This window comes from Onychomys torridus, chromosome 6, assembly GCF_903995425.1.
Source record: "Onychomys torridus chromosome 6, mOncTor1.1, whole genome shotgun sequence".
NCBI classification, from domain to species: Eukaryota; Metazoa; Chordata; class Mammalia; order Rodentia; family Cricetidae; genus Onychomys; species Onychomys torridus.
Genome location: NC_050448.1, coordinates 76,140,265 through 76,284,443, shown reverse-complemented (window position 1 = coordinate 76,284,443; position 144,179 = coordinate 76,140,265).

The following is a 144,179-nucleotide window of genomic DNA, read 5'->3' as shown; positions in this document are numbered from 1 at the left end:
CCTCATAGGTTCGTAGGGGAGGCACCATTAGGTCTGGCCTTGTTGGAGGAAGTGTGTCACTGGGGATGGGCTTCGGGATTTCAAATGCTCAAGCCAGGCCCAGCGCCACTCTCTCTTCTTGCTTCCTGCCCATCCAGATGTAGCTCCTTCTCTAGCACTGTGTCTGCCAGCATGCCATCATGCTTCCCACCATGATGATAATGGACTAAACCTCTGAAAGGTAAGTGAGCCCCAATTAAATGTTTTCCTTTATAAGAGTAGTCATGGTCATTGTGACTCTTCACAGCAATAGAAACTCTAATTAAGATACAAGGCTATTAAATTACATTTTTTAAACAGAAAATGTTAATACCAAAGTGTGATGTATGAGGAAGATGACTATAAAAGCATGCACATGTGGGCTTGAGAGATGGCTCGATGATTAAGACCAGACTGCTCTTCCAGATGACCTAGGTGGAATTCCCAGCACCTACAAGAAAGCTTGCAGCCATCTGAAACTCTAGTTCCATGAATCTGACATGTACATGGTGTCCAGACATAGAGGCAAGCTGTAGATGTAACCGTCTTGTTAAATAAGAAACACAGAAACAATTGCAGAGTTAAAAACCACGAGGTCAGAGCAAGAGCAGAAAACCTTACCCTTCACTGCTTCTGCTGTTCTTCCTCTCCACAAGAGAGCTATCTCTGTGTGTCCTATCTTTTTTATAGACTTTCTGTTCTGTTTTCTCATTGGTTGTAAACCCAGCCACATGACCTCCTCGTCACTGCCTGTTTGTACAGATCTCCAGGTCTTCTATGGTTGAGATTAAAGGTGTGTGTCTGCCATGCTGGCTGTGTCCTTGAACACACAGAGATCTACCTAAGTGCTGGGATTAAAGGTGTGCACCACTACCGCTCAGCTTCTGCTCTGGCTTGCTTTGACCTCAAGGCAACTTTATTAACATACAAATAAAATCACATTTCAATACAAATAAAATATCACTATAGCAAACAACAACAAAACATGAACTTTTTTTAAAGCATGCACATGAGAACTGGGTCATATAATATTTGCTTAGCATGATGTAATACTTGCTCAGTCATAGAATATTTGCTTGGCATGTTGCAAACTTGGTTCAGATCCTCAGAATCCCAAAGATAATACATATATATATATATACATACATACATACATACATACATACATACATACATACTTACTTAGACAAACCAACTACCAAAGACCTGGAACAAAGAAAGACCATTCTTGGAAGGGAGAAAAAGTGCATTTGCTTTATATCTGCAACTCAGGGTCCAAGTTCTGACTCCATCCCTTAGATGGACCAGTTTCTTAGGCATCCATAAAATTGTGAACTTAACATAGAATACATCTGAAAAAGATACCAGCCCCACTTCATGTGGCTCTCCATAGGAGTCCAAGAGATTCTACACATCTGAGAGTTCAGTGAGTTCTTCAGGGCCAGGTCAAGGTACTTTGAGAGGTGAGAAGGAAATCAGGGAGACATACCCTAATGTCACCAGAATCCTGATGCATTTATCTGGTTTATTGATCTTGGAAGTAGATTTTAGGGGACCCAAAAGGGAAGGGTTGTCAATGCCAAAATGAGTTGAGTCTTCAACTTGACAACAGATCCGTCCCATCTCCACCATCAGGCCAAGTGGTAGTTCAGTGTATAGTCTTAAGCATGTGAACTCTGTGAGGCCCCAACCTAATTCACTTAGCAATTTCTTACTCTTTAGAATACTCCAAAACTCAAACAAATAACTAACACAACATGGCATTGCCTTGTAGAAGTCCTGCTGGAATAAAAAAGAGTATTGTTCATAATGAACTGAAGTCCGATCCTCCCTGCAGACTGGTACAATCGTCACTGACTGTCCCTTTCCATCCTGGGTTCTTCATGTCTCCCGGCAATCTTCACCACCGTTAATTTGCTCCTCAAATCCTTCCAGCTATGTGAAGCATAAAGATAATTTTCAGCCTAGACTCTTATATACATTCATCCACATTGTGAGCTAATGGATTCGAAACAACAAGAGAGTTGCCAGAATGGTGTTTTCCATTCTGCAGCACTTCAAATTTTCAAGCCATTTCTACATCTGGTGGTGTACTTCCACTGGTCTGACCTGAAGTGAGATTAGAGTCCAGTGAAGTCCTATAGGCCGGCATCTCTGTGAGCTGTGACACTCAGGCATGATGGGTATTAAGAAGACGTTAGGCTGGGTTTCCCTGCTCTGACTCACAGCCTGGTGTGCCTTCTGAGGCTTTGTGGTCTTTGGCTCTCAAGGGCTGGAAGATCCAGGAGCAGTAGGACACAGAGGTTTGTGCCCCCGCCAGCAGGGTTTCAACAGGGGCAACCCACCTGTGGGTGTGAATGAAAAAAACAGGGGACACAAGAGACAACAGCAAGACAGGATTCTGATCAAGCTGCAAATTTTATTTTCCTCCACAAGGCTTATATAGCATAGGAGGGGAGGGGACAGGAAGGAGGGGAGGGGAAGGGATGTGGAAGGGGTGCAGAACATGGGAGATGTGCAGATCTTGCAACTGCAAGATGTTGGCTAAGGTCACTGGTCAGGGGCCATTTATTCTGTTGCTAGGCTACCTGACCATGGAATGCTCTTTATGTTTGGTTGTCATGGCACCTGACTGTGGAATGTCTTCTTATCTTTGGGAGCCTCCGGTTAGTAAACAGGTGTTACTGCTTTGGGGAAGGGCAGTGGTCTTATAATTTGTTCTCTGGCCTAGCTAGTACTTTTCCATGGTTCATGTTTGGTTTCTGACATCTTGGTCCTTGACAGGTTTGGTGGCTGGCAGATGTTAAAACAGATAGATACAGGAATGCAGAGGTATGTAGGGCTGTCAGGAAGGGGTAACTAAAAAATTCCACCCTGTATCTCTGAATGAAGCCCGAAATTTTATTACAGCCGTCACTGTTCTTGTTGACCCCAGCCCATGTCCAACCTCAGTCATAGCCAAATTTTAAGCCTAGGTAACCCACATCAGAGGCTGCCTTTTTCTGGAACCCTCTCTGGTCATCTCAAATTCAAGGCAATCCTCCCTCCTGTCTGAATATTCTGAGATGGTTGACTCATTCTCTTATCTCTTTTTCCATCTTGACTTATATATTGCTAGGGAGCAAAGAATGTCTTTTATTCAAGGCAACTTACAAGCAGGACCCCTGCAGTGTTCCTCTTCTTAGACGCCATATTGTATGTTGTGTAGGCAGACATTGCCATTGTTCCATCTATTCAGCCCTTCTGTTGTAGTAAGTTTCGGCTGAACACATAACGACCTAGCTAGAACTACATTTACTGGATTCCTTCCTTTGCAGTTAGACATGACCCTGAGTGTTTGTCTACTGCATAAAAGTAGAGGAAAGGTGAACACTCACTTGAGATTTCTTGTTTGTTTTTTTAAGACATGGTCTCTATGGAGTTCTAGCTGTCCTGGAACTTTCTATGCAGATCAGGCTGGCCTCAGACTCACAGAGATTCTCTTGCCTCTGCCTCCTGAGTACTGGGATTAAAGGCATGTGCCACCACACCTTTTTTTTTTCTTCTCTCATACAATATATCCCGACTTCAGCTTCCTCTCCACTCCACCTAGCACCCTTCCTCCCCCAGATCCACTGCTCCTCCACTTCCCTCAGAAAAGAGCAGGCCACCTAGCGATATCAACCAAATATGGCACACCAAGACACAATAGGACTAGGCACAAACCCTCATATCAGGGCTGGAGGAGGCAACCCACTAGGAGGAAAAGGGTCCCACGAGCAGGCAAAAGAGCCAGAGATGCCCCCACTCCCACCGTTGGGAGTCTCACAAACACCCCAAACTAAACAAACACAGCAGGTACACAGAGGTCCTAGTGCAGACCCATGCAGGCTCTGATTGCCTCTTCAGTGTCTGTGAGCCCCTATGAACCCTGCTTAGTTGATTCTGTAGGCCATGTTCTCTGGGTGCTTGACCCCTTTGACTCCTACAACCCTTCCTCCCCCTCTTCCAAGGGGTTCCCCTAGCTCTACCTAATGTTTAGTTGTGTGTCTTTTTATCTGACCCCATCAGCAGCTAGAGGAAGTGAGTCTGATGGCAACTGGGCAAAGCATGAGTATAGCAGATATCATTAGGGATCACTTCATTGGCTTTTCCCCCATTGTGTTTGGTTCTGTCTTAGGTCTCTGGGCTGTCCAGCCTCTGGTTCCTGACCATCCAGGCAGTATCAGGTGTGGGCACCCTCTCCTGGCTTGGGACTCAAGTTAAGTCAGTCAGTACTCTGTTGTCCAACTTGGCGTGGACTGTGCTGTGTAGCCCAGGATAGACTTACGTGGGCTCCATCTGCCTCTGCCTCTGGAGTACTTAGATTACCAACATGAACCCACCCCACACCTGGCTTTGCAGTACTTCTTCCAATATGACCTGCCTGATTTTCCTAATGGTGTCTGTCTCTGATTTTCATGAAAGACCACGAGCCAGGAAAATTGGGAGAGAAGGCAACACCTGTCTGAGAGGGCCACTCCCTCAGGGTACAGTGACTGATTTACTTGTTGTATGGTGATGGTAGGTTACTCCCCAGGTTACTCAGGAGGGAGTTTCCTGGCATCAGGAGCTGAGTAAAAAGCATCTTCTGTGGGACAGAGTCCCCCCACAACAGGCACTGTGCTTTGGGGGGATGAAGACCCTCTGCTGAGCTTGTCAGTGGCTTGGCTAAAGTACAGCCAGCTGCCTCTGTAAGGTGGCGCAGCACCACAGAGGTAAATAATATCTGGTCTTCATCCCATCTCAGGGCTCTAGGGAGAATCAATGAGAGCAGGTAAGTGGGCATGCTCTGTGGATGGTTGGGTAGGCCTTGTCATAGATGCCCATGGTCCTATCTCCCTGGTGCCTTCCTACTATTACAGATCCACATAGTGTGCTGGTTTGACTGCTAATCATAGCCCTTTCTCGGGACCAAAATAAAGAGAAACTGACCAGGTCTGGGCCGTGGTAGCCCCCATTTTCTTGGCCACGGTGATGTGTCCAAAGAACAACCACAGGACCCACACAGGCTGGGCCAGTGGGAGCTTTTCCTTGGGAAGAACTCTAGGCCTTTTCTTCCCTGCTTTGCCAACCAGGATAAAGTCAGCCAAGAGCCACAGGCTGCGAATGGAGGAAGAAGAATCCAGAGATGAAGAGGATGCCTCTGACTTCTATGGCTGAGACCTGCTCAACCTCTGTCCCCCAAGACACATGAGCACACTGTTTGCTATGTGAGCCTATTTCACCCTTTGCCAACTGATCTGAGTTAGGCATTTGTCACCTGAAACAAAAATATTTCTAATTAAATAATATAACTAACATACAATTATCCAAGAGATTCCTTCAATATAAGATTTGAAAGTCAGGGACAATGCTACCTGAACCTATTTAATGAAGAATGGAATTTCTGGCCTGAGGACAGGGCTCAGTAGGTAAAGTGCTGGCTAGGTAAACCTGAAGATCTGAGATCAGATCCCTGCACCCATGTGAAAATCCCATTATCGGGGAGAAGAGAGGTGGGGGACAGAAATGGCAGATCCTGGGGCTCGTGGGCCAGACAGTCTAGTTGAAGTGATTCCAGGATCAATGACAGACTCGGACCAGAAAAATAAGGGAGAAAGTGATGGAGGAAGATACCTGATATCATACTCTGGCCGCTACATGTACACACATGGGCACGTATCCCTCCTCCTGCTGCAACATGGGCATGTACATACACCCCCACACAACACAGAGACACACATACACACACAAAGAAACAAAGGGAAAAGGTGGCCTTTCTTAGTAACGAAAAGTTGTTCTTTCTGACCAACCACATGATTTCAAAGGAACACACACAGTATTGAAGAAAGGCCCAATGAAATCAACCAGCTAGTGAGCTCAGCCTCACCCACCCTGGTGGTCACTGGAGTTATAGTTTTTCCCAGAATGCAAGTGTCCCCCGCCTCACAGAGCAGGCCACCCTCTACTGGATACCTCTGATTCTTAGAAATGTATAGTAATCTGATCTCTGTACCCATTTCCTTGGTCTTTGTTTTTCCCTTTCCGAAAACATAGGACTTCATGCTGCCACACACCTCCACCGCCATCGGCACACCCCTTCTAAATGGATTGTTCTTTGGCCCAAGTCTTTTCTTCTCTTTGGCAAGGCGACAAGACTACTAAAACATCACCTGACCTCTCTCTGGGCACCCACCAACGAGAATGTGTCTCTTGTCGACCATGAGCCACACCACAGCCACAGTTCTGTTCTACCAGGAAGGAATGTACCAGCCTGGCCAGCAACCTCAGTCCACACTCTGCACCTTGTACAGATGCCACCTGAGCATCCTTCTTTTTAAGGGTTCATTTTTACACTAGTGACTTATGCAGGGAGATGAAAATAAAACTACAGCTTACCCGTCATGAAGCGCCGCTGACATGCTTTTACCTGTGTGGCTTATTATTATTGATTTTGGTTGTTTTATTTAACCGGATGTATCCAGAATATCATTTCAACATGTGGTCAGCCCAGAACTATGAACAGATTTCACATGCTTTTTAGGACCAAGTTTTAGAGCCTTACACAGTGTTTTTCAACTCCAATGTGTCCTTTTGAACCCAGAGCACATCTGCCTCTGTCACTCAGACCCAGTCACCACAGCCCCATGGGACAGATAAGGTGGGCCGGTTGTGATTTCTCATCATGCAGTGCGGCTTACTTTTTGAAACAGTGGTGGTTGTCCTATTGATCTTGCCTTGTGTGTTGTGGTCCATTACCTTGTGGTTTTTAAGATACCGAGTCTGTCAACAAATGTTTGTTCACAAATCAGAAAGGCTTGCCTCTCTGACTTTACTAAATTATTGGTTAAAACGTCAGGCAGACCAAGGCTCTGTAGGAGGAAGGTGAGGAGGAGGGTGAGGAGTTTCCACTGAGTGGTGAATCCACCCAGAGAGCCTCTGTCTGAGTGGCATTTGTCCATCGGGTTCCATGATGTATTTGCTGATCTAGATAAGTACCAGTTATTATAGCCCTTGCATTGGAGAAAGCGCTAGACCGATGGGTATGTTAGACCGATGGGTACGTTAGACCTATGGGTATGTGGTAGGCTCATTTTGTGGATGTCAGGGTTGCACAGGGGTCAGAGCGATACAGTGGCCCTAGGTGGCTGGAGGCATGGGGGTTTTAGAAATCTGCTAGAGGCAGTCAGCAGACAATCCACTCTGAATTTACCCCGGAAGTCCTCACAAGCTTGCTAGATCTATTCACTGTGCATGCATGAATACAGTTCTTACTCCCAGTGAGACACCAGTACAAGCATACAACTGTAAAGATAGCCCTGTGCTCCAGATCCAGGATCAATGTATCCTCCTGAGACAAGAGTCTTAGAGACATCTTCAGACTTTCCTAGAGAGACAGAGCTTGGGTGAGTGAGAAACTGGAAAGCTAGAGTGTGTTGGGCTCCACATATCTAGAAAGGACAGTGACTGTCCTGATAGCTTTATTAACTTGACCCATTCTAGATTCATCTGAGAGGAAAGCCTTGGTTAAGGAATTACCCAGATCAAGTTGTGCTATGAACATGTCTATCAGAATTGTCTCGATTGTTAATTGATATGGGAGGACCCAGCCCACTTCAGGAAGCACCATTCCCTGGGCAAGGTGATCCTGGCCTCTGTAAGGAAGCCAGCTAAGCATGAATGAGAGAACCAGGAAGCAGCATTCCTCCACGCTTTCTTCTTCAAGTTTTTGTTCCCCCAACTTTCCTCAATTATCGACTATAACCTATAAGCTGAAATAATCTATTTCTTCCCCTAAGTTGCTTTTGGACAGAGTTTTATGAGATCAACAGAAAAGAAACAGGGCAGTGCCTGAGGGTCTGCAGTACTGCAAGAGGCGGAGCTTTGACTAAGGAGTCAAGATGCCTGGGAGCTGTGTGCAAGCACTCCCTGAGAGCACAGGGAAGCTGGAGAGCCCTTCCACGGGAATTTTTCAATACTGGGATTTGGAGTCTGCTCAGAAGCCTTTCAGATTAAACATCTGCATCCAGAATCATACACATTCCTGAGCTGCTGTAAGAAGTTACTGCCAATTCAATGACTTAAACTATTAGAAACTCACCGGCCATCTTTACACATTTGCAGAGCCACCTCCTATCTGCTGGTGCCTGCTGCCCATTCTTGGCATTCCTCGGCTTGCAGCCCCATCCATCCAGGCTCCATTTATGTCTTCACATTGCCTCTCCTTCCCTATCTGTCCCCCCAAACACATTTTCTCTTAGAAGGACACCCCCTCTGTCTTTCTATTGTATGGTTTTGAATAACCCAGAACGACTTCCACCAAGATTCCTAGTTTAATTAAAGTAAAAAGCCTTTCTTCAATAAAGCTCGTTTATAAATTCCAAGGGCTGGGATGTATACAGCTCTCTCAGGATTATGATTCAATCGATTGTAAGCATCCATTTCTTCTGCTACTATCAATGCTTCTCATCCTGATACCGTTCTAGCAGGGGCAAGGGAAGGGAATAGAAGGGCGACCCCTGCCTCTAAAGCATTCCAAGTCATTTTCTATGATCCCATCTTTCAGATTGAGAACAGAGAATGCAAAGACCCCGTCGGCATATCAGCCAGCTGGAACACTGCAAATGCCTTGCTGGCTTACTTCTGTCAACATAAGCTGCATCAGGCATGCTAACTCATCAGAACTAATGTCACTGTACTGAGGAGGGAACTGAGGCTCGTTTGACCAGATTCCCAGTCCGTGGGCGGCAGAGTTGGAGCCGAAGTCCAGGCTGCCTCCAGAAAGTCTGAGTTCTTCCCACCGAGCTGTGGAAGGATGCTGGGCTGAGGATGTAGCTTAGATGCTTGCCTCGCCTCCATGGGCCTGGGTTTGACCCCTACCATAGAGAAGCATCAACAACAAAAGAGGGAAGAGATGGTGCTCGCCTTTGCTCCTTCCTGCCATGATGACCTCACGACCTTCCCTTCGATGCCGCTGCCTGACCCCACCCTAGGCTGCATGGGCTGGCCCTCTTCACTCCCATTGCTTCCTAGTTTCCTAACTCCATAAATTATGCTAATGGCCCAAAATACTTCAAACACAGCAAATTCCCAGTTCTATTTTAAACTTGGGGGAGGTAAGCCTTAATGGAAAATGAATTACAGACTGTTTAATGAACAGGCTGGCCAGAAGACAAGCTACTTCTATCATTATGAAACATTAATGGAGCAAGCACTATCTCGGAGGCCCTGAGCTAGGAAACACACAGGAGAGGACCATATAATGGCTTCCCTGGTGCCGTGGCGCACTTTGTAGCTAAGAGCTGGTGGAGCACTACTCACGTTCCTGCTTTGAGACCCTGAGCAACTGACCAGCTGAGCTCCTGAACGTTCCAGATGATTCTCCTGAGAATATGATGGCCCTTGTGGTAGTTTGAATGTAATTGGTCCCTATAATCTCATAGGGAGTGGCACTATTAGGAGGTGTGGCTTTGTTGGAGTGAGTATAGCCTTGTTGGAGGAAATGTCTCATTGTGGGGGGTGGGCTTTGAGGTTTCCTATGCTCAGGATACTGCCCAGTGTCTCAGTCAACTTCCTGTTGCCTGCAAGATGTAGGACTCAACTATTCCTCCAGCACCACATCTGCCTGCATGCTGCCATGCTCTCCATCATAATGATAATGGACTAAAGCCCTGAAACCATACGCAAGTCCCCTCAATTACCTGTTTTCCTTATATTTTTTCTTTTATTAATTAAATTTTTTCATTTATTTTACATCCCAGCTGCAGCTTCCTCTCTTTTCTCTCCTTGCCTCCCCCACCTCCCCCCTCCAATCTACTCCTTCTCTGCTTCTGTTCAGAAAGGGGCAGGCCTCCCATGGATGTCAATAAAGCATGGTACCTCAAGTTGAGGAGGGACTAAGCTTCTCCCTTACCTGAGCTCACAGGAGCTCACAGACCCTGGACCAACAGCTAGGGAGCCTGCATGGGACCAACCTCAGCCCTCTATGTATGTGTGACAGTCGGGTAGCTGGGTCTACTTATGGGGCTCCTAGCAGTAGGATCGAGGCCTGTCTCCAACACTTGATCAGGCTTTTGGGAACCTTTTCCCCATCCTGGGTTGCCTTGCCCAGCCTTAATACAAATGTTTCCTTATAAGAGTTGCCATGGTCACATGGTGTCTTTTCACAGCAATAGAAAACCCTAGCTAGGACAGCCCCGCTGGGTACTAGGAGTTTGATTTTTTTTATGCCACTTTTATTCCTTCCCAGGGATCTTAAATTCCAACCAGGGAAGTAGAGTCACTAACATGAACTGACTTGAAGCTAACTATAGCTCCAATAGCCTCGACTTCCTGACCTTTGTAAGAATCCCATGCTTTGGGAGTTCAGTCAAGAGCCAGTGGACACAGGTGAGAGGACAGTGTTCAGGGGAGGGAGCAGGGGACAGGCCAGAGAAGCGGGGTCGGGGGAAAGCACAAGGGGAGAACAGGTAGCAAGTCTATGACCAGGTGGGTGGGAGTCAAGTGCACATGGGCCTGGAGAGCAAAAGAAAAGAGAGGGGGGGTATTAGTGAGATAGCGGGTGTGAGGGAATGTGCCTCTTCGCTCTGGGTGGCTTCCCATCTACTCTGCATTCTCTCAAAATGCGGATAATTTTGGTTTGGTTAATTTTTTGAGACAGGGTCTCCCTCTGCAGCCCACACTGGCCGCCTGCTGGGTGTGTCACTGGGCTTGGCTTACACATGTGTTGTCCACTACAAAAATGATTGACACTTACAAAAAGCTGAACCAATAAAAAAATGCTTCTTCGTAAAATGTGGCTCTGTGACAGGAGGTGGCTCATCAGTTAAGAGGACTTGCTATCATTCCAGAGGGCCGGACTGGGCTCCTAGCACCCACATCAGTGGCTTACAACCATCTGTAAGCTCAGCTCCAGGGGATCTGATGCCTCTGGTCTCCACGGGCAATTGCAATCACCTGTACATATATGTACATGCAGATAGATGTACCTACACGTAAAAACAATTAAAAAACCAAGCCTTCATGAGTCTTCATAAAACACAAGTAACTTGTTTCTTTTACTTTCTCAGTACCTCTGGGCAAGCACTAAGTGATGTTAACTATTTGGCTCACTACAACTCTGAGGGGTTTTTTGAGACAAGATCTTTTATGTAGCTCTAGCTGGCCTGGAACTTTCTATGCAGCCCAGGATGGCCTTGAACTTGTATTCTTTCTGCTTCAGCCTTTTGAGTGCTAGGATTACAGACATGTACTACTATACATTTGGCTCACAAATCTATAATAGACATATACAGAAAGATAATAAATATAGGATAAATCTATAAATCTATTCAGTAAGACAGCTACCTAACCATACACAAAAAATTTTATCGTTAGTCTCAAAAAACAAAAACCCATCTCAGAAAAAAAAAAAATTCTTTCCACGCTTCATCTCCTCTCCGCCAAATGGATTTTTAATATTAAATCAATGCTTTGATTGTAACTGCTCTTATTCTAGCTTCTGGCATCATGGCTTCTGCCCTGGTTGGTTTTTGTCAACTTAACACACATCTAGACATAGCCAGGAAGAAGGAACTTTGAGAAAATGCCTCCAATCGATCGCCAGTCAGGAAATACACAGGGAGTTTTCTTGACTAATGATTGATGTGAGGGAGCCTAAGGTGGGTAGCGATACCCCTGGGGAGGTGGTCCTGGAGTATGTAAGAAAGGTGGCTGAGCAAGCCGTTGAGAACAAGCCAGTAAGCAGTGTTCCTCCACAGCTCCTGCCTCTGCTTCTGCCCCCAGGTTTAGGCTTTGGTTTCCTGCCCTGACTCCCTTTGTTCATGGACTATGATATGGAAGTTAAGGCAAATAAACGCTTTCCTTGCCAAGCTGCTTTTGGTTGTGGTGTTTTACCACGACAATAGAAACCTGAGACAGATTCAACCCCAAATTCAGGCTGGTACATTCTCTAGGTCTTTAACTACATCTTGAAGGTCCTTTTCCCAAAGAAGGTCACGGTCTCAGGTTCTGAGGGTTAAAAGGTAGGCATATCTTTTGGAGGGGCCACCATCACATCCACTAGCCTCCATAAACCCTGGACAGACGGCAGAGCCCATCATATCAAGGGCTGTGCGCATTTCATAGTATTGTTGCAGGAGGTTTCCACCTGCAGAAGCAGTCAGTGTCAAGATCCTCCAAGGCCTGTAAGCCCAACTTTGTAGTTAAAAGTCAGATCACCCAGAGGGTGTTTTGAACACCCACATTCCAGATTCCTGGTGTTTTCCAGACCTCTTCCATCAGTTTTCCCAGGAGAATGGGTTGAAGACTTCAGTATCTAACAAGGGCCTCTAGAATGTCACGAGTAACCTTCAACGATGCTGCTAGGGGGACCATGAAATGCCGCAGCCACTGTAGCAACTTTTAAAAATTTAAGCCCACACCAAGTAGACAGCATCGTGTCTGTCTGCACACCACCATGCTCCCTGTCCTGATGCTAATGGACTGAACCTCTGAAACTGCAAGTGAGCACCTCAATGAAATGTTCTCCTTACAAGAGCTGCCATGGTCATGGTGTCTCTTCACAGCCATAGAAACACTAACAAGACACTTACTCTCTTATAGTCCTGTGGTCAGGAGCCCAAGATGATTCACTGGACAGCATCAGTTGACAGAGCCATGTTCCTTCTGGAGGCTCTAGTGATGAATCAATTTCCCTGATATCTATCTCTCCTCTCTGTCTCTGTCTGTCTGTCTGTCTGTCTGTCTCTCTCTCTCTCTCTCTCTCTCTCTCTCTCTGTGTGTGTGTGTGTGTGTGTGTGTGTGTGTGTGTGTGTGTGTGTGTATACAGTCTCATACAGCTCAAGCCTACCTCAAACTCAATAAAAGCTAAAGCTGGCTTTGAACTCCCGATCCTTTAGCCGCAGCCCCCCCAAATGGCGGGATTACCAGGATGAAACATCACATTCAGCTGCAGTTTTTCAGCTTTTAAGCAGTGCTTCTCAACCTGTGGGTCACAACCTCTTGGGGGTTGGGGGATTGTCAAATGACCCTCTCACAGAGGTCACATATCAGATATCCTGCTTATCAAATATTTACATAACAATTAACAGTAGCAAAATTACAGTTATGAAGTAGCAATGAAATAATTTTATGGTTGGGGGTCACCACAGCATGAGGAACTGTTTTAAAGGGCTGCAGCATTAGGAAGGTTGAGAACCTCTGTTCTAAAGGATACCTACATTCTTTGACTCCTAGTCTCTCCTCCATCTTCCAAGCTGGGCCTGTAAAACCTTCAAATCTTTCTATCTTACACTCCTGGCTCCTTACAAGAACATTATGTCAGGTACAATTTCTCACATGCCTTACTTTCCTTACTAACCTGGTATGCATCCTAAATCAGGAAGCTTTTATAAGTATATGAGCCTGTGTCTGGGCTCGCTACTCGTTTCTTTTAATTATTTACTGCCTTGTAATAATCTCTGAGTGTGTTGCATGGACTAGCTGTGCCAGCATTAGTCATTAGAAATGCAGCCTCAAAGCCCCAACCTAGACTTTCTTAGTCAGGACCTGTGATTAATAAGATTCCCAGAGGATTCATAAGAACTTGAAGTCTGAGTTTACCCAGTGCTTTTGAACTCTTAATTACTATAGCTTTCCATCAAGGATTGAGGTAGCCTATGTCAAGCCTCCTCTTGTTCTTCACATAAAATTCACAGCTTCATTTGGGAAGAGTTGGAACTTTCATAAAAATCTAATCTTTGACTAAATCTTCTTTGACTTCTTCATTTAGTTTTATCTTTTGTGTTTTTCAATAAATTCTGTTTTTTTCTTTCCTCAAAGGCTAATATATGTCTCTCTCGTGGATTTTATTCCAGGAAGCTCACAGATTTTGTTTCTACTAAAGGTGGTGTTTTATTATCATTCTAATTATTGTAAATATACTGGAATGCAATATGTGTTTGCATATTGGTCTAGCAACCAGGAAGAATATTATTAGTGTTCATAATATTTATAAACATCCCCTCTGCATTTTGTGTGGGTAATAATATTTATTATAAATAATGATAGCATTCTTTCATGTTATCTTAATCTTGTATTAATGCACTACATAAGTTTTCTCGTACACATGGGAAAAGAAATAGTCATGGTCTTGATCCTAAATGAAAGACGGAAGGAATTGAAATTCCTCAACACTGTTGATATTTGTAGCTGATTTTTTGACAGATACCCTTTACAAGATTAAGGAACTGGTCCTTCCCCTCTAGCTTGCCAAGCTTTATAAGAAGACATGGAGATTAGGTTTTATGATGTGCTTTTTATTATGTCAGTTACTTTTCTCACTCTACTGTGACAAAGCACATGACAAAAATAACTAAAGTGGGGAAGGAGGACTTATTCTAGTTCATGGCTTGAGGGTGTGCTCCATCATGGCGGAGAAGGCTTGACATCAGGAGTGTGAAGCAACGGGTCACACTGTGCAGTCAGGAAAGTGTGTGTGTGTGTGTGTGTGTGTGTGTGTGTGTGTGTGTGTGTGTGTGTATGAGAGAGGGGGGGGAGGAATGCTGGTGCTCAGCTCACTTTCTCCTTTTTATTCAGCCCATGGGACAGTGCTGCCCACATTCAAGTGGATCTTCCTTCTTTAGTTAAGGCTTCCTGGAAACACCCTTGTAGGCACATCCAGAGGGGTTTCCATGGTGATTCTAAAGCCTATCACTTTGACTGTGAAGCTTAATAATCACAATTTCAACTTGACATCCAAACACGTAAGCTTGTGAGAGCATTCCATCCCTTGCCTCAAAGTCCTATTTTCACCTCCTATTGGTCCATCTCTAAACGTTTCCATAGATTTTAGAAGTCCAAATACTTTTGAGACTCAAGAAAAAATTCTTAACTTTGAGAGCCTGCAAAATTAAGAAAAAAAAAAAAAAGTCATATACTTCCAATGAAAAATGGCAGAGTTCACATTTCCATTGCAAAAGAGGGGAATGCAGGCATGGCCAACAAAGACTGGCCCAGACAAAATCGAAGCACAGCAGGGCAAATACCAAATCCTGCAGACTCGTGTCCAGTACCTGTGGCTCATGATGGAGTCGTCTGGGCTCTGAAGGCCTTGAGGAGCCTGCCCCTTGAGCTCTGCTACCTACAAAATGTGAGTCCTCTCTCCTGGCCTGGCTCCACTCAAGCCTGCAGCTTTCGCTGGCAAATACCACATTGTTCTGGCACCTTCAAACTCATGGGGTTCCGACTACAACTTAGATTCCACTTTCATAGATTTGTAGGATATCTTCTTGGGGATTCCTTGCAGGGACACCACCCCTGCCAACACATTGCCTAGTCTGAACAGTTCTCTGGACCCCTGGCATAAGATTCCAGGTTCCTTTTACCTTTGCAAATTTAATGCCTGGGGAAAATAATATCATGCTGATGATGTGTCAAATTCTACTGCCAGCTAAGAGATGCAACCTGTCCCCCCTGGACCGCAGCTGAAGTGGTTTCTGTATGACTGCATGGCTGAATCTATAAAACACTTTTCTAGGCACTTGTTTTCAAGAGAGGAACACCCTTCTGAAGCATTTCAGCTCTGGGCTCTCGCAAATGACTTTGCATATTCATAGCTGGAGCTCATATGTTAAAGGCATGTGCACCAGCTGATGTAGAATTTGGAAGTGATTGGACCAAGACGGCTATGACTTCATTCCAGTCCACTGATGAAGTTGTAATTTGATGACATCACAGAGATATGGTAGATATTTAGAAGTGGGGAGACAGGTTGAAAGGAGGAATGCTTCAGATTCAAATCATCATAGTTCACAGAAAACACAAAACAACGTTCTGCCACTGCCACCAGACCATGGAGCCTATGCCCCAGGAGCGACCATGGTCTGAAGTTTTCCTTGCGGGGCTGTGGCCATAAAGGCTATGCTTAATGAGCTGGTGTCTGTGGAGGATCTGAGAAGTTTGAAATTTAGGTCTGAGCAGGCAGCTGGCTCTGTCTCCAAGAACAAACTGTTGGGGTTTGCATGGTGCCCGGTATGGTGCAAATACAAGAATGGCATCAGTAGAGGCATCACACCACTGGAGGGGCTGTAGCCCAGAGTGGGAAGAGGAACCTGGATAGTCTTCTGCGTGGCAGTGGACAACTGCAGGCTTGGAGAATATGAAAAGACTAAAGCATATGTGAGAGCTGCTGCAACCTGAGCCCCCAGAACAACCAGGAGAACTGGGGTGCCTCCTTCACAAGACCCTGAAGACACATGGACTAGTAGATATGGCCATCATTGATGGATGGCCCTCAGCATGGCTAGACGGCTGGATTCAGTGGACTAGTGTAGTGGGTAGCCATCCCAGCCTTGGCCTGGAAGTTCCAACCCCCATTGAGGCTTCGGTAATGGTCACGCCCACAAGGCGGGGCTGAGGGAGGAAGCTGAAGACCCGGGATGGAGAAGAGAGGTCTCTCTTGGTTCTGGGACCCTGGATGTTGGAGGTAGACCGAGCAAAGTTCTCCAGAGAACACCGCCGGACTGCGCCATACCTTTGCCAGACCCTACAACCTATCCCTTCATTTGTAAGTTACCCCACAAAATAAACCTCCCTTTTAACTACGTGGAGTGGCCTTAATAATTTCACCAATATCCTAGCTGTATCCAAGTTCAAATCCTGAAGTCAGCCTCCCTTTCTCTCTGCCTGGAATCCAATGGAGACCCTGGAAGAGGGTCCCATACATCCTCACCAGCCCCTTCTCTCTTCTTTCCCAACCTTGTCACTACCCTCTACATCCACCATGACCTCCAACCTCCCACCCCTTGAGACCTATTGTTTAGTCCTAAGTCTTGTGCTTTGAGATGAGTGTAAATCAAGTTGCATTGAGCCTTGGTGTGGGACATAAATTTGGTAGGATTTTAGAAGGAATATAGGGACAGTTGGCAGGGAAGGGAAATAGTGTGATCATATTCCATTGTGTGCATGTAAGTGACTCTCAAATGTAAAGAAAAAACAAAACTTAAGACCTTGTCTCAAAACAGTACCAACAAATAATAGCAGTAATTATAGAAACTGTAAGATTGAGCCCCTCACTGAGAGCATGAGCACTATGTAATATGTAAAAGTCCTGGGGCAAGATTAGCTTTTCACAGGCGATTGAATCCGGGTAAATTACTTAAATTCAATGAATTTCAATTGCCTTACTTGCAAAATTAATATAAAATAGTCTAATGGCTTTTGCAGTGATTAAGAGGCCACTAGCTATTTCGACTTGAAAAATGAAGAAAACATGTCTCCTCACATAAAAAGAATTCCTAATAGGCCTTGGCTGGTTTTCTTAGCCATCAGTGGACTCAGGGACTCAATTACTTTTCATTTCTTGCTTCCAACATTTTCTTTATGCGTCTTTGCTCTCAGGCGAGTTGCCTCTATAGTGGTTTAGATACAAAGCATCCCTGACAACCTTCTGTATTTGAACATTTGGGCCCCAGGTGCTGGCATTGTTTTGAGAGATTGCTGAGGCAGGTCACCGAGGGCAGCCTGGAAGGTATATCCACCCCTGGTTCTAGCCCGAGTATTCTGTGGCCTCTCTGCCACTGCCATGGATGGAGCTGCTCTCACAGTGTCTTCCCTCCATGACATACCCGACTCTCTAGACACCTCCATCACAATAAGCTTTTCTTCCCTTCAATTATCTCTGCCAGGTAGTTTGTCGTCAATGAGGACCTAACTAGTACTCCTTACCAGCTCCAAAATGATTACCAAAATGCCTTTTATCCAGACACTTGCCTGAAGTACCCCTCCTCCCCACCCATTAGGCTTCCCTTCCACGTTTCTCAGAATTGTATTACATGTCCATGTCTAAACTAATCACCCCGAGAGAAATGCGATTACAGTAATTGGTTTCCACCCTTTCACAGCGTTCCCGGAGCCTCAGAGGGAGACGGTCATATAGCTGTCCCATTTAGGGCTGAAACCAATCATTCTGAGAAAAGACATTAGAGTCATTGTTTTAGTCTGAGTGGGATAGCGCTTCCCATGAGTTCCTAGGAAAAGCAATCGACAGTCACACAAAATTAGAGTTCCTCTGGCCACGGAGAGGAACTGGATAGCTCGGTGGGGAAGAGCAGCATCTACGCAGGGCCACTGTGAAACTTAAAAAGGCTAATTGACAGACAGGGCTCACACACTCATCGGGTGCGGAGCAAGCGGGGGCTCAGGTAAATACGAGCTACAACTATTTCACAATAAAGTTGCAAAGGCAGGTAGTTTTTAACATGTGTTTTTCTTATGATGTCCAGTGAGGGATGCTAACATTCTAAGACATTCATGGGAGCTTCAAGGATGAGCCAGCCCCTAGCTGGTATGAAGAAAGGAATGGAAAGGTAGGGGAGGGGGAGGCAGGTAGGGATGCTTCTTGAAAAGACATGGTCTTCACTTGAATGTTGAAAGACAAACAGGAGTCACCTAAGGTAGAGTAAAAGTATGAGCATGGCACTAGAGGTTGGCCAATAGCAATCCTCTGGGCACTTGAAATTTTTGAAGGAGGGAAAAACCTCATAGCTGGGTGCCCCAAGCTCCTGAGTGTAGTGAGATATCAAAACAATGCATCTAAGGCACATGCCAGAGTTCATTAACTTGCTGGGAAGAAATCAGCAAATAAAAGTTCTGTCCTATGTAGACAGCTTTTCTTGTGGAGAGTGATATTGGGGTATCCAGGGCCTTATGCATGCAAGGTAGGCAAGGGCTCTGCCACCAAGTAACCTGCCCCAAACCCAGCTTCATGTAGCCAGTTATTAAAGTGAGGAAGACTGTAAGATGATTTTGCAAGGTTGTTGACTGTACCAAAGGAAGGTAGGATGAAGGTTGGATTAAAGTAGGATGATATAAGATGCCATACACAGTGACCATCAGTGAAACAGAGGGAAAAAGGAAAAAGAGAAAGTGAGCCATTCATGAATACACAATCCCAGCACTTGGGAGGCAAGGCAGGAAGGTCATGAGTTTGAGACATCTTGGACTACATGGTAAGTTTTTAACTCCAAAAACAAATGGAAGGAAGGAGAGTGAGGGAAACAGCTAGTGGGTGATGTGCTTCTGTGTAGCACTGGGACCTGAGTTGGATCCCTAGCACACATGTTTAAAAAAAAAAAAAAAAAAAAAAAAAAAAAAAAAAGCAGGACATGGGGGCGTGCACATACAATCCCAAAGTTTAGGAGGATGAGACAGGTAGATCTCTAGGATACTACTAGCCTAGCTGGCCTAGCCTATTTGGTGAGCCCTGGGTCTCAGTGAGCTATCCTGTCTCAAAACCAGCAAAAAGAATAAGGTATGGGCTAGCAAGATAGTTGGGTGAGCAACAGTACTTTCCGCACAAGCCTGGCACAGAAACCAGGTAAAGATGGAAGAAGAGAACCAACCCCACAAAGGGGTCCTTGGACCTCCATGCATAGGGCATAACACACAGGCACCCATATGCACATACGTTTTTGCGCGCACACACACACACACACACACACACACACACACACACGCACGCACACACACACACACACCCCACTGGGAGGAAGGGAAGAGGAAGGGAAGGAAGACATACTGAGTGCTGAAAAGAACTCATTTCTGCCCAGGTTTGGAGAACCAGCGTACATCTCCAGTAGTTATGGGACCTGCCAGCGGGTGTATAGGAGAGAGTCAACTGTCCAGGACACCCTAAGAAGCATTGTTGTGAGGGAAGGTCACTTTAAGGAAGCCATTTCTCTTGTTCCATCCAAGCCACGAGGCTGGGAATGTGGGCTCTGCTGGGTTTTAGACTCATCCTTGCCTAAAGGCAGGTTGCAGTAAGTCTCCAGGTGGGGGGAAGGGAAGAGGGAAATTTATTTTAAAAATTGCAGGGTATCATGGTCTATCCTAGGTCTGGAAAAATCCTCTAACTCTGAGGTTCTCAACAAGTGTGTTGTGACCCCTTTGGGGGGTGAACAACCCTTTCACAGGGGTCACATATCAGATATTTACATTACTATTCATTACATTAAGTGGTGGTGCACACCCTTAATCTCAGCACTCTGGAGGCAGAGGCAGGTGGATCTCTTTGAGTTTGAGGCCAGTGTCTGGTCTACAGAGCGAGTTCCAGGACAGCCAGGGCTACACAGAGAAACACTATGAAAAACAAACAATACATAATGATAGAAAAACTACTGATGGAGAAGAACACATCGTCTAAGTCCAATACAGCATAAACTTTATGCTCTGGTTGGTGGTAATAAACTGAGCAAAGTATAGAGATTTGGAATAGTTGGGTAAATGGATTCTACCCTCCTGTTCACTTCCCTCAAGTCTTTACTGGTCTACAGTCTTGAGTTCCAGGCTTTTGAACAGGCAACAAGGGGTTATTCCAGGCTGATTGGCAAGGAATAAGTCCACCTGCTTCAAGGAGGCTCCTGATGTGAATCTTAATCCCTTCCCTGGCTTTTGAACTGATGGGGTATTGCCTGACTCAAATGGGCACTGCCCCAGATGTTAGTTGTACTGTGATGGGGGCACATATTTGGCAAGCCAGCAGGGTTGTCCTCTGCCTAAACTGTAGGAATTTCCTGGATCAGCAACTTTTCCCATTCTCCTTCCAAGGAATGGGTTGGATTTTGGAGGATAAGATATTCCTCACTTATTGGGCAGGTTATAGTTAAAGCCTTAGCAGGGCCTCCCAATTGCAACCTAGGAGAGTCTCCCGAGAACGATATTGCTGCCTGGAGCTTGTTCAAGAGGTCCACCCCAGAAAGGGTAGGGACATTCAGAAACAACAATGAAAGACTGAGTCAGTTCCTTGTCTTGGGTTAACAGGGCAGTCAGTGGTCCGTTTGTATTCTTTGACATTCCTGTTGCCCCTTGAGCTTCCATTGTTTGATTGGTGAGGGGTCCCAGGGGCTCCTGTAATACCAAATGAGTAGGAACCCTGTCCACTAGAAGGTTACCATAGACTCCTGGGGGCCTATTTTGAAGGAACTTTGGCCTTGCTGATCCTTCATAGCTTAGATTGCCTTGGGTTTGGGTGTGGTGCTACCTGTTTCTAATGTGAACATTCATTTTTTCAGTGATCCATTTCTTTGCAGTAGGCTCATTGGTCTTTTAGTAAAGGTCTTCTTTTTTTTTTTTTTAATTTTATCATGGCGTGCATAGGCAGAGTTGAGAGCGGCTGGGGCTTGTAGTGCAGCCACAGTGGCATGCCCCATCTTCTTTATCAGAAGATCTTTGCTGTCTGCCGTCAAACACCTTCTGGGCTCTCTCTAATAGTTCTGACCTGCTCTTTCCTGTAAACCCGTCCATCTTTTGTATCTTTTTACATATATCAATGGCCAACTGAGTAACAAAGGCCAGGTTAATCGCTTTGAGATTTGCCAGGTCCACTGGATCTATAGGAGTATATAACCAATAGGCATCCATTAGGCACTCCAAGAAAACTGAAGGCAATTTATCTGGGTCTGCTTTCATATCTGTTACCTCCATACCTTCCTCAGGCTTTCAGGCTGCTTTTTTTGTTTTGTTTTGTTTTGTTTTTGTTTTTGTTTTGTTTTTGTTTTTCGAGACAGGATTTCTCTGTGTAGCTTTGCGCCTTTCCTAGAACTCGCTCTGTAGACCAGGCTAGCCTCAAACTCACAGAGATCTGCCTGCCTCTGCCTCCTCCTTACTCCCAGTGTGTGTGTGTGTGTGTGTGTGTGTGTGTGTGTGTGTGTGTGTGTGTGCTGGGATTAAAGATGTGCACCACCACCGCCGGCCTATCCCTTCTAACAGAACCTGGTGGTAGTCACAGTGACCTCCTGCCTCTCTCTGTGTTGCAGTCCCATTGGGGTCTTCTTCTTGGCAGAGCGTGGTCAATCACCTCTGCCCTCTGGTCATCAACCGCTGAAGCCATTCTGGGGAACACTTTAGTTGCATTCTTGAAAATCCCTTCCCTGTCTTTGGTAGTGAAGAGGGTATGGAGAATCTGCTGACAGTCATCCCACGCCGGCAGATGATTGAAAAAAATATAATCAATGAGAGAAATTAAGGAATCGGGACTAGTGCTGAAAGGGGGTTCTGATTCTTCCAGTGGCAGAGATCTGTGGCAGAGAAAGGGACCCAGAGATAACAATTATCAGGAAATGGCCATAGGCGAGCAAGGACTGAAGCAGATGCCGCCCTAGAACTGGAATCAGAGAAGTCTGGAGGGCCATATGGGACTCCCAGAGGGTGTGGGGAGGGGAAAAGGCAGGGGGGCATAGGGAAGAGCTGGGGGGAGGGAATAACATAGGTGGAGGTAGGGAAGAACTAGATGGTGGTGTAATGGGTAGATGCAGACAGGGGGTCAGAATGAGGTCTTGGTGGTGGGGGTTGGGGAGGCAAAGGTGGAGGTTGAGGTAATGAGGGGAGAAGATGATAAAGATGGTTATATGAAGGAGAAGGGTTTCTTCCTCTTGTGAGTCCTGCAGAACGGTCTTCAGAGGGGGCTCATTGGTCTCTGCTATAGGCCCTCTTACAGTCCGTATGTCAACAGCCAGGGCTTGGCCACCTTCCCTGTTGTAGACAATACAGACCTTCATCCAAGGGCCAGGTTGGAAGTTGCTTCAGCCCAAAGCAAGTTGTATCTAATCTGATCTGGGTGACTTGGCTTACCTAGGGTGATATTAGCCACTACCTAGGCTGTCTGAGAATCAAAAGTACCGTGAGAGGGCCAGCCAACCCCAAATGTGAGCCATTCAGTTTCACAGAATGTTAGGAGGTGATGCTTGGTGATAGGCTAATCATAATCCTCCTTAGCTATAGGGGGTAAAGTGTTTCAGAATTCTTTTGAACACAGGTGAGAGGGTAACTAGGCTTGCTAGTCTTATTACCCATACTGTCGGCTAGTTCAGTAGCCACAAATCCAAAATAAACCAATTAACACAGAAAGTACAAAAAACAGAAAAAGAACAGTAAAAATGAAGCCAAAGACAACAAGACAAACAGGGCATAAAACCAGACCAAGGGGTTGGGGATTTAGCTCAGTGATAGAGCGCTTGCCTAGCAAACGCAAGGCCCAGGGTTCGATCCTCAGCTCCAAAAAACAAAAACAAAAACAAACAAACAAACAAAAAACAGACCAAGAATCTCAAGTGGGCAGTGCAATGTCTCACTATTTCCCTGGATGGGAGAATATTATGGCCCCATCAAATCCCCTCCACGTCCCAGGTAGGGATCCCACAGAACAGAACCAGAGTATAACTCACCTAGAGGCCTCCATAGATGCTTGCTGCTTTTCTTAGCACATAAGTTCACCAACTGAAGACAGCCCCAGAGCCTTGGAACATCTTAAGGCAAGTGCCTCCTGAGGCAGTCCCCCAGTTCCCCAGCCCCCCCCCGCCCCCCCCCCCAGCCCCCTGAAGTTCTGGAGCAAAAGTCCGGGTTTAGGATTTGGGTGGATGGTCTGAATTGTGCTGGGCCCTCCAGAAAATGTTAATCCCAATAGCAAGAATAAGACAACTACCACAATTTGAGCCAAATTTGAAGCAAGCTGGATTTTTTTATTGGGGTGCTCCCAAAAGCTGACCAGCGACTGCCTCCTAAGTCAGGTTAAAAAGAGCAGCACTGACTGCATCTTTTGGGACCCTTTTAAGCAGTAAAATCACAAGTAGTTTTACAGAAGGGAGATGGGCAATAAGGAAATAAAAAAAAATCTTTAAGGAACAATATGTGGTCACCCACCATGTGATTAGGGAGGGGTCAAGGAGAGTAAAGGAGGGTAAGGGTAATCTCAAAAACAAATCAAGGTCATGGGTTTGGGAAGGTCAGGTTCCAAGAAACAGAGAGCAACTCAACTCTCACAGTAAATAGAAACTTATTTTTAGAAATACAGTATAATGGCTCCTGCCTTCAAAATGGAGTCAGGCAGGTTCCTCAGAGGAACTGCACTAAAGAGCTGCAGCATTAGGAAGGTTGAGAACCACTGCTCTAACTTGTAGAAAGAAGACAAACTAAGGTAAGTGCCATGCTTCGTGGTACAAGCAACACGTCCATGCTCTTGTATTTTATGCATAAGGGCGATTTGTCTATATGTACATCTGCATACTAGAATAAGGCATCAGATCCCATTATAGACAGTTGTGAGCCCCCAGGTGAGTGCTGGGAATTGAACTCTGGTAAAGCAGCCAGTGTCCTTAACCACTACACCATCTCTCCAGCCCTTCATCTGTGCTTTTAAATAGCTGAATGAAGAAAACTGATGTGCAAACACTGATGTTAATAAAACCTTTGCTAATGTTGTCTTTTATTATTTAGTTAGTTACAGACAGGTTCTCCATCGTCCAGACTGCCTCAGACCCATAGCTTACAGTGACCTTGAACTCCTGATCCTCTTCCTTCAACTTCCTGAGTACTGGGATTTACAGGTATACCTGCTCAACATCTGGGCTCAGCAAACGACAATTCTACCTGAACTGGTTTTATCAAGTCCAAAGCAGGACTTTGCACATCCCTGTCAGGACCAGTGACTACCACCCCTTCCTGTGGTTATCAGCTCCAGCCTCCCTCTAAGGGAGGGAGGAAAGGGCCTGGGTTTCAACAGTATCCACCTCACGTGCTCTGTACTCTAGGCAGCATGGGCAGCACCTTTTGAACTCTCTCCAAAAAGAGGCATCCTGCCAAGACAGAATGTTCTGACCTGCTCCACCCAGAAGATAAAACCACCAGCATGTTTGCAAGAAGCAGCAAGTTAGGGAGGAGGTAAATAAGTTTGCCCAGGAGTTGGCTACAAGTCGAGAAGGAAGTACAGATGCTAGCTGCCCTGTGTGGGGCTGTGTGCCTCTGTTCCCACCTTGGGGACACGTCTTTTGTAGTCTCATCCCCTGGTGCTAGCCCCTGGTTACTCCTGGAGGATACCTTTCTCCATACGTAGCACTCACGTGGCAGAAACTCCATCAGCAAGGCCTTAACACCTAACCAAAGGTCACAGAGCCAAGGAAGGCAAGAGCATGGACTGCTGGAGCCAGGAAGTACTCACATGTTGGCCCAAGGGCACCCTGCCCCCTGCTGTGCCCTTCTTCCCATCTCATCCTTGGGCAATGCCCAGTCCACCCCAGCCCCCCCATAGCGTGCTGTTTCTCTCCTGGGCCCCTGCCCCACACTGCCTGGAAGCTCTACAATGCCCTCTGGGACAGGAGCGCCTCCAGAGCTCCACAGTGTCAACAGAAAACTGCCATCTTGGAGTGGCTGTCGATCATCTGCCACCCTCACCATCTTGTGACTTTCTCAAAGACCAGGACCCAGTCTCACTCTGTTTACGTTGGTAGAGCGATTCCGTTCCTAGATACTTGCTCCCCTCCCCCCATGCCCCCACAGAACAGTAACATCTTACGTGAAATCTGTATACAAATGTTAATGGAATTTTGTTCGCAGCGGCAATCCAAATGGACGGACCATGAAAAAAACCACAGGATGAAATACTACTCAGCAAAGAAAAGGAAGGGGTCCTGAATGTGCCTGATAACCTTGGTCAGTCTCCCTGAATTATGCTAAGTGGAGGGCCAGACTGAACCTTCTCCTTGATTCCACTTATGAGTCTTCTGGAATAAGTACTGCTAGTGGTTAGAAGACAGACAATGGTCTCGGTTGAGACGGTATCTGCATTTGTTTTCTTAAAGCTCTAAAAGAGAAAAACTTAACTGCCTGAAAAACTTAACCACAAAGAAAAGAAAGAAAGAAGGAAGGAAAGGAAGGAAAGGAGAGAGAAGGTGAAGGTGGCATCCTAGCTGATTACCAATCAAGACACGAATCAGCGTCACAGCCGAGGGAGATGACGTCATCCACAATGCCGGTGTTCGCCTCAGAAGGCTGCACACAGCCCTGGGAGGCAAGGGGAGCCCACCCTCCTGCCCTTTCCCTAGCTGAAGCTCAGGGTGGTTACATGACTTACTGGTGTCACGGAGCTGGTGGGTGACCTAGTAATTCTGGTTTCTGCTCTTTTTTCTTTCGGCCTCATTATGCTGTCTGGGAATTTTCAGCCTGTGGATAAAGACCAACAACAAAACACTAGGGTCTGGCTTTCTTCAGTGCCTCGGGCAGAAAGGCTGTCCATCTCCTCCCAGGAGACAGCCATATGACTCAAGCTGCAGGAGGGGGCCAGTCTGGTTGAGGGAAAAGAAAAGCAAACAGACTCCAAGGCTTCCAGAAGTCAGCCCCCATGTGGCTCACCAACAGCACCTTGCCCAGGGACCACGGCCATGTAGGGATCCAGTGTGGAGCGCCCCAGGCTTGAATACACAGCAGAGAAAAGAGGATAGACACCTTTCTCGAAAAGGAAAGGACCAGAAGTAGCTGCGAATGCTTAATACCTCCATCCTCATGGGTGTCTGAGGCTCTGCTTCTGTTAGCAGAGCCAAGCATTTAAATTGCAGGGCAGCCAGCACCAAGTGTCTTCGGTCAGGTTAGGTTGTTGCTCCTCACTCCAATGCCAGGACAAAGCTATCCCAGCAACAGTATTTGTAGGGGAAAGATAAACTCCTATACACCCAAGTTGTTTTGACAAGGACACCCAGCAGAAAAAAAGTGGTAAAAGCAGCACTCTGGGCTGACATCTGTATCAGGGCCCGTGGTGGTCTCTGAAGCCTCCCTTCACTCCAGCTCTTGCTTCCCCCAGCCTGGCTGGCCCCTCCCAAACACACAGCCCAGAGGGAGGACTCCCGAGCCTGATGCCCAGCACACCGAGGCGATGGATGCTTAGGGATGTGCTCCCAAGTACTTCCTCGTTAGTAATACATCTTGTCATTCTATGAATCTCACATCAGTTTATTGAAAGTGATTATGCCTTTTGAAAGAAGTAAGGGCTTTGCTCTGGACAAAAACAAACCAAAAAAACCAAAAAAATAAAAAACAAAAAACAAAAACAAACAACAAACAAAAAATGCCCACTTCTCTAGAACTGGCTCCTTCAACTTGTAGTAACAACCCCTTAGCCCTGCTCTCTCAGATCACAGGGACACTCTTCTCTCTAGTCACACTTCCCAAGAATCAGTCACAAGTTCTTCTCTGCTCTCACTTACTGGGCTTATGCCCTGGTCTTCTTCAAAGGACAATGTCAGGGAGAGGTCATTTCCAAACAGCCTCCTGCATGGACCCCAGTAATGCTTTCTGGAAGGGGCAGCTGTGTCAGGGGTGGAGTGTGGCTGAGCAGGGCAGACTAAAACACTTCCTTTAGATGAAGGATTTCACCTTCTCAGAGAAAGGCTGTTAACCAGGAACAATACTAACGGCTCTGCTCTTCAGCCCGCTTCCTGGGTGGCGCATTTCCTCTATGTTCACTGGTTTCCACCTCACCTTACCCGGAATAACCCCGTCACTAGCCCCCCTGAAGGCAGGGGCCCTGCTGCTCCAGGCCCTAGAGCTGCTGAGGCCTAATTACCAGCCAGGAGGAGCCTGCATCCCCAGCTGGAGGACAGCAGCTGGAGAGAGGACTATTAAGACATTTCCCTTTCTTCCAGGCCTTGTCAGTTCTTCCTGGTGGTGATTAGCCGGTTATTTTTAGCTCCTTCTAAGCTCCCTGGTAGTAAGTATTCAGGGCTGCTTTAGACTGGACTGGGGTGCACTCCTCACGTTAACGTTGTGATTCCATTTGGTCCCTGCAGAAGAGGGAAAATTAACTAGAGGCCCATCCTGCTGGTCCCCAGGTGCTCGATTCTCCAGCGGTCCCCAAAGCCCCGAGGCCAGCCAGCGACAAAGGCTTCCTGGAGGGCTCTGGGAAAATGAGCAATTTGAAGGCCCATTTGAGGAGATGGAGAGAGCGCCAGTGAGGTAGGAAGTCAAGGCTTCAGTCTGGCTGTGATTAGCTGGTTCTGAGACACAGGCAAGTGATTTACTTTCACTGAGCTGGAAATGTGTCTGGGCCAACGGGCCCATTAATCCCTTCCAGGACCAAGATGCTGTAGACTGTGAGTCTAAAACAGAAGCCGAGCATGAGGAAAATAGCTCGGCCTGTGGGAGACCATCTTGAAACAGATGTGACACCTTTTCATCTCCTTCTTGAATTCGTGTGGCTTCCTTTTTTTTCCCCCTCAAAACTATCTAGAAATGAAGCCATGTGTATTCACACTGCAGTCCTGCTGTTCTTCCCCAGGGGTAGGAAAAAACAGACAAGCCAACAAACTGTCTCTAGCTGGACTCCTACAGGGGCTAGACATGCAGAGGCAGCCCCAAAGCATGCTGGGAGATAGAGCCACCTCAGTACAGTCGGGATAAGGTGGGGGAAGCCAGGGTCAGTGGGAACGGCTAATTCCATCCCATTTAATCATGAAAAGGTGATGACTTCTGAATTGTGGCTCTTCCCTTCCTTCTAGAAGCTGGCACAGACCATAGGCCGGCTCAGAGGAATGTGTGGACCATCATCTAGCCAGAGCTCTCTTTGCTTTGCCACTGTGTCTGTCTGGCCAGCCATCCTCCCGAGGACTTCTTTTCCTCTGGTCTTGACTTACAACAGGAGCAAACTAGCAGCTGTCTGGTTAAAGCCACGAGTATTAACTGGTATATATTCATACACACAATTTGGTTCGGTGCCCTGCACCTAACGGTTGTCTTTTCTGACTAGCCTTGGTTTTTAAATCCATAAATAGTGGCCAATAATTACTGAAGTCTCACTCTGGGGAAAATGGAGTGCTGTATGTAAGCATGCACAGTACTTTGCAATAGCGTTACTATAGTCTTCCTTTAGAAATTTATATGTAAGCCTATATGAAGGAGCTTTCATGAGTTAATGCTGCTAAGCGTGACTCTGAGACCAGAACCCAAGGAACAGCTCTCCGAGTCCAGCATTTGAGCTTTCAGCCATTCACTCTACAACCTCTGGTATTGTACATGGACTCTGATATAATATATGCATCCCTGAGAGTTGCTTTGTTTTTGTTTTTAAGACAGGGTCTATGTAGCTAGGTAGCCACAGTTGCCTTGGAACTCACTAGATCAGCCAGATTGGCCTTGGACTCACAGAGATCTGCTTGCCTTGGCTTCCTGAGTGCTATGTGTAAGCCACCATGCCTGGCTAAACCTTGGTTTTGTTCTGTTGTTGTTGATTTGTTTATATTTATTTATTTTACATGTGTGTGTATCTGTACGACCACATGTATATGTGGTCCCTGCAGAGGCCAGAGGAGGGTATCCTATCCAACTGGAGCTGGCATTTGTGAGCCATCCATGTGTATGCTGGGATCTGAACTCAGGTCCTTAGAATGGAGCAGCCAGCACTCTTAACTACTGAGCCATCTCTCCAGCCCCAAGAGACCTGCCTCACTTTTAAAATCCCCATGAGGCATACAAAAGAGCTGGTATATTTTCTTGCTGAATCAAAATTCTGACCACTGTCCTCATGTCCTCTTTCTCCACTGTCCCTGGCTCACTGAAGCCTTTGATGGGTCTTTCTGTGTCGCCAGCTGCCCACACAGCTCTGTCTTCTATTCCATTCTATTCCCAAGCTCTTGGCTGGTGAGATCTATACAATTCTTCCCTAAGCCAAGTCAGCTCTGGCCCTCACATGTAAATCTTTCTTCAGCACCAAGATCCCAGCAGAAGTTGCCTCCAACCAAAGCCTCCCTGCTGCTTGCCCTGGGTTGCTGTCAAGAGCGAGGCCCTGTTTGGTCCCCTCCCAGCCTGTCTGAGGGTACAGATCCCACTGGACCTGACACGCCTGAGTCCCAGTGTGACGTTACTTTTTATAAGTTACAAGTGGGAAGCAGAACCAGCACGTGACAGACAAGCATATCTAACCCTGTGACCGTCGGTACATACTAGAGTCAATGTGTGGGCACCTCTGATAGGTTCCCAAGGCTTGTATAATGGCTGCATGATCACTGATCAGCGGAGCCCCAAGGTGCAATTAAGATAAGCAGACCTGGGACAAAGGCTTTCCAGTAAAATAGGCAGCTGATTCGGCATGCTGAGTGGATGGGACCGGTCCTGTCCAGCTGAGATCCTGCCAGCCTGACCCTGCCTTATCTCCTGCAGTACAAAAGGTGGAGTGTCCGAGTATCCTGCCCAGCTGCTGCCAGGAGAAAGTCTTCAAACTGCTGCTGTTAGACAAAGATCGGGCAAAAATCCAAGCAAGTGCAGTTTTTATGGCTTTCTCTGCAAGCAGGCTAGACTTGAAAAGACATTAACCACAGGTAGCTGGCCCTCCCTCAGAGAATTTAGGAGTTGAGGTAAACCTTCTACTGCTGGGACTGTGTTTTATTGTAACCATAAACAGCACCCAATGCCACAACAGATGCACCTGGGGACTTAGTTAAATAATAAATGAAATCAGCTTTGTTTCCTAGTCAGACAGCTGGCAGCAACTGGGCAGCTGAGGTGAGGGTGAGGCTGCTGGGCAGGGCCTCAGGGTGGGATCACTTCTAGAGAATCAAGAGGGAGTGCTCTCACCTTGGTCCTCTGAACTGTGTAGGTGTTGAGAGGGCCTCGGATCCAGTTCAAACGCCACTTCACTAGCTGAGTGCCTACTGGCAAGGCTGCTCCAAACCACACTGCTTTTTTGCCTGTGAAACTAAGGCACCAGAATTGGAGGAAATTTTGGTGAGTCAGTGAATTAGGGGATGCATTTAGAAAATCTGTCTTTGGTCAGTGGAGCTTCCTGAGGGAGCTGTGGACCACCTGGTGCCCATCAAGATAACTGTTGCCAAAACAAACAGCAACAAAAAGTACACAGAAAACAATGTCCACATGAATGTGGAGAAACTCAAACACTGGGCAATATAAAATGGTGGAAATACAAAATGTTGCCATCACCATGGCTGTACTTCAGAGGACTGAAAGCAGGGTCTCAGGTGTGTATGCCTTATATTTATAGTAACTTTGTCCACAGTAGCTAAAATGAGGACACAACCCATGTGACCACTTGGTGAAATATAAACAATGTGACACAAAAAATAGAACAATGTTAAACTTAATGGGGAAGGGGGTTCTGAAATATGCTACACGATGAAGTTTGAGAGAATTATGCTAAGTGAAAAAAGCCGACCGCATAGGGACAAATTCTGAATACTGTACAAGCTTATTAATAGGAAACACCTAGAGTAGTCACACTCATGGAGACAAGTCAGGAGGAATAGAGTATGCCTGTAATCTCAGCCCAGCGCAGTCCGAGGCAGGAAGGTTTGAGGCCAGCATGGGCAGCATCAGCAACTTGTCGACTAGCTTGAACTTCTTAGTGAAGACCTGACTGGCCTAAGTTACTCTCAGGATGAGGAAACTCATAGAGATAGAATCACAGAACAATGGGTACCAGGATCTAGGGGGCAGGGAGAACCAGGAGTTACTGTTTAATGATACAAAGTTCCAGTTGAACAAGGTGGAGACAGCTACACAATATGAAGAGCCTAAACTAGAGTTGAGATGGGACTATACACAACAGGATGTTTTTACTCGAGGAAGGTAGAGTTGGGGCATGTTGTAATGCTTGTGCAGGGTCTAGGATTCTTCATGCACACAGGAACTATCATCGGTTCTCTTTCCTCTGCAGATAGACGGCCACAAGACAGAAGCAGTAAGTGCCCCTGAGCACGACAGAAGCAGTAGGTGCCCCTGAGCACTAAGCAGGCTTTGCACAGGTCATCTTCCACTTCTGCAGCACTCGGATTAAGTGGTGGTGTCCTCAGTTTAGAAGAAGGGTCACTAAAGTTTGGACTGAGCGAGAATCAAATGAGTTTCACCCTTAGCTAACTAGTGTCCAGTTCAGGGACTCTGCGATGGTGATGACATGGATGAGGCTCTGGGGTACTAGTATCTCTAAAACAGCAGTTCTCAGCCTGTGGGTTGTGACACCCTCCACAGGGGTAGCCTGAGGCTGTGGAAAGCACAGACATTTACAATTCAGTACAGTGGCAAAATTACAATTAGGAAGTAGCAATGAAAATAATTTTATGGTTGGGTCTCTACAACATGAGGAACTGTATTAAAGGGTCACAGTGTTAGGAAGGTCGAGAGCCGCTGCTCTAAAACTAACTTATATTTGTCTCTGGGGCAGTGGAGTCTTATGGAAGAGGCACTCACAGTGGGAGAGTCTCACACTGGAGGTGGAGGACAGGAAGACGAATCAGAAAATCAGTCTTTACTGAATTGGCAGGAAAGGGGTGTGTGTTCTGGAGGAACATGTACTGGGGGAGCAGACAGTAGACTTTGATGGCCAAACAGTGTTCATCAGCAGAAGAAAAGAGTCAGACATTACAAATAAGCCTGTGGAGGGATGACTCTTACAAAGACACTTAACTCCATATGATACCAACTGAGAACCCTTGAGTTTTAGGTGCTGTTTTAAGCTCTTTATATGCATTGAATCCTTTGGCAGTCCTCCGAGGGATTATCCATTTATATGTGAGGATGCTGAGGCTCAGGGAAGTACATTGATGCCATTCTATCACAGGGCAAATGAGCAGGAAAGTCTGTGCTAAACCAAGATGATCACAGAACCTAACCGCTCGAGCCCTACTCTGTGGTTTGGTAATGGTGGAGTCTTTGAAAGCATGAGCTTTAAACATCCAGCCAAAACAAAATGTCTGTGTTTGTTTCAACAGGTTTCCTGGGGAAGTTCTGCAAGGGCCAGAGTAAAACACTGCCTAGGTTCCAACCACAACATGACATGCTGATCTGTCCACTGTCTCATGAAATTTTTCCCCTTTCAATCTGTCTCACTGAAGATGCCCGTGTGTAAAACCTTTCATGAGAAAGTCCTCCATACTTCCTCCATTGCCCAAATCAGTGTCTGCCACACAGCGAGTGCTCAGTAAACATCTACTGGATGAATAAGAGGATGTTCAAATGGGAGTAGAGATGCAGAGACGCAGCGATGGTTCTCGTCCAGTTTACATACCAGCCCCTAATGATTTAGGAAGGCCAGAAATCATTATTTCATCCTTTCAGGCAAGAAAATAAAAGAGGCTGACAGGCTCTCAGGGTACACAGGTCATAGTGAGGGACCCCCAGCCCTCATGTCTCTCATGATTTAGTGTGCTCCTTTAAGCAGGGTGGTGTGAGGCTCTGGGGGTGGGGTAGCTCTGGGTCATTAAGAAAGTCCTTAGGAAAGGAGAGGAGACACATGAGGTCACAGCCCTGGCTGACGGATCCATTCCCAGGCCTCTCTTCCCTGGACTTTCCTTTATATTTTATTTCTTATCTCTTCCTAGTTCAGTCCAACAGCTGCTTCCTGTTGGCCTTCTTCCAGGGTGAAGTGAAGAAATCAAAGGAAGAGCAAGGAGAAGAGTCCAGATCTGCAGAGACCTGCAGGCAAGGTCCAATCTATAGACCTCAAGACGAAGAACTATACACTATACCAAAAAGGCCCACCTTAGTCTGCCGTGGGGGCTCACACATGTCTAGGAGGAGGGGCAGAAGATGGTGTCCATGTGTGGCTAGGGTTATGCGAAGTTACGACAGCTTCTGAGTGGCTTGTCATTCTCGGCACCAAGATCTACTTATTGATCATTATCATGTTCCTTATTAGGTACAAGGTATTATCATGTCCACTGGGTACAAGAAAGTGGCCCAGAAAAGGACATGTGTCACAGAGCTTCCACGCAGCACGCCTTAAGCTGGACAGAACAAAGAGCTAAAATGAGAGAAATCAAGGAATGCAGTTACGTGCAGACTTCAGTGCTGTGGGAGGTCAGGACTGAGCTGTTTGGGCCAGGGGTGAAGAACTCGGTCATGGAAAAAGTGACAGGGAGTGACAATTTTAAAAAGCTGAGGCCAGTGGGGGTATTCCTCAGAAGGCAGGAATGAGCATGGCCTGAGAGCAGAGGAGAGGGGAGGAGGTGACATCTATATGCCGAGAGGCCAGGCTGCCTCCTTCTGTGTACCAGCCTGCACCTTCATTTCCTCTCCAATAAAATGGGATGCCCAGGATGGTAATAATAAACATTCTAAAGACAGGCATAATCTTCCATTTCTGTTCATACCACCAATCCTTGCAGGGTTAAACTAGCTAATACATGTGAAGAGAGAGGAAGAGAGAGAGACAGAGACAGAGACATGGCAGACCCTGTAGCTGTTCACATTCTGCCACATTGCTGGCACAGCAGGTGGGCACCAGTTTGCAGGAGCCAAGAACAAACCCTTCCTCTCAGAGATCCCTCCAGGAAGAAGAGGGAGAATGCTGAGTGACACAGAGGAGAAAGCTCAGAGACCCAACGCCTGCCCAAGGCTGTCAGAGGCATCCCTGGAATACTTCTCAGAGGAGGTGGCCACTGTGAATCCAAAGTAGGAGAAATTTTCCAGAGAAGAAGTTACAGGCTGCAGAGGTGGACCTCAGAGGTCTACATTGTCAAACAAAGGAGCAGGGGTTGAGGAGAAAGAACTGAGCTTGGAGATTTAGGAAGAGGCAGCAGGGAGCTGGCAGGGTAGCCTGGGAGCCCTGAGCAAGTCTAGTCAACAACAAGCTAGCACATAAGCTATCTGCAACAACAAACTTCCATATTTTGTAGAGGTTTCCAGGCCCCCAAAACAAAATACCAAAATCCTACTCCATAAATGTTTCGAGGCCCACTTGTTGGGCCTTGTTCCTGGAAAGGAATGCTTTCTTTGTTAAGTCTTCTGATTCCGTGGTCTCCTATCCACACCCGCAGAGTTCCCACAGTTGCCCAGGGTGTTCTCTCTGTGTGTTCTGATACTAAAAGGGGGTTGAGGTCACTTGTCCAAGTAGGTAGGTCTTAGCAGCAGAACTCGGCCCAGGGTCTGGAGACAGAGACAACCCATGGGCCAGGCTGTTCCCGGGGCTGCTGATGAAGACACACGGCCCTAATTATCAGATGTTTGTAGGCTTTGGCCTAACGTTAGGCCTGTGTTCTTCTATAAGATGACTACCTCCTGGATGTCCCCAAAGGTGATCATAGTCTCAAGCTAACATCCTTAAGTGCCTGTAGTCTCCTCACACTGTTGCCTAGGAACCCCAGCCTCAGCATTCACCAGCCATGTAGTGGGGCTGTGTGAAAAGCAGAGACAACATCTACTTCATAGACTTACTCTGAAGTTCACCTTAGGTAGTATACAGAAAGTGCATAGTAGATGTTCAGCCTTCTTTCTGCCAAGTCGCGCAATCAAAACTGGCATCGGGTGTCTTTGATGTGCCCAGCATTATGTTAAGTGCCATGAGACATACAAGGAGGATGATGTGTGCTTCATTTAGTTTCCACCTCCCAAATCAATAAACCAATCAGAGGATAGCTATTATTCGTTTTATATGCACCCAGTATCATGCTAGGATAGGGACAAATTAAAGTCCTCACAAAGCATGGCGGGGTCCCTTTGTGTACAACTTATACTCTGAAGACATTAAACAAATCTGTACAAAAGAAGTCAAATGCCCATACAAGACGTAACAATGCCAATGGGAGAAACATGATGTACACAGGTCACTGCTGGGTGGGATGGATGGTCTAGCAGAGTCCAGGAGCCCTTGAGTGTCAAGATACAGGAAGAAGACAGGAAGGAGAATGGGAGTTCTGGGTCCCATTACTGGGGTCTTGCTGGTAGTGGTGACGGTAGCTGGGTCAACAGAAGAAGCTGATACATGAACCTCAGATTACCCTAGAGGAAATAGGGAGCAATGTAGTAGATCTGGGACCACAGCTCTGTCAACTGTTGTCAAATGCCTGACAATATTCTCTCCCCACCCTGGGCAACCTGAAGTGCATCCCTTTCTTAAGTTGCATTTTGCCTTTCTGCCTACAGAGTTGGGGTAAAAGTGAAATAAGATAGTTTGTAAATCATTGGGCGGAGGTGGTGCATGCCTTTAATCCCAGCACTCAGGAGGCAGAGGCAGGTAGATCTCTGTGAGTTCGAGGCCAGCCTGATCTACAGAATGAGTTCCAGGTCAGCCAGAGCTGTTACACAGAGAAACCCTGTCTGGACAAACCAAACAAACAAGCAAAAACCTCAAAAAACAAACAAACAAAAACAATTCATAATGACAAATACAGCACCTGAGAGACCTCGGTTAATTTTATTTCTGTTCTTGATAATAAAAAGTCATAATATCCTTTAAAGAAATCCTTTTCTTTGAGAATACAACCTATCCTTAGTCTTGTACTGCTATAGCATGTGAATCTATTTATTTTTTATTTTTTATTTTTTGTAGTTCTGAGACTCGAACCTTGAGCATCCCTTGGTATTCTGAAAAGGAGTCTCAGTTTGTAATCTAAGCTAGTTTTCACTAGACAGCCAGACTGACTTTGAACTCGCCTGCATCCTGCATAGGCCTCCTGAATGCTGACATTACAGGAGTGTGCCTCTACTCCTGCTTGTGAGCTGGTGTATTTTGAAAACGGGTTCTCAAGTGTTATTTGCTACTTTAGTTTGGGAATATACAACTCCAACCAATCTAGAGAGGACAATCTGAGTGTTCTGAATATCTCAAAACCCAGTTTCTAGCATGTTCCATTAAAGATGGGCCTTTAGAGACGCTGGGTAAACATACACAGGCACCATGGGCCTTCAGGATAGGATGGTGCTGGTGGGTTTTTCCTCAAGCCCTCTAGCCTCAGTCTGGGCTCCCACTAGCTCTGGCTGTTGGATTTCAGCTTCTATTTCTCCTAAAATTTAGCAAGCCAGGAGAACTGAAACACTCAAGGAAGTCCTCTATCAGTCATGCTAAGGGGGAATGAGATTAGCAAGAATATGCAAAAACATCCACCCTCCACCCAACCTGCTTTGAAAACAAACCGTCTACTGTAATCACTAACAGGCCCTAACATTGCCTGAGCCTCTGACCCTCCCTACCCCTCCTCTGGTGGGTGGATTAAGGAGGAGAGCTGCTGGCAAAGAGAGAGGAGTGAAAGGGAAGGAACCAGTAGAGGATCTACAAATTGGGCCATTAGGCCATGAATAATTGAGAGTTGCTTCTGTTTGAAAATTGGTGTTTTATTGCAGTTTGGCCAGAGCTGAGGCCCAGGGGGCTCTGTTCTAGCCTTGTCATGGTAACCACGGGGCCCAAAGCCAGACCTTGCAAGGTGCTTCAGTAAACACAGCAGCTATTGCCCTTACCAGGAAGAAGGTGGCTCGGAGGGTTGGTAGCCACATCCTTCAGCCAGATATCTTACCAAAGAGAAAGAAAGGCCTGGAGCTCAGGGCCCTGGAGCCTGGAAAGACAATGCTTTCCACCAGCTAATTCTTCCCATGAAGTGGGAAGGACAAGTAAACAGGGCCTTCAGCTTACAGGCCCTGAAATTTGGAAGGGTTGGGCAACCTCCTTTGGTTTTTCTTTCAGTGTGATGATATAAAATGTCGTGGGAATTAAGACCGGGGCAGAGATTGTATCTGCCCAGCCTCAGGTAGAGACTTGCCATGTCTGCCTTGTTGGCACAGAGCCCCCATTGTGAGCCACAGTGAGGCTGGGTCACACTCCCAGTACTAAGAGGGTAGAAAGTGGAATCTAAACACTCACTGTCCTCATTGACTAACCGAGGAGGTATTTGTTTCTTTAGACCATGAGGTCCCCTCATCTGCCCAGTGAGAGGTATCAAGGGTGCTGAAGACCGGTTTGGACTTCAGGCTGTTTGACCTTAAAACAAATCCTGGAAATCCTGACTTTCCGTTCTGCCCTCTATAAAAATAAGGAAGAATGCCCACCACTCTGACGTGTTCCAGTGTCTAGTACCACAGAGGACAGACAGCCCAGACGACTGTCTTCTCTCTCACATGCCTGATTACCCTAGCACATGCAGTCCTCACCCTGTGCTGATGGGGGCTGGGAACCCCTCTTTTCTGCAGAAGAGATCACCCAGACAGGAGTTGCTGGTGGAGAACTTTATACTGTGTTATGGCGCTATGGTATCCTTCATCGTTCTCTGTTAAAGATTTTGCTTCGAAGGACAACATGGATGGGTCTCTGCCTCCAGGGAACAGCTCGAGGTCAAGGCAAGTGGAATTAGAGAGCGCAACAACAGTCTCCCAAGGGCAGCACTCTGCCTGCCCCACTGGCTGCTTCCCTGAGAAGGGAGGTAAGCGAGCACTGCTTCCTAGCAGCAGGAGCATCCCACCCAACACGGGCTCCCAGCCCGTGGTGAGGTCTAACTCTTGAGCAGCTGTGCCTGGTCTGGGAGGTGAGAGTCCCTTCATCTGCCCTGCCCCGTGGGAGCCATGCCGAAGGTGGTGAGGATATCTCCCGCACCGATGTACCCGAGTGACCGGCTCACTCTTTCCTGCTTTTGGACGTTGTAGACCCCAGCCAAAAAGAGGCAGAGGGACCACAGTGGAAGGGATTCTCAAAAAATACAGAGGAAGAAGTCATCATCAACAGGGTGGCAGCAGGGAGGGGAGGGGAGGATGGGAGAGTCAGGATTCCTCAGGCTTCATGCCAAGGCCTCTTCACTCACTGGTGCCAGGCCCTCAGTTCAGAGTCCCCAAATCCACTCCCTTGGCAGGGCCATCTGCCTCCCCAGGGCAGCCAAAGGAGATGACTCATTTCCAGACCCCGGAGGTGGCTCTGACCCCTCTTCCCAGGTACTGCTTAAGTGGGCCAGTTGAAGTCAGGCAGGGCTGGTGCTGGTATCCAGCCAAACTTGCCTTAGGCAAATCTGCTGATTCATAGCCCTCTTCTAAGCAGCCCCTGAGAGCTGGCACACTGGAAGCCGCACAGAGGATCTGATGGTGGAGGCCACCTGGCAGGACTGATCAAAAAAAAAAAAAAAAAAAAAAGTGGGAGCACAACCACCTACCTGCCACCCCGATCCCACATTCTATTAACTGCACCGAAGCCCAAAGTATGTGCTCACTCGAGGGTGTCAGGGCTACAAGTGAAGACAAGCACATCTTAATGAAAGTGTTGCAGCAGGAGAGATGTGTTGCCTCACGTGAGGAGGTGGTACCTTGACTTAAAGAAGCTTACACACTTAGGTTTGTGTATGGTTATGCTCAGGGGCCTCTTTAAGGAAAAAAAAAAAACTATTTAAAGCTGTGCATTAGTAATTAGAAAACAGGGACAGAGGAGCTGGAGAGAGGGCTCAGAGGTTAAGAGCACTGGCTGCCCTTGTAGAGGGCTCGGGTTCAGTTCTCAGCACCCATACTATAGCCCAGAGCCAGCCTGCTGTAACTCCTCAGGAGATCCAACACCCTTTTCTGGCTTCCAGGACACTAGGCATGAACATGGTGCACATACATGCATGCCAGCAAGACACATAAACATGAAATAAAAGCAATGAGTCTTTAAAACAATAAAAAGAAAGAAGCACCGGGATAAAGAACAAAACCATGACCCACAATCCAGTCCCCACATAATATTTGTGTATGTACAAAGAGTACACATATTTGATTAACTAATGCATTGGAAAAAGGCACAGAATGAAATGCCAAAGCCCTCCTATTATCCCTCACATACCCAAAGCCACACTTGGAGAAATGTACACATACATTTTTATATCTATTGTCCACAAGCATGTTTAATACACCAAAATAATCTCAAGAACCTAGGGACATATGCCTATAATCCCATCACTCGGAACATACATGCAAGAGTTCAAGGTCAGCCTGGGCTACAGCGATCCTGTCTTCAAAAACAAAACAGCATAAGGAAGGATCACATGACTCCATGGGACACCAATCATGCTGTACTATATGGGAGGGGGGGGCAGCGGCGCAGAGCATGGTGCCCACAGGAGCTATGGCATTAAGTGGGAGTGTTGTTCTCTTGTGTCCTTATAGTCAACACAAATATATCTGTTTTATATTTTTTATAGCATCTGGCTTCATAGAGCCCATTATCTGAGTAGATCACAATTTCTTCAAGCACTTCCATGTAGGTGAATAATTGATCTTCTTTCCCCACTGCAAAAGACTCCAGTGAACTCCTTGCACACACACCATAGCAAACTTTGTGGCTGTCCAGAGAGGTAATTCTCAACAGGGATTCCGGAGTCTGTAAACATATGTTTTTATGTTATGGATATGGCCTAATTCCCAACTTAATTATAAAAAACAGCTCCTCAAGGAACAAAGGTTCTCCTGATTTAACTTTTCCCTTCAAGGAAGGATTGGCCCCTTGAGAATCATTTATTATTGTGGTGTTGCATAGGTAAGAAGGTGATTGGTTTGAGAAAGAGCAAAGCGAATCTGTGGAGCACAGGCTGTTGTCTCCATCACTGATGAGGAGAGGTAGACATGGGCTAAGAGGGCTCTGAGTCTCTACCTGCTTGCTACCCTCGGCCCAAGGTCTTGTTTAGGACCTGTGTTCTTTACTAAGGTGCTGCTTCAGGATGACAGGGGGGCTGACTTTGGGGCTGGATTCTCTCAGAGGCTCCACTGTCAGTCTCTGTCCCAGCTGTTCTTTACAGTGATCGCTAATGAAGCCATGATTTATTACTTCTCTTGAGGTTTTATAGTTTCACCAGGTTCAGCAGGTGGCTTTCACATGAGGTCTTAGGGCCATCTTGATGTTCTTACCAGACTGACTGGAGTCACATTCACATCTACAAACAAGCCTTCATGGTGGAGGCAGAAATACAGGGTCGAGTGGGTCTTGTGCTAAGCTCAGATCTGGGAGGTAGGATCGGACTCAGCCTAACCATGTGAACTGAGGTCGAGGGCGAGTGCTTTCTTACCACGAGAGTGGGAGATGGGAGACTGTAGACAGGATGAAGAAGTTCACCTCTTTGACTATTTGATAGGTGTGACAACATTTGAGAAGTCACACTGATGATACTATGTCTCCAAATCCCTGGCAGTGGGGACAACACTTCTCACTCCTAGCAGAGGCAAATGGGGATAAAGGATCACGGGCTCATGTTATGGCTGAAACACTGGAGGCCACTGCCTCAACCTCCCCCCAGTGACGGCATTCCTCCACACCACCTCTGCAAGCACACAGACCCCCTCAGGGACAGACTTGCTTATGCCTTTCAGCTCAGCACTACCCACCACCACATGTCCCTGTATGTCTTTATACAGTAAACTAAATGGTAACACTTTAAGTGGTTCCTACATGCTCGGCCTGGTCTATGCACTTGGTATTACTTCGATTTCTTTTTATAAGATTTCTGTGAAGAGTTCCAATTGTGAGCGTCACTTTACAAGAGAGAGAAGCAAGAGCAAAAGAAAGTAAGCAACTAATATTTAAGATGAAATTCCTGGAAAATCTCTAAACTGCGAAGGTCTATCATCCTGTATTTGTCTTTGTTTATATTACTTTCTTTGCTCAGGTTTTTAAGATTTTTTTCTGGCCTTTTAAAAATTGTTATATATATATATTATAAATATTTTTACTAATTTATTATTCATTTTAAATAATCTATAAATTATTGAGTTGTTAAAATATAATTAACATATGTATTTTATATGCTTTTTATACATAGATATATGTTTATAGCTCACACATGTATACTTCATAAATATACATACTTCATATATATGCATATACTTAAGTTCTTTAGTATATAAATAAAACCTGCACGGTCTGTGTATTGTTGCTTCTGAGTATATGATTTCAGAGCTGACAGATTGGATAATCACTTGTGGGGCTCTTCCCTGGGGAAGACTTTTTCTCACAGTGTAGGAATTTAGTTGTCTGTAATTCTTTGTCTAGGGTTGGGGCCCCAAGAGAGTTCCCTCTTCCATGTTAGCGTGTCTGTCAACAACATCCTTGTTCAGGTCTTTTGTTTAAGCATTTTTAAAGATTTTTTAAAAATTGTGTGTGTGTGTATAGGCATGTGCCTGTAAGGGTGGGTGCCCTAAAAGTTCTGAAGAGCATATTAGATCCTCTGTAGCTGGAGTTACAGGCAGTTGTGAGCCACCTGCTGTTAGTGCCGAGGACAGAACTGGGGTCCTCTGCGAGAGCAGTACATGCTCTTTCTGCTGAACCATCTCTCCAGCCCATTATTTTTATTTTTATCATTCTTTATATTATGTGTCTGTGTGTAAGTTTGTGCACATGAGCACAGGTTTCCCTGGAGGCCAGAAGAGGGCATTGGATTCCCCTGGAGCTATAGTTACAGACAACTGTGAGCCCACCTGATGTGGATGCTGATAACTTTACAAGAGCAGGATGTACTCCCAGCCAGAGCCATCTCTGCAGGTCTTCCCTGTACTTTCACCAATCCATCTTTGGCCTTTGGGCTCTTTGGCTGGTTGGTTGGTTGGTTGGTTAGTTGGTTTCTACTGAGGACTTCACTTGGGCCTAGACATGCTAGGCAAACACTCTACCTTTCAGTTACATCTGCACTTATCTTTTTATTTTGAGACAGGGTCTCACTCATGAAGTTGTCCAAACAGTCCTTGAATTCACTCTTTAGCCTAAACTAGCCCCTGAACTTTTTCAATCCTCATGCCATAACCTCCCAAATTACAAGCATGTACCACCAGGCCTGTAGGTTTGGGAGGTTATTTGGTGCAGTCTTCAAATACATGTAGGCAGTTTCACCATCCTCTCGAAGACTTTTGTCTTCTAGGGAAAGACTTTCTAGCACCTTCTTGCATTTACAAAACTCTGTAGTTTTGGTTAGATACCCTTTGTGGGGCATATTCAGAATTCTTAAAATACTCTTAAAAACCCAACCTGCTCCAGATAGGATCTAGCCAGTGTGAATGTGATGCCAGTTAGATCACAGAGACTGTGGTAGTTGGGATTAGCCACAGCTTGTAGCCTTCCTAGTATCTTTCCAAACTACTAAGCTCCTTAAACTCTCTTCATGTAATAGCCCCAAGGCCCGGGGGGCGGGGGGGGCAACTGGATTGGCTTCCCAGTTTAGGGCTTTATAACTTGTTTTGTGCCTTTGTTAATCTGCTGCACTCAGATGCTCTTCTCCTCTAAGCACAGACCCCGCCCTCTAAGCACAGAGACCTCCCACCCTCTAAGCACAGAAACCCTCCTCTAAGCACAGAGACCCCCACCCTCTAAGGACAAAGACCCTGTCCTTTAAGGACAGAGACCACCCCCCAAAGTCTCTAAGTTGCAATTCCTATGTTTGTGGGTTGCTGCTAGATCTCACCATATTCCAGCTTCCCTTTCTGCAGGTTCTGAAGCCTGTTGTTAAAGGACCCAATCACCTCAGCACCTGTCTACAGAATCCTCACTAGCAGCTTGTTCTTTTTATACTGACACCACCTCATCCTGGTCCATGCCCACCAGCTGACAGAGTTCTGACTACAACCAGTTCAAAGCAGCCACACTTCAAAGGGACTGCTCAGGTTGAGTTTCTATCTCAGAATCTTTCTTCTGAGTCTCCCTCTAGGCTTTAACAGGGTGAGACTTTCTGAGCCTCAGGGACAGGACTTTACCTCATCCTTTGTTGAATCTCATCCGGTTTATCTCATTGTATTGTCCCTTCTGCAATTAGGACTTTATTACATCCTGAACTTTGGTTATCTCTACTAGTTTTGATCATCTTCAGGTTAGACAATCATGCACAGGCCAAGGCAGTGACAAGAAACAACAAAACTGGACACACACACACACACACACACACATACGCATGTGGTATTGTGTTCCCAAAAATATTGTGCAGGTAATAAATTTATCTGGGGTCAGAGAACAGGACAGCCACTAGATACAGAGCCACAAATGGTGGCTAGAAAATGGGAAGAGTAAGCCATAGCAGAAGTTGGGGTGGGGGGTGCATGCCTTTAATCCCAGCACTCAGCCAGGCATGGTGACACACACCTTTAATCCCAGAAATGGAACCTTTAATACCAGGGAGTGGAGGCAGAAAGGGAAAGATTATATAAGGCGTGAAGACCAGAAACTAGAAGATTTTGGCTGGTTAAGCTTTTAGGCTTTCAAGCAGCAGTTCAGCTGAGAGACATTGGGATGAGGACACAGAAGCTTGCAGTCTGAGGAAGCAAGACCAGCTTAGGAACTGGTGAGGTGAGGAAACTGGCTTGTTCTGCTTCTCTGATCTTCCAGCCTTCACCCCAATAACTGGCCTCGGGTTTGATTTTATTAATAACCTTTAAGATTCATACTACACACACATGCATGCACACACACACATGCATGTACACAACACCCCCTGACACACAACCATTGGCCCAATAGACAAGAAGAGAAAACACTGCTGGAGTAACCTGCTCAGAAATCCCTCCCATGAACACAGCCATGAGCGGCACTGTCAAAAGCTAACCGAGTAGAGCACTATTGAGAAATAACATGACACTTTGTCATGCCAGAATCTTCTCTCCATCACACAGGACTTAATATTACCTCTATGTAAGGAAACACTTAGAATTTTTAATTTTCAAACTTTTTTTTTTAAAGACAGGATCTCATATAGGGCAGGCTGGCCTCAAACTTGATGCACAACCAAGGATGACCTTGAATTTCTGATCCTCTTGCCTGTATTTTCCAAGTCCTGAGATTACAAGTTGTCTCTAAAGTGTTAATGACAGGGGGACACATAACCTGCCCTCATTTTTATCTGTCTTTGAGGCACTGTATTACCATCTATCTTCTCAGCCATGTTTTCTTGGAGAATGGTACTCTGTCCAAGCCTGTCCTGAAAAGACATCCTGAAATGCACCTGTGATTGGTAACATAGCCACCAGAGAAATATTTGCTGCCCGTGGCCCATAAAGCAGAGGCCATCTGCACAAAATGGAACGTGGACTGTGTATGAAGGCTTGCCCACTTCATGGCTTGCCCAACCCCAGGAGCCATGTCAGTGATCACAAGAAAAGATTATTGAGCCACTCTCTCAGCCTTATAACATGCCTTATGCCACTCGTGTATATCCAGGCACCATGACATGTGTTTCCATTTTCTTCCATCTCCCTGGACATTTTCTTCAAGTGAATTAATAGGAGGTCCAGACATGGGCCCTGAGTTTAAGGAAACCATATGCAATAGGAGAGGCAATAATGGACACCCCCTCACCAAGCCCAGACCCCTTGCCCTGTACCTCACCAGCTTTCTTCCCTTTGGGAAGCCTGGGGAGCCAGCACCAGTCTATTCCCGTGCTGGCACCTCCATGCCTGGGCCACGATTCCCAGACAGCCTGGCAATTGGTTTCTGCAGTTTTGACTCCAGCTTCTGCCTTCACCAGCAGCGAGGTCCTGACAAGTTATTTCCCTGACCACCTGCTTGTTTCTTCTCTGAAAAACAGAGATGATTGGGGTTTTACCTCCTGGGATTGTTGGAAAAATCAAATGAGCTTTGGAAAAAAAATTAAATGAGTTAATATGTAGCTCAACTCTTCGAAGCATGCTCAGTATGTCTGAAGCACACATAGGTATTAGCAATTAATGTTATTACTCATCCTTCAAGACTCAACTTGAACATCATCTTTATAAGAAAGGATTGCAAAAAATTAACATAAGCAGGAAAAGGGGTTATCCAGAAAAGATATTTCAAAAACATATATTTTTAAAAAAGACTAATTCCTTGATTTATGAGGAGCAAGCAGAACACTGTAGGAAGACAACCATTCAGTAGGAAAGTGTCCAAACATGCAGTTTACAGGCAAGAAATACAAGTGATGAGTCAATAAGGGAAGGCATCCAGGGCTGCTCACATGTAATCAGTCAAAGCAGTAATGAAAGGCTATGGGTCTTGCCTACCAGCTTGGTGAAAGTTCTCAGGTCTGATGAATACCCAGTGCCAGCAAGGATGAGCAAAACAACCATTCACATGTGGTATTTTTATTTCTAGTACTGGGATTTGAACCCAAGGCCTGGATGTGCTAGATGAACGCCCTACTGCTAAGCTACATCTTCAGCCATGCATGTAAGGAGTAGTGATTTCTGCAGCCATTTCAGTGAACATTTTGGAAAGATCCCTTAACACTAAAAACATACATTCCCTTGAATCAGAACTCCCCCTTCTGTTTACAAAAAGAGCAATATTTGTTTCTACTATAGTTTAGAAATGTGCAGAAAGACACTCAGTAAATATTCATTGAATAAATACACAGACAAAAAAATGTGCATTGAAGGAGTGTTTGTAATAGACAAAAAAACTGAAAACAACCTGAATGTCCAGAGACAGGGGAGAATTTAAATAAATCACTGTACACTCATACAATGGAGAATCCTACAGTTGTTGAGACCAATGTCATATATCTGGGTGTCCTGACTTAAGATGGCTTCTAATGCACAAGACTAAACTAAATTCTACAGTATCAACTTCAGGGCAGTACACATTGTATGTGATCACTGATAAACAAAAATGAATATCTATGCTTACAAATATTAGAACATTCTTGTCTTAGTTTGAGTTACTATTGTTATGAGGAAACATCATGACCAAAAGCAAGTTGGGGAGGAAAGGGTTTATTCGGCTTACACTTCCACATCACAGTTCATCACTGAAGGAAGTCAGGGCAAGAACTCAGACAGGGCAGGGACCAGGAGGTTGGAGCTGATGGAGAGACCATGGAGGGCTGCTGCTTACTGGCTTGCTCTGTGGTGATATATTGTGTCCTCCAATATATTGTGCATCCTAATAAACTTATCTGGGGTCAGAGGACAGAACAGCCACTAGATAGACATAGAGGCCAGAAAATGGTGGCACACACACCCCTTTAATCCTAGCATTCCAGAGGCAGAGATCCGCCTGGATCTCTATGAGTTCAAGACCACACTGGAAACAGCCAGGCATTGTGACTCACACCTTTAATCCCAGGAACTGATGGCAGACTGCAGAAAAGTATATAAGGCGTGAGAATGAGGAACTAGATGCTGGTTATGCTTTTAGGCTTTTGAGCAGCAGTTCAGCTTAGAGGCATCCAGTCTGAGGAAACAGGATCAGCTGAGGAATTGGCAAGGTGAGGTGGCTGTGGCTTGTTCTGCGTCTCTGATCTTCCAGCATTCACCCCAATAGCTGCCTCCAGGTTTGATTTTATTAATAAGACCATTTAAGATTTATGCTACATTGCTCTCCATAGAGCAAGCTTGTTCAGCCTGCTTTCTTAGAGAACCTAGGACCACTAGCCCAAGGGTGGCCCCACTCACAATGGACTGGGTGCTCCCCTGTCAATCACTAATGAAGAAAATGCTGTGCAGGCTTGCCTGCAGCATGATCTGATCTTCCTCAGTTGAGTCTCCCTCCTCTGAGATGACTCTAGCATGTGTCAAGTTGACATAAAACTAGCCAGCACACTCTGCTACACACACCTTTCTTTCCTGGAAATAACTTAGAAACTCTACATGTCCTTTGTGGAGAACAGTCTGGAACAGGGAGCTGTTCGAGGAGAGAAAAGCTTGTTATTATTTGTAGTTTTCTCATACGTCCCCTTCTCTCTTCCCTTCTCTCCCCTCCCCTCTCTTCCCTTCCCTTCTTCCTTCTCTCCCCTCTCCTTCCCTTCTCCTTCCTTTTTACCTTTTGTCCTGTATGCCTATATTGATTTTTTAAGCCTATAAACAAGTGTGCACTTTGCTGTTAGTAGCTTTCCAAGATCTGCCCTGGATACCCCTGAGCCTCCTCCAGGCTCCTCCTGCCCCTTACCTCCTCACTTCCTGCCCTGGCAATACTGAGTCCCTGGCAGCTCCCCACACACCTGCCACTGTGGCCCTCTTCCCAGGCTTCTCCACTAGCAGCTAGCAGTTGGGAGTGATGGATCCCAGTGCCGAACACCTCGGTCTTGGATGGAGCATCCTTTCTGCAGCACTCAAGCTATTGTGGCTTCTGACCCCAGGTTCTTCTGCAGATGTCCTCATAAGTAGTAAAGTCTGGGGAGATGGAAGGACTCTGTAGCTTACCCACCCATGTACCAAGTTCTTGATATATGCCAGGCACTTCACCAGGCAATGACTCATCTGAGTCACAAAGAGAAAAGACTTTGCCCTCATTCTTCAGGACCTACTTTTTCACTGGAAAAGAAAGTAGGGGGAAGAAACCATGTTGAGGTAGAAGTAGTGAGGAAATAAATACTGGCAATTGAGGGGTCTGAAACATCCAGATCACAGATTCACCTGGTGATGAAATCCCTGCTTGGCAGGGATGTCTGCCTACAAGGTACAAATCATCATTACCACCATCACTGTCTTCATCATCATCACCATCTTCATCATCATCGACTATTGTCATAATCACTATTGTCAGCATCACCATCATCATTACCATCTTCATCTTCATCATCACCATCACCATATCATCGAGTACAAATGGAGTTGCAGAGAAGATGACTAGCTGAGGAGAGGATGCAATCAAAAGTTTTAAGATCAAATGTGCAAAAATAGAGTCAGTGAAAGGTTCAAGTGGTTCTGGCAATTCCCTGGGACTCGGTTCCTCTGTGAGGGCTAGTCTACAGTCTCTGATTGAGCAGATAAGGAGTCAGGTCCTTCCGGTGTGGGTACAGACAGGCAGTGTCTGTGGGAGAAGTTTGGGCAGCAGATGAGGTATGGCAGGTAGAAATGAGTTGGGAAAACCCTACACTCCTCCCTCTCCCCTTCTCCAAGCTATTTCTGGTCTTACCTTAGTTCCCTCCTGCCTCTGTTTTGGCCTTGGCCTCTGCAGCCTGAAGGTCACGGTGGCTTTAGCACTGATAGCCAGAGCAGTTTCAGTAACATGGCTCAGGTGAGAGACACAGAGGAAAATATACATGATATTCCAGTAGGATGAGCCTAATGTGGGCCTATATTGTTGTTTAGTTTTACACTTTTGGAGGGCCCCCTACCCCGCTCCCAGGTAAATCACACAGGGAGACTTATTCTTACTTATAAATGATCGGCCTTAGCTTGGCTTGTTGCTTGCCAGCTTTCCTTAAACTAACCCATCTGTCTTTTGTCTCTGGACTTTTATCTTTCTCTATTTATGTATACCTTTCTTACTCCATTGCTTGCTTTGTAGTTGGGTGGCTAGCCCTTGGAGTCCTCCTCCTTTTCTGGCTACTTCTTCTTTTCTCCTAGATTTCTCCTTCCATATCTTCTCTCTGCCTGCCAGCCCCAGCTATCCTTTCTCTTTCTTGCTATTGGCTGTTTTAGACAGGCAAAGATCACAGCTTCACAGAGTTAAACAAATGCAATATAAATAAATGTAGCATACCTTAAAATAATATTTCCTAACAGGTCTACCATTAATTCACTGTGGGACCTTGGGCAGGTGACTCCTCTCTGTAGATTCTGTCTGAGTGAACATTCTCCATGGAATTATTGTTATTAAAACAAAGTCTCTCTGTATATCCCTGGCTGACTTGGAACTCTATACATAGACTAGGCTGGCACTGAACTCACAAAGATCCTCTTGCCTCTGCCTCTAGATGCTGGAAAGTATGCACTACCATGCCTGGCTTCACCATAGAATTCTACATTTCACATTTCACACATGCCTTTAGACTCTAAGCTTCTAGAAACACTATAGGTAACCCAGAGAGCAAAGAGCAGAAAAAGAAATTCCACATAGTACACCTTTTACCAGGTTCTCTGTAAACAATAATTGGAACACAGTGCCTATAGCATCTAAGTAATCATATGACACTTACTGAAGGCTTGCCATCCATGTTAAGCAATTGGTTTAATATTTTGAAACAATTAGTATATATAATATTAGCACTAGTATTTTGAACACTGTCGTGTACATCACTCTCTTAATCTTCAGTTCTGGGTGGGAAGATTTTTACCTCCTTATTTACATAGTTTTTAAAAAGACTCGGAGATTAAGAAACATGATTAAAGGCACTCAAGGAGAGACCAGCAAGGCCAAGATAAAAAACTCATGCTGGTCTGAATGACACCACCTTGATACTTCTCTGCGATGTACTACCTCTTCTGGAAATAATTACAGGGGGCTTAGAAAGACCAAGTACCTGTTACACAAACTGAGCAGCAAACCAAGTCTGCCCGTGACCTAAGCAGTACTTTCTCCTCCACTGGGTTCATTTTCCAATGAACCAAGAACTTACTACATCTGCCTTAATCCGTTGCTCAGGTTCCTATCACTTAACCTCTTTATTGGGGTGGGGATAGGGGGTTGACCCACCTCTCACCCCATGCCCTTTGACCAGTTAACTCCTTACACCAGGTTAATCCCCTTTATGCAAATGATCACCAGCTGCTTGTCACAGAAAGAATGAACCCACTTCACACTGTTGCCTGCATTGATAGGGCTAAAGAGGCCTTGGTAGGAGCCATCAGAGAATTGTGTGGTTATTTAAACTCAAGGGCTGCAGAGCTGCCTCAGACAAAGTGGCTAGATGATAGTTTTAACTTTCCCAAGAGTAGGTGCCAGGAATCAAAGATCTCTAGCTTTTTAGCTGAGGTCTGGACCTCAGAGTATGGTAAACTTCAAGCCGTTTTAAGGGTCCTGAGCCCGCTCAACTCTTGGTTCCTACAGAAGCCTCGAAGCCTTGAGGATTGCCTCCAAGAGCCACGAGCAGAAAAACAGTTTGGCTTATTTCTCTAGGTTTGCAAACAGCTCCTGGGAGGGCCCCAACAGCACTCTGCTCATAGGTCTAGCCCAAAGGGGAGGAATTCAGTTGTTCTAAGCCAGGGAGGTCATAGGCGAGGCTTCAAACCTGTACATAACTCCAGGAGAAGGCAAGGAGCCTTCAGGGGAAAGTGGGGAGGGGTCGTGTACAGTGGGGGTGAGGGGGAGATTACTGAAGACTGCTGGAAAAGGGTGTGGCCTGTGTGTCTCCCAGCGGGTAGTCCCAGGCTGAGATGGGGATGTGCATGGAACTGTCTCCAGCTGCTAGAGAACACCGGAGGTCTTACTGCTGTAAGATGTAGCCACTTTCGCCTTACCGACGAAAAAGCCCAGGCGCGGGGAGCAGGCTTACCCAAGGTAACAAGCAGAAAGGGGACCAGAATCCGGCCGGCCCCCCCCTTCCCCCCGACTCAGTCGGTGCTCTTTCCCAGACAGTCAGCATGGGCGAGTTCTCATTCTTAAAAGGTGTGTGTGTGTGTGTGTGTGTGTGTGTGTGTGTGTGTGTGTGTGCACATGCGTCTGTTTTAGGGTGGGTGTATGTAGTCTCTGCAAATGTGAGTGTGCCAGGGCAGACATCTATGTGCACGTTCAGAGGCTGGAGGAGGCTGCCATGTTTCCTGCTCCATTACTCTCCACCTTATCCCCAGGAGGCAGGGTCTCTCACTGAACCTGGAGCCAGACTAGTTGCCAGCAGGCGTCAGTGATCTTCCTGTCTCTGTCCCCAACAGCACTGAGATCACAGTACCATCACAACCACTCCTGACTTCTTACGTGTGGACTGGGGATTTGAACTCAGGGTCTCAGGCTTGCATGGCAAGCACTCTTATGCGCAGGGCCATCTCCTCTGACCTGAGAAACAGTTTCACTGAGTCTCAAGCTGCAGTGACCATCTTCATGGCTACAGAGACTGTAGCCTAGTGACTCTGCTCCAGGGTGGTGGCAGATTGTTATATGTCATAAACAGAGTGATTAAAGGGTCCAGGCTTGGCCTGAAAAGGACTTCAGAGGAATGTGATACCAATAATCAGGGACCTAACGAACAGGGTAAGAGGAATGACCAGACTTCCCTTTGCTGTTGGAGAACTCTGGTTCTCGAGTAAGGTCCGGGGACTGGGTGTCACCTGGGTACTTGTTAGATGGGGTTACTCTTGGACTTCACCCCAGACCTCCCACTGAGTCAGAATTGCTGGAGTGGGCCCAGGACACTGTTTTCATGTCACAAAGCATCACTGGAGAAAGTCGGGACAGTAACTCAAGCAGGGCAGGAACTCAAGGCAGGACCCTGGAGGCAGGAGCTGATGCAGAAGCCATGAGGGCCGCTGCTTACTGGCTTGCTCCTCAGGGCTTGCTCAGCCTGCTTTCTTATAGAACCCAGGACCACTAGCCCAGGGATGGCACCACCCACAATGGGCTGGACCCTCCCCATCCATCACTAATTAAGAAAATGCCTGATTGCTGGATCTCATGGAGGCATTTTCTCAGTTGAGGGTCCTTCCTTTCGGATGGCTGTAGCTTGTGTCAGGTTGATGTAAAACTAGCCAGCACAGTCAAGAATGCACCCGTTGACCTTTTCTGGAATGTCAGCTGCACAAAGGGGAGGATGCGCTCTTGTCTTTGTTTTTAATTTTTAATCATTACAAGCCTAGTACTTAGAGCAGGGTACAGCTTAGGAGCCAAATCCAGGCCACAGCCTGCAGCTATAAATAAGAATTTACTGGAATACAACCACACCCATTCACACCAGGGCTTTTTCATCTTTAACTACAATAGCAGAGGTAAGTCATCGTGATGGACCATCTGGCTGCAAAACTCAAAATATTCACTGTCTGGTCCTTTATATGATAATGAAGTTTGATAGCCCCTGATCTACACACTACTGCATTAGTCATGGCCAAATGCTCAGTAAACATTCATCTAATGGACTTCTTTCTCTGCTGGTGACAGAGGTACAAGACCTGGGCCCAGGGGAGAGTTGGAGGGTCAAGGAATGGAATCCCAGAGTTGAAGACCTGGAACTGAATTGTGGCTCCACTGTCCAGAAGACTCCAAATATCAAATATCAAATATCAAGTCTCTCTGGGTTTCATAGCTTCATTTGTAAAGCGGTGGTAGGGCTGGCCATTGTTGATCAGTTTATCTGATGAGGATTTGGATTAAATACCATCCATTACAGAGCCTGGTGCAGGCAAGGAGGAAGACCCCTCATTAGACAGGTGCTAGGGAGAGGGTCAGACATGCCGATTTGGACAATGGGAAGGCCTGGCCTCTCCATGGCTCTGTCCCCAAGCTGTGAGCTCTGGTGTGTGGTGATATCTTTTTTCTTTTTGGTTTTTCGAGACAGGGTTTCTCTGTGTAGTTTTGGTGCCTGTCCTGGATCTTGCTCTGTAAACCAGACTGGCCTCGAACTCACAGAGATCTGCCTGGCTCTGCTTCCCAAGTGCTGGGATCAAAGGTATGCACCACAGCCACCTGACTAGGTGTGGTGATATTTTATGGATGCTCTAACAAATAAAGCTTGCCTGAAGATCAGAGGGCAACGCCAGCCACTAGTTAGCCACAGAGGTCAGGCAGTGGTGGCACACACCTTTAATCCTAGCACTTGGGATCTCATGCCTTTGCTCCCAGTACTTGGGAGACATACACGCCTTTAATCTTAGCACTAGGGAGGCACACAGACCTTTAATCCCAGCACTAAGGAGGTGGAGACTGAAAGTGATTTGGCTGGGTGGAGAAAAGGAGTATAAGGCAGGAGGAGAGGGAGCTCAGTTTTTCAGGCTAAGGAGTTGGCGAGGTAAGAGGTGGTGGCTATGACTGGCTCCTTTGTCTCTCTGACGTCTCAGCACCCCTATATCTGACTCCAGATTTTTGTTATTAAGATCAATTAGGATTCATGCTACACCTTGAAGACAGTGAATAAATAAGATCTAGTTGGCTCTGGACTTTCTGTTGTGTTTTGTTTTAAGATAGGGTTTTTCTATGTAGTTCAGGCTGGCTTCCGATTCACAGAAATTCTCATCTCTGCCTTCTGAACTCTGGGATTAGAGGTGTGAGGCACCATGCTGTGGTGTACAGCCTGGAGAACGACCCACGATAGCCTTTTGGTTTTAAATGAATGAGGTTATTACGTATACAGCAAGCCAAGTAAAAGGGGGGGTGCAAAATATCATTGAACTGAATATTCTAAACACCAGCAGAAGTCAGCTGAGGAAGATCCTTTAAGGTGGCCAGCTGGAGTTGTCCACAGAGAATGCTACGTCTTGGGCAGAGCAGACTGTCCCCTCTAGTGAGGCTCCCAAGTTCAAACAAACAAACAAACAAACAAACACAACAAAAACCAAATAGCAACAGACAGAAATGATGTCATCAGGTCCATAGCTCACAGCATCCGGCAGAAACAGGCTGGGGAAACTGAGGCAGCCAGCTCAGGTTCTCGAGTTAATTGTCTCTCCACAGCTGAGCTTCTGGTTTCTCGTACAACTTCAGACATTTTTATATTCTGAGATAATCAATAGTAACCCATTAGCCAATGGTTTGCCTTCTAACTGTTCTCAAGAATGCAAGGTTTTCACTCTGGGGGTGTTGGGCTATTCTTTTCCCTCTGTGTCACAGAGTAATTTGGGGGGCATGGCTAGACAAAGGTCTTTAGGGGACATTTTGAGACAAACATGTTTAGGTCAGGGGAGCCCCACTTTCAGGGTCAGCTTCAGAGTAAACTCAAATAACACATGACAATTTTCCAATATCGCCTACATGGCCCCAGCCTGCTAGGCTTCTACGCGTGTTTCCAGGAGTGAAAGAAGTTATGCATCTGCGCTCTGTGGCCTAGTCCCCCGATGACCAGCTGTAAAGAAAGAACTAGCTGGGGGCCAGAGCTGAGCAGTCTGAAGCTTGTGAGCCCCTGGGACAGACTGTGGCTCTTTTCACAAGTTCACTAAGTTCTCTAAGAGGAAAGGGATTTTTTATAAAGTGGAGGTGTGGGCCCTTGGTGTTTGTGGTACAGTGAATTACTCTTTTTTTTTTTTTCCTGTCAGGAGCTCAGCTTAGCCCAGGTATTCTGGCAGATTTCTCCAACCCCTCTAGTTCCCCAAGGTAAAGCCAGACACAAGCTTAATTACAGGCAGGTACAATCCACACTGGCAGGGCTGTCAGAGGCATGATCAGAACCTAAAATGCTTTTGTTGGTTGAATCTTTGCTCCTGAGACTTTTAAATTATCTCACATTTCTGTTTCCTACCTACCAGTAAATTGAATTTCTCTCTCATGTTGAGAGAAATATGGTAATTCCCAGAACTCTCTGGGGCAGTTCTGGCAAGTTCATTTTCACATGTGAGAATTGTACCCTGGAACCTTATTCCTGTCCCTGCTCACATGCTCCAAGCCCAGGCCCTGGCCTGCAAACCACAGATCTCATTAAGAACTTCTCATTCAACCGTGTAGAATTCAATTAACGTTATCTTCAGGGTCCGAGAATCTGCTGTGTTTGTTCCAAGGAACAGGGGTTTAATGAAAAGGAAATATAACCTGGGTTTTATTTCTTCATGTTTCTAGCTTCTTATACGTTTCAGGACCCAAGACACTATAAAACCCCTCTCTTGGGAATCAGTTGCCACCAAACAGAGAACAGAGTCTTCTCTCTCTCTCAAGAGCTTGACTGGGTTGCTTCTACCCTGCTCCCATCCATCATCCTGTAAACATCTGCTGTAAACCAATAAGAAGACTCCTACAGACCATTGAGCACACCCCCCTAACACCCATAAACTCTGTGTGTCTCTCTAGTAACTTAAACATGCTGTTGCATCCTTCCAGAAAGCACAAGTAAAGAGCATCCATAAATACCGTGGACCAGTTCCTAATTGCATGTGCAAGAGTCCTCAAAGAACATGAGAACTTAGTGGGTGATTGGAACTAGTCAGTGGGGAGCTCTAAGAAGTCAAAAGTCTCCTGCTCAGACGTGGACTCACTCACAAGCCATCTTGACTGTCCTTTGCCCCCACTCCCCCATAACTCTTCCCATCTCTATATGGACCGTGTTCCTTCTTCTCAAGAAATTACATGTGGAGGTATCTACACTAAGTAGATAAAACAGATAACCTTTCCTCAGTTCAGAGGAGTCCCCTCAAGTTAACTGCCAAATAAGGACACCCCTGGTTTCTCAGCAATGCAGAAACAAAATCCATTGTACCTGTCTCAGTAAAGAGAGTGGAGGAGGACCCTCCCCTTCCCCTGACCTAACTCACTCTGCATCACCTTTGAACCATCTCAGCGCAGGTCAGGACAATTGGCACCATAACCCTTAACAAAGGGTGGCTTTTCTTCAAGAAAATGGAAGGCAGTTGTGTATGTCTAAGGGCTTGGTGATGCTTCCTATGGAATGTAAAGCTCTGCAAGGGCTTCCTGAAATATTGATATAGCCGTCTCACAAAATCTGCAGTCTTTCTGTGGGAGCACTGTGCTCAGGCTCAGGTTGTACTCCTCAGTTTCCCAGGCCTCCAGGTGTGATACTCAGCCTGTGCTCCTCAGCTTTCCAGGCCTGGACACCCCAGACCACTAAGGAATTGTTGGCCCTGTTGGCTAGGATTAGCACTATATCTTTTTCCGTGACACTGAGGCTCGAACCCAATGCTTCCTGCATCCTCAGCAAATGCTCCATGGCTGAGCTCCATTCCCAGCCCTGCCTTTACCTTTTCTTGTTGTTGAAGAAGCAGGAAGTTGATTAAGGGAGTATGCCAGAGGTAGGAGAAAGGGCGGAAGCCAAGGGCCTGTGCACAGAAGGTTGGGACTTCATAAGTCATTTATATGGCAATGGCTTCCTTGAATCCTCCGGATTGGCTAGTTCATCTCCCTGGGACGTCCAGGTTCTTGTGTCCTGGAACAAGGAACTAGACAGAGACACACAGCTGATGCAGAAATGTGTTTCTGAGGGAAGACGTAAGCCAGAAGTAGGAGGAGAGCTGGGACCTTCTCGGAGGAGAGCTAGTTTGGTGGCCTTCATGTGGTGTTTTGAGAGAGGTTCTCACTAAGTTGCTCAGAGTGAGGTCTTGAGTTTGGTATACAGCCCAGGCAGGATATGGACTTCTGATCTTTCCGCTTTCAGCCTCCCAAGGAGCTGGGATTACAGCCCTGAGCCACCAGGCCCAGCTTTAAAGTCATCTCTGGTCCAAATCTGATCATCCTTCTCTGTCACTGCCTCGGTCAAGGTCTGGAACTCACTAGCTAGAGAGGGATGGGGCTCCTTCTCTCTGGATAACTGCAGTGTTCCAGCTCTCTCTCTCTCTCTCTCTCTCTCTCTCTCTCTCTCTCTCTCTCTCTGTCCTACCCCTGGCCAGCTTCTCCACCTGCATTCTGTTTCTGAGATTTCACCCCTCCCGGCTCACCCCCTGGTTTGCTCTTCTTTTTCTCACGTCCATCTTCATCTCTTTCTGCAACCCATCCATAAACTAAGCATTTTTCTTCCTCTCTTTGGCCATATCCAGAAGCCCTCCTCTTTTAAGACTTTTCTGGGCAAGGGAGAGGAGGCGCTGGTATTTGCTTCCTACCCAACCCTAGATGACTTTTCCATCTCTGCTCCTAAAACTTAAGAACCTAAAAACAAAGGTTAGAAAGGAGGCAGAGGGAGAAAGAAGACCACAGATTATCCAGCCCTGTCCATCCCAAAGAAGGCTGGCTGCAGGGGACTGGACCAGAGAACTCGCTCTACCCTGAGAGGGTGAGGGCACCCATGTTCTAAGATTGAAATCCATACAGTTCCATTCTACACCTTAATTTACCCAGCAAGTGCCGGGTTTATGTAGCATGCAGGCTTTGTGTCAGTTTCTGTTCTGGTTAGCTCTGACCTCTGACCTTCCCGTTGTTCTCCTATGACTTTGGTTTTATGACCCAAATAGGCCACCAGGGTTCCTTCTGGAACAAGAGTCCTCTTGATCACATCTGTTCGCATATTGTCCTTGTTCTTCCATCCAAGCAAATAAACATAAATGACCTCCAAACAACCAAGAACACACACAAGCCAGCAGCTGGGGGCCCACACCAGCAGCACAAGACAAGTACAAAATGAGGTGTGCCGCCACAAAGAATCTCAAGTGTTCATTCAGGGAACCCAAAGAAAACAGGCGGGCATACCCGAGTCCATGCAGAAGCCCGGGGGAGAGGGAAAGAGAGTGGGGGTGAGTGGAGGTGAGGGGTGGGCAGGAAAGGGAGGGACAGGGAAGGAGGAGCCAGTGGAAGTGAAAAATGCCACATAGCCAAAAGACCCCCACGGGACACTGCTTGGTTGATAGGATTCTGAACTTGAGGTCTGGCTCACCTTTTGAGACTGCAAACCCCTGGGGTAAAAGGCTGAGCCCATATCTGCTGCTCCTTCCATCTAGCAGGACATAGGTGACAGCAAGAATGAGCAGCACCATGTTCCTGGGTTTGTTGATTGGCTAAATGATTGAGTTCCTGCCTTGAATGTCCTCAGTGAGGACTATCAAGGAGTACTATAACACACACACACACACACATTCGCCATTTTTTCCTGACCTGGCTCTCTTTGCAGGCTGAAACCATTCAGGGGTATACTCTTACAAGACAGTGAGCTGTCAGCAACCTTGCCAGCCTCACAGCTGGCAGAAGGGGATTCCTAGAAGCTGAAATGTTGTACTTTGGACCATGTTTCATTGGTGCTCAAAGGAAGAACTTAGATCCATCCTGGAAAGTCACAGGCACTCCAGAATTGCTTATGGAGAGAATGACATGATGTGCCAATGTGACCTGAAAGTAAAGGCTGGGCCCTCACCTTAGCCCCATGAGGGGCTTGCAAGTGGGAGCCAACTCTTCGGAGTAGCCAGGCCTGCAGAGCCCCTCGTCCCAGCTCCAGTAGGCATTGGTGTTCACAGCCTCTGAGCTACACACCAGTAAATCCTATTTGGTGACATTCCTGCTTTGTAAAACTGACCCATAAATGTTAGATGTCGTCAGCACCACGCTGTGAAGCAGGAGTCGGCCTTAATGCTGGTCTCCCAGGGCCTTTATTCCTAGGTTCCGAGCTACCCCCACAGCCTGACCAGCTGCCTAACCATTGCTTTGCTTCTTGGGTGCTCAAGCCTAAGTTTCCTCCTGTGTCATGGGAATACAAAACCTACTTAACCAGCAACTGATGGGGGCAGATGCAGAGACACACAACCAAACACTAGGCAGAGCCAGGGGAGCCCTGCAGAAGACAGGGAGGAAGGACTGTGGGAGCCAGAGAACACGGCCTACAGAATCAACTAAGCAGGGCTCGTAGGGGCTCACAGAGACTGCCTGGGTCTGAGCTAGGTTCTCTGCATATGCATCATGGCAGTATAGCTTGGTGTTCTTGTAGGACTCCTAACAGTGGGAATGTGGTGGGCAATGAGGGTGTCTCTGACTCTTTTACCTGCTCTTGGGACCCTTTCCTCCTACTGGGCTGTTTCGTCCAGCTGTAATATGAGGGTCTGTGCCTAGTCTCACTGTACTTATTCGGTTGATATCCCTGGGAGGCCTGCTCTTTTTTTGAAGGGAAACAGAGGGGGAGTGGACAGGGGTGGGTGGGTGGGAAGAGTGGCAGGAGGGGAAACTGCAGTCAGGATGTAATGTATGAGAGGGAAAAAGAAGAAGAAAATCCACTTAAAATACTTTCGAGAAGTAGGTGATGTGTATGAGTCAGTCAGCAGAGAAATGGTAGGCATCTCTTCCAAAGACCTCAGCTTAAGGTTTGGTGGAAAGAGGCCCAAGAGGAGTTAGAACCCTAAAACAACTTCACTAGGAGGTTAATTCATGCAGACACCCCACCCTCCCAGCTTGAGTCTTCACCTCTTTACCCTTCCACTCAATGAACGTCTGTTATAGGCCGTCCATGGGCCAGTAGGCACCAAGGAATGGAAGAGACCAGAGGGAGCCTGGGCCTTGAGCTGGAGGCTTAGGCTGCTGCCTTTCCTCATTCTCCTCTTCCCTAGCTGAGAGACTTTGGGCAGGTCCATTAATCCACATGACCCTCAGTTTCTTCACCTGTCACACAGAAATGGTAACCCCTAACCCACACGGCTATGAAGTTTAAATAAGATTTTATAGCACAAGAACCAGCCTCAGTGTAGTTAGAGTTTTCCTTCCTGGCCCAGTCAGGACAAATCTCTCTTACCCGCCAGTCCCACAGTCGCTCAGACCCAACCAAGAAAGCACACAGAAACTTACATTGTTTAGAAACTGTATGGCCGTGGCAGGCTTCTTGTTATCTGCTTCTTCTATCTTAAATTAACTCATGGCTTGTGGCTTACCAGTGTCTTTACATGTTGCTTTTCATGGCGGCGGCTGGCAGTCTCGCTCGCTCGCTCGCTCGCTCGCTCGCCTTCTACTTCCCAGAATCCTCTTCTCTCTTGTCCCGCCTATACTTCCTGCCTAGCCACTGGCCAAACAGCATTTTATTTGTACAGAGCGATATCCACAGCACTCCCCCCCCCTTTTTTTTAAGGAAGGTTTTAACTTTTACATAGTAAAATTACATATAACAAAACAATTATCAAGCAAGAATTATAGTTACATTATTAAAGAAGATATCCTATCTATCTTATATTTGTGAGTCCAAGGTTTTATATCTAATTTATCTTTTATCATAACTGAGAAAATTATAACTATCTAATCTTCAACCACATCAAAGACCTCAGAGGATATAATATTACCTGAGAACCAGGAGAAGGATGCAAGCAACTTTCGGGAGTCTTGCAGGGTAGACAGAGACAGCTGGCAGCCTGGACAGTCACCTAATGTTCCTTTGTAAAGTTGGGGCATTTGTCTTCAGACCACAGGGCTAGAGTCTCTTGGTCACTTCTCTCAGTGTCCTGTAGAATGTCTGGCAGTTTCCTCTGTGAAGCAGGAACCTGAAGGACCATTTTGAAAGCAAAGTTCAGTGGTCACCTTTCTATGGGTCCTGCATGTCCAGGTGATCGAGCAGTCCAGGCAAGAACAGTTTCTTGCCCAAATGGCTATTTTTGCCAAGGTGAAGATAAACTCCATATGAAGTGTCTTCAATGCCTATCCTCCTCTCTGAAGTAAATCGGTGCTGCCAGGAGCAGACATGTCTCACTGTCCAGAAAGTCTAAATTTTGAAAGTATTTTAAATGCCATATTCTGTAGGTCTTTGATGTATTTGAAGATTACCTGTCTATCTGAAATATGTCTATGTATATCTAGAAGACTGAACTAACATGGCTACGAGTATGATTATCATAGATGACTAATTATTAATCTATTTTTAATTATCCATTTCAATTTAAAATGAGCTATACAAACATAATACCTTAAACATGATTAGAAATATACACACAGTATAACAAAATTAACTTTAAGTTTGTATCAATAGACTAAAGTCTATACCAATGTAAAACATTTTAAACAAGTTGTTGCTCTTTAGAAGTAAGTTCCTTAATCTACCCTTTCATCCTATTATATCTGTATCATATCCCCTTTTCTTCTTTAGAAAGAGATCGCGTTTATAATCAATCTACTTTAAAGAAAAATATTGGTTTTTCTCTGTCCCACACCAGAGGGCTCTTCTGATTTGGGACACAAGAATCTCTTAACCTTTTCTTTTAGCAATATGTCTGGGTTTAGAGAAGGAGTGAGCCAATTCCATCTCCAAAACCAGCTTGATAATTTTGGGAATGTGGGCGTAGTTTCTCTTACTACTTCCTGCTGGAGGGGGGCGCTGTATCTTATGGGGACACAAAGAAAATTTTAGGATTATGGAGTAGTCCATTAGGGTGAACCTCTGAGCCAGTTGCCTTGAAACCATTCTGGATGTCGGATCATCTGGGCCATTGTGTCATTGGAGACCTTTCAGGTGGTCTTGGCTGATCAAACCTGATGTATCTTAATCTGGAACAAATCCACAGCCTCTGGCTTTCTGTGGAAACAAAAGCAGAGACTCCTTTCCAAAGTAACATATCCTTATATCCAAATTTTGAAGTCAAGGTACCTTTAAAATTTACATACTTGTTTAACTCAACAGCTTTTACGATCAAATCTTTTTCTGTAGTTAAAAATCCCAAAGACAAGACAAACCAGATTCTCTGTGTAATATCCATCTTTGTAAGACTAAAATGCCACTGTGGCTGCTGGCTCCACCCACCTCAGCTTCCCAACATGGTGGTGGTACTGTTTACCGCCAGCTCTGGATCTGGAGCCATGTGTACCATCAACTATCAGAAGCAGTTCTATCAAAGCAGTGCATAGCCCAGAAACCCTTTTTTGCTTTTTTTTTTTTTTTTTTTTTTTTGTTGTTGTTTTTTAACTCGCAAAGGCTAAATCCACCATGCAGCAGAGTAAAGTGCTGCTTGTAGACGCCTCATTTCCACCACACTATAGGTCAGACGCACAAGCCAGGAACCCGCCATAGTAGCTCAAACCGGCAGGCTGCCACTAACTTGAGAGAGACAACTAAGAAGCTGTTTTTAGCTCTGTTTTAGAATCTTTTTTTTTTTCAGGTTTTAGGTGGAAATTCGTGCCAACACGTTGGACGCCATTTGTAGTTAGAGTTTTCCTTCCTGGCCCAGTCAGGACAAATCTCTCTTACCCGCCAGTCCCACAGTCGCTCAGACCCAACCAAGAAAGCACACAGAAACTTACATTGTTTAGAAACTGTATGGCCGTGGCAGGCTTCTTGTTATCTGCTTCTTCTATCTTAAATTAACTCATGGCTGTGGCTTACCAGTGTCTTTACATGTTGCTTTTCATGGCGGCGGCTGGCAGTCTCTCTCTCTCTCTCTCTCTCTCTCTCTCTCTCTCTCTCTCGCCTTCTACTTCCCAGAATCCTCTTCTCTCTTGTCCCGCCTATACTTCCGGCCTAGCCACTGGCCAAACAGCATTTTATTTGTACAGAGCGATATCCACAGCACCTCAGCCCTCAACCCAATACACAAACCTTTGAAATCAGAGCTCATCCCTCCACTGTTGACCTACTGAGGGCAGAACAAGAGTGGTCCAGTGGAACCAAAAGGCAGGCCCCATTGAGCCCAGCGATTGTTTGAGGTTTAGAACAAAGACTATGTATTGGGGAAGGGTGGAGCTTTTTGCCTCTGATACTGTAAAGGATTTCCAGTACAGAGTAATAACAAAAATAGACTTCCAGGCCATTTTCTGAGTGTTTTAAATTCCCAGCAGCCAAGGCACCCTTCCGGCCTGCACCTGTGGCAGACCAGGCCCACAGCTAGCCCTCCGTAAGCACTGACTTGCACAGGTATGCTCTGATACCCAGGTGAGAATCAGCTGGCTGTGCTGCCAGCCCCACCTAGAGTAACACCCTCTAGTATTTACAGGTGAAACCCACGGACTTTGCTTGATATCAGCAAATACCTTCATTAACCCAATAAAAATACAGACTTGCCTTAACTTAGAAAAAAGTTATACCATACATCAAACTTGCAGCTTGCTGAATGTTCATGGGCAGAACACACTCAGGGGAGCAGAAGCCAGATAAATAAGCAGTGTATGGCAAGAACCCCAAAGGCCCTCATGTCTACTTCCATATACCCCTCACCCTTTGTGGAAGCAGGATTCTCGCAGGTATGCTGTTGAGTTTGGCTTCTCTCATTGAACATTATGTTGGTATGTAATTGGAGATGGTCCATTCCCATTGTTGTATAGTATCCCATTATGTGACAATACCCTAATCTACCCAGTCCACAACCAGAGGGCATTTGGGTTGTCTTCAATTTTCATATTTCTTTACCCATAATTAGCAATAATGCAACTGTAAGAACTGACTTTTGGTAAATATTCTGCTGGGCCTATAGCCAGGACTGGAGTCACCAGGTCAAAGGGCACACATAGGCTTAGCATTAGTAGACATTGGTGAACACATCCAAAGTCGTTTTGGGGGCCCCTGTTAAGAACTGTGCTATCACTTCTAAATGTTAAGTCCTTTAGACTAAGGGGAGCAATAGACTCCTGGGAAAAGCAAGAACTGATCTTTTGACTCACAGAGCCCCAAGGCACAGAGCCTGGCAGCATCAAAATGGCCACCCAAACTGAGCATGCCACATACCCTACCGGAGAGACAGGCCTTGGTTTCCCAGGCCCTGTATCGGGGAGATACTCAGACTTCCTTCACAAAAGGCTCCTAGACATTGCCAAAGCCTGGGGCTGGGGAGAAGAAGAAAAGTCTAAAGCAAATCAGGAAAGAAGGAGACACCAAAAATATAAAGAAACCCAGGTTCTATAGAGAAACTATGAAACCCAGAGCCAACACTCAGAAGGAAATGTGCGAGTCACAGGAGTGAGGTGTGGCCTCCTCGTCCTTGTGAACTCAACTGAACCACCTGTGAAGAACAAAAAGAATGTTCTCAGATGCTTTTCCTGGCTCCTCACCTTACCCAGCCTTCCCTACACAGCCCTCCTCCACCTGTCACTTCCCTGGTAGAAGCATGGTTCTCTCTCCTACACTTCCTTCCCCTCACAACCCTCAGCACCTATGACTGCTTAGGGAATACCCCTCCCTTCCACTGTCCATTTACCCAGAATCCTGAGACAGAGCCCACCGAGGCTCTACCTCCCAGGAGCCTTTCCCTGGCCCTGTCTTTCCTCATGCCTTTAAGCATATTTCTAAACTGAATATGGCCATGCCAACCCTTAATGTAAACCCTTAGAAACCTTCCCAATATCATCCGAGGCAAGTCAGCTGACATCCTGTAACATATTTATCAAGGCCATGCGAGGGTAGGCATTAGACCCATCTTGTTATTTAACGTGTTACCCAAATTTAGTTCATTAGAATTTTAATTCCTTCTGCTGGGGTGAAACTCAGTGGCAGAGCACTAAGCTAACACGGTAGAGGCCCTGGGTTTGTTCCTCAGCACTGCAAACAAATAAGTGTCTTGGTTGAAGTTTTGTCTGTCAGCTTTTCACAGATTCATTTGAGAAGAGGGGGAAATGCCTCCATCAGATTCAGATTAGCTTGTAGAAGGATCTGTGAGGTTTTTTTATTTTTTACTTTTTGAATTAGTGATTGATGTAGGAGGGTTGAACTCACTGTGGGTGGTGCCAACTCTGGACAGGTGGTCCTGGGGTGTACAAGGAAGCAGGCTGAGCAAGCCATGATGAAGCAAGCCAGTAAGCAGCACTCCCCCCTGGCCTCTGTTTCAGTTCCTGCCTCCAGGTTCCTGCCTCAAGTTCCTAACTTCCCTCCTGGATGGGGTGTTACCCAAGTGTAAGATGAAATTGACCCTTTCCTCCCCAAGCGGCTTTCGATCATGTTGTTTTATCCCAGCAACAGAAAGTCTGATGAGGACAGCAAGTAAATGAAAAACAGTATTTCAATAGGATTGACTTCCAATTTCCTGCATAATTCTGTATTTTGAATTTGACTTTTCCCACTGAGAGGAAAGTCAGAAGACGGCATCGGATTCCCTAAAACTGGAGTTATGAACAGTTGTAGGCCTCCACGTGGGTGCTGGGAACCAAACTCAAAACTTTTTGCTCTTCCACAAAAGCAGCAAGTGCTCCTCACTGCTGAACTACCTCTCCAGACCCCTAAACATTTGTGAATTGAGGCTGGAAATTTTGAGATGAGGAAAACAGACATTAACCCTGGGAAGACAGGTGGACAGACAGACTGGCAGTTTGCCAATAGTGGTGACTGTACAGGAGGTCTGAAGGAGGATAGGGAAAAGGTAAGGAGGAAAAGCAGCTAGTCTTGTAGGAGGACTCAAAAGTGACAGGGGACATTCGCACTGATGACAGAAAGCTGTGTGAGGGTGGGAGGCTGTTCACCTGGTCCAACCACACGAAATCCTGAGGTCACTTCCACAGCGTTCCATCACAGGGAAATCCAACCTTGGTCTCAGACAGTGGAGCCTAGACGTGTGAATGCAGAGGGAGGCTGGGGCAGAGGAGGAGTGGGCTTGACAAAGTCTCTTGGTAAAGGGCAGGCCTGTTTTTTATGGGCCTGGCAGGCTGGCAGGAAAGGAGATCACCAGGACACATCGGCTGGGACCACATAAAATAAGTACCCTGATGTGAAAACCAGTCAGACCTGGATTCTAACATGGGTCTCACACATGTTATCTAATCTCTCTGAGCCTGTTTTATCCTGTATAGATATGAAGTAATACTTGTTTCAGACGTGTGAGCATCAAAGGAAACACTCAGTATGGGTGAGAGCCTGAGAGAAGTTAGGACATTTGCCTACTCTCTGTTTATAGCAGTCAGCTCCACCGCCTTTAGATTCCCAGTCGGGAATCCAACCTGCACCAACCATTGACCACACTCAGTTATAAGAGTTAGCTTCATTAACTTCTTACTATGTGCTGCACCCTAAGCTAAGACCTATCTCTTTTCAGCCTTACAAAACCTCAGTAAAGTCAGAAGTCTGTTTTGCACATGAAGCAACACGCTCAGAGACGTGATGTGGCGTGCTCAGGCTCATGCCGAGCAAATGGCAAAAGTGAAGTTCACATCCAAGGCTGGCCAATATCAGGTCTCTTCTCCGTGTTGTGTCATTTCTAAGAGGATAGTCAGGGCCATTAGGTTGTGTAAGACTTTAATCCCCAGCTATGGATGTTTGCGGAAAGCCTGAGTATGATGCACCTTCGCACACAATGCGTTACACCTAAATAAACAAAAGCATCAAAGAGAGCAATGGGCAGCTGGAGTAAAACTCCTCAAAAAAGAAGATAATATAAACACACACAATAACAGCAGCAATCTATTGGGCCCTGGAGACAGCTCTACCCTTCCCAGGCCGTTAAAGGCAACAGCCACAAGGGGACTGGAGAGGACAGCCCTTGTGATTTTGTGTGTGAAATCACCTAGAATGATGCCATGTTTCTCATCCCACAACCTGTATCTCCTGTCATTGAGCTTCGAGAGACCCCAGTTGTGAAGACTAACATTTGTATGGCGCTTAGTTTAGTAAACATTCACTTTTACTTGGTGTTGGATACTTCTGCTGGGAAGCTCCCTTAGGTAGGCAAGGCAGAAGAAGAAATGGAAACTTCTGCTAGGAAGCTCCCTTAGGTAGGCAAGGCAGAAGAAGAAATGGATACTTCTGCTGGGACACTCCCTTGGGAGCCCCGAGCAGAAGTAACCATTTTTTACCCTACAGCTGCCACGACCTCAGGACAGGGCTGGGGTTAAGGTCATTTGTGTCTCACTCAAGGTCAAGGCAGTGGTAAAACAGAATCTATTTCAACCCTTCCCCCTCCTTCTCTCCTTGTCTACTCTAGGGTCACTTTCACCCTGGTCCACAAGCTCACATGTAATTGAGACTGGAAGACAATTTGTAGGAACCAGTTCTTTCTTTTCACTGTGTGGTTTCCAGGAATTGAACCCAGGTTGCCAGGTTTGGTAGCAAGCACCTTTACCCATACAGCAATCTTGCCAGCCCTTCCTGGGTACTGATTTGAGCCTCTTCTCATCTTTATTGTGTGTCATTCACAGATTTAAGGTCACCGCCATGCTTCTTTGGGTACGTCCACAAGATTCAGAACATTGAGGGCTTTTGTTTGTTTGTTTCATCTGCAGGTTATTTTCTGACACCCTTTCTGGGTTTTCTTTTAACCCACTGGATAGTTAGTAATGCATTGCTCAACCTCAGCATATCTATGAATTTCCCAAGATTCCTCCTGTTACTGACTTTCAGTTTTGTTCCGTTATAATCAGAGGAAATATTTTTGGATGACTTCTCTCTTTTGCAAGTCTACTGAGGCATATTTTGAAGCAGGACACATGGCCTGCCTTGTGGACTTGACAGGAATATGTTTCTTATGGTTGTTGGATAACGTTGTGTGGGTGTCCACTGATGTCTAACTCAAAACTATTATTGTTTTTTCTTTTTTACCTTCAGTAATCATACAAAATAATGGATTCCTTTATAATATTTTCATTCATGAATATCAGTCACCTCACCACCCCTCATCCTAACTCCCCCTCTTTCTGGTCTTCTTCCTTCCCCAAATAGTCACCCTACTTTCATATAGAAAATGTATGATTTTTCTAGTTCAGGGGTTCTCAGCCTTCCTAATGCCACAGCCCTTTAATACAGTTCCTCATGTTGTGGTGACCCCCCAACCATAAGATTATTTTCATTGCTAATTTATAACTGTAATGTTGCTACTGCTATGAATCATAATGTAAATATCTGATATCTAGATGTTCTTAGGTAGCTGCTGTGAAAGGGTTATTCGACCCCCAAAGGGGCACACCCCACAAGTTGAGAACCAATGCCCTATTTTTAAATATTTCACACATACATTGTTGAATCTAGATTCTACATAAGAGACACTGTGATGTCTTTCCATGTCACCCTCTCTTGCTTCTCTGCCTACTCTTTTTAGACTCCCACCCCTACATAGTCTCCCTCCTACTTTTATGTCATATGTGTGTATGTGTGTGTGTGTGTGCACGTGCATGCGCACATGCGATGATTTGAAAGAAAATGGCCCTCAAAGGGAGTGGTACTAATGGGAAGTATGGCCTTTCTGGAGTAGGTGTGGCCTTGTTGGAGGAAGTGTGTCACCGTGGAGGCAGGCTTTGAGGTCTCATATATGCTCAAGCCATGCCCAGTGAGGCAGACCTCTTCCTGTTGCCTGTGGGATTAAAATGTAGCTCCTTCTCCACTCTCAGCTCCTTCTCTAGCACCATGTCTGCCTGCACACCACCATGTCCCACCATGATGCTAATGGACTAAGCCTCTGAAACTATAAGTCACCCCAATTCAATGTTTTCCTTTATAAGATTTGCTGTGGTCATGGTGTCTTTTCACATCAACAGAAACCCTAACTAAGACACTATATATGTTCACATGTTTTTATTAGTTGTTTTCCTGCTGCTATGATAAGACACCACGACCAAGACAATGAATGGAAAAATGAGTTTACTTGGGTTTATGGTTCCAGAGGATAAAAGTCTGTCATGGCAGGGTGGAGGTACAGTAGCAAGCAGCACACATGCTGACAGCTCACATCTCAACCACAGGCACGAAGTGGAGAGAGCAAACTGGAAGTGGCTGCAGGATTTTAATTTCAAATCCACCCCCAGTGACACACTTCCTCCAGCAAGGGTGTGTACCACCCATACCTCCCCAAATAGCATCAAGTATTCAAATGCACAAGGCCATCTCTTATTCAAGCCACCACAAGTTTTTAAATATAGATTCAACATAAGCCAAGTCTGCATCTTTTAATTCAAAAGCTAACATCATTTACATGTGGAATTGTTATTGGAAGACATTTGCTGATTCCTGTCAATTTCTTGGTAGTTTAAGTTTGATGATAGTTGCATCATTGTTACTGTTGTGTTATTTGTTTATTTCTCCCCTTTTCATATTAGAGGGGTATACTGTCTGGTTTTGTGTGTCAACTTGACACAAGGTAGAGTCATCAGAGAAGAAGGATCCTCAGTTGAGGAAATGCTTCTATGAGATCCAGCTGTAAGACATTTTCTCAGTTAGTGATCAGTAGGGGAGGGCCCAGGCCATGGTGAGTGGTACCATCCCTGAGCTGGTGGTCTTGGGTTTTATGAGAAAGCAGGCTGAGCAAGCCAAGGGAAGCAAGCCAGTAAGCAGCACCCCTGCAGGGCCTCTCCATCAGCTCCTGCCTCCAGGATCCTTCCCTGTTTGAGTTCCTTCAGTGATGAACAGTGATGTGGAAGTGTAAGCCAAATAAACTCTTTCCTCCCCAACTTGCTTTTTGGTCATGGTGTTTCATTGCAGCAATAGGAGCCCTGGATAAGACAGGGGGGTTCCTCCTCACTGAGTCAGGCAGGACTAACTTTTCTCCTTTGTGTATTTATTCTTCTCGTGAAATGTGTTCTCTCCTGTGCTCTAGTGACTGGGACACTTTCCTCCTCTGTGTTTAGGGTCCTTCGTGAATTGCTTTAGTTTGTACTTGTCTTGATGCCTTTTTTTCTCTGCAAATTTATGCTAACTGCACTGGCCATCACCATCCTTTTATGTTTGAAACACTGCTCTATGCTTTTCTGGCTCTCAGGATTCCCCTGAGAGGTCTGATGTCATTTGATATATTTTCCCTGACAAGTGAGTTAGCATTTTCTTTTTCAGCTCTTAATTCTGCTTCTTTGTTTTGTGATCTTTTTGAAATCTTTACTATAATGTGCTATGGAAAATATCCCCCATTGGGTCAGGCCTGTTTCTCAATGGCTCCTCTTCTTGGATATCCATTTCTTCCTCTAGATTTGGAGAATTTTCTGCTATAGTTTCATCAAGAGCTTTAGTTTTAGCTCAGCTCTTTCTGACCCATGAATTCATAGAGCTGCTCTTACTCAAGTCCCAGGTACTGGGTGTTTATGGTAAGGCTTACTTTATTGATTTGTCGGTTTATGGATGTAGTGTATCTCTGGCATTCTGTCTGTGCATGGTCCAGTCTATTGGTGACTGACAACTGTCACTGGTCACTTCCTCTGTGTTTTATCTGAGTCATTGCAATTTTCATTTCCAGTATTTCTCTTTTTCAAAACCTTTTTTCTTGGCTGGCTTTGTCACCTGTCTAGTTAGTTTTCTTTTCCGGGTCCTCCATTTATTTCCTTGTTCTGTTCATTTGCTTGCTTGGATCCTCTTTGAGTCACTGTTCATTTTCACCAGGAAGCTTTGGCATTCCTCATCTGGCATTTTGATCCATTCCAGTGTCTTCGATCGAGCTCGGTCATTGAGGATCTTCTGCATGAGTTGCATGACTTTGCTGTTTTGTGTCTCTGGGTTGTGATTTGTGCATCTGTTGGGTGGGTATCTAAGTTTACAAAGACAAATCCAACATGAATAATCAAGAATACAATATTGTGGGTAGCAAACAAAAAAGAATGAGAAGAGACATGCAGAGTGCTGTGGTCTCGTCAGGCTCTAAAAGCCTTTGTCTCGGGACTTCCATACCCAAGGCTGCCATGTGGAGACAGAGCTTCCCTTACAACTCTGGTCCCCAAAGTTGAACCTTGACCATCTTCAAGCATCCACGGTTAAATGACTAAACCTAGGGGCATGGTTCACTCTTGGGCAGCCTGAGGCCCATGACTGGACAGCATAAAAAGAGGAGCCACGTGGATCAAATTCTCTTTGAGAAACAAAAATGAGAGACCAAACAGTTGGATGCCTGAGAACAGGTGTCTGCTACAGTGAAAGTGGAGCTACAGGGTAGGTCTAAGGCTAGCCGAAGCCACAGAAGCCCATGTTGTTAGGAAAGAGGAACTGTGCAGTGGATGGAATCAGCTGGGGCAGAGGAGAGGGCACTGGGGAGGTAGGAGTGGACACTCAGCTGGTGGGAAGGAGTGGACACTCAGCTGGGGGAAGGAGCAAGACTCAGCAAGGGCCATTCAAAAGGAAAAGAACAAGAACCTCCAGGCAGCCTGCACTGGGTCTGCCTGGAACTTGATGTCTTGCCAGCTGCAATCTACGCCTCATGTGGTCTGACGGCCACACCTAACTCCTCTTTTCCTGGTGACTGATTGACAGCTAAGAGCTGAACTGAAGCAGATTCCATTTGACAGAGGAGAGAACGGCATTCTAGAAGCCCTGGTCAGCCTGGATGGTGCCAAGAGAGAAAGAAGGCAGGGCAAAAAGAGGACTTCTTAAATTTAGAGATAAAAACAACTGTCACATGTCAGGTCTTTATTAAAAATAGGTCAAACTTGTATTTGACACGTAAATGAGTGGCTATAGGGCAGGGCCAATATACACAATTTGAATAACAGCATTAAGACTTTAGGCCTGATGTCATAGGCTACAGGAAACCTCAGCAGTTTAGAACAGGAAGGAGAAGCCATCCGTCTGCTGTATGAAATCCTGAAGGTGTGGAAGATATTCCATTTCAACAGTGCAGCAAGCTTGTCCACAGGCAACACTGATGGGCTGAACACATCTGACAACGGTGTGAGGGCAGCCTGTGTGGGGGAGCAGAACTACAGGACAGGATGAATGAGGGGAGACTCCACCCAGAATGCCTAGAAGCTAGCTAGGAAGAAGCCAAGACATCCACCAGGCAGGCTGCTGTGGGAAATGCCACAACTTCTTGACTGCCCGGAAGCAGTTTCAAGATCCTGGGGCGGGTACCATCAGTTTCCAGGGGGCTGGACAGAGCAAAGGAAAGGACTTGTGGGGAGAGAGGAAAAGGAGAGCAAATCCAAGAGGGCTGCTGAACAGACTGCAGTCTATTATGGTCTGGAAAAATGAGCAGTGTGGGTATTGAATGATCTCACAAAAATGATAATTGTATGAAGCAATGAATTTTTGATTAGCTAATTCCATGATGTGTAAACATATTTAAATATCCTGTTGTTATGAGCACACACACACACACACACACACACACACACACACACACACTCACACAAGCAAATGGCACCAAATCTGTATGCTTTGCTGGACAACTACTGCAGGGTTCCTTTTCAGCCTAGAGCAGCTGAGCAGTTTAGACAAAGGTGTACACTTCCTCCCACAGTCTAGGACCACCCTCTGCAAGATGACAGGTGGATGATGAACAAAGTATTTTCTTGTTGAAGACAGAGCCTCAAGTGCAAGATTCGGATTCTCCCAGCACGGTACCAGCTGTGTTCCCATGACCCCATCTCTGTTTCGTGTGTGTGTGTGTGTGTGTGTGTGTGTGTGTGTGTGTGTGTGTGTGTGTACACGCATATGAAAGCCAGAGGCTGACTTCCTCAGGTGCACTTTATTTTCTTTTGAGACAGTCTTTCATTGAAACTGGCCAATGAGCTCTGGAGATGCATCTGTCTCTGTTAGATGTGCCCACCTGACTTTAGTGCACATGGTGGGGATATGAACTCAGGTCCTATGCTTGGGGCAAGCATTTTACCAGTTGAGCATCTCTCCTGCCCTTCTGCCTCCTGTTTCTTACTCTGTAGTATTGGAGAGGGGTGGGACCTGCCATTTCCTGGTTTGGACCATACAAAGGATAACATGGAAGGAGACGGCCGTAAAGAAGGCAGCTAGGTGGACTGTGAGGGGAGGTTGGGCCGCACAGGGTCCTAGGACGAGGGATGCAAATCTTTGGATTTCTGTGGGGTGTGTGGCCCCGGCTGCCTCTCCAGCAGGTATAATGCAGCCTCCAATGCAGAGCAAGGAGAAGGAAAGATGGCTTTGTCTCGGCAGCCACCCATGCTCTGACTGCATTAAGTCATAGAGAAGCCAGGATGACTTTCTGATGAAGTGGACACAGCTCCCTACAGGGCCAACAATCCTACAGTCTGAGAGCAGAGGGGAGGGCGGAAGAAAACCGGGGGGGGGGGGGGTCTCCAACTGCCCTTGTTGTGTGTTTTTTAAAAGCACACCTTCTGGATGCTGGCTTTCATTCTAAGTCATCCATAGCTCCCAGTCAGCAGCAAGAAGTGGGGGGCAGGGACCAGCACAGCCACCACCAAGGGACCAGTGTCCGTGGGAACACCTATGGATATATACTGTTCCCAGCGGGAGCAGAACAAAGTCCCTTTTATCTCTCGCTTTCCAAAAGCCTTTGTGTGCTTTAGAAGCTGGGTTTTATTGCATTATTAAAGCCCCAGTGAGCCTGGCCAAGGCGAGGATCCACAGAGCTGTCCCAGGCAGCTTCAGCTGGTTCAGACTCCTCCTGTGACCCCACCTGACTCTTGGCTGGTAGGAGCAGCTGCCCAGGAAGGAACAGGCAGGTAGGGAGAGGCTGGCCCTAGCTGAAATTGCCCCCAGCTTCTCACTATACTGGCTCAACCAGTTCCCAGGAGTTGTTCTAAGCAGAGCCCTTGTTGCCCAGATTGTGTTTCTTAAAGGACCAGAAACAGAGTTAGGGGACATCACGTTTGTAGTGTCTGAACTGACTTACCTTTCAGCTTCAGCAAGGAGGCACTTGGGGAGATTGGGAGGACCAAGCGGTCAGGTTCCCAAGTGTCCAGGACATTATGTCACTGTTTGCTGGGAGCAGGTTTGTTCCAGTTTGTTGCACTTCTGTCTCTGTTATGCCAGGCTTCACAGAGGAGAGAAAGCCACAGAGCGGGGGTGGGGTGGGGTGGGATGGGGTGGGAGTCCGCTCACACTTTTACCCCAGATACTCTTGAGGAGGGAGAAGTGAGAAATATTTAAATAAAATTATAGAGGAGAGAGAGACAGATAGAAACACAGGATAGCTCTGGAGGGCCTGGATCCTTATCCACCAGCCCCTTCTGTCTCTCCTAAAGGGATTTTTAAAGGAATGTCAAGGGGTGGAGCAGAACTGTCCCCTAGCACAGCCAAGTGCAGACCCTTCTAAACACCTGGTGACCACGCATGTGGTCAAGCAATCCTCTAATGCAGCTCTTCTGGGTAAAGCAAGCTCAGATCTCACTAGGAAACCTTTGTGGGCCTCCACAGGGGATGTGACTTGTCCATGGTCTCACAGTAGCTTGGTGCCTAGTTCAGATAAACTACAGCCTGGACTCTTTGCTGAGTATTCAGGGTGTCCATTCCCTGGTTGGCTGGCACAGATACCCTTTCTATGGCAGTGCCTGTCTGGTGCCCATGAAGAGAAGCTTCCAGAAAGTAGGTCTAACATGCAGTAAGCAAGACTCTTTGCTGTTTCGGAACAAAGCCTCAGTGTCATGATCTCCACCCAGATCCAACAGATGTGTTTTTGTACAAGTGTGGAGAGATAGGTTAGCTGGAGAGGGTGTGGTACAGCAGTGACCAAAACCTACCCTGCCCACCACAAACTGGGCACCATCTTGCAAACTGGCTTGTTTTTACAGTATAATGCCAAGCTTATTTTTTGTTTGTTGGTTTTTGAGACAAGGTCTCATGCAACCCAAGACAGCCTTGAACTCACACTGTAGCCAAGGCTATCCCTGATTCTCCATCCTCTGGCTCCCAAGTGCAGGGATCTCAGGATTCATATTTGAGGAGAAAAGTTTCCATCCCTTTCTCTCTAATTTCTCTTCTACGTCAGTCTTGTTCTACCTACTAAGACTTTTCATTTTATATAAAAAAAAAAGTTGCTGTGGATATCGCTCTGTATAAACAAAATGCTGTTTGGCCAGTGGCCAGGAAGTATAGGCGGGACAAAAGAGAAGAGAATTCTGGGAAGTGGAAGCCTGGGGGAGAGACACTGTCAGCTGCTGCCATGACAAGCAACATGTAAAGACACCGGTAAGCCACAAGCTATGTGGCAAAGTATGGACTAACAAAAATGGGTTAATTTAAGATAGAAGAAGTAGATAGCAAGAAGCCTGCCACGGCCATACAGTTTGTAAGCAATATAAGTTTCTGTGTGTTTACTTGGTTGGTTCTGAGCGTCTATGGGCCTGGCGGGTGAGAGAGATTTGTCCTGACTGTGGGCCAGGCAGGAAAACTCTAACTACAAATGGCGCCCAACATGGGGCAAGAGTTTCCACCTAAAACCTGAGAAAAAAGATTCTAAAACGGAGCTGAAAACAGCTTCTTAGTTAGTTGTCTCTCTCAAGTTAGTGGCAGCCTGCCGGTTTGAGCTACTATGGCGGGTTCCTGGCTTGTGCATCTGACCTACAGTGTGGTGGAAATGAGGCGTCTACAAGCGGCACTTTACTCTGCTGCATGGTGGATTTAGTCTTCGCTAGTTTTAAAAAAAAGTTTTCTGGCCTATGCGCTGCTTTGATAAAACTGCTTCTGATAGTTGATGGTACACATGGCTCCAGACCCAGATCTGGTGGTAAACTGTACCACCGCCATATTGGGAACCTGAGATGGGCAGAGCCAGCATTCACAGCTGTGTTTCAGTCTTACAAAGATGGATATTACACAGAGAATCTGGTTTGTGTTTGTCTTTGGGATTTTTAACTGCAGAAAAAGATTTGATTGTAAAAGCTGTTGAGTTAAAAAAATATGTAAATTTTAAAGATACCTTGACTTCAAAATTTAGATATAAGGATATGTTGCTTTGGAAAAGAGTCTCTGCTTTTGTTTCCACAGAAAGCCAGATGCTATGGGTTTGTTCCAGATTAAGATACATCAGGTTTGATCAGCCAAGACCACCTGAAAGGTCTCCGATGACACCATGGCCCAGATGATCCAACATCCAGAATGGTTTCAAGGCAACTGGCTCAGAGGTTTACCCTCATGGACTACTCCATAATCCTAAAATTTTCTTTGTGTCCCCATAAGATACAGTGCCCCCCCTCCAGCAGGAAGTAGTAAGAGAAACTACGCCCAATTTCCCAAAATTATCAAGCTGGCTTTGGAGATGGAATTGGCTCAGTCCTTTTCTAAACCCAAACATATTGCTAAAAGAAAAGGTTAAGAGATTTTTGTGTCCCAAATCAAAAGAACCCTCTGATATGGGACAGAAAAAACCAATACTTTTATTTAAAACAGGTTGATTATAAATGCAATCTCTTTCTAAAGAAGAAAAGGGTATATGATATAGATATAATAGGAAAAAAGGGTAGATTAAGAAACTTACTTCTAAAGAGCAACAACTTGTTTAAAATGTTTTACATTGGTATAGATTTTCGTCTATTGATACAAACTTAAAGTTAATTTTGTTATACTGTGTGTATATTTCTACTCTTGTTTAAGGTATTATGTTTATATAGCTCATTTAAAATTGTAATGGATAATTAAAATAGATTAATAATTAATCATCTGTGATAATCATACTCGTAGCCTTGTTAGTTAAGTCTTCTAGGTATACATAGAGATATTTCAGATAGATAGGTAATCTTCAAATACTTCAAAGACCTACAGAATATGGCATTTAAAATACTTTCAAAATTTAGACTTTCTGGACAGTGAGACATGTCTGCTCTTGACAACACTGATTTGCTTCAGAGAGGAGGATGGGCATTGAAGATACTTCATATCTTTTTTTTTTTTTTTAATTTTTTAATTTTTAATTTTTTTGGTTTTTTGAGACAGGGTTTCCCTGTATAGCTTTGCGCCTTTCCTGGAACTCACTTGGTAGCCCAGGCTGGCCTTGAACTCACAGAGATCCGCCTGGCTCTGCCTCCCAAGTGCTGGGATTAAAGGCGTATGCCACCACCGCCTGGCCTTACAGTTTTTTGTTTTATTTTGTTTTGTTTTTTAAGATTTATTTATTTATTATGTATACAGTGCTGTATCTGCATGGCCAGAAGAGGGCACCAGATCCCATTACAGATGGTTGTGAGCCACCATGTGGTTGCTGGAAATTGAACTCAGAACCTCTGGAAGAACAGCCAGTGCTCTTAACCTCTGAGCCATCTCTCCAGCCCCAACACTTCATATCTTATCTTCACCTTGGCAAAAATAGCCATTTGGGCAAGAAACTGTTCTTGCCTGGACTGCTTGATCAACTGGACATGCAGGACCCATAGGAAGGTGACCACTAAACTTTGTTTGACAAAATGGTCCTTCAGGTACCTGCTTCATGGAGGAAACTGCCAGAAATTCTACAGGACACTGAGAGAAGTAACTGAGAGACTCTAGCTCTGTGGTCTGAAGACAAATGCCCCAACTTTACAAAGGAACATTAGGTGACTGTCCAGGCTGCCAGCTGTCTCTGTCTACCCTGCAAGACTCCCGAAAGTTGCTTACATCCTTCTCCCATTTCTGAGGTAATAATATATCCTTCTGAGGTCTTTGATGTGGTTGAAGACTAGATAGTTATAATTTCCTCAGTTATGATAAAAGATAAGTTAGATATAAAAACCTTAGACTCACAAATATAGGATAGACAAAATATTTTGTTTAATTTTGCCAAAACAAATAGACTAGATATTGTAACTATAATTCTTACTTGATAATTGTTTTGTTATATGTAATTTTATTATGTAAAAATTAAAACCTTCCTTTAAAAAAAAAAGAAAGAAAAGGGGAAGTGCTGTGGATATCGCTCTGTGTAAATAAAGTTCTGATTGGCCAGTGGCCAGGCAGGAAGTATAGGCTGGACAAGAGAGAAGAGAATTCTGGGAAGTGGAAGGCTGGGGGAGAGACACTGTCAGCAGCTGCCATGAGAAGCAACATGTAAAGATATCGGTAAGCCACAAGCCATGTGGCAAAGTATAGATTTACAGAAATGGGTTAATTTAAGATAGAAGAAGTAGATAGCAAGAAGCCTGCCATGGCCATACAGTTTGTAAGCAATGTAAGTTTCTGTGTGTTTACTTGGTTGGTTCTGAGCGTCTATGGGCCTGGCGGGTGAAAGAGATTTGTCCTGACTGTGGGCCAGGCAGGAAAACTCTAACTACAAAAAGTGACTTATTATTTTTATTTTTAATTATATGTGGGGGTAGGTGGATATATGCATAGGTATGCAGGTGCCCATAGAGGCTAGAGGCATTGGATCCCTACAGCTGGAGTCACATGGTTGTAAGCTGCCTGACATGGGTACTGGGAACTCAACTCAGGTCCTCTGGAAGAGCAGTGCACGCTCTTAGCCCCTGAGCATCTCTGCAGCTCTGACTTTTTCCTTTTGAAGTGTGTGCTTTCCAGGTTTCTTGAGCCTTGCTTAGGTTGCTCAATGCCCCTGAGCCCATCTTCAGGTTTATTACCTTCCAGACAGGGCCTCCCTCAGCACACCCCCTGCCTCTGTTCCCACATTGCCTCTCTCCTTCCCTCCCCTCCCATGCATCCCACCCAGTGAGTTCTATAAAGTGAGATTGCTGTAAAGTAATTTACTTATGAACTTCCCTTCCTTGCGAATATGCCCTAGCTCACATGATAGCCAACAGCCATGTATAGAAATGAGCATTTGAACTGTCTAATCGAAGATGTATCATGAATCAAAGATACATTCTAGATGCTATGAATACCTAATGTGCAGAAAGTGTCAGGTATCAGGATCATTATTATATTGATTACATATTGAAATAATAATATTTCAGATATATTGGGTAAGTTAAAGACAGGATTAAAATTACTTTCTACTGTTTTTTTGTTTGTTTTTTGTTTTTTGTTTTTTGTTTTTTGTTTTTGTTTTTGTTTTTTTGATACAGGGTTTCTTTGTGTAGTTTTGCGCCTTTCCTGGAACTCACTTGGTAGCCCAGGCTGGCCTCAAACTCACAGAGATCTGCCTGGCTCTGCCTCCTGAGTGCTGGGATTAAAGGCGTGTGCCACCACCACCTGCTGGGGGTTTTTTTTTGTTTGTTTGTTTTTTGTTTTTTTTAATGTGACTACTAGGAAACAATTACATACATAGCTGGCATCACCTTTATCTATGTGGTTTACACTACAAGCTTCTTAGAGCCAGACACCACCATGTTACTCATTTTGCATGCTTGGAGTATAATGCAGACACACATCTGGACGCTGAGAAAGCCTTTGAACAATGTAGGCACCTCTGTGTGTTATTCTTATGATCCACCTGTCTCCTTTCCCAGGATGCTTTGCCGGATCTGTGCACAGAGATGAGGCCTCTCCTATCAAGTAGTCTGTAAGTGGCAGATCCAGAATAAATTTAAAAAACTTTTTAACTAAATATACAACTAGAGGATGTTTTTAAAGTATCAGTTTTAAGATGACAAGATTTCTCAGTGGGTAAAGGTTCCTGGTGCCCAAGCCTGACAACCTGAATCCAGTCCCTGGAGCCCAGGAGGTAGGAGATGAGAACTGACTCCCAGAAATTATCATCCAACTGCCATATCCACACTGCGTTAGCCAGGATTCTCTCCTGACTCCCAGAAGTGATCCTCTGACCTCCACAGCCACGCCACATTAGCCAGGGTTCTCTAAAGGAACAGAATTGATGGAATGAGTACTGATGAGCACTAAAAGAGGATCCATTAGCATGGCTACAGACTATGGTCTGAGTCGTCCAGCAAAGGCTGTCTCCTGACAGAAAGATCAACAGTCTGACAGTTGTGCAATCCGAGAGACTGGATGTCTCAGCATCCCAATCTGGTGTTGGAGGTCCAGAGGATCCCAGAGACCTGCCGGTCTTCAGTCTACTCTGGAATCTGAAGAAGCAGGTTCTAACACCAGTGAGCAGCAGGGTAGATGAACTTTCCAGTAAGAGTGAGGGCAAGCAAAAGCTTCCTTCTTCCTTCCCAAATTTAGGGTGGGTTTTTCCACCTCAAATGATGCAGTCAAGAAAATCCCTCACAGGTGTGCCCAGCTACTTGGGTTTTAGTTGATTCCGGATGCAATCAAATTGACAACCAAGATTAGTTATTGCACATCATATATATATATATATATATATATATATATATATATATATATATATATAATACATACATGTTTTATTTACTTATTTTATTTTTATTTTTTTTGTTTTTTCAAGCCAGGGCTTCTCTGTGTAGTTTTGGTGCCTGTCCTGGATCTCGCTCTGTAGACCAGGCTGGCCTTGAACTCACAGAGATCAGCCTGGCTCTGCCTCCTGAGTGCTGGGATTAAAGGCATGTGTGTGTGTGTGTGTGTGTGTGTGTGTGTGTGTGTGTGTGTGTGTCCCAGTGTTTTCTTTCTTTTTAAGTCTTGTTTCCTTCTACTTGGGAACCACAGATGTGATATTGACACTTTCAGATAAGAAAAGAATCCAGTGGATGTAAATATCATCATTTTTGTTTTGCTTGTGTGTATGTTTATGCATACACACATGCTCGTGAACACTCATGACATGTGCCCACTTCTACAGGTGGATGCACATGTGTGTGGAAACCAGAGTATTATCTCCTTCTGCCTTATTTTTTGACACAAGGTTTCTCATTAAGCCAAGCTGGAGCTCACTGACTCAGTTAGTTAGTTGGCCAGGAATCCTCAGACTTCTACCTTCCCCACACTAGGATTACAAGAACATGCTGCCACGTGTGGCTTTTTTATGTGGGGGCCTGGAGATCCTGACTCAGGTCCTTGTGCTTGCATGGTCAACATCTGCCAACTGAACCATCTCTCTGGACCCTGTAAATTTCTCAAAGTGCTGATAATTAAAACAAACAAACAAAAATTCTGAGCTTTACAAACAGGTACAAGATTAAGCCCATAGGATATAGAGACTAACACTAACCATAATTATTTATTTATTACATTATTATCCCCTGCCATTTGAGGTGCATTTAAAAACTCACCAGAGACTCACTGAGAAGCAGGAGACGCCTGGCTCCTGTCTTCCCTAGCTGGCAGCTGGTGCCCGCTTGTCTAGGCATGCTCAGTTGATCCCAGGGTTGAGAAGTTTCAGATAGTCCGCTGTGTGATTGAGCCCATTACACCAGAAAAAAAGCAGGCACGGGGGATCTTGAGCTCTAGGATACGCGTTAGGATACGCATTAGATAAGGCTTTGTTCACTGAAAAATTAGGATGGGGAACCTGGCTGGGCACAATAGTGGACACCAGCAAAATTGTACCTCCTGAAGAACTTAGCCAATGAGGAGGAATTCAGGAGGCAGAGACATTCAGTTAGGAATACAAAAAATCCTATTTTGTGCCAAATCGTCATGCCAGCCATTTTGCCTTTTTTCTAGGCTGATGCCCAACTCTGCAAGGCTGTAAAACAAACCGCTTAGATTTCTCTACTGAGTCTCCGGGATGCTTATTACGAAGTGCAGATCATTGCTTTTCACAGGGACGACAATGGCGTAAGAAGGAAAGCCCAGTTCACACAATTCTTATCCCCCAGCATTCTAAGTCCCTAGGTGTGTGTCTTTTATTTAATCCAAGCTCCTTCCGAAGTCTGGGTTTGGGACCAGGCTGGGTGAAGTCCAGGAACATTTTCCCCACCCACATCCTGGACAGATTGCAGTTGGAGACATCCTCAGGTGGGGTGTGGGCTGGGTTGTCCCCACCCTAACCTATTGCGATACTTGGCAGATTCTTCAGCTACACAAATAACTGTGGTTTGAAATTCAAAACAATAGTATGTCTTTCATAATTTTTCTCAGAAAGAAAACCCTAATAGTAAACAGTCCCACTGGGAGCTCTCCTTCACCATGAGTTGCATTTGTGTGCCATCCTAGCCTGGCTTCTACTAATGGTGTAGACAGATCCTGAATCTCTAAATCCATGCCTGCTGGCTGACCAGCAGCATGGTGTGTCTTAGGTTATTTCTGTTGCTATCACAAAATAAATGAGACTGATTAATTTATAAAGAATAAAAGTTGGGCTGGGAAGATGATGCACTGGATAAAGAACTTGCCCAATAAGCATGAGGACAGGAATCCAGATCCCCAAAGCCCTGTAAAAGCTGAGCAGGAGGCATGGCAGCCACCTATAATCCCAACACGTTCTGGAGGTGGAGACAGGAGATTCCTGGGGCAAACTAGTTAGGGAAATTAGCTGGAACTGGCAAGCTTCAGTTTCAGGGAAAGATCTTGCCTCTGTAAGTAAAGTGGAGGGCAGTAGAGGAAGAGATCCAACATCAAATTCCAGCCTTCACATGCATGCTCCCAGATGTGTGAGTTGTTGTTTTTAGAGCCTTGCAAAACTAGGTGCCCATTCATATTCAAACATGCACACACACACACACACACACACACACACACACACACACACATACACACACACGATTCTAGAGGCTGGCACTGATACATGTTTTACTTCTCATGAGGGCCTCATGAGAAGACACATAACAGACATACTAGGTTGGGTCTGTCCTCAGCTTATTCAGCCATTAGAGTCATCAGGGGACCTCATGCAAATGACCTCATCTAACTGGAGCTTCCTCTCAGAGGCTCCACACCCAAATACCACTTGTCTTAGTTAGGGTTACTATTGCTGTCATGAAACACCAAAAAGGAACTTGAGGAGGAAAAGGTTTATTTGGCTTACACTTCCACATCACTGTTCATCACTGAAGGAAGTCAGGACAGGAACTCAAACAGAGCAGGAACCTGGAGCAGGAGCTAAAGCAGAGGCCATGAAGGGGTGCTGCTTACTGGCTTGCTCAGCCTGCTTTCTTATAGAACCCAGGACCATCAACCCATGGGTGGCACCACCCACAATGGTCTGGGCCCTCCTCCATTGATCACTAATTAAGAAAATGCCCATAGCAGGGCAATGGTGGCCCATGCCTTTAATGCCAGCACTTGGGAGACAGAGACAGGTGAATCTCTGTGAGTTCCAGGACAGCCTGGGCTACACAGAGAAACCCTGTCTCAAAAAACAAAACAAAAACTACAGGCTTGCCTAGAGCCTGATCTTCTGGAGGCATTTTCTCAATCAAGGTCCCCTCCTCTCAGTTGACTTTAACTTGTGTCACGTTGTCCGTCATACAACTATCCAGCACTCGTGAATGAAATTTAGGATCTGATTTCCAACACACAGACATTTGAGGGGGACACATTCAAACCATAGCAGAGTGTGCCCTGCTCTGAATCACTTCTGTTGGGATTAAAGAGGACCTATAGAAAGCATGCAAATGTAGCATGCATTCAACTAATGGCAGCCATTACACTTTCAATGGCCTCTTCCAGGATCAAAAGCAAGAAAGGAGACAACAGTAAAAGGTGGTAAGAAAGGGGAAAAAATCCCAAGAATGCTCTAATAAATGTGGATATTTTATATTGCAGCAACCTGAGCACATCCCCTGACTAGCCTGCCATCTGCTGCACCAAGCTGCTGAACAAAGTCCCTATCTTCTGCAAAGCTTTCTTCACTTGACCCTGCCATGGTCACCATGGTAACAGACTCCAATCTCCCTCTTGCCTTGGTTTGATTCTCTGCTACATCAATCAGCATTCTTCCCACTGCAGTGGGCAGAAAGTCAGAGAAACTGGCTTTAGCATGTCTGGGATAAAATGTACTCATGTTCAGCAGAAGCCAAACAGCGCTTCAGGCCTGGCCACACTCAGGGATCCTAGAGCATTATAATCTGGGCCCTATCTATCTTTTTCATCTCTCTACCCAGCCTCCTTCCAGCTTCTGAGCTTAGCTCTATTTTCAAAGGGCTCTCTCCCCTAGACAGGAATTTCACTGCCACCCTTTCTCCCAATGTCTCTGCTGCTCATATACCAAACATTCGTGGGAACTGGCATGTCCAGCCCAACACAGTGGCACATTCCTCCCTTCCCAGTTGATGTCAAGTATTTGTGCTGTGTAAACATCAGCTTTTATTCAGTAGCCTGCGTTTAGACCTAAAGCTGTGTTTTAATCGTGACAGAATGGCTGCTTCCTGGGATGTCATTCCAAGGGAGTCATGAGTTGCTTTCTCTTGAATGTCTCAGAACATAAATGATGGGTTGTAATGGACAAAGGGCACAGTTACTCCCAGTTAGCGTCAGTGACAGCGAGGCCGATGCTGCAGGAACCTGCTGCTGTGCACAGGATTGCAGCTGCCTCCGCTTGAACCTGCTAATGAAGCTGTTGTCCCTTGCTTGACTAGACTTGCAGATGCCTGGCTGTGTTTGCTCAGACAGCAGCCCTGGTCCACCCTGTGGCCGTGAGCCTCTGCAGTGGCAAGAGCTGCAACCCTTTCTCTGCTGGGGAACAGAGACCATGAGGTCTCTGAAGCTTGACCTCAGGACCCCTCACTTGTGCATTCTCAGGGTCACCACCACCATTTTAAATTTCAAGAGCAAGTAATTTTCACTGTACTTGATTAGGTAAGCATCTCCCCTCCTCCCCCATCCCCACTCTGGATCCACACCTCTTTCTCTAGATGAGCTGATGATGTAGAGTCCTCCAGGCATGGGGGGGGGGGGGGGGGGGGGGGGGGGGCGGGGATGGAGAGAACTAAGTTTTGCGTTTGCATTTATGGAGATGTGTTCATGTGGGTCGCAGACACTGCCGCATACATCACACACCACATTATTGCAAGTCACCCAGAGGAAGAACGGTTTTCTAAAGCACTCCTTTTGCCCACTGTGCCAACTCAGCCCCCCACCGGTGCACAGATACAGGACCTGAGGTCATGTGGGAATGAAATATGCCCCGCAGCGCCCAACACCAAACACAGCTGGAGACTGGAGGAGAAATCAGTTCTGAAGTGTATGGAGCCAGAAAAGCATATGGGACGTTCTCTTAAGACAGCAGATATAGAAGCACGTAGGATGATAATCCTGCCCTCTTCATGCCTCTTCAGACCAGAAAAAGCCTTGCAGTTATGAAATCATAAAGAATGAATGGCCTTTGTTGTTCTTTTGTTGTGTTAGGGATCAAAGCCAAGGCTTCATACATGCTAGGCAAGTGTTTGACCACTGAACCCCAGCCCCAGCCTCAGCCCCAGCCCCAGCCCTGCAGTTAGTAGCAACAAGTATTAGGAGCAGCAGAATTTATGGGAATTCCTGTCTGTATGGTGTGAATTCCACACAGCACAAGCATGGCAACTCACAATAGAAACAATAAAAGATTTTCAAGTTTTAATATAACTATAAAAATGAATATGACTTGGCCAATAACAAGATGAGACACTGAAAACACAATAATAGAATCATCAATAAAAGAAAAAACATCCAGGGTTGGAGAGATGACTTGGTAGTTAAAAGCAGTGTACTGCTCTTGCTGAAGGCCTGCATTTGGTTCCCAGCACCTATATGGATGGTTACAAACTGCCTGGAACTCCAGTTCTAGGAGACCTGATGCCTCTTCTACCCCTTGTGGCATCTGTACTCACACATGTGTGTGTGCCTACACACACACACACACACACACACACACACACACACACACCAAAACAGATAGTTTAAGAAGAAATTCAGATCGACCATGTGAAAATATTAAATTGTCTTCCCTTTAGGCAAGGCTGTAGTCAAGATAATCAAGGGCCAGGGAGATGGCTCTGCAGGAAACATGCCTTCTCCCATCTACAAGGTAAAAGAGAGTCAAGTTGTCCTCTGCCTTACATATGACTCCATGATACGTGTACACCTGACTCCATCACACATAAAATGAATCTGCCCCAAAATGTTCTCAAGAAAAAAAAAACCTGCATAGGGGCTGGAGAGATGGTTCAGCGGTTAAGAGCACCAACCGCTCTTTCAGAGGTCCTGAGTTCAATTCCCAGCAACCACATGGTGGCTCACAGCCATCTGTAATGAGATCTAGTGCCCTCTCTGGCCTGCAGGGACACATGCAGGCAGAATACTGTGTACATAATAAATAAATTAATCTTAAAAACAAACAAACAAACAAAAAACCTGCATAGTTACGCCAGACTGTTAATAAAGTATTTTTGTGAAACTTGTGGTATCTGTCACCTTTAGAACATTTAGTTTCTTATTATTCTTCTCCCAGACTACAGGAATATTGGTATGTGTGCATGATTGTTATGCACACTTTGGGTAATTAAAGCTTCAGCATCCCTACCCCCAACCTTCTCACTGGCCAGGGAGGGAAGGAGGAAGCGAGGCAATAGTAAAGTTCACATTTGTTTTTCTCATCTGCTGGTGAGTCTGCATCTCTATGCAAGATCTCACTTAGAGGAAACAGGCTTGGGTTAAGAGGAAACTGGAATAATACATTTCAAAAAGATGTGTTATCTTTGGTTATGTTTATATGTGTACATCTGTGTATGAGTGTGTACACTTGAGTGCAGGTGTCACTGGAGGCCAGAAGGGGGCGTTCGATTCCCTGAAACTGAATTTATAGGTGTTTGTGAGCTGCCTGATGGAATGGGGCTGGGAAATAAACTTGGGTCCTCTGCAAGAGAAGTAAGCACTCTGAACTGCTGAACCATCTCTCTAGCCCCAGGAACATTAATTAAAAAAATAAGGGGGGGTGGGGACTTAGCTCAGTGGTAGACCCTGGGTTTGATCCTCAGCTCAAAAAACAAAACAAACAAACAAAAAAACAACTTTCATTTGCATTTACTTTATTTTGAATTTGTTTTCATGTCATAACTTTTTGTTTCTTTGGGATTATCTATTTTTTTCCTACTGTGCAAGCTCTTTTGTTCTTTCCTAGTGTCTGAGTCACTGTTCTATTACTGTGAAGAGACACCATGACCACAGCACCTCTTATGAAAGAAAGCGTTTAATTGGGGCTGGCTTACAGTTTCAGAGGGTAAGTCCATTGTCTGTTTGTTTTGTTTTGTATTTCAAGACAGGGTTCCTCTGTGTAACAGCTCTGGCTGTCCTAGAACTCACTTTGTAGGCCAGGCTGGCCTTGAACTCACAAAGATCCACCTGCCTCTGCCTCCCGAGTGCTGGGATTAAAAACATGCGCCACCACCACCACCACCACCACCACCACCACCCTGAGTCCATTGTCAGCATGACAGGAAGCACAGTAGCATGCAGCAGACATGGTGCCGGAGGGTGTCTGAGAGTTCTACATACACATCTGCAGGCAGCAGGAAGGAGAGACACTGGGTCTGGCTTGAGCATTTGAAACCCCAAAGCCCACCGCCAATGACACACTTCTTCCAACAAGGCCACACCTACTCCACCAAGGCCACACCTCCTAATCCCTATCAAGAAGTGTCACTCCCTAATGACCAAACATTCAAATACATGAGCCTGTGAGAGCCATTTATATTCAAACTACCACATCCAGTGAGGACTCTCTCCATATGTCAGGAGATCTCACGTATGGGCTCATCTGACCATGATCTTTGTTAAGAATGGTGGCATGTTTGGGCACCTTGGTGATCTGGATCTGTAGAAGGTCAGAGGACCAACCTCTAGATGCTAAAGTCCAGTACAACTCTCCTTATTTTTAAGCATGTGAGGTAAAAGCTCAGCACTCTTCCTGGGCCACCAACCCTCTGTCCTGCCTGGACACACTTTCCAACCCCACCATTATACCACCAGAATGCCACAGACTACTTCTCTTCTTTTTTCATCCAGTCAAGCAAGGTAGACCAGGCTAGCCTCAAATTCATGTGATCCACCCATCTCTGCATCCAACACGCTGGGATTCAAGGTACATTCCACCACAGACAGGCCCACATTGCATCTTTGAAGTGATATCTTTCAGATGTGGCTTTTGGGATATGAAAACTCCTAATGACCTGAGCATTTTCACAAACATTCTTAAAGTGAATACAAACATTTGAACCTCTTGACTTATATGGGTTTGCAGGGTTTTCCACACCAAGAATCGTGGATGACTTTCATAGGTCACCCCAGGCTGCTTATTGGGAGAGAGTGAGAGCAAACATTAGTCCTTCTCCAAGCTGACATACAGTGCTGCCTGGACTGACAGCAGATACTAAATTTTGGTGCAGTGTTGATTGTCTAATAGGATGGGAATCCAGATGTCTTCCTGAGTTGGAGTAGTCTCACCATGTCTACGTCTAAACCTGGCTTTGTTTTAAGGCACTGGGGATTGAACCCAGGGCCTTGTGCATGCCAGGTGAGTGCTGTACCACGGAGCCATACTTGATACGCAGGCTGAAAATGTGAGGTAGGATTTGCTGGGAGTCAGTTCAGTGTTTGATTCTCATTTGCACAGCTGAGTATGACTAAACCGAGTATTCCAGGCCTTGCTGGAGAGAGCACAGGAGTGACTCATGAATTTTTAATTTGTAAACGACTGCTCTTAAGTGTGTGAAGCCGGATCATTCTCATAAGTAGGTTAAACATATCCCTCATCTATTATTTCATGGTGTTCAATTATTTAATAAATCCCTTTCTGCAGCAGGGCAAAGGTGAACTTCTTTATGCCCCCTCTGGATGCTCATGAATTCTACATGAGTGGCACCCACAGCAAAGAGCTCTGCTGTCACAGTCATCCTGCCCACTTCATTCTGTGGCCCTCCTCCATTTTTTAACTACCTCACCTAAGCTGTCTTTTTTGCTCTCTACCAAATCTTTACTGGTAAATGGATCAGGGATAACAATTTCCCTTTAACAGGTTTAGAAGCAGAAGGGAAGGCTCAATTCTCTTCTATCAGTTTTACTTGACTAGAGGGAGAAATAAGATGAGGATCCAGGTCTTCAGATGCCCCAGTCATCACAGAGCTTGTTGCTTAGAAAAGACTGTCTGGGGTAGGAAGATAGGCAGTTACTTACAGGTGTCATCCAAAAGCCCCAGTAGCCCAAGATGACAGGAACAGGGGTAGTTCAGTGATACAAAGTAAGGGGGAGAGTTGGAGTTCACTCGAAATACTAAAGGAACAGCAGTTGGCAGTAGCCAGTCCCTGAAAGTAAAGTGTCCTGGCCCCTCTAGCCGGTCTCTGCGCACAGCGAGACGAACTGCCTGAGCATGTAATGGTGACTGTCGCCTAGCTCCAAGTCTGTGGAGCACAGGCAAGACATTTGGGTTCACATCATTTGGCTACCATTGGCTCGTGTACACTGACCTGGTCTCTAACAGACATTTGCAGCTAAGCCCCAGGAAATGGATGCAGACGATCCTCCCCGGACATGTGCCCCTCTCTGTGCATGTACCTGCTCAGGAGCCTCTATTAAATATTGATCGACAATAGCCTTGTCACCATGGCCACACACAGCCAGGGCCTTTCTGCTCCAGTGAAATTGGAGCTCCTTCTGAAATGCAGGCTCATGTGTGTCTACAGTTTCCTGGTCCTTGGAGACACACACACACACACACACACACACACACACACACACACACATGCTCACAGAGAGAGAGAGAGAGACCTCACTGACACAAACATATCCTGGGCACATTTTAAATGTGTAAGTGACATCGGCTCAGTTTGGGTCAATTCACACATTAGTCAGGGAGGCTGCTGTCCGTCCCAGAGTCACACTATGTAGCACAGGTTGGTCACTAACTCACCATGCTGTGCCTCAGCCTCCTGAGTGCTGGGATCATAGGTATGTGTCATGCATGTCACATCCCACAGTCAGAACACCACCGACTTGCATCTAATACTTCCGATCAAACACTTTCCGAGTTCCCTCTCTGCCTACACTGTGCCAATGCCTTTTGTCTCCAGATAACTGAGAGGAAGAAAAGGACAAGGCAAGAAAAGAGAACCCATGCTTTGTGAATAGCATACACACATATACCTTCTCTTCTATGCCCTCTGCCCAGACCTAAGGGCTTAGGGTTGGCACCCTAAGGCTCCTAATGGTTAAGAATTTCACCCAATCTTGCATTCAGAGTTGACTCTGGTTTGCTCAGTCCTGAAGATTCCTCTCCAATGCCCAAATCAGGAAAAAATCTGCTTGCAAGAGACAATTTGTCAAACTCCAGGGCTCCACGGACTTCAGCAAATGAAATCGGTCTGCATCCCTGAGTCACCTCGGTACTCAAAGCCTGACATTTCACCACTGCAAGGCAAACTCATAAACTATTTTATGTGGTAGAACAGCAGATAAAGGCTAATCTGCTAAGGACCTAGGGAACAGACTGTTCTTAACTCACCTAATTGTCTCTTGATGCTAAAGTCCCAGTAGCGGAATAAAGAAGCAGTCGCAAATTTCACCTACAGCCTTGGCTTTTCCCTGTGGTTAAGGGTGATTTCAATTTGTCATTCAATGTCACTGGGTTCTGCGTGCCTTCTCTGTAAAATGGATTCAACAAAATACCGGAGGTGAAATGAAGCTACATGTCCCATAAAGCTCAAAGAAATATTACTTAGGGTCTTTTTTTTTTTTTTTTTTTTTTTTGGTTTTTCGAGACAGGGTTTCTCTGTATTGTTTTGGTGCCTTTCCTGGAACTTGCTTTGTAGACCAGGCTGGCCTCAAACTCACAGAGATCCACCTGCCTCTGCCTCCGGAGTGCTGGGATTAAAGGTGTGTGTCACCACCGCCCGGCTCTACTTAGGGGTCTTAATATGGGGGTTTGAGAAATACAAGCATGATATAGAATATCATGAATAAATAACAGCTGAATAATAAATAATAAACACATGAATAAATAATAGTTACTGCCCTGAGCTATGCACTATAGGCCTGAGCTGAGTGCTGCAGGTATCATTCTGAGTGCTAAGCACTGTAATGAGTACTACAGGCCCTGGGCTAAGTGCTGTAGGCGCTGAAGTGAGTGATGCAGGTTCTGGGTTAAGTACCATAGGCTCTATATTGAATGTTGCAGACATTGCACTGAGTGCTGCAGGTATTGTGTTAAGTACTATATACCCCACACTGAGTGTCTGTAGTCATCATTTCCTTTACTTCTTTCAATCCTGTGAGACAGGTAGCTGTACTCCTGATTTACAGATGGGAACAAGGTGCAGAGAAATTTTCTGTTATGCATCTGGGAAAGGGCAGTGTCGAATGAGATTCCAACTCTGATGGTCTCTTTCCGAAGACTCTTACTGTTAAGCTTTACTGCCTCCCATATGTAAACGTACAAAGGAGAAGGAAGAAGGGAGGGAGGGGAGAGGGAGGGAGGGGGAAGAGCTCATTATCTTACAATTAGGTTAATTACCAAGGACAAACAGTTGAGCTATACACCTTCAGAAGATTTCATTCAAACCTATCCCTCATTGCATTGGCCCCTGGAAGAAAGCCTCATTGGTCCCCTGGGTGCTACCTCTGTGCTTGGTATTTCCTAACAAATCTTCCCCTACTTCCTCCTGCAACATGATGTCTCCATGCTAGACCACCACCCTTCCAGGTCTTTGAGTACAAGGGCCACAGCTCTCTCCCATCCCCTCAAACCCACATGCCCTACTTTCCTTTGGTAGCCTCAGCAGTTTCTTCTCTTCCTCAAGCTTCCCCATCCCATGCTATCAGAAGAAGTCCATCCCCCGACTAATTCCCATCTGCTCTCCGGTTTCTCCTCAGCACATTACCCAAATATAGGCTCTGCCTACATTCTTACACTCTTAAGATTGTGTCTGCCTAAATGAGAACCTCAGGCCCTTCCCTCCACCCTCCCCATCGCCTAGCTCACTGTACAGCGCAACAGAAATGTTTACCCAGCTACTCTTCAGGTGCTTGGATGGGAACCAGTGATTGGCATGAAATGAATATTAGAAATTCAAATAATGACTTTGAAGTTTCCCCTATCGGAGCTAATAGGAGGAAAAAAAGACTCAGAGATTTATTTCAAATGGCTAAAGCATTTGGATTCAGTTGAGATACTAAGCCAGAGTTTGAATTAAAAACCAGCATAGACCCATTCCCACTTGCCTAATGGCCGGAGCCCTGGTTGGCTACAGCTCTGAGCACTGACAGAATGCTCATCAAATTGCTGCTAGCCTTGGGCCAAAACAGACCAAGTTGGCAGGTGTCATGAATAAAGTGGGTATTCGCACCAGGGCAGCTGGGTCTGAATTCTACCTAGCCTGGCCATCCTCGGGCGCTTGTTTCTGGTTTGGTTTGGTTTGGTTTTTTATGTCATGAATCTCTTTAGCAACTGGCAGAGCCTATGGACAATATCTTTGTATAAAGTTTTTAATGTATAAACAAAATGTATAAGATTACAGGGGGAAATTTTATTTAAACACTGTTGAAACAATGTCAAAATATCTCTGAATAGTTAGAACTGTTGTTGACATAATCCTTCTGCTTCATGAGTACGTTAAGCAATGCAGTCTAGAGGTAGGTTTCCCAAGTACCAAAATATTGACATAGTGAAGAGTACAGGGAATAATTCCGGATATTATTAGCTGGAATGTGACAGGAAGTGATTGGCAGTGTTTACTATAGCCAGAAATGCCAGTACTGCTATTACTACAGTGACTTGTGGCTTAAATTTGGATAGGAAACACCAACTCTCTGCGTGAATCTAACTGTTAGAGGTTAATGTGTGTGTGTGTGTGTGTGTGTGTGTGTGTGTGTGTGTGTGTGTGTGTGTGTGGTGGGACTGGGGAGGTTGCTCCTACTTCATTCCAAATGCTATGCAAACAGCTGCTAATATCTCCAGAACAGAACTTGAGGAAAACTAGCAGTCTATACATTTCAGTGTCCTTGTCTGAAACACGTGCTTGGCAGTCGTTGATAGTATTTCCCACAGCAGTGGGGTAGTTAATGCTCCTCAGACATTCTGTAGCATCTTCCTGTCACTCACTTCTTGGTCATGACCAGAGTCACTTCTCACCGTTGACCAGTAGGAAGTCATCACCCCCCTCACCCACCACGGTGCTGTAGGGATAAAACCCAGGGCATTCCTGGACGCCAGGGAAGCGCTCTATCACCAAAGTCTGCCACCAGCCAGGTAAAAGAAGCTACCTTCTAAAAGGGAATTATACTTCTTATTTATGTATTTATCTATTTGTGTGTGTGTGTGTGTGTGTGTGTGTGTGTGTGTGTGTGTGTGTGCATGGAAAAGGCACACTTGTCACCATGCAAGGCATGTGGCATTCAGAGGACAACTTGTGGTGGGGGGTCAGTCCTCTCCTTCCACCACGTAGGTCTCAGGAATCAAACTCAGGTCACCAGGCTTGGCAGCAAGTAGCCATTCCCACTGAGCCACCTCACTGGCCCAGAAGTCATCCTCTGCAGCCAAGGATTGCTTCTTTTTCAATGTTCCTCGTTGACCAGGAATTTGGCCTTGAGAGAAACACAGATGTCTTTGAAATTAAAAGACTAAATTTTAGGAAGCCGCTACAGAAAGCTAAGTGCTGGCTAAGTACTGGGAAGCCACCACCCTAAGTTCTAGTGAGACATCTCTCTAATTGTCAGTTAGGGAGTTTAAAGACTTGCTGGCTCAGAAGAAAAGTCTGAGTGGTGACATAAAAATACACACTTGGGACAATCTCCCATAGTCTTATTCCCCTTGGCCCCAAGACCCTTTAAAGCAGTAATTCTCAACCTTCCTAATACTATGGTCGTAACCCACAGGTTGAGAACCCTGCTTTAGCCAGGCAGTGGTGGTGCACACCTTTAATCCCAGCACTTGGGAAGCAGAGGCAGGCTGATCTCTCTCTGCAAGTTCTAGAACAGGCTCCAAAGCTACACAGAGAAACCCTATCTCAAAAAAAAAAAAAAAAAAAAAGCCAAAATTAAATAAATGAATAAATATTTTTGTTCCCCAATATATTGTGCATCTTAATAAACTTGGGTCAGAGAACAAACAGCCACTAGATATAGAGGCTAGAAAATGGTGGCACACACACCTTTAATCCTAGCATTCTGAAGGCGGAGATCCATCCGGATCTCTGTGAGTTCAAAGCCACACTGGAAACTGCCAGGCATGGTGACTCTCGCCTTTAATCCCAGGGAGTGATGGCAGGAAGCAGAAAGGTCTGTAAGGCATGAGGACCAGGCACTAGAGCTGGTTTTTAGGTTGCAGCAGTTCAGCTGAGATCCATTCGGATGAGGACTCAGAGGCTTCCGGTCTGAGGAAACAGGATCAGCTGAGGAACTGGCAAGGTGAGGTGGCTGTGGCTTGTTCTGTTTCTCTGATCTTCCAGCATTCACCCCAATACCTGCCTCCAGGTTTGACTTTATTAATAAGACCTTTTAAGATTCATGCTACATGTGTCTGTGTCTACACAGCCTTCCATGGTCAATTCTCCAGCCACTGTCCACCTTAGGACAGTATCTTACTGTCTCCGGGAGACACTGAGCTGGTTTCCAAGCTCTTGAGAGGAAGGGCTTTCTTCTGGTCTGAGGCCTCCAGCTCTGCCCTTAGTCACAACCTGTGTAGTCTCTCCAAGCTCTGTAGTAGAGAGCTCCTCAGACTTCCTGTATCCAGAATCACTTGGAGAAACCATCAAAACACAGACTGCTGGACCCACCCACCCACGGGGATTCTGGTTTGATGGGCCAGGGCATAGGCCTGGATATCCCATGTTAACAAGCTGCTGGGTTTACTGGATTAGCGTGAGTCAGTCGGTTCACAGGATGCTTGAGCAGATTAGGAAATAAAGATGAGAAGACAATAGAGTCAAAGTGTGAAGTCCCTAGCAGAGATTAGATAGCTGCCCTGGGGCTGGGGGGTGTCGTGAGCAGGAAGAAATGACATCAGAACAGTCTGGAAGCAACGGAAAAGTGGTGGACAGGAAGGAAGCAGAGCATGCTCCTGGAATGGAAAACAGATGGCTCAGCGGTTAATAGCACTGGCTGCTCTTCCAGAGAACCCGAGTTCAATTCCCAGCACCCCCATAGCATCTCAGAACAATCGATAGCTCTAGTTCCGGGGGATCTGACCTCTTCTGACCTCTGTGGACACCAGGCATGCACATGGTACATAGACACAAATGCAGGCAACATCCACACACACTAAATAAAATTTAAAACAACAACAGTAACAAACTAGTGTGTACAATGGCTGAGTGTACAAAACACATGGCTGGCTATGAAAGCCTCCAGAGACATTGCACTTGCCTGAAGTGGATGTGAGTGATAGGTACATATGCAGGGACCGCATAAGAAGGGCCATGGTGTGACACCCGAGGTTTTCGGTGCTGCTTTGAAAGAGATGGGAAACCACCAGAGATTTTTAAAGCAGGTCAGTAATAGGCAGTAAGAACACGGGGAGAAGAAGGGCCCTCGGCTGATGCCCAAGCTTATGCGGATGTGATAATATGCAACCCACAGAAGTGTCTCAGAACCACAAGTGTTGAGAAAGGCGATAAGTTACAGTACTTGGGGTCTCTATGACATATCCACAAAGGGACATCAAGGGGTAGTTAGATAGATGACACTAATGAACTGGAGAAATCTGGCAACATAACTTTAGCAGACCTTAGCACAGAGGTTTATGTACCACAAATTGTGCTCACAGGACTGGGTGAAGCATCTCAGGGAGGGGAGGCCTGAAGACAGGACTCTGGAGAACAACATTTAAGAATCATCTCCAGGGCTGGAGAGATGGCTCAGAGGTTAAGAGCACTGACTGCTCCAGAGGTCCTGAGTTCAATTCCCAGCACCCACATGGTGGCTCACAACCATCTGTAATGAGATCTGGCGCCCTCTTCTGTGTACATAAAAAAAATAATAAATAAATAAATAAATAATCTTTTAAAAAAAGAACTATGCACTTTTCTAAATAAATAAATAAGTAAGTAAATAAATAAATAAATAAATAAATAAATAAATAAATAAATAAATAAATAAGAACCCTCTCCAGTGGAGCTACAGTGGGCCCAGCCTTTGCTTCCTCTTCCCACAGCATCTACACACAAGCCAATTCTGGAGTATGTGATCGTCGGGGCCAGCTTTGGCCAATGGAAGCAACAGGTACCTATCCAGCCCAGCGCTTGACTGACAGGAGCCATGTGAGCAAACAGCACCAACAGGCCACCGGCTATTGCCAGCAAATGTCCTGACTGACAAGGCTAGGGAGTGAACACCATCCCAGCACTGCCCTCCTCATTCCTCAACTGTCTCTGGAGAAGGAAATAGACGAAGAGTTTCTTCTCCAAGCATTGTTGTTTTTTTTCATGAGTGAGATTGTTGGACTTGCCATAGCTCAAAAATCTTCCATGGAGAGGAAGATGCTGACCCATGAGTCATCATAAAAATAAATGCAGTCCACCATCCTCTTCCTTCAGATAAACAAGACACCAACATGGATCTTATTTCATACTGCCAGACCTACCATCTGGGGCTCAGCCAACCCTCCACAGGCAGGCAGGGACCTGCACCAGGCAGCCCTGAGCCCTCACCTTTCCAGCCCACAAGCTTCTGAAAAATCTGCGGAACAGCTCAAAGCTCAAAGGCATGGCCGGGAGGAGGCTGGGATGGTAGAGTACAGAAGCATAAAGGGAGCCTGCAATCTCTATGTGGAACAGGACAACAGAGGAACAGTGTGGGAGTTAGTCCACAGAGATGGAGGAAAGTCACATCGGAGACCATCTCAGGGTCTCCCTGTTTGGAAAATGGTCTGGAGAGTCAATGTTTGCGAAGACCCGAACTGCAGGGAAATTAGAGGGCAATTTCTATTTTCCTTCTTTCCTCCAGGAAAAGATGACATTTTAGCACGTGTTCATACTGAGGAGTTTGTCTTATCCATCCAGAAAACATATTTTGTAAAAGGCCAGGCACCTGTGTCAGGGCCTTGGTTATCTTCAGAGGGTTTTCTCGGGAAGAAGAAACACTAGGGCTTACCACGTGGAAGAAATAGCCCCGTCCTGATTTCTTGGAGGTCAGGGCTGGAGGTTCAGAAAGGCGACTCCTGGGGCACTGACAGGCTTATCCCAGGCTTGGCAAGCCCAGGAAATGTTCAATCAGATGGAATGGAAACACAGTGTTCGGATGGAAATCTCATCTCGTGGCAGATCTTTATGACTCCTGGAGGGGACAGCCAAGAAGCAGGGAGCATATCTGAGGCTGCCTGACTGCTGACACAGAACCCAGCAGAGCAGAAAGCCCTCCTCCAGTCGGAAGCGGCGTGCACGGCTGCTGGGGAACGCCTGAGCCTGCCTGCAGCCATGGAATCCAGGGTCCTAAGCACCTGGGGCTGGAACACGATATTCTCACCGGCTGAGTCCGTGAACTTTCTAGATGAATTTGTCCCTGTTTTAATTATCACTTGGAATGTTGAGGCTTTAACTTTAAACCTAAAGAAACGACCTCTCCAGGCAGTGTTCCATGAAAAAGAGAGAAGTGGGTCAAAGGCAGTCTCTGGCCCCTGCTCTCTGAAGAGGGAGGAGGTGGTGTGGGAGCTCAAGCCGACTCTTGCTCTTCTTCGCTTGTGGTTTAGCCTCCTAAAGTTATCTAGGTGGGTGTGGTCATCCACCTGCCAGTCAACAGCATGATTAGAAGCCCAGGGCCATGAGAAAGGAGGGACTTCCTTTCTTTCTTTTTTAGATTTGTTTGTTTGTTTGTTTTTGAGGCAAGGTTTTACTATGTGTATTGCCTTGGCCTAGAACTTGATATGTAGACCAGGCTAGCCTTGAATTCACAGAGACTCCCCTGCCTCTGCCCCCTGACTGCTGGGTTTAAAGATGTGTGCTACCACATGAGCCAGGGTCCCTTCCTACCACCAGAGCAACTCTCCTTGGGATCGGATAGACACTGTTCAATTCTTACCTTTGGACGAGATAAGAGTCAACACCAAAGAGGTTGGAACCTTCTTTACCTTAGTTGTTGCTATATGACATTTTCTCACAGAAAATCAACACAGGGACTTGGGGGAGAAAAATCCAGCCTCCCAGGCGACATGAGTGTAGTGGGCAGACCTAGTGCCCTTCAGAGCTCAGCATCTCCTGCCACTTCCCAGGTCTCCTCCAGGACAGCCCCTGGGCCTCCTCACGCCTCCAAGTTCAGTTGAGTACAGAGTTGACCAACACCACTAAGTGTGTGCTCTGCTCCCCCCCCACACACACACATAGACTTGATAAAAGAAGTTCGCTCGGAGGAGACCAGGATGGCCAATAGCTCGGCCAGTACTTGCCCTGGTGCCGGAGGAGGTCTCTAGGCCAAGGCTGAGTGGTTGTTTGGGTAGACCAGTAGCTCCAATCCCAGCACTGAGCTACTGGATGGTGTCTTGAACCTTCATTATATAAACCTCAAACCAACAAGAGCTTGGTTGAGTCCTGCATGTGGACGCCCTCTCACATGCACCATCAGCAAGCAGAAATAATGCCGGCGTTGTCCAATTAGACTACTGGTCTAAATGAATCTTCTGCAGAATGAATGCATCCTTAGTCCTCACACCAAAAGCAAATTAATGTGTTCTGCTTTGGGAAAGAGAGAGGGCTGCCCTATGTCTAAGCATATTGTATCAACAACCCACTTATGGTTCCACACTCAACACTTCAGAATGACTAAAAGTCAAGGTCACGAATGTCGCCAAGGAACCTGTAATTAACATCCAAGCATAGCATTAGATGCTCTAAATTGCCTCACTTTGCTTAAAACTGGGGGGGGGGGAGGAAGGGGATATTTTTTTATTTTTAGGAGAGATTTAACGTTTTAGTTTAATTTAATAGTTTTAGGAGAGAAATAAACTTTTCTGGGTTCATAGCTTTTTCTTTTATAAAGAGACAAAAATATATGTAAAATAAACCCTGATTAAATGGCACAGCCACCTTCTAGGTGGTTTGGAGACAGGAGCAACGTCATAACCACTGAGTAACTAAAGAAATGCAATTTTCATACATGCACACACACACACACACACACATGCACATATGCACATAATGCACACACATGGTCACACATATACACATGCACACACACATACACATGCATACACACATGCACACACACATGCACATATGCACACATGCACACGTGCATGCACACACATGCTCACACACATACACAAGCACACATGCACACATGCATGCACACACATGTTCACACACATACACATGCACACACACATGCACACGTGCATACACACACATACACAAGCACACATGCACGCACATATGCACACACATGCACACGTGCATGCACACACATGCTCACACACATATACATGCACACACATGCTCATGTGCATGCACACACATACACATGCAAACACACACATTACAAATAAGGAAAAGGTGGTTCAGGTGAGGAGAGAGATTTTCTCCCCATCTTAAAGCGGGCAGTCACACAGTGAGCTCCACATCTGCAGCTCCCAACCCTTTGGCTGGGATCTCAGAAAACAATCACAAAGCAGTTAGTTAACGGCTCTCAGCCCTGCTGTTCTACTCATGATGCACTTTAATGGTAACATCAGAATCCTTTGGGTGCGGCCAACACTGAAGCCTGCCTGGCCTATGTCCTGCTTGCATTTGCCATATGAGTCTCCCCAAGTTTTCAAAGGTCTCTGTTGTGGCTTTTGTGACATCAAGGAAGGTTAGGTTATTCCTGCAAAGCCAGAGACAGCGAGCAGAAGACCAGAGCCAAGGGCTTGTCCTGGGTGCGAGGGAGGCAGTGTGGTGAACTTGCTGGATCTCAGCTATGTGGATGACAGAATTGCTAAGAGACTCAGAAGTCCAAGGCCACCTGCATGTGCACAGAAGGATAAAAACCATGAAAAGGCTAGGTTTCTCTATCAGAAAGAACTGGGCTTTAAAAAGTCCCTACCCCTGAGTAAAGCACACCATTACTCTCTGGCTTTCCTGTAAGAAACTAGACAGCCAGGATCTTTCATACACCAGACTGTTCTTGTATGCTTTGTCCAGACCACTGCAGACAATGAGTAGCCTACATCTGGTGGCCCTAAGCCCTGGACTTCCTGCTATAGGCTTCTGAGCCATTTGGTGAATCACAATTTGTGTGTGTGTGTGTGTGTGTGTGTGTGTGTGTGTGTGTGTGTGTGTATGTGTGTGTGTGTGTGTGTGTGTGTGTGTGTGTACACATACATATGAGTTGAAAATGATTCATATGCATTTATTCTAGTTTGCCTTCTGTTGCTGGGATAAACACCACAACCAAAGCAAACTGGGAAGGAGAGGGTTTATTTTAATTTACTGTTTATAATCCATAGTGCCCAGAAGCCAAGGCAGGAGCTCAGGGCCAGATCCTGAAGCAGGAACCCAACAGAAGACTGTTGCTTACAGGCTTACTCCCTTACAGCCTGGCTTTCCTCTGATAGCTTTCTTGCACAGTTCAAGCCCATCTACCTAAAGATGGTGCCACCCATGGTGGGCGCAGGGCCCTCCCATATCCATTAGCAATCAAGAAAATGCCCCCACAGACATGCCCACAATTGGTCTGATGGAGGCAATTCTTCCCAGATTAGTCAAGCTGATCAGTGAGTTTAGCCATCCTAACAGCGGAAGCAATTCTGATAGATTGATGACAAGTAGAAGGAAGAAATTAGGATACTGCACACACACATGCATTCCAGGGGAATATCATGACCACCTAAATGTATTAGCACATAGTATCCAGTAGCTTCCTGGTACATTTGACACCTGTCCTCTTCCTTGTAGGCACCAACAGACCAGAAAGTAGCCTGAAGCCATCCAGGGATGGAGAGAGTGAGGGTAATGTAGGGCCTTCCTACAGGAGAGGTATTTGTCACAGAACTAACATATCTGTATTTCTCTCAGCCCTACACACTCTCCTTTTTGGTCAGAATGTCTCTCCTTGACTATACACTATTATATGACATATTTCTGGAGAGACATGACTAAACTGTCTACTCACCCTAAGGAAGGGAATTGATAACAGACTAAAGTAAGGACACTACGAAAGTACAACTTGGTGAACTAATGAGTTTTAGTGGGGTTCTCTACAGGAATATGGATGAGGAGGAGTCACTTACAGGAGCAGAAATGACTTAAGACAGCTGCATCACCAAAGCCCACCCCAGCATGGGGGACAGCTCACAAGAGCTGGGAACCTGGAGTACAGTGCACAGCCTGCGGGCAGCTCAGCAGGTTGGAGAGTGCCCTTTCTAAGCCACTTTCTTATCAGTTCTTTTTTTTTTTTTTTTTTCTGGCAGCTTGGTTGGAAGTCTTCTTGTAGCCAGCACAGCTGAGAGTGTCTCTCAGCAGACCCTACAACTTATATGTGTTTGGGGAAGGAGGGACCCCGTGTATCTGGTCAGTTTCAGGACTGCAGTTGTTCATTTCCTGAACTTGGGGAGCTTCCCTGCAGAATGAAATGTTTCACTTCCCCTTAGGACATCCCACATCTTAACAAACTTCCCTTGGAGGCAGACGGTTCCAGCTCAGAGGAAACTGCCACACAACATCCACATTCCTACGGTGAGTCAGGGGCTTGGCCTAGTTCATCCTCTGAGACATGGTTCTTTTCATTGGGTGGAATGCAGCACTTGGTTGGTGCTGTGCAGTTTCTGGGGATCTTTATCAGTACAGGTCTCTGTGCAGTGCATGAAGCTATCAGAACCTTCTAGCACAGGGTCGAGGCAGGAGGAGGTTGGCTAGGTACAGAGGCATCTCCTCAGAACCTACATGAGGTGACTCCAGCCAGCCAGCCATATGAAATGCCCTGTGCAGGTCTCTCCATGCAGTTGCACGCAGTCCTTCCTAGGGATGTCTGAGACCATTTTCAATCTTATATCTGAACACAGACCATATGGAAAATTCTGGTGTGGCATGGAGCTGGAGGAAGCATCACGGCAATCATCAATGCCCTTGGTTCTCCAGGCCACTCGAGTGAGCAGCACAACTGTATTTGGTGTCTTCGTTCCCTGTACTTCCATCAGCTCATGCATTAGATTGTTAATATCGGGGCTCTCGATGCCTGACATTTACTCCTCTGTCCCTGATCATAATTTGGCATAAACCTCAGCCCGGTGGAAACATAGTGCATCCCTCCCAGGTCTCTGCCCCATTGTGGTGCACCTGTGGCCTTACATTCCTATGCTTGCTTTTGTCCAACACTCCAGCCCCAGCCTGAGGTCAGTGCTGTCACAGCTTTTCTCCATGCCCTGTACCCTTCAGAAGCCTCAGTTCACATGCCTGAGCACTGGCCTTCCCAATGCTGTAGGTACAAGGCTCTACCTCACACAAGGATGTCTGTTCCCTGAGCGCCAGCCACCATTCTGCGTGGGCCGGGAAGTATGACGTCCAGAAGCAGTGATGAGTTCTGCTGCAGCCCCACAGTTCCATGGTGACATTGCCTAGGGAACATCCAGGCCACTGTCTAACACCCCCACTTGCTGCTTCTTCCTGAAGCTTTTCTTGGGTAACACCACCACTGCTGTATGGATTTTTTACATGCTAGGCAAATGTTCTCCAATCAAGCAACAACCCCAGCCCAGGAGTCTAGAACACTTCAATGGGAAAATGGTGACAGAGTCCAAGTCTCAGGAATTCCTGGCCCCTTTCTCCTCATTTCCTTGTATCTCCAGCCGCTTCCCCAGCAGTCTTTAAGCGTGTGAACCAGTCTAACGAGCTGTTGTTTTTACTAACGTGTGAAGGCCTTCTGGAGTGAAAACTGCATTTAGCAGAACTTAAAGTTCTCACTACACAACATGTTTAGATCACTAACCAGCTTGTCCTAGGTGCTTCCTGGTTCTACTCCTTTATAACTCAGCTTTTCTGTTCCTTAAGCTTTTTCCTCTTAACGCAGTACCCATAAATGTGTGTCAAAGCCTTTGTCCCCTGAAAGAAAGACAACCTTCTCTTTCCAGACTTCAGTTCTAGCCTTGAGCTTGGATGGGTTTTTTTTCCCCTTGGCACTGGAGTCTCTGATGCAGCAGGAATCTAGGAGGGAATATTAGCTGGAACCTATTCTATCCTGAAATTCCAGCCTTGAAACCCTTGGTGGTGCATTGAGAATCTCAAGTGGACAATGGTTGACAACCAGGCCAAGACAGTGGGAAGGGGCAATGAGGGTCCCTTCTGAGCAGGAAGGTGAAGAGGAAGGCTCCAAGCTGGTACATCTGCTGGAGAGCAGCTAGACAGGGCTCTCTATGGGTGCCTCCACAGTGGTACACAACAGTTGTTCCTCCAGGGGCAGAGAGTCTCCATTGTCTCCTTGGACAGGAAGTATGTTGGCTCCAGGTATCACCTGCTCAAGGTCCCATCACCTTGCTGGGCAGCTTGTGGCCGGTGGCTGTTAGAGTTGGTTGACAGATGTCTGGCCTCCCTCACCTAGACTCTATGCAACTCTAGAATAATGTCCCTGCAGAGACCACACCTTGGCCAAGCTTCCTTGTCTCCAATATCCATTGCTGTACATCTCACTGATTCTCACAAGCTCTTCCCATCACATGTGTGCCTGCTAATCTCCATCTCAGAGCCGGCTTTCCAGGCGGCAGCAGGCTCTCCCACAAGTATCTGGGAAATGCAGAAGGTCTGCCCCATTTCAGAATCAACAGCTGATTCATAAGGACCATGAAGTCCAGGCCCTGACCACATGACGACCGGGGGAGGTAGGCTTCTGCAGCATGATCACCACCCCCAACATATCCTGACCCCACCTCTTCCTGTCCAATGGGGATCGGTGGCTCTTAGTTAACAAAGTACCATCGCTCTTGCTAACAGGAGTTTGGAGAGATTTTCTCGCCACAGAACCATCCCAAGGTTAAAAGCAAAGAGAGTGGAGTGCCGGTGGTGGAGGACTGAGCGGCTGCAGGGAGCAAGAGGGAAGAGGAAATGAAATGCATCCAGAGAAAGAGGGGGAGTCTCCCTCAGCATATGTGCAATGAGTTTTGAACTCAAGCAGGGATTGGGATCTTCCCTGGGTGGCAATAAGAAGCCTCATCTAAGAAGCCTTTCCCAAAGCTGGGCACATATATTCCATGAGCAAGAGGATCTTGTGCCTGAGAAAAGGCCGTTCTCCTAGCCACACCATCTAAAGGTTCTCATGTGTTCCCCAAAAGGAGAAGCATTTCAACCTAAGGCAGCATGGCAAGAATTTACGGTAGGGGGTAGGGTACCTGCTTGGATGTTAAAGGCTGCCATGGTTCTCCATCACAGGGAAGAGCAGGGTCAGTAGAACTTTTGCTGTCAGAAACACTGCCATAATCCATGTCTTTATTGTGCACGGACATCTTGACAGGGTTTGACCTTTATGCTACTCTTCCAATAAAGGTCCCACAGTAGGCAAGGGTGGGCACGTGATTCTCATGAAGGGCACTGCTCCAGCATGACTGATTTATGCTGGGCTGTGGCCTTTTCCTGCTCAAGGCATCCAGGAACAAGGTGGGACAGGCAGCCCCGGAGAGACAAACCTGAACAGGAAATTGTCAGTCAGCAGCTGCCCAGGGGAGAGACTGAGTTACCAGTTCCAGATACCACAGAGAAAATGCATCTGACTGCTCTCTCCCACCGAGGGAAGTGACAAAATCTCACCAGAACACGTGTGGTGACCGCCAAAATGAGTGGTGGTGAGTGGGTTACAGAAGAAGACCTGAATTCTCGATGTTGCTCGCCATTCCTATCCCCAACTATAAATTTGAAAATGAGGGTCAGGTGTGGATAGAGAGCCCCCCAGTTCTCACTAAATACCAGGACAGTGGAGGGGTAGTCCAGAATAGTGTGTTCGTGTGTGTTGATACAGTGTCTCGTGTAGACTAGGCAGGCCTTGAACTCAATATGTAGCTAAGGAGGAACTTGAACTTCTGGTCTTTTCCTCCATCTCCAGAGTACATACATCGTCATGTCTAGTTTTATGTTGTGCTGGGGACAGAACCTGGGGCTTTATGCACAATAGGCTGCGCTCTATTAACTGAATTGTATCTCCAGCCCATAATGGGTTTCTTTCTTTATTTTCTTTCTTCCTTCCTTTCTTTCTTTTTCTTTCTTTCTTTCTTTCTTCCTTCCTTCTTTCCTTTCTTTCTCTTTCTTTTCCTTTTTCTTCCTTCCTTCCTTCCTTCCTTTCTTTCTTTCTTTCTTTCTTTCGTTCGTTCTTTCTTTCCTCCTCTATTTCATATGGCAACCTTGAATCACCCCCTAGCCATAGCAGGAACATCCCTTCTCTGATAGAGATGAGAGGTCCCGTGAGAATGAGGATGCCCCTCTCTGTTCTCCCACAGCTATGGCCACATTCACAAGCATGTGGTACAGAAAGTAAACACATTCCCTTCCCACAGGGTAGGAAGGAGGAGCAGCTGAGAACTACACAAGGCTAAGAGGAACACAGAAAGGGTAATGTCCCCCACCTCTCCATCCCAACCCAGTCCTGTGCAGGAGATGCAATCTCAGCACACTGAAGCCTGTGAGAAAGGGGCTTTGGAGAAACAGAACCCCACCCAGATCCCAGACTGCACACACACCAGAAAGGTCTAAAGAGCTGCAAAGATAGCGAAGTGCCAGTGTATGGAAGCAGAAGGCTGGCAGAATTTCCAGGGCAGATCTATGCAGACTGATTACCACTTACAACAAAAACACCAACCCAGAAGATGCAGCCCGAAGCCAGTGTCTCACCACAATAGTCAAATGTTGAGGAAAAACACAATCCAAAATGATTCCGATCGTGGAACAAATGACCACAAGCTTGGGCTTAAAAGACACTCTCTTTTCTTTTTAGAATGGGGGTTTGCTGCACTGCCCAGGCCCATCTCCAATTCCTGACTCAAGTGGCCCTCTGCCATTGAGGTGCTAGCATTATAGGTGGATGCCACTGTGCCAGGCTACAGCTTAGCTTGTTTCTGGAATCTATAGGTCAAACATCCAAAAGCAGCTTTACCAGCAAAAGGCTGTGTGCTGGTGGAGCTGGTTCCTGCCGGAGGCTCTCGGGAGAATCTGTTTGGCTTCCAGGGGTACCCCACATTCCTCACCTCAGGAACCCCCTCTTCCATATTCAAAACCAGCAATGCAATATTCCTCTGACCCTTACAGTGTCACACCCCTTTCTACCCACAGCCAGGGAACTCACCCCGATTTGGAAATGTTGGTGGTGTGTTGGCAAGATGGCTCTGTGGGTAAAGGTGCTTGCCATGGAGCCTGACAACCTGACTTCAGTCACTGGGATCCCCTCGGTGCAAGGAGAGAACTGACTTCCACGTACATAAACAACCCTAATTGCATCTGCAACCTTAATTCAAGACAGCTCAGTAGGTAAAGTGCCTGCTTTGAACGCCTGATGACCTGAGTGTGAGCCCCTGCACCTACATAACGGAGGAAGGAAAGAACCAGGGCCACAGATGGTTCTCTGACATCTGCGTGTGTGCACGTGCCCCCACAGCCCCAGGAGAAAGAAAGAAGGTATTTCAAAGACGTGGGCGTTTGTGAGGGACACTTTATTTCATCTTCACCCCTCGGAGTGTGCATGACCATCATGTATCAACTCACACGAGCCACCCCGGGAATGCAAAGGAGCTACAGATTCTGCAATTTACGAAAAAGACTTTAAAGCTTTTATACAATATTCCAAGAAGAGAGAATATTTTAAAATGAGTAGAAAGGTAGACTGTCTGAACAGAGAAATAGAAACTATAAAGAAGATCCAAGTGTGAGTTTTGGAACCAAAAGTAGGACTGAAATCATACAACCCCCTGAATAGATCAATAAAAGTTGTCCATGTACATAAGAGAGAGGAAAGGGTGGAGAAAGAGATCCTGAGGGGTCAGAGGGACGGTACCAGTATCTCTAACATCTGTCCCTGGGGGCTCAAAAGAGGAAGGAAGCGGCTAAGAGAATCAATGATACCTGGACAGTAGTGACCAAAAGTGTCTCAAATTTGACAAAAGATGTGAAGCCACAGATTCCAAAAATTCAACAACTCCAAACAGTATAAACCCATAAAGCCATTTCCAGATGCATCATAGATTACTCAAAACCATTATCAAGAAAACTTTTTAAAACATCCAAAAGGAAGGCTTCTTATGTGTGGGAGAATAGTTCAAATAGTGAGGATTTCTTAACAGAAATCATGAATATGCAAATGGAGACAAGTTGCATTTTTATCTCCCATCAAATTGAAAGAAAATAAAGCTCAGAATGTTACTGATATGTTAGGATGGGAGAGCCAGTGGAAAAGAAGTAAGTCAACATTGGTAAAGGGCAACTGAGCGTGGGCCACCAAAACTTCTGTATAAACACCTTTTACCAGCTTCACATCTAGAAGTTTATCCCACAGAGGTGTCTGTAGGTGTCCCCTAAGATGTTTATTGTAGCGCCATGTGCAACAACAAATAAACACACTCACTAGTAAGACGTTCTGATAGATGCACATGAGGCAATTCTGAAGTGGATTACAGAGTCCCACACTGGGATGCAGTGCACTTTTCATAACAATTACCCTGGAGCCATGTCCGTTGGCATGGGAAAGAAGCTATGATGATATATTGTGAAATAGCAAAATAAAATTTGCCAAAGAATACATACATAAATCAGGACTTGTAATTGTGCCTGTGTGCCTATAATTGCTGAAGAAAAGAGCTGAAATCAAACCCAATGTGGCATCAGCTATTGCCTCTGGGAAGTAAGCAGGAGAGCAGAATGTGGACTCTTTATTAGATCCCTGTATGGGTTTTAGGAAGACCATCCTCCTGCAATGCTCTGGTCTTAGAAATACCCCAGTCTCTACTGTTGTCTGGAAACTTAGCTCTTACCCACTTCTTTTATGGAAGTCCAATCTTTAGTCATCATCTCCTATTAAGGAAGTTATTTAGTGCAGCAGAGCAAATCACATCAAAATTTACTAGCTCAAAATATCCACCATTGTTGCCTCATGAATCCTTTAAGAATTAGGGACCCTTGGATGATGTAGCTAGCTAGGTCCTGTGGTCAGGGTCTCTCCTGAGGTTTGGGTAAAAATATCATCTGGGATTGTAACCATCTGAAGGCTTGCCCAGGATGAGAGGGTCTGTCTGGTCCAAAACACCACTATGACTGTTGTCAAAGCTTTTCATTGGCCTTAACTCCTCACCACGTGGGCCTCTCAATAGAATGCTTGGAAGCCAGCTTCCTTCTCTTAGCAGCAACTGTTGAGAGTCAATAGTCAATCAACAACCAAGACAGACCCACAATGACATTATATCCTCATTTTCCAAATGGTACACCATAATGTCTTTCTGGGGTTTAGGGGAAGGGAAGGCTTCATTGATGTGTGAACATGTGGGTGGGGTGGAAGTATGTGTGTGTGCCAGAAATCAATGTGGTTTGTGTTCCTCAATTGTACTCCACCTTCATTTTTGAGACAGGGTCTCTCACTGAACCTAGAGCTCACCAATTCAGGTAGACAGGCTACCCACTGAGCTCTAGGATCTGTGGGGGTCTGTCTCAACAGTGGGGTTACGAACACATCGCTTGTGCCTGGCTTTTAACATGGTGCTGGGGATCTGAACCCCAGTCCACATGCTTGGTAATAAACATGTTACCCACTGAACCATCTCCCCAGCATCTACAAAGACTTCTGTTATGGTCTACTGGTAACACAAACTGGCTGTGGTGTTTACAGAGAATACTGGAAGACAAGGAGCATTGTCCTCAGCTTGAGGACACCAAGGGTAGAATTTTCACTTACTCTTTCTCTTCCTTTTTAAGTTCACAGACCTCAGAACCTGTGAAGTATAGATCTGCTCTCATATCATCACAGGTTAAGGAATTTGAAGGGTGGGGGAATGAGGAGGCCTCCAATTTCCCATTAGAGAAAACCTTAGGAGCTAACTAGCAACACCAATAAATAGAAGCCCCCAGTCTTTTCCTGTCAGCAGGGAACTCTAGTTCACCCAGAGTGTAATGAGTCCAGGAAAGCTGGGTAAACTCCAAGTGTAAGCAACTGATGGATCAGAAGCACCAGGCACCTCAGCGACAATCCTTCAATGGGGACCCTATCTTTCACTTCTGCCCAGCACCTGTCAGGACATCTATTTATTTCCTCCTTTGTGTGCAAATTACTCTCAACCACAGACAAAGAAGTGGAGGTACTTGCCAGTTCAGGATCAACGGGAGAGTCAGTTAAGATTATTAATTGCCGAGAAAATATTAGAGGGTGATCAATAAATCTGAAGATTAAAGGATCCCAGATCTTCAAATAGCTGAGAATTTTCCTGACATTTGTAAAGACCTGTTTAGAAAAGACTTGCATTTCCTGCCCTGGAGAATGACTGAATGGCTTTGCGCTGCCTTGCTTAGGCTCAGCCAAACATTTCATAACAAGCTTGGAGAAAGAATAGTGAGGTTGACTCATCACAGGTTAAGCCATCCTTAATCAAAGAATGCTGATTAAATTATTGTCAACTTGAAAGAAGTTATACACTTTAGGGTTTGAATTTGGCCCCGCCTCATCCAACAGTTTTTAATGAACTAACTGGACAAGGACAAAGAAAATGTGTCCACTTTCCTCCTGAAAATGAGTGGGACGTGGCATAAAGTCCTACCAGAGCACAGACTAGGAGAGACTTGCGGCCACACTGATGGGTTAATGAGAAATACCCTAAAGGACCCACAAATTCAGAGTCAGCTGTTTGCCAAGTCTGCCAGCAAGGTCATGAAAAACTTCTGCATTGTGAAAAATACACACAGATTTTGACTGATGAACAATGCCCTGTAAAGTGTGGATTCCCGCTGTGATCGGGAGGTTCCTCCACGCTCATCTGTACTGCTTAGCTCCGAGGGTATCCTGTGCTCTGCTGATAACAACACTCTTTGGATCAGTCTGGTCACTGTATCCAAAAAGAAAGGAAAATAAATGACTTTTAGTTCTTTTTACGAACATATTCAAGCATGACTTAATAGGAGAAATATTTACCAGGAACTCTGCTAGAATCTGGAAACACAGAGATGTTTGGGTCACAGATCCTGAGGGTTAGGATTAGGATCTGGGGGATACGGGGAGCTGATTATTTGTACCCTTCCCAGATTCAGATGTTGGAACCAAATCCTCACTGTGACAGGATTAGGATGTGGGGCCTTTAGGAGGCAGCTTTGATGAGGGCTCTGCCTGATCTCTAAGGCAGAGTGAGGCCTTCCACACTGAAGCCTGCCACCGGGATCTTGGATTTCTCAGCCTCTGGAGCCATGAGGAGTGACAATTAGCTGTTTACCAGTTACTCTGCCAAGGTATTTTCTTATAGCAGCATGACTAGATTAACATGTAGATGTGAAAAGGAGGTCTGCAGACTGCCTCACCTCCAAGAGTTCATCCACCCTCCTCTACTCATTCCAGAAATAATGCTGGGAATTCTGTGAGAAGATTTTGTCCATGTTATTAAGGTTCCAGATAAGCTGACTTTAAGAAAGGTCATAGACGTGTCCTAATCGCCTGGACTCTTTCTGGAGAGTTTCCTCTGGCTGGTAAAGAAGAAGGATGGGATTCAGAGCAGGAGGACCATGTACCATTGCTGCCTTGACATCAGAAGGAGCCCCGTGGTAAATGGTATGACTCCTCTTAGAGCTGAGAGTACCAGTAACTCCAGACTATCTGACAGCCTGTAAGGAATCGGAGACCTCAAATCTACAACCACAAGGAAATGAATCTTACCAGTAACAAATATAAGCTTGGGAGGAGGCTGCTGAGCCCCATGCAGAAACTGCAGCTCCAGCTTGGTAAAGTTTTAAGCAAGCCCAGAAGCCATACTATTGGCACTAATTAGTCACCCTTGGTATACTCCTTTAATAAAATGGTTGCTTGTAGTGCCTCCAAAGTCCCACTGTTCATAGAAGAATCCAGATTCTAACATATCTGTTCACTTCCCATGGCACCAAATCTCAGCCTCTTCCACTTCCTTTGCTGTTAAGCCGGAAAGTCCTTAGAAGTTCATGCAAGCCAGCTCTTCTAGAATGCTCCCCTGTTCTGCAGACACACTACATGTAGGGCTGCAGACAACTGTTAGATCTACAGAGTACTTGCTGTTCATGTTGCATCATATTGCATTGAATCTTCAAAGCAGCCTCAACAGGTAAATGCAGGTAAATAAATTACACACACATACCCATTCCGAGATGACAATGCCACAAAGCCCCTGAAAGTGTTAAGAGCTGTGTCTGCAGTCCTGCAGCTAAGTGGCAGAGCCGAGATGAGGACACAGGCAATCTGGAGCCCGAGCCCACGCTCTTCCCACTCTGCCTCTGAGACTCTTCTGGGTTCCCGGTACCAGAAGGGGTCCTCTGCATACATTTTCTCAACTCTTCACAACATTCCTATAAAAGACTTATGTCCTCAATTTTACATCCAAGAAACTGGAGTGTCAGAGGGATTAAATAAACTTGCCCACGATCTTAGTTAGAATGTAAAGGTCGGGTTTCCACCAGATTTATGCTGTCTTTCCATGCCCTAACCAGGTTCCTATTGTCCTCCCAGGATCAGGCTGAGAACCATAGTCTAGGTCTTCATTCTGGGCAAAGGGTGAAGGGGAGAGGGACAGAGGAAGATGATACCTGCCAGCTGCTGCTTCAATCCAAACACACCCACATCTACAAAAGCCCTGGAGCTGGTTGCTTAGCAACATCTCTTTACCTCCCCAGTCTGCTCTGTCCATCCTGACCCACCACCACACATCTATCCAGCTTGGCATGCGAGGCCCTCCGGAGCCCTCCCACCTTGAGGCTGCATTTGTGCATCTTAGCCTGATTCACTGGGAAAATGCTTACAGCTTGCAACTTGTAGGAAGGCCCCAGAGCGGAGCGTTTTGTGCCTTTCTTGACCCTGCAACAAGGCATAAATAGAGCTCTCCTCCCTGCATAGCCCGCCCTTCAGCAGCCGAAGGATAGCTAATGCTTTGGGGATGAAGGGTTTCATTTCAAGCTTTTTCTCATGTCCCTAAGGTTTAAAAACAGAGTTTTGTGTTTCTGATATCCAGGTACTTGAAATAGTCCTTTGAAATAAAACTTGATTGGGTAGAGAGCAGGCTGTCTGCATTCTCTTTTCGTTTTATCTTCCATGTTTCGAGTTAGAGCCTCTTAACTGAATGAAACTTATCTTCAGTTTGATCAACCTTAGCAGCCTCGGGGCTCCTCTTGTCTTAGTGTCCAGCGAGACAGGACAAGGCAGATGACACAATTTTCTCAGCTCTTCAAGCATAAACAGAAAGGCCATTCCAAAGCTTCCATCTTCGCCAAGAGTGGGAAGCCACACAGAGTAGGGGCTGTGCTACCACCTTCAAGGGTGCTAGGCCCTTTCTCTTTCCTTGCCTCTTCTTCCATACAAACAAAGACAAAAATACAAAAAGTTGTATCTTGTGTCTGTACTGCTAATGACAAAAGCTATGCATTCGTTGTATTAAACGCTGTTCCTTTCCCCCTTAATTCTAAAAGAAAGTAAAATGTTTTTCCAGCCTCCTGAGAGGATTGCAGGTCTAAGCCACTGTGCCACTGTGCCACAGTGCCTAGGATGCCAGTAGATCCGTGACCCTGCTGAGAGCAGGTTGGAGTACAGGAAATGCAACTGAGACACTGGTTCCAAGCCCCGTATGTGGAGCAGGGGCAGGAAAGATCCAAGTTGTGGCATCTGCCTTCATAGGACCAAAAACCTAGCTGGAGGGAAAAACAAATTTGATGGCCGCAATCACCAAAGTCAAGTTTGGTGACCTCTAGGACAGTCTCCAGAACTTGTGTCTTACTTAGTTGTATTCTCTTTAAATAACCAATACATTCCCTCCCTAAATATGTTCTTCATTTTTTTAAACACTTTCCTTAAAAGTCATCTAAATCTTCTGATTTACAAAATTCCAAATACAAGCTGAAAATGTCTTTAACAAAAGCAACTGGAGAGTTCTCCCAGGAGAGTGGAGCTCCGTCAGAGAACTGGACAGCATCTTTTGAAAGCATAGAGGACAGGGAAAGATCAGAGAGGGGACAAGTGACATCGGTCCATGTGGAGACAGATTGTAGGATTTCTGGATTAGGCTTTGGTGAATGCCTCTCCCAGATGGGAGATGCAGAGATAATGAATGCATCCAGTGTCATGCTAAGTGGACAGGAAAAGGCAGAAACCAAGGTTATTTTACTTCACACTGGATTCTTGTCTCACGAGTCAGAGCCTGAAATTCTATTTGTATTAAGTAAATACTTGTAGAACCAAGTGGATACAGTTGGATAAGCCCAGGGACAAACTGTCTTTATTGTTCTGATGCCTGGAACAAAGACCTGAACTAAAGCTGATGCCATATTGTATTAGTTATTTTTATTGTTGCTGTGCTCATATACCCAACAAGAAATAGCTTAAGGAATGATGGGCTTATTTGGGTTCATAGTTTGAAGACATAGTCATCACGGTGGGGAAGGCACAGTAGTGAGAGCTTGAGGCAGCTGGTCATGTTTCATGCAGTCAGGAAGCACAGACAGATGAATGCTGGTGCTGTTTGATTTCTCCTTTTTGTGCACCCAGGACCTAGACTGTGAAATGGAGCCACTTGTAATCAGACATTTCTCTCCCACCTGCCTGTTCCCAAATACCTGGCAGCCACTTCCCAAATAATTGACTCAGAGGCTTAATATTACTTATAAATGCTCAGCCAATAGCTCAGGCTTATTACTAGCTAACTCTTACTTTTAAATTAACCCATATTTCTTTTTATGCTTTGGCACATGGTGGTACCTTTATTAGCATGTCACATTCATCTCCTGCTCCCTCTACTTCTGTCTGCTGACTCCAGACTCCACCTTTCTCCTTACCATCATCCTTAGTTTGGTCACCCTGTCTATACTTCCTGCCTGGCTACTGGCCAATCAGTGTTTTATTAAACCAATTTGAGTGACAATATTTACAGTGTTTAAGAGGATTATTCCACACCTTTTCCCCCTTTTTGTCTAATTAAAAAGGAAGGTTTTAACTTTATCATAGGAAGATTATATACAACAAAAACAGTTACCAAGTAAGAATTAGGGTTATAATATCCAGTCTATCTGTATTTGACAAAAATCAGAGAAAACATTGAATTATTCATCCTATTTTGGTGAGTCTAAAGTTTTATACCTAATTTGCTTTCTATCACAATTAAAGAAAACTAAAAGTTGAACTATTTAGTCTTTAACTCCATCAAAGACCCCAGAAGGGTAAAATGTTACTTAATGACAGAGATACCAAGCTGCCTGGACAGTCGCCCTAGGTTCCTCTGTAACAATGGGACATCACAGCTAGCATATCTGACAGACTTTCCTGTGAAGCAGGGAATTTTGAAGGACTGTCCTACCTTGTCTTGGCAAAGTTCAGCAGCTGCCTTTCTTGGGTCCTGCTGGTCCAGTTGTGGCAGTAACTGTCAGCAATTGAGGCAAGGGTAGTTTCTTTGCCCAGTGGCTAACTTTTGCCATAAAGAAAGTGAACTCCATATGGAGTTTCTTCAATGCCCAGCTGTAGACAAAATTCTAAATGGTCTTATTAAATAAGAAACACAGAGCCAAATACAGAGTTAAAGCCAAGAGATCAGAGCAAGAGCCACATCTACCTTATCTGACCACCTTGTCACCATCACTTCCACCAGAGAGAGACCTTCTTCCTGTGTGACTGTCTTTGTATTGCCTTTCTGTTCTGCCTTCCTTGTCACTGCCTGTCTATACAGACCTCCAGGTCTCTATGGTTGGTACTGGGATTAAAAGTTCAGGTCACCTTGCTTGGCTGTGTCCTTGACCACACAGAGACTCTGCCTGTCATGTGATCAGATTAAGGGCATGTGCTACTGCGGACTTCTGCTTAATGGCTATGACCTCTGATCTCCAGGCAACTTCATTAACATACAAATAAAATCACATTTTAGCACAAATAAAATATCACCATACCAAGCATCTTCTTTGATGTAGATTGGTGCCGCCAGGAGCAGACAAGTCTCACTGTCATGAAAATCCTTAGGTTATTAAACATATTAAATGCCATATTCTGTAAGTCTTTGAAGTGTTTAAAGACCATCTATCAATATAAATATATCTGTGTATAACTTTGAAAACATACCTAACATGACTATAAGTTTTACTATTATAGATGACTATTAATCTGTATTTCTTAATTATAACCTATGTTTTTAAATGAGCTGCATAAACACAATACCTTGAACAAGAGTAGAAATATACATACAGTATAACAAAATTAACTTTAAATTTGTATCAATAAACCAAAATCCACACCAATGTAAAATATTTGAGATTAACAGTCATTTTTTAGATTTAAGTAGATTCGATACTCTACCCTTTTATCCTATTATCTCTGTACCCCCCTTACTTTTTAGAATGAGATCCTTGAATCTAATCTTCTTTGTTCAGCTTTTTTCCTGACCATTATCAATAACAACTTATAACCAACTCTCCTTAAATGATAATAAATATCCATAACCCATTTTTTGGGAATGTGGACATAATTTTCTATACTACTTCCTGCTGATTGGGGGCACTGGTAATCTTTAGTGGACCCTGAGAAAATTTAGGACAATTGTTAAGTCTTGGTTGGAGTATTCTGTGAAGCCAGATCATCTCAATCAGCAGCCCAGAAGCTGTTCTGGATGCTAGATCACATAGGCTATCATTTTCATTGGTGTCTGGTCCCTTTGCTCTGAAAATATATAAACTGTTAAAGGTAATATATCTGTATTAGTATATGTATAGATTGTGCATTATACACAAGTCAGCCAAAGATGTCTTTTTGTTATGGGTTTGAGCAGGTAAAATATACATCACATGTCTTATAGTTCTTCTAGGTTTATTTCTTTATGTCTGTAGTCAGGATTTCAGGGACTCTTCCTCGATCAAACCTGATTTTTTTAAACCCAGAATGAATCCACAGCCTTTTATTTCCTATGGAAATAAAAGCAAAACCTCTCCCCCAAAGTAATGTATCTTTTGACTTAAATTTTGAAGTCAAGACATTTTTTAAATATATAGGTTGGATTAATCCAGCAACATTTATATTCGAATGTCTCTTAGCAGCTGTTGCTCCTTCCTCAGCAGCCAAACAGTTCAAAGACAACACAATAACATACAGTCTCCAGACTCTGTGTATTTTCCATCTTTATGTGATTTTTAAATATTTTTATTATTCTATTCCTTTTCAAAGTACTCTCTCTATTTTTTTCTCCTAAGTTTACATATATTTTTTTAAACACACTGTGACCCATATTTAGGATCTTTTTGTCTGAATCTGTCCTTACTGTTCATCTGTAATCTTTTCTGTTTGCATGAGCAAAAAAAAACCAAGCCAGGCGGTGGTGGCTCACGCCTTTAATCGCAGCACTCGGGAGGCAGAGCCAGGCGGATCTCTGTGAGTTGGAGGCCAGCCTGGGCTACCAAGTGAGTCCCAGGAAAGGCGCAAAGCTACACAGGGAAACCCTGTCTCGAAAAACGGGAAAAAAAAAAACAAAACTGTTGTGTAACTTAGATCATGGCATGCTGGTGCTGGCTCCTCCCCCTCAGTTCCCTAAGAGTCTAGTCTCATGGATAAGACACGTTTACCCCCAGCTCTGGGAGGCATGTTTACTGCTCCAACTCTGGGAAGTTTATAGGTACATGCCACCAAGTAGCATGTTGCCAGGTGTGCTCATAAACACCATTAAAGTGTTTGGTAGCAGGGCATCTTAAAAAAGCCACCTGAGGGTTGGCTCAGTGGTAGAGCACTTGCCTAGCAAGCACAAGGCCCTGGGTTCGATCCTCAGCTCAAAAAAAAAAAAAAGCCACCTGTTTTTGCAACTAGCACCAAGTCAGGAATACATCTCTTAAAGGAGCCCACTGAAGAAAAGACAGCTACCAAGAAGCTGTGCTTGAGACTGCATTCTTGTGTGTCTAGAATCCTTTTTTAAGCTCTGTTAGGTTTTATGTGGAAATTTCGGCCACACATTGAAATGCCATATATAATTTGACATTTCTCTCCTGCCCACCTGTTCGAAAATACCTAGCACCCACTTCCCAAATGATTGACTTGGAGGCTTAACATTACTTTTAAGTGCTCAATCAGTACCTCAGGCTTATTACTAGCTAACTCTTACTTTTAAATTAACCCGTATTTCTATTTATGCTTTGGCACATGGCAGTACCTTTATTAGCATGGTATGCTCATCTCCTGCTCCCTCTGTGTCTGGCTGGTGACTCCTGATTCCACCCTTCTCCTTCCCATCATCCTTAGTTTGGTCACCCTGCCTGGCTACTGGCCAATCAGCATTTTATTAAACCAATTTAAGTGAAGATCTTTACAGTGTACAAGAGGATTATTCTACAGCAGCCACCCACATTTTAGTGTGAGTCTTTCCACTTTAATTAACCCAACCTCAACACTCTCACACAAACATAGCCGGAAGCTTGTTTCCATGATGGTTCAAAACCTCATCAAATTGGCAATCAAGATTTACCTTCACAACTTCACCCCTGTCAACTTGTCACTCAAACACTTCGGTTTTAAGCCATTAACCTTCCAGGCTTTGTCCCCACAGGTTCATGGCCATCTTGTAATGCCCAATTCATTCAGGACTACTTAAAAGTCCCCATAATCTCTAACATTCCAATTCTCTTCAAAAGCCTAAGTGCAGCATCTCTTCTGAGACAGAGCACTCAACAGCTGCAGACCCCTGTACGATCCAAATCTAAGTGACGCACTTCCTCTGCATAGTGACAAGAGTAAGTATTCCCATCCCCAACGTGAAGAATAAAGCCTGGCACAAAAAGACAGGAACAAAACAAGACTGAAAATCCTATTTTCTTTATCCACTCCTTTCCTTCCCTTTCCTCTCTCACTCTCTCGCTTCTTCCTTTCTCCTCTCTCTTTTTCTTTGTGGGGGGCGGGAAGAGTGTCTTATAGTATATCCCTAACTATCCTCAAATTCACCAGTTATCAGAGTCCTGGTGCTGGAACCACAGATGTGCCCCACTAAGTGGGGCTTGGATTTACCCTTTTTTATTATAAAAATCTCTCTTTGATTACAGAAAAAATTCAAGAACATTTAGAGATCAACAAAACTGAAAATACAGTATGTCAAGACTCGTGGGAACAGAGAAAAAGCTGTAGATAAAGAAGAAAAGATGATGGGGAAGGAGGAGGAAGAGGAGGAGGGAGGAAGGAAAGGGGATAGGAGGAAGAGGAGGAGGGAGGAAGCAGTTACTGCTAAAAGCAAAAGAAAGGAAATGCTAACAATGGGAGCGGAGAAAAATGAGTAGAAAAACAGCATAAAATGAGGATGGTTAAAAAACAAACAAAGAAAGAAACAAACTTCTTTCTTTGAAAAGATCCACAACACTGGCAGTTAACTAGATGGATGGATGAAAGAAAAAGATGGAAGACTAAATTATTAGAATCCAAACAGAGAAGAGAAAGCTGAGTATTAACTGCATAGCTGTAAATCCAGTAAATCAAAAGCCAGGGCAAGAAGGTTTGAGTCCACCCTGGGCTATGTAGTAAGAAAAGAAGAGGGGGATTAAAGGGAGGAGGAGAGAAAGAGGAAGACAGTGATGAAGAAGAGAAGGGAGAGGAGGAGGAGAGGACAATGAAGAGGAGGGGTAGAAAAAATAAAGACATCAATTCTACAGAAACCAAAAATAAGACAGTATTGAGCAATTATACTCTAACAAACTAGTTAACCTAGAGGAAACCAACGAATTCCTAGAAACAACAAAAACTACCCTCTCGGTTTCAGAACAGATTTGTCACTGGAGATTCAGTAAAAATAAAGTCCTGGGCCAAAGGTTGAGTTTCATTAACTATTTTAAAAGCTATCTCTAATTTTCAATGTTTTCCAAATAATAGAGAAGAAGAACTAATGCTTGCTGACTCATTCTGTGAGGCCATCTGTGGTGGTCAATCTTCTGTGTCAAGTTGACTGAATGTAGAGTCAGGCAGGAGGCACCTCTCTGCAGGTGTCTGTGAGGCCATTTACAAAGACAGTTAGCTGAGAAGGGATGACCCACGCGAAGGTGGACAGTGCCATCTCATAGCTAGGATCCTAGACTGAATAAAACAGGAGAAGGGAGCTGAGCTCTAACATTCACCTTTTCTGCTTCCTGACTGTGGACACAATGTGACCAGCTGCCTCATATACCTTCGCCATCATACCCTCCCTGCCAGAATAGATTGTCTCTTCACACTGTACCAAAGAAACCCTGACTTCCTTGAGATGGTTTTGGGTTATTTTGTCACAGTAATAAGAGAAGTAATAATAGACCCTTGCTACCCTGATAAGAAAGCAAGCCAAGGACACACATAAAATCCATAGACCGATGTCCTTATTTAGAGTGTCAATATTTCCAACAAAGTAATAGTAGGTTGTGTTTACTAGCATACATACACTGTGACCAAATGAGATTATTTATGGAATGCAAGGATGTTTCAACCTATGATAACCAATGTAACATGCCACATTAACAGAATGATGGGGGTAGAAATATATGATGATCACAATTAAGGTAGAAGAAAATAGACAAAAATGAACTCAATCTCATGATAAGAAACATTCAACAAACTAAGAGTTGGAGGAGACTATGTCAACATAAACAAGCCTTACATGAAAACTCATACCACACTCAGTAAGCCAAGATTTACTTTTTCCTTCCATGATCAAGAATAAAATCAAAATAACCATTACTTGCCATTTCTTTTTAATATAGTCTGGAAATTCAACAAACGAAATGAAAGGCATCCAAATTTAGAAGGAATAAATAGAATTATCTCCTTTTGCAGAGTATATAATCTACATAGAAAACCATGAAGACTCAACTAGTATTAACCCTAAACAGTAAATTCAACAAAATGTTAGTACATGAAGTCAACATACAAAAAGCAATTGCATGTATATATACTAACAGTGAATAGTCTATAAAAGAATTTACATGGCCTGGCAGGATGGTTCAGTGGGTAAAGGTGCTTGCTGTCAAGCCTAATGACCTGAATTCAATCCCTGGGACCTATATATTGGAGGGAGAGAACCAGTTCCCCCAAGTTCTTCTCAGCCTCCACATGTGTGCCATTAACATGCATCTACATACAAGTACATACAAAACACACACATACACACACAAAATAAATGTGCCAATTTTTTAAAGAGAAATTACAAAGACTATTTTAGTAGCAGCAAAAAGAATAAAATATTTAGGAATTCACTTAACATAGGAAGTGAAGCACACAGATGGAAAACCTAAGAACTAAATTGGAAACACAGCCGAGTTTGTGAACTGAAAGATTTATTGTCCTTAGGATATCAGTATTATCCAAAGGAAGATTCAGTGAGCAGTTCCTATCAAAGTCCCAAGAATTCTGTAGAAATAAGAAAATCCACCCAAAATGTAGATGGAACTTCAGGGTTCCCTGAAGAGTCAAAGCAAGCTGGAGGTGTGGTCTTATTGGGGAAGGTGTGTCACTAGGAGTGGATTTCCAGGTTTCAAAAGTTATTCCCAGTTAGCTGCATCTCCACCTCTCAGGTGCTGCTCCAGCACCAAGACTGCTTGTCTGCCCCAAGGCTCCCCACCATAATGGTCATGGACTCACCCTCTGGAACCATGAACACCCCATTTAACACTTTCTCTTATAAGTTGCCTTGGTCTTATCACAGCAATAAGAAGTACCTAAGACTGTACCAAACCATTCAATGGGAAAGGGCCATTTTTCAACAATTGGTATCAGGAAAACTGGATTTCCACAGATGAAGGAATAGAAGTGGACCCTTGCTTGACACTACATAATAAAATTTTTCACTTTAAATGGATCAAAGACCTACATGTAAAACTTAAAGCCTCACAACTGGGACCAGTAAGAGAGCTCCATGAATAAAGGAACCTGCTGCCAAGCCAGATGACCTGAGTCTGATCCTTAAGACTTATATAGTGAAAGGAGAGGGTCAACTCTCACAAGTTGTTATCTGATCTCTACACAATGATGTTCACATGTATGTGTGTGTGTGTACACACACACACACACATGCAAACACACATGCACACTAAATAAATAGATTAGATAGATAGATAGATAGATAGATGATAGATATAAAGGCAGATAGATAAATGTAATAAAAATTTAAATCATAATACATCTAGAAGAAATAATGAGTCAAAAACTTTACAATATTGGCTGAAGTGGTGATTTCCAAAATGTGATCTAAAAGAAAAATGAAACTTCCTAGGGTGGAGAGATGACTCAGCAGTTAGGAGCACTGCTGCTCCTGCAGAAGATCTGGATTCCATTCCCAGCACCCACATGGTGACTTAACCTCTTCCAACTCCCATTCTGGGGCATCTGGGGCCCTCTTCTGGCCACCTTGAGCACTACACACACATGGTGCACACACAAACATTCAGGCAAAATATTCATACACATAAAATAAAAACAAATATTTTAATGAGATTTCTTGAATTTTTTGGAGACAGGGTCTCACTGTATAGCCCTAGATAAGCTTGGAACTCACTATGTAGGCAGGCTATCCTTGAACTCACAGAGATCTTCCTGTCTTTGACTTTCCAAGTGCTGGGATTAAAGGTGTGTGCCACTACATCCAGCAAAACTCACTCAAAAAATTTTTTTCAAACTGCACATCAAAAGACAGTATCAGTCAGGCGGTGGTGGCACACACCTTTAATCCCAGCACTTGGGAGGCAGAGCCAGGCAGATCTCTGTGAGTTCAAGGCTAGCTTGGTCTACCAAGCAAGATCCAGGACAGGCACAAAGCTACACAGAGAAATCCTGTCTCAGAAAAAAATTAAACAAACAAACAAACAAATAAATAAATAAATAAATAAATAATAAAAAGACAGTATCAATAAAGGGAATAAGCAATCCACAACATGAAGAAAATATATGTAAATCACATTTCTGATAAAGAATCAATATCTAAAGGGCTCCTAAAACTCAGTAATACTAAAAGTACCCAATTAATGAATGGCCAAACAGCTGGGCATGATTGTGCATGCCTATAATCCAGGCACTCTGGAGGCTGAGGCAGAAGGATCCAGAGTTCATTGCCAAGGTGGGCTCCATGTGGCAAGGTAGTCTAAAAAAAACGCTTTGTCTCAACAAAAAGAACATGAGGGAAGGGTTTGCACAGGCACTTGTGGTGGTCGGGTCTTGCTGTTGTTGTTAATCTACTTGCCGACTTTACACAAGCCGCGACCACTAGGAAGAGGAAACGTCAATTAAAATGTCTCCATCTGATTGGCCAGCGGGTAGGTCAGGAGGGCATTGTTTTGCGTAGTAATTGATGAGGATGCACTCATCCCACTGTGAGTGGTGCCACCCTTGGGCTAGTGGGCCTGAGCTGTATAAAAAGCAGGCTGAGAAAGCCATTGGGAGCAAGCCTGTAGAGTGTGCTCCTCGGCCTCTGCCTCAGTTCTTCCTCCCAGGTTCCTGCCTTGAGTTCCTGCCCTGACTTTTCTTCATGATAAACTATGAGCTATAAGAGGAAATCAACCTTTTCCTTCCCAAGTTGCTTTTGATGATAGTGTTTATCACAGCGATAGAAAGCAAACTAGGGCATTTCTCAAAAAATAAAAATAAAAATAAAAATGATGTGCTAATGGCCAGGATGAAAAATGTTCAGGACACTAACCAACCAGTAGAAAAATAGAAATCAATGAGATGATACCTGATATTGACTGTGGTAGCTGCTATGAGAAAAGAAAACAGCAAAAAAACAAAACAAAACAAACAAACAAACAAAAAACCTGTTGGTAAGAATGCAGAGAAACCTTATGCACTGTTTGTACAAAATAATATAAGGTGCCAAACAACATGCAATTTTCCCAAAATTAAAAACACAATTATCACACTGTCCAGGAAAAGACATCTTCTGACCTCCCCAAGTGTGTGCTGACTCCCCCACCACACACACATATGCATGCAAGAAACAAATGTAAATAATAATGTAGTCAGAAGCTTTCCTGTGTCCTGCCCAGCCCTGCAGTCCAGACAAATCTCTCTCACCTGCAGTCCTGCAGCCACTTATAAAATAATCATTCAGAGGCTTCATAGTAATTGTAAATGATATGGCCTGTGGTGCAGGCTTCTTACTAGCTAGCTCTTATAACTTAAATTAACCTATTTCTATTAATCTATGTTTTGCCATGTATTCCATGGTGTTGCCTGTGTGCCATTACATGCTGCTCCCTGGATGGTGGGATGGCATCTCCTCTGCCTCTCCTTTCCCCTTTCACTATCTCCCTTGGATTTTCCCATCTGGCTCCATCCTGCCCTGTCGTAGGCAAATGGCTTTATTTATCAACCAATTAGAGCAACACATTCACAGCATACAGAAAGACATCCCACAGCACTTGCCCTTTTCTGTCTAATCAAAAAGGAAGGTTTTAACTTTAACATAGTAAATTACATATACTAGAATGGTTATCAAGCGGGAATTACAGTTATAATATCTAGTCTATTTGTATTTGGCAAAATTAAAGAAAATATTCTATCTATCCTATATTTGTGAGTCTAAAGTTTCATATTTAATTTATCTTTTATCATAACTAAGGAAAACTATAATTATAACTGTCTTCAACTACATCAAAGACCTCAGAAGGATATAATATTACCCAAGTAAGCAGGAAATGCATTGTAAGCAACTTCCAAAATTCTGGAAATGACAGACAGCTGCCTGCCTTGACAGTCAGCCAAAGCTCCCCTGCAACATTCTGATATCCATCTTCAGCACATAGGCCTAGTATCTCAGTCACTTTTTCCTGTGTCCTTTAAAATGTCTGTCAGTCTCCTCTGCAAAGCAGGAACCTGAAGGACCATCTCACCTTGTTTCAGCAAAATTCAGTGGTCACCTTCCTATGGATTCTTCATGTCCAGTTTATACACATACTGTCAATCAGTCAAGGCAAGGGCACTTTTTTGCCTAGTAGCTAACTTTTGCCATAAAGAAAGCAAACGCCATGATGAGTTTCTTCAATGCCCATCATCCTCTTTGAAGTAATTGGTGCTGCCAGGAGTATACATGTCTCATTGTCCAGAAAAGTCTTAGTTCTTAAAACAGTATATGCCATATTCTGTAAGTCTTTGAAGTATTTGAAGATTATCTACCTGATTGAAATATACCTTTATATACCTATAGAACTTAACTAACATAACTATAAGTTTGATTATCCTAGATGACTATTAATCTGTATTTCTTAATTATATATTACAATTGTAAATGAGCTGTACAAACATAATACCTTAAACAAGAGTAGAAATATACATATAGTATCACAAAATTAACTTGAAATTTGTATCAATAAACTAACATCCATAGCATTGTAAAACATTTCAAACAAGTTGTTACTCTTTAAATGTAGGTTCAATAATCTACCCTTTGATTCTACCATATCTATATCCCCTTTTCTTCTTTAGAAAGAGATAGCATTTATAATCAACCCCTTTTAAATAAAAATAAACATTTATAAAAATAAAGGGGAGGCAGGGAAGACACAAACCAGCTGCCCAAGGAGCAACATGTAATGGAACACAGGTAAAGCCACAGAACACGTGACAAAACACAGAATCTTAGAAATGGGTTAATTTGGGTTAGAAGAGCTAACTAGCAAGAAGCCTGCCATAGGCCATGCAATCGGTAATTACTATTGAGCCTCTGAATGATTATTTTGTAAGTGGCTGAAGGACTGTGCTGCTGGGAGGTGCTGGAGAAACCTTCCACTAACAGCTGACTACACAATAATAATGAAAACTGGACACTGAAAACTGGTCAACATGGTACATTTCATGTTACATGTGTTTGAACACACTAAGAAAGACTGAGTCTCATTCCCTCTAGCAGCATTTCTGAAAGTCTCTTTTGTCTGGTATTAGTTGCATAATTTATACCACTCTCCGATTTTCATTCAGAAAACAAGTTGCACCAACTGAATAGCTTCTACAACAAAGTTGTTGCTATACATTATGGAAGTCGGAAGCCCAGACGTCCGCAGATTGGACAGCCATATTCCTTGTGGATGCTCTGGGAAGAATCCATCTCCTTCACCTTTCCAACTTCTAAAGGCTGGTGCCCTGGTTGGCTTCCGGCCTTTCCCCATCTTGGTCAGCTGCACAGTATCCTTCTGTGTCTCTTCAGCCTTCTGTCTGTCTGTCTGTCTCCCCTTCCAGTCCCTGTCTCCTGGGCTTTGTGTTCATGTCTCCTTCTCTTTGTCCAACTCTCCTGCCTTTCTCCTCTTAGGTTCTTTAATAATTAAATGTGATCAACCTTGATAATCTAGGATTATCCCATATCTAAGGAATCCTTTGATTAATCGCAGCATATCCTTAGGTTCTGGGGCTCTGGAACCTCTTGGACATTAGCCATCCTACTAAACCATTTCAGTTCTGTTGGGGTTCCTCTTTGCATTATATTCCCTGTGAATCCTTGTGTTTTTATATTTTATTAAGACATAGTAAGGATATCTCCATCTCCCCCCCCATGTCCCCCCCTCCGCCGCCACTTCACTTCTTTCCCAGTGGCCATAACCACTTTTTGGTTTTTTTTGAGCTGAGGATCAAACCCAGGGCCTTGTGCTTGCTAGGCAAGCGCTCTACCACTGAGCTAAATCCCCAACCCAGCCATAACCACTCTTTTTAAATGCCAAGGTATAGGATTTGTTCTTTTTTTAAATATATTTATTTATTAAAATTTTTTTCATTTTACATATCAACCCTAGTTCCTCCTCCCTCCCTTCTCCCGCCTCCTCACCTCCCTCCCACTCTACCCCCATCCACTCCTCAGAGTGGGTAAGGCCTCCCATGGTAGTCAACAAAGTCTGGCACACCAAGTTGAAGGAGAGCCTAGCCCCTCCCCATTGTATCAAGGCTGAGCAAGGTATCCCACCACAGGGAATGGGCTCCAATAAGCCAGTTCATGCACCTGGGATAAGTCCTGGTCCTGCTGCCAGGGACCCCACTAACAGATCAAGCCACACAACTGTCACTCATATTCATCAAGTCTAGTTCGGTCCCATGCAGGTTCTCAGGCTGTCAGTCCAGAGTCAGTGAGCTCCAACTAGCACCGATCAGCTGTCTCTGTGGGTTTCCCATCATGATCTTGACCCCCTCCTCCTCTTCCTTCTCCTCCTCCTCCTCCTCCTCCTCCTCCTCCTCCTCCTCCTCTCCTCCTCCTCCTCCTCCTCCTCCTCCTCTTCCTCTTCTTCTTCTTCTTCTTCTTCTTCTTCTTCTTCTTCTTCTTCTTCTTTTTTGAATGCTGAATGCTGTTTATTGAAGGAGGGAAGTCTTAAATACAGGCTTACAGCACAATGGGAGAACCCCCATGGGCAGAAGTTCGCTTCTGATTTTTTTTTTTTTTTTGGAAGCTGAGGATCGAACCCTGAGCCCTGCACTTGCTAGGCCAGCACTCTACCACTGAGCTAAATCCCAAACCCTGCTTCTGTTTTACAGTCTTGCATCTAAGCAGTTAACGCCCAATATGCTGGATACACAGACAAGGAGCTTCCCTTAAGCATTCAGGAAGGTGGAATCTCACAGGGAATTAGCATAGGGAGGATATCAAGGTCAAGGTCAGCAAGCAATGCAACAGTTACCCAAAACAGGAGCAAGGGTCCCCTCCCCTCCTATTACTAAAAAATGAGCTTCTGATTTAGGTTGCGTGAGACGTCAGCAGGCCACCTTACCCGTCATGGAGACACTTGTCCAGGCCACACAGGCACCCTGTCTTAGGTTGGTGAGCGCCCCCCAGGCATTACCCATCTCTGAATACTCATTATCATACAGGCTCAATCGTGTGAGAGCTGCTTGAGTTAACTGTTGCCAAAGATCTCTAAGTGGCACAGGATTTGTTCTTGTTCTGGTCTTCCCACTCTGTACACCTAAAGATGTCTCAGGGCTGGCGATGGAGGGGAGGGGGTGAGACAGGGACAATGATTCACTGTAAGTTAGTAATAGATGCTTAGTGAATGTTCACTGTGTGCCAAGAACTCTGCTAGCCTCTCTGCATGATTGTTTCACTGAGGCCGCTGGTCCTCCAACAAACCGAGATACATCCTGCTTCATGCAGAGTGAACGACAAACGTACAAGCACTGGGTGTTTACAGAACCTGCCAGGATCTTACATGGAGGTTACAGACCTGAGTAGTGGATGCAAGAGCTACGGCTCTCAGTCATTCTTTAAAATATGATGCTTGTTCCATTAAATTCAAGCAAACTCTGCTTTATAATGGGAAAAGTAGCGCACCACATCACAGTGAAACACTGTTTCTCTTCTGCCTCAGCCTTGCCCTTGTCGTGAGCCTAAGGAGATACCGGGAATGGCATTTCCCCTTGTGGTGACCATAGTTTATTTCTGGGTGATGGGACTTGGAGCATTTTTAATTTGTTTATGTTTTCTTCCTTGTTTGTTTTATTTCCTTCTGCTGGCTCTTCTTCTGTGCAGATTGGCTTTGTCTGATGAACATCAGGATGTGTAGTATTGATTATCAACTTGACAAGACACAGAATCACCTAGATCTAGGTGGGGAAATCGTAAGGGAACTTCCAGATGGGGTTAATTAGGGTCGGAAGAACCCCCCCCCCCATGTGGGTTGCTCCGATTCATGGGCTGGGGTCCTGGACTAAATAAAAAGGAGACAGCCAGCTGAACAGCCCTGGGTGCTCTCTGCCTGCAGCTCCCCACCGTGATGGACTACGCCCCAGAACTGTGAGAGCAGATAAACCCTTCCTGCCTTAAATCACTTTTGTCAGATCCTTTTTCACAGGAACGATACAGTTTTTACACCATAGGATTCACAGAGTTCATTGATCTTAGTGTATTGATGGAACTGTAAATGTATCGGTACAATCTAATTTAGGAGGACAGCTGCTTAGTCGTTGAGCAAGCCTGTGCCACACTTTCTAAGAAACTGCCAGACTGGTTTTATTTTTGGTTTTGTTTTTCCCCCAAAAGGGCCACTCCATTTTACACTGGTAACCACAATATACCTATATTTCAATAGCTCTACATTCTTACCGAGACTTGTCATTGTCCTTGTGTGTATGTGTTGGTATAAGTGGAGGTCGGAGGTCAACTTCTGGTGTCATTCCTTAGCTGCCATCCACCTTGGTTTTTTGGAAACAGAGTATCTCCCTTGGCCTGGCACTGGCTATTCAGGCTAGTTGGCTGGCCAGCAAGCCCTAGGATTCTTCCTGTCTACATCATCCAGCATTAGGATAACAAGCATGCACCATCATGTGGATTCTGGTCATCAAATCCAAGACCTTGTGTTTGTGTGGCAAGCACTTTGACCAACTGAGCTGTTAGCCCAGCCCTGAACTCTTCTTTATCCCAGTGATTCTAGTTGATGTGGGTGGTACTTAATTATCCATTGGTCTGCAGCTTCCAATGGCTGATAGTGAACAATGATGATAGTGAACATCTTTTCATGTCTTAATTGGCAAAATGCATGACTTCTATAACCATCCAAAGCAGGCTAGAGATGTAATTCAGTTGGAAGAGCTATGTAGCTCTTCCATGCCTGTAACCTAGTACTTGGGGAGTGGAGAAAGGAAGATCAGAAATTCAAGGTTATCCTTGACTAAATAGGGAGTTTGAGGTCGTACATGAGACCCTGACTTAAAAACTAACTAAATAAATAAATAGATAGATAGATAGATAGATAGATAAATAGATAGATAGATAGATAGATAAATAAGCAATCATCCCCAACACTAAGAAATATAAAGATTTCAATATCTATTATGGTGTGCAATTGTCCAGATGACTTTTGACCAACTGTAGTAAGTGAGGTTGCCTATGCATGCACTCCGCATTTCACTGATGCTGTCAAAGCCTTGCTACCTTCTGCAGTGGCCACACTGTACTGACTAAAATGAAACCTTCCAACTTACCACCCTACAGTCCTGTTCTCACTGACCACTGCGGAGCTGGCCACTCATTCTCAATAGAGGCATTGTGTTATTGAATCTAAGTGCTGGAGTTAATGTTTAACCCTACTGAATTTCATTCTGTCATTTTAGACCCAATATTGTCACCTATAAAACTAATATGTCATCTCTTCTTGCCTAGGTAATCAACTTCTGCATGTCAGAAATATCCAAGAGATGGAGTTTTGTTAAATTATTTGTGTGTGTGTGTGTGTGTGTGTGTGTGTGTGTGTGTGTGTGTGTGATGTATGTACCTACATGTGAAAGTACCTTCAGAGACAAGAAGAGGTCAACAGATCTCCTAGAGCTGGAGTAGCGGGTGGTTGTGGTTCTGGAAACCTGACTCTGGTCCTTTGGAAAAGCAGCAAGAACACCCAACCAATGAGCCCTTTCTAGCCCCCTGAGAGGCAGAGTTTCTTACCATTACATTCTTACATTCTCTTTCATTTCTGAATCAAAATGAAGCTATAATTTTCTGTAAGTAACATAAGCACTCAATTATGATACAGGAAAACCTACTTTTTAAAAAAGTGTTTCAAAAATTAAAACAAATGCTGGAGGCCCATACAACTCTGTAGCCTCATTTTTCAACATAAGGACACATTTTTAATACATCAGAAATTGTTCCAAGTGGTCACTGCCATTGACTTGGCCTCAGGGAAGAGCCACTTTTGATATTATTTTGTATTAATGAGGAAAGAAAGAATGCCATTGTAGGACTTTTCTATCACATTTTAAAAAGATTGTATTTAGTTTTTGACAGTTTCACACATGTACACAGTGTATGCTGATCATATTCCCAACTCCATCACACTTTTATTCTAATTTCACTCTTAGTGGGGAGTTCTTCTTGTAGTTGTGGTAACTTATTGTCACCTTTATGCATGAATTTCTTTTTAAAAAATTGTTAGATTTACTTATTTATATGTGTGGGTGTTTTGCCTACATATGTGTATATGCAACATGTGCATGCAGTACCTGTGGAGACCAGAAGAGGGCATCATATTCCCCAGAATGGGTTATGCACTATCATGTGGGTGCTGGGAACCAAATTCAGACCCTCTGCAAGAACAAGTGCTCTTAACCGCTGAGCTCTCCAGCCTCATAGGCATGGATTTCTTCCCCATAGTTCATTGACAAACTATCTCTTCCTTGAAGTCTCTGAGGTCTTCCTAAACTGTTGCAATCATTCCTCAGCATATGCATCTTAGCTGATGTAGATAGACATCTGTTCTATTTTTGCCCTTTCTACCTGCTGTCTTAGTTTGCTTTTCTTTTGGTGCAACGAACACCATTGCTAAAGGCGATGTGGGGAGGAAAGGGTTTATTTGGCTTGCGGGTTGTAGCTCCTCAGCAAGGGAAGCCAGGACAGGAGCTCAGCATTGCTTGGAGACAGAAACTAAGGCAGCGGCCATAGAGGACCACTGCTTACTGCCTGGATCCCAGGCTCACATTCAGCCACCTGTCTTAACAGGTCCCAAGCAGGCCCAGCTCCCTAGAGATGGCACCAACCACAGTGCCTCCTACACCAACTAGCCACAAATAATAATAATAATAATAATAATAATACCCCCAAAGACACGGCCACAGGCCAATCTGATGGAGACAGTTCCTCAAGTGAGGTTCTCTACTGCCAGATGTGTCAAGGCAACAGCTGAATCTAATTATGACACCTGCCGTCCTCAGCCCTACGAGGAGCTAGCTCCCTGCTACAGCTCCAAGCCTGGTGTGTTTAAGTCTCCCAGCCCAGCTTCCCTGTGTTTGTTTAGGCAAATGTGCATTCATAAGGGAATGTGTGTTATGTCTGTTTTAAAATATGTAAATCAAATGGGGCTATAAGTCCTGTTTGATTTCTTACTCAAACATTGTTTATGAAAGCTATCCATGTGCTCCATGTAAATCTAATTTATATTTCTGCACGCTGAATTCTATTCTGTCACCCGCCAGACGTGTTTTATCTATATACTTTAGAATGTGTGCTCGCCTTGAAACACCACGTCTTGAACATCTCTGTAAATTTACTGTGTTTACACTGTCCTGGATGTCAGAGAAAATTCCCACCAAAAGGAATATTCAGTTTCTGCTTAGTGACCAGGTCTTCTGGGGTACACGCACAAGAAGGAGACTGCTAAGTTACAGGCGCATGCATATGTAGTTTCTGTGAAATCTGCTGGGCCGCTCTCTCCGTGGGAGAACTGTCCCTCAGCAGTGCTCAGAGTCCTTGTTTTGTCTTCTGCCTCTCTTCACATGGTCCTGACTGGCTGCATGGGTTTTGCCAGGCTCATGAGGTGAAGCAGCCTCTCAGCAGTGCCCTGTGGTACTCTCTGTGACTGCTGGTCAGGGTGAACATCATCTTTTCATAAGACGTGACTTGTCTAGTCTTGCCCATTGGCGTGTGTGTGTGTGTGTGTGTGTGTGTGTGTGTGTGTGTGTGTGTACATGTGGAAACCAGAAGTCAACTCCAGATATCATTCTTCAGATGCTGTCCCCCTTGTTTTTATTGAAACAAGGCCTCGAAGTGACTGGAGCTTGCTGATTAGGCCAGGCTGGCTGACTAGAAAATCACTGTGTCCATCCTTCCTGTACTGGGATTCCAATCACTTACGACCAGGCCCACATTTTCCCATGAGTTCTGCAGATCAAATTTATGTTTAGACAGTAAGTGCTTTACCAGCTGGGTTCTCTCCCCAGCTCCTACTGTCCTCTTTAAAAATTCATTTTTAAAAAATCTTATTGCTGATTGCCATCAATTCTCCGTGTATGCTGCTACGGATACTTTGAAGGTTTCTGGCCTGGCAGCTGTCTTCCAGAGTGTCACCAGCCATTTGTCGCTGTTCATTTTGTCTGGGATGTCCTTCACTGCACTCAAGTCTTTCACTTTTGATTATTGTGAAATTCAACCATTTGTTTCTTGAAAGCTTGTGATTAGAGCTTTATTTAAGGATTTCTCTACCACCCAAGGGCAGACAGACAGCCCCATCTTTTCTCCTATTAGCTTTAGAGCGGTCCTTTTGTATTTTGACATTAATCCATCTTAAGGTTGTTTTGTTAAAAGGTCAAGATAGAACTTAACTGTATTTGTTTGTTTTTTCTTAAGTCTTAAGACTTTCTCCAAAGCTTATTCCAAATACGTTACTGTTCCACTGCTGTGAAGAGACACCATGACCAAGGCAGCTTATAAAGGGAGCTGTTTATTTGGGGGCTTGTTTGTGCTTTCAAAGGGCTGGTCCATGATCATCATGGCAGAGAATGTGCACCAGACAGGCAGACTTGACAAAACTGTAGCAGTAGCTCGGAGCTTACATCCCAATCCACAGGCAGGAGGCAGAGAGGGAGAGGCTGGGCCTGGTAAGGGCTTTGGAAACCTCAAAGCCCACCCCTATACCCCCTCCACCAAGGCCACACCTACTCCAGCAGGGCCATACCTCTTAATCTTTTTCACAACTGTCCACCAACTAGGGAGCCAAACATTCAAATATATGAGCCAATGAGGGCCATTCTTATTCAAACCACCACACTACTCATCTACCATGTGCTTGTTAAGCTGTTTCTCACTGTTTTTGTTAACCTTTTCCCTGGAGAAATGGACCAATGACAAACCAAAGTACCGTCGCACGGAAGTCCAACTTGGAGAGTTAATGACTTTATTTTTCCTTCCAGAGCATGGGTGACGGATTATTTGTAGGTATATTAGTGACCCCAAAGTAGCCACACCACCGCTCCTAATGTCAGTGATGGGTGACTTTCCCATGGCTGTATAGAGTCATTCCCTTCTATCTACTCCCAAGATGATGAGATCATGTGCAGCTGACATACAGAATGACATACAGCTGGTTGGGAGGTCCAAGAAGGAAAGGTTGGACTCTCACACGAAGGTCTAATGAGCCACCCAGCCCCTCCCCATCCTTTCCTCCTGTGAGGGAACATCAGTGGTCAGCAGGCCCTATCTCGAAGGTCTCCTACATGTCACAGCTGATCCAATGAAGAGGACAGCTGCTGTGCTGTGATATGTCTGTGCTCTACAGCACTAGCTTTCTGTGGGACTGTGGATTGGGGATTCTCTGTTGGTCTATTTGTTTGTTCTGTACCTAAACTTCACAACTCTGCTTATGGTGTCCTTCTCAAATGTCACATTCACTTGAATGCTCCCTTCCTTTGCTCTTCTTTCTCAGAGTTCATTAACCTTTATTACTTCCATAGGAAACTTAAAATGAGTTTATCATAACTCCACAAATTCCTGCCTAGAGATTTTGATATGAATTATAATGGAATCAATAAAACAATCTAGGAACAGATGCCACCAGAGTGATACCAAATTTCCTCAGTCACTTATGTAGATCTTTTCTTCTTTTTAATAAATTAATGGAGCTTCAGTCCTGTATATTGTTTATAATGCTAACGATTTAACATCTGTCACCATTATAAATAATGTCTTTTATGTACATGTGTCATGTATGATCACACATATGTAACTTTATGCCATATGCTCTACTTAAATCTCTGTGGCCTCTTCAGAGTTACATTAGCGGTAAGGGTGTCATGACATGAGGGATTCACACCCTTGTCTGTAGTCACATTTAACCTATGCCATGAACACGTTCACTGTAGGTTTCTCATGGGACCAGTGGCTCCAACGAAATAAATCTTTACAAAGATGTCTACCTGCACATTACACTTGGCCTTGATTTCCTCGAGATGTGACTCAACGCTGTGTCCAAAAAGACAGGTGGAAAGCTCTAGCCTGCAGGCCCATATGCTGGGGTCCGAAGACTTGAATGTGTTTCTTCCTTTGACTTTGAAACAGCCACTAATCCCACTGAGTGTCACCTTCTCCATCCCTAACACAGAGTAATAAGCCATCATGGCACAGGACTTGGCAAGGAGAGCCAGTCACGGCTATTTGAATCTAAAGGGAACAGATACTTAAATTAGCTACAATGAAGAGAAGAAAAGAACCAAGAACTCCCCAACTGTCTCGAATGATTGGAAATTATGGCCAAGCTTACACTAGCCAAGGAAATCAAAGACAATTGATGGTGGTGTGTAAAAAATACACATCCATTCATCAATCACGGCTAAAGAACACAGTACGCATCTCAGTCCCTGGACTTTCTAGAACAGTCAAAGGAACTTTATTTTCTGGGACTCTGTTCTGGGTGAAGGAGGAAGCTGCTGTGGGTGGTGAGATGCTCTTCCTCTGCAAAGAGATAATTTCAGCAGAGTCCCAAATAGGAAAATGAAGTTAGCTGTACCAAAATGCAAATCTTATGCATATTAAAAGATATATGCCCCTCTTACCGGAGAAGATCCATTCCAAGCCCCCCAGTGGATGCTTGCAACCCAGACAGCATCAAATCCTATGTATACTCCTTTCTCCTATAGAAAAATATTAATGATAAAGTGTAATTTATAAAGCAGACATAGTAAGAGATTACCAACAACTAATAACAAAGTAGAACCTTAAAGCAAAATACTGTAATAAAAGTTATTTAAGTTAATGAACTGCTCACTCCTGGAACTTTCCATTCAATATTTTCCCATGATGATTGAAAACGAAGGAGAGATTATTGTGGTTGAAACAAATAGAAATCACTTTCATTGCCAACTTCATCCTACTTTCCATAACGAAGGTGCAGGAATGAAGGACCATTATAGAGTGCGGATTTATAAGCAGTAGGATAGCATACGGCTTGCTGTGGGAGTCTCTGAGACGCCTTCCTGGGGTCCCACAGCTGAAACAGTGAGATTAAGTCATGAGAACCATGATACCAAGCAGATTTCAAGCAAATCTGTGCTCAAAACTTCGCTCCCTGACCACCTGGCAAGCATCTTCTCCTTGACCCCAGGGTACTCTACGTGCCATCCTGCTTTATGGTTCTCTTTGGGTTAAGTGATGTCGTCATGTATTTTCCTACTCATTCATGCTTGCGCTGTGGCCACTCATCTCTGTGGGGCTGGAAACCCGACTGTTTTATTTCTGTACCTAGATCAGTAGTCAGGCGGAGTGGGCATCCAGTACATGTCATTTGATTAATGAACAGAGCCCAGATCTAGCAGAAATGGAGTAACAGCTTGTGTTAGTTACTCTCCTCTTTGTTGTGACAAAATGAACCAGTGGAAGTGACTCAAGGAAAGAAGGACTTAAACTTGGGCCGGTTCAAGGGGACTGTCCACGACAGAGCGGAAGGCAGCTGACCACGTGACACCTGCAATCCAGTGCTCAGCTTGCTTTTCCCCTCTGGTTCAGCTCCAGCCCACTGAACGGCGGCGCCTCAGTTAAACCTCTCTGGAAACTTCCTCACAGACACCCCCAGAGGTTTGCCTTGTAGGTGATTCTAAAACCTACCAGGCTCACAGTTAAGATTAAGCACCACGCAGCAGTTTTTTTTTTTTTTTTTTTTTTTGCTTCCTGTCATCATATAGTGACCTTTGTGGTGGAATTAAGGTCCCAGGTTGGAGCCTGCTATCAAACCCTTTGGTGGAAGAAACAACCTCTAGGCTAAGGGCTATCTAGTTCCGTCTGCCTGGAACTTTATCCGTAAGAAGTCCCTGCCCTGGTTTAACACCCTCTGAATCCACACATTCCTGATTTATCTTGAGATAATTATCCCTGGTCAGAGAGAAATGTAAGCCCAGGCAATGACCTTGGATGAGTGAGTAACGCAGCAGGACTATGAAGCTCTGAAGCCTGTTTATTGCACGTGGTGGGAGGAGGTGTGGGGAAAGGATTTGTTTGACGAGATATGCAATTGTTCTGTTTTCATTACTACAACCTCTCGGTTATCACATCATTATTATAATCAATAGTGACAGGGTCTTGAAGTCACCACGTATCCCAAGCTGGCCTTGAACTCACAATCCTCCTGCTTCAACCTCTGGGGTGCCAGGATTACAGATTTGTGTCGTTACATCAGGTTCTATTTTTTTTTTTTTTCAGGGAGAAGATGGGAGTAGAAAGATGGCAGATAAGAAGCAAAAACTTTTGGAAAGAACTTTTAAGGAAACAATAACCCTAAAAGCACCAGACAAACCAGTAGGGGGTGTAAAAGATAAAATTACCACTAAGAAGTCGATGGAAATGTAGTTACAGCAATTACTGCATGCTCTCTGCTTCCCTGAAATCGAACAAACTGACCTTTAGAAATAAAATTGCCTTAGATTTTTTTCTTAATCTCATTTTTTGTGCTTCTGAGTTTGTTTCCAACTGTTGTTTGCGTGGTTTTTGTTGTGGTTGTTGTTTTTTCAAACTGTATCCAGGTTTGGTGGTTTACTCCAATAACCCCAGGATTTGGGAGGCTGAGGCAGATTTCCCACAGGTTTGAGGCTAGCCTGGGTTACAAAATGAGTTCCAGGCCACTGTGGGCTACACAGCAAGATCTTTTCTTAAACACCGCCCCCCCAAAAAAACTCCAAGTGTATTTATTGTTATAAATAAAAGAAAGCAAAAAAAAAAAATTATATGATTTCCTCACCTGCATTTTTTAGAAATCCGCATTCTATTCCCTGCTGCAAATATATAAACCATGATGTTGTCAAAAAATTGAACACTCTAGGTCCACAAGTCTGTAGGTTTTAAACCATATTTTATGATATTCAGAAATGTTCTCTATAATGTCTTTATTTTGAAAAAGCACAGGAAACTACAGAGAGAATAGTAGTCTTCATTTGTATTTTATTGTATCTAAAATGATGATGATCTCCTGGGTCTAACTACGGGTGGATTTTATTTGTTCTCTTTCCTAACAATTTCTCCACCATTTCTGAATTCTGCTCATCACCCTTGAAGTTAAAAAAAGTTATTAAAAATCCCTTGTTTTGTGGCGGAAAAATTGTGTTGAGCCTATCTTTGGAGGTAGGTGGGGGATCAATCTTACCTTTCTGTTTTAAAGGAGTAACAGTGAGTCGTTGTAAAAACGCCCTCTGTGGAATCATGGTTCCTAGCCAGAACTGGAATCCGAAAGGGAAACCACGCTCCTGTCATGACAGAGCAGATTTCCCAGGCCACTCGCAGAGACACTCTGCCTGGGTGGCCACCTCTGGGATGACTCCCTCTCTGTCCTGACTGTACCTCCAGGAAGGCAGAGCTTGGGCTCCCCTGTGACAACCATCTAAGCTTTAGCCAGGGGAAGAGAAGCACCCTGGAATGGTTACGAGCTTCCAGTGGTTTATCTGGCTGAGACAATGTCAGAGACCAATGCTGTAGCTGCAGAAGGAGCATTCCCACGCTTCTAGATTACAAGCTGCCGGCTGCAGCAGCAGCAAGCTCTTCTCTTTGCGGATTTCTTGACCACAGGGACTGTGCCCGTTCTTTTTCAAAGACTCCCAGATAAACTCTATAAACACCAAGACATATTTACTGGGGACTTCTCATGAATGTCCAATAACTAGTCATCAGCTTTGGGACTTTGTACCCTGAGGAGTTCAGCCTTGGACTGTGGGCTAGAAAGCAACAGTTCGATGGTAGGTGAGATGAACTGTCCAACAAATGTGGGGGTGGGGGGTGGGTCTGAATTTCTCCTTGGAGAATCAAAATTATCTGGTCATTTTCTTTCTTTTCTTATCCAAATTGTTTTTATTTGTTGCCATTTTTAAACATTAAAATAGAATTACATCAACTCCTGCCCCCCACCTTGTCATGTTTTTTGAATGTGGCTCTTTTAATATTTTAAGTACCAGCGCCACTATCTCACTTTTCCCTTTATTTGTTCCTGTGTTGTTGTTGTTGCTGCTGCTGCTGCTTTTGTTTGTTTTTTCAAGACAGGGTTTCTCTGTGTAGTTTTGGTTCCTGTCCTGGATCTTACTCTGTAGACCAGGCTGGCCTTGAACTCAGAGATCCGCCTGACTGCCTTCAGAGTACTGGGATTAAAGGCGTGTGCCACCACCGCCCCCTGGTTCTTCTTCTTCTTCTTCTTTTTTTTTTTTGGTGTGTGTGTGTGTGTGTGTGTGTGTTATTTTGTCCTTTTTTTTCCCCCAGAGCTGAGGACCGAACCCAGGGCCTTGCTCTTGCTAGGCAAGCGCTCTACCACTGAGCTAAATCCCCAACCCTGCCCCCTGGTTCTTAATAAATAAAAATATATTCTTCTTAAAAAAAAAAAAAAAAAAAAAAAAAAGGTCACCTGGACCCCCCCATGGAAATCTGGCTTCAATTGGTTCCAGATGGACCTAGGCATCAGTATTTCTTGTTCAATCTTCTATGACACTTCTGATGCTCAGTTGGGTTTGAGAACTACCGATTTAAACTGTGAATCTTTGCCTCTGTGACATATTTAGTATCTGTGATTTATCTAATGCCAAGTCTTTGGTCAAGAATACAGCATCCAATTATAACACAGATCCCCTGGGGAAGATCAGTTTTAGGATTTTCCATGCGGTTTCCAGAAATGTATTGTGGTGAGAAGTATTGTTGGATATTTTATATTTTCCCAATGTCTCAATGACCCCCAAAAGAAGTTCCTGGGAGAACCTTGTTTTCTTGATGTTCATTGTGGGTGTGGGTAGCCCTCTTCTGCAATCACAATATGGATCTCCTACAAAACTCGATCTTGTATTATTGGTGGCATACGATGAGAAAAAAAAAATCCTGTAAACATCCAACAAGAATGGCCAAACTGATACTTGTGTTGAAACAGGGGAGCTCCATTGCTAAGAAAACAGCCCTTGTGCCTGGGGTTCTGGGACTCACAGTTCCTCCAGTCTCCTCATACCTTGTCCAGCAATTAGACCTAAACTCAGTATCTCCCCCAGCACCCCCTCCCCCCCAATATTCTAAGGCATATGATTTGATTTTCTGGGCACTATGCAAGGATCCCAGTGTGGGAAGATTGAGTACTAGATGATTCCAGACCAGAGAAGAAGCTGTTCTGCATCAAGGGAGAGGCTAGGCTAATGGATGCAGCAGCGGCAGCAGCAGGAATACAGAGAGTTGATAGTGTCATCTGTCAAGAGAAAGAAGAATAAAGACACAGTTGAAGCATGAGTGACTCCAGCTCAGTGGTTCTCAATCTGTGGGTCGTGACCCCTTGGGGTTACATTCAGATATGCTGCATATCAGACACTTACATTACAACTCCTAACAGTAGCAAAACTTACAGTTATGAAGTAGCAATGAAATAGTTTTATGTTGGAGGGTCACTGCAACATGAGGAACTGTATTAAGCGGTCACAGCATCAGGATGATTGAGAACCACTGCTCTAGATGAATATTCCAAGAGTCCAATTAGACAAAATTCATTTTAAGAAAGAAATTCATGGATTTAAAAGCCTGAGAACAGGATACCATGGATGAAGTAATATTGAGGCATCTTTTTAAATTTAAGCAAGTGATCCCTTATTGGATTAAGAAGGGAGATCCAAGGCTTTGGGATCATCAGTGAGCCATCTGGGAGTTGGTCCTGACCAGGCTAGGCTTAACTAACACCCACTCCTCACTCTCAAGCTTAGCCCAGCTCCATGTCACCTCTCATCCTGGCTGCTGCTCTCCTCAAGAGGCTCCCGTTGGCTCCTTCTGTAAGAACAAGAAGGCTCTGAAGTGGAGCTGAGTAAGACAGTGTGGGGCACCTCTCTGAAGGCGTGATGTGGGGCCCAGGGGTCTATACTGAGGAAGAAGAGTCTTCCCAGGAAAGAAGCAGCAGGGACACTTCCTGAGGATGTAGACCAGGCTGCCCTCAAGCTCACAGAGTTCTCCCTGCCTTTGCCTCCCAAGTGCTAGGATTAAAGTCATGCACCACCCAGGTCCTGTTGATTTTATTCCCAATCCTAGAAACCCTGCAAAGTATTTTAACTTAATTTTACTTTGATATCAAGTAGGAAAGAAAAAGATGCTTTATTGAATACTCTTCAGTTGAAAAGTATAGTGTGTGTGTATGTGTGCATTAAGATACAGTTCTTTATGAAGAAGAGAGAGAGAGAGAGAGAGAGAGAGAGAGAGAGAGAGAGAGAGAGAGAGAGAGACCAAATTCTTTTCGACACAGTCTCTGGTCCCCCAGGAACTTGCCATGTAGACCAGCCTGGCCTCAGACTCAGAGATCTGCCTCCAGTGCTGGAATTAAAAGTGTGAGCCATCACACCAGACTCACCTTTTTGTTTTGTTTCTGAGATAGGGTCTGGCTATTTAGCCCATGCTGGCCTTGAACTCACCGCCACCCCAACCCCAGTAGATACATCTCTCTGGAGAAATCAGGTTTTTAAGATGAACTGTTTGAATACCCAGACCATCATGGAAAATTCCATTTTAAAGGAAATGGGGTTTTTTTTTAAATTGCATGTTTCAGATAACCCTCTACTTTTTTTTTTTCCAATTTGTTTAGAAGCAAAACATTTCTTCTCTCAAAGCTGATTTTTTTCTAGTTTCCCTATGGTGAAGGAAGGCGCATGGTAGCTGGAAATGAAAAGGGTGGGAGTCTTGCTTTGCAATTAAGCATCAGCTTGTGACAGCAGCGGGAAGCCCTTGCACCCTATCAGCCTCATCCCGTCCCCTATAAGGGGCTGGGCTGGGCTATTCCTGGTGTAAGAATCTTATTCCAAAAGCTCCTTTGCAACATGCAAAGTACCTGCGAGAAGAGCTTCATCCAACACAGAGGCCCTCGTCCCAACTAAAGAACCAGATGTCACCTGCGCAAAGCCACCTGGCTGTGCCCGGCTCTGCTATAGATACTGCAGATAGAGAGGACACACAGGGCTTGCTCGTGGCCATCCGAGTTCCCAGCAGCTCTGCTCCCTGCTCCCTCCTTGTCCTCACTCACCCCTCCTCTTGATATGAGCAATGTCACTCCGTGTAAATACAAGATATTCTTGGCCCAGAGGGCCCGGACTGGGAAGTTCCACAGTTAGCTCTCTGATTCCTGTGTTCTCTATGTGTGTGGTTTGGGGGTGGGAGTTGGGGGACTGGACTGCAACCCACATGCTGTGCACGCCTCAGAAGCATATCTCCTTTGGGGAACAGGGGTGGCCAGCACCATAGGAAGCAGCAGAGGAGGGGAGACTTGGCACTTCTTACACACACACACACACACACACACACACACACACACACTTCCCGCCCCCCACCCAGGGGAGCTGTCCACTCCTCTTCCTCTACCCGAGAATTACAAACACTCAGCTCAACTCCCCTGACTCTTCAAGGAGAGCAAGGTGATTTAAGGTGTTTCTTTGACATGGATGTCCAAACAGGAAGCCAAAGGGAACTGGCTCTTCGGTTTTTGTTTTATAAAGGCAGCCTAGAAACAGGCAAGGCCAGCCATTCCTGTTGTGATTCTCAATGTCTGCAGCCAGGGAACTCTCCCGTGCATTGAGGGAACATGATATAAGGTGGCTGTCACTACTCAGAAATTAAGGTCTCTGCTGCTCACGGAATGCCGGCGAGCCTGTGTTTAGAAGTCAAGGCAGGGTTTGTGCTGATACTTCCATACCTGCCAAGAGCAGCTGATGTGAACCAGGTGGCCTGCTTCGAGCAGAATTCAATTACCCAGATGGCAACTGCTTCTTAATTCAAAACTTTCACAGCGCCTTTTTTTTTTCCATTATGAAAAATGAGAGGGGGAAGAGAATATACTGAGTTGGAGCACTTCTGGTTTATGAGATTAGAGCCATGGGAGGGAACTGTGTCCCTGGCCTGTGGCAGCTCCCTGCAGCTCCAGCCCCAAGCAGGATACCTGCCTGGCATGGCCTGGCTGCTGGTTCCTGGAACAGAAAGTGATAGGCCTGTAACTCAGCTCCCTTGTGGGCCTGGTCTTAGGAAGCTAGAATAACTCCTCAGTTAATTAGTGATTTTATTAGCAGATGGCTTTTTTTTTTTTTTTTTTTTTTGGTTTTTGAGACAGGGTTTCTCTGTGTAACTTTGTGCCTTTTCCTTGGAACTCACTTGGTAGTCCAGGTTGGCCTCGAACTCACAGAGATCTGCCTGGCTCTGCCTTCCGAGTGCTGGGATTAAAGGCGTGCGCCACCACCGCCCAGCTCTTCTTTTTTGAAGAAACAAAAACATGGACAAAGATTTTAAATTGCATTTGGAGGCGATGTGAAAGCATCCCCCTCCCTCCAAGGCTGTTGGGCATCAGGCCCTGCAGTGAGGACCCTGGCTTTTCAGGTCTCTTATTCTGCTGGTGAAAATCCCTTGTCTGGACTGCAGCAGTGACGTTTTTTGGTGGCCTTATTCCCCTGGCCCTTAATAGTTTGGTAATAACCAGCTATTCGGACAGGCAGGGTGTTGGGCTGAGCTCTGCCACCTGACTTGGTGGAGACCAGCTGGCTGTGTGTTGGATGAGAGATGGAGACAGGGAGGGGAAGAGTGAAGCCGAAGTAGATTCTGCTCTCTCTTCCTCCTCTCTTACATCCACATCTGTGGATCTTCATCCTTCTCACGCCCTTATGTCTCCCAGGCTGAGTAGCTATTTGGAATCAAGATAATTCTTTATACTTTGGGGGATCATTATGAATGGTGGCAATACATTAGGCTTCATGTATATTGTGTTTTGAGCCCTTATAGCCATACAGTGATATAGTTAATAAATCATATAATTTTATGAATGATGAAAACACTGTTATTATGTGGGAAAGGTATGAGGATGGGATACTGTTTTGATCAACAATTTGGGGTCTATCACCTCCACCACCACCACCTTCAACATCTCCACCACCATCATCAGCATCTCTACCAACTACATCACCAGCATCCCTATCACCATCATCGACCTCCACCGCCATCATTTTCTCCACCATCACCTCATCACTATCATCAACATCAGTACTACCACCCTAATTATTGTCACCATCACCACTGTCTCCACCACTACCTCTACTGTCCTGTCTGCAATCAAATATCAAATGTCAAGTTGGCAAGGACCTTTCTAGAAAGTGAAATGCTGAGATTCATTGCCACAGGGAACAAATATTACTTGAGCTCTTTGGGCAATTGAAGCTAAATTATTCATTAATTTGGACTCTTCTTCCTTTCTCTAGCCCCTATAATTTCAATCTTTATTGTGAGATTGGTTGCCAGGTGGCTTAAATTGTCTTTAGTCACTGCAATTGCATTAAGTGCCGGTTTCTGACAATGCCCACAACAGCAGCAGAAAGTCTTTAGTCTATTTGGGAGTTTCATTTAACAACCCATATCAGGAAGCCAGAAATAAAAAAGCCTGGTCTTCCTAGCCAATTGAACTGTCTTTTGGGGCTGAGGGGGTTGCATTAACTGATTGAGAAAAGTATGCCTCTCTTGCAGTTTGTTCTCTCTCCCATCCTCAGCAATTTGGAAGGCTCTGTTGGGAGGAAGTAGTGGATAATGGGGATGATGTTGGAAATTAAGAAACACTGTATGTACTTTAAAATAAGAAAAGAAAAAAAAAAAGGAAAATAGAGTAAGCCATCACAAAGGTATAGGCAGAAACAGATACCTTGAGAGTCTGAATTCAACAGGACTAGGGGAGCATTGATAAACAGGGGAGCATTGATAAACTAAGCATGCTTTCTTTTCTGCCAAAGAAATCTATTCAAAGCCACGGCCCTTCTCAAAACCCTGCCACACCTCCCTGTGGCCTACAGGATCAAGTTCAAGGCCCCAGATAGCTTCTAAGTCCTCAACAGTTTGTCTGCTACCACCCCCACAAAGTCACCCTCTGCTTCTCTCCCTCTTGACCAAGGCTCCAACCGTGAACTGTGAGTCCACCCTCCAGCAGACCAGGATAACGTCTTGAAAATTTACCCATGTGCTGTGTTTTATTTGAGCTTGCCTGATCCTCCCAAATACACTTGGGTGTCTCAAGGTCCAGTCAGGCATGTTTCCCAATTCTCTGGGCAGAGCTGGCTGCTTCCTCCTCCTCACTCTGGCGATGCTCTGCTCTGATCCAGGTCCTCTGACCATGTCACTAATGTCTCCTTGCATGTCTTCCTTTCATGCTCAATGGTCAGTTCTTCACAGATGGAGTGTTCCTTTCAGTCTTTCACATTAACACCAGGCACTGTGTCAGACTCTGTAATAAGCCTAGAGATCCAATAACAGTTATTCTGTTTCATATAAAATGGCTCTTATCTCTGTTAACTAATCCAAGGGTACCAGAGTTATGTGTTGGACACGGCTCTTTGTGAGAGAGGAAGTAAAAACACCTCCTAGGGACTTTCTTATGAGTTCGCACGTGGGGGTCATCCATCACCAAAATGGCAGCCTCCTGGCTAAACACAAGCTGCTAGGAATGAATTGAGCTGGTTGCTATTTTCGTACCTGACCTATTTTTCTGTTATTTCTATGGCCGTGACAAAAGCTTCCAGACTTTTATACATGAATCACACTACTTCAAGATGACTTTTTGCTCGCTCCTCTGAAGATAGCTCTTCCCTAAGAAGAAAATTTGTGTGTTCCCCAACACACAGCTCCAGTGTTTTGGCATGTCTAGAAGAGTTTTGCTCTCTGTAGGACCAACCTCCACAGAACACTTTTGATTGTTTTTGTGTAGTTTTCAGGCCAAGAATTGCAAACCCATCTAGCCCAGAGATAGTAATAGTTTCCTCAGGGCATGGCTTTACCCTTCGGAAGGCAGGCAGAAGTAAATAACAGTCACCTACACTGCTCTTCTTGACTCAGGGCTTGCCCATGCTGAGTAAGCCTGCCTGAAGTCATACCTAGATGCCGCTGGCTGAAAACGGAACTCCAGGAACTGTGCGATTTCCAAGTCCCAGGCCCCTGCTTTGTCCTTTTTCTGCTGTTGTCCCGTGGCTGTTGAGTTTCTAACTGCAAGGACACACCACTGTTTCTGAGTGCTTGGGGATGAGATGAGGTTGAGGTGAACACAGAACCCTCATGTGTAAACTCAGGAAACAAAGTAGAACACACAAGAAACAGCTAAAGGATCTTTATTACTGTTTTATTTTTAAAATGCCGCTCTTAATAAGAACAAATTACTTAAGTATCAGTTTCATTAGAGGGATGGTAAATTAGAGAGGGATGCGTTGTGGTTGGCAATAATCTGTGACGGTCACCAATTATATACTGAACCTTCAACATTCCCAGAGGTAAAACTTGAAGTCTTCTCCAGCCATTAGTCCATGAAGATGTACCAAAGAGCTCTCCAAAGATACACCAAGGAGCTTTCAAAAGGAATTAAGAGCTGAGGTAGGAAATGGAATTTGGTAGGAAAGCTTACAGGAGCTGGAGTTAGTTCTCTGCTGATTGGGATGGCTGGCAATGTGCATGGACTGTGGTTTTAAAGTAGGCAGTAATGGGGTGGCGAAATGGCTCAGTGGGTAAAGGTGCTTGCTGCAAAACTTGACAACTTAAGT